The sequence below is a fragment of the Haliotis cracherodii genome, unplaced genomic scaffold, assembly GCF_022045235.1.
Source record: "Haliotis cracherodii isolate W230 unplaced genomic scaffold, xgHalCrac1.p SCAF_15, whole genome shotgun sequence".
NCBI classification, from domain to species: domain Eukaryota; kingdom Metazoa; phylum Mollusca; class Gastropoda; order Lepetellida; family Haliotidae; genus Haliotis; species Haliotis cracherodii.
In genome coordinates, this window is record NW_027266270.1 from 4,531,490 (window position 1) to 4,675,668 (window position 144,179).

The following is a 144,179-nucleotide window of genomic DNA, read 5'->3' on the forward strand; positions in this document are numbered from 1 at the left end:
ACAGACCGCCGTCATATAGCTGAAATATTGCTGAGTGCGACGTTAAACAACAAACCAACCAACCGACATCTGAAGTCTCCAATGCTGCCTCGCCTGTATGAACCCAGATTGTGATTATACCCCGATATTGACATTGTTAATTGAGTTGTTACATCACCTCTTTGTCAGGGCGTGTCGCTCTGTCTCCTGTAACCAGGTATTGGTTCTGTCAATAAATTTGTCATGATAAAACATTGATCAGACGAATGACCAAATGTTATTTTAGTATTTTCAATAGCAAAACATTTACACCACTTTATATGACGCAAAGTTACTTTATTTCCCGTTAACATACCTTTTCATTAATTGAGCGATTATGGTTTTGCAACAAATTCCAGCAATATACCCATGTGGGGAATCGCGCCTTCGGAGTGACGAGCGAATGCGTTAACCCCGTGGCTACCCCTCCGTCCCCATTCTTCTCACGTAATCCTGTTCATGTGGTAAAGGCTTTTACTCGTCTTGCCAAACACCCGAGTTCGATTCCCGAAATGGGTACATTGTGTGAAGCCCATTCTTGGTACCCCCTCGTCCAGGAATATTGCTCCAGGCGACGTAAAACCATACTCACTCACTCACTTAGATACTGATAAACTTAGCTCGCTGGACCTTGCTGTACCGCAAACAGAGCTCGGATGATGCCTTCGGATTCGTTCGACGCAATATTAAAAAGTCAAATACAAAATATGCAAATTCTGATTTTATTGATTCTTGTCAACTGTAAAAAATAAATTTAATCGTGAGGAAACAAATACAACTCATAGCTGTTGTCTCAAGCACACCGATGTCGAGAACGAAGTCTGGTTATACAATCACAATTTGTACAACCCTTAACTTTATACCCATCCTCGGTGTTCAAGGTTAATTTACTATCTAGTGCAAATACGCAGGTGTTGCCATTGTCGGATAAGTGATTACACTCTAAACACAGACGTTCCTGACACCACTTAAACATGCCAATGGACGATAATTCACACAAACAAGGCCTATCAATTAATCCGCTGATGGTTCGTAACAAATATCATATAGCATACAATTAAATCAAGGTTGCGTTGCCCAATATCCAAGAGATTTGGAAACAGATATGAATATATCAACCCAAGACACCGAGGATGGTTCATATCTACATCAGTAGATAAACACTCACAAAATGTACATATACACGGACACAGGCCGAACTGTGATTCTCATAAATTGTACAACTCCGCAGTTGAGGTGTTTGTCACGTCACCGATTGACACAGCCCTACTCCTAGTTCCATCACTTGCCGCCAGGATGGGACGTAAGGGGAGGTAAGTCATATGCCTTCTGTTCTGCGACAGGTTCATGGATTACATTTTCACGATGTCTTTCTAACACCAGTTAATATACGCATTTGAAAATATACCTGATCTGTTCAACTTTAATATGATTGATTCCCTTAGTGGTTGCCTATGGCAACTTGGGCAACTTTTCTGATTGGAAAATACTTTTTTCAGATATCTTGTAGTTGATTGTGACTATTGTCATATTACTTTTGATATGGACATGGAAGTAAACTGACCAACTCTGAAGGTGGATTATTGGGCGTAGGGTAGTCGTGAACATTATCAATGAACCGGTCACAAACTTGTATACCACAAATGTTAGTCATGACTTGTGAACAATATGTTCTATCTACAAATACCCTTCCACCATGAACAAATATACACCAGCAGCCTCCAAGAGGCGAAGGTTTCTAGCAAAATTGTACATACCAGAGCACAAACAACAAAGGTAGATAATGTGTAGACCTACAAGTTCACAACCATTTACGATCAGCAGGTATAGGTACTACTGAACAAAATCAGGATCGCGGCAAAACAATGTTTGAAAATCATTACTGAGGAAGTTCGACAAGCAGAGATTGCATTTTCTCACGGGACTGCGATTGTTGCAAAAGTAATGGCGTGCCGTCGTGGTTGAAGGCAGGCAGAAACATACTGACACTCAAAAGAAACAGGAAGATAATAAAGGTGGGTGTTGATGGGTGTTTCAACACACACATTCAAGTTGCTAAGGAGTAGTAGACATCAGCTTTCTCGGTGGGATTTGGTCATGACATGACGAACAATCAAGTGTTCTTTACATCTAAACGTTTTCACCAGTCTGTTTGTACGTCCCATGTAATATTCTTGGGGTGGGGTTTCTGAACGCTCTGAAAGGACAAGCCAAAGACTTTGTTTTGGGCCAGTAACACATTATATTTCACAACATCGGGCATGTCCAGCAGGAATGCTATCTTGGGTAAGACCTTTTCCTCCAGCGTTTCGAATAAAATCCGAGCCCCTCCCCAAGAATACCAAATAGTCGATCACTTAATGCCATGGGACATGAAATGCTAGAGCTACGTAAGTGTATCAGGGGGAAAGGCGACTATGCCCGGGCCAAATAGCAGTCATACCAACTTTTTTAAATTTTTGTCACTTTTCATTTACTCAAAACCCTCGTTCTTTATGGCAATCATGTAAATCAAACCCCGCTGTATTTGTCTGCTAACTCAAATGTAATGTTGAATATAAAAAAATGCAGCTAATGATGGCCTAAATCACGCAGAACAATGTGAACAATGTGAACAGACCTAGAATTGGAAATGGACGCAAGGCCGTCGGGCAGAGCCCCCCTTTAACACTGATACAGTTTGGGATTGTGACTCTTCTTTTGTGTTTCAGTACAGAAGCAGCTTAAAACTACGTACATTTGCGTAATCAACGTCTTGAATAAATCAATACAACAATACATAAGTATACCAAATGAAATATGGTGAAAGCATTTGTGCAAATTGGCTGGTTAACCATAATATTCATATAAAACCAGAATTTTACGAATGAATTACATCGTCAGGTCCAATAATAACGGTTAATTGACAAACAAAATATACAAAAATATACCACAAAGCATTTAAACAATCTAACGAGATATATATATAGAGATATATATATATATCCTTAATGGGCGGCACATACTTTGTACTCAATTATATACAGACGAAGTACCAATAACTGGGTAAATTCACTGCGTGCCATATGATAAGCGCCCATTGTTTTCATTTGTTCATCATCATAATAATCATCCTCAACATCTTCATCATCATGACCATGGGTTCAGGGCCACCGTGATGTTCAACACGTAGACGGTGAAGGAACATAAAATATTAAATAATCAATTTCAGCACTCAAAGCATGTTCTACGCCGGCCACTCTTAAATCTGACCGCCCAGAATGAACAGGTTGGATCAAGCAAAAGGGATTTTCAATGCGTACAGGTATTCTAAATATCTAGCCGTAACTCAACATGTTCTTTACCTATCTGTAACAAAACAATTTTTACATTTCTGATATGATATATCATTCCATATTCTCTACAAAGCCAGTAACAATTCTCTTGATAACTGTTACTGTTCTGAACTCCTGTATTTGAGTCCGCTTTCATCTCCGACCCGTGAAGATCCGGGGTAAAATAGATCTTCAGCAACCCATGCTTGCCGTAAAACGCGACCATGCTTGTCGTAAAAGGCGACTAATTGGATCGGGTGGTCAGGCTCGCTGACTTGGTTGATGCATGTCATCGATGCCACGTTGCGAGGATCGATGTTCATGATATCAATCACTGGATTGTCTGGTCCAGACCCAATTATTTACAGACCGCTGTCATATAGCTGGAATATTGCTGAGTGCGGCGTTAAACAACAAACCAACCAACCAACCGCTTTCATCTCCACTGTGGTTACACAGTCAAGGAGACAAAACCATTCCCATATTCATAAGACATTTCTGCCAAAAACAAAGGCGATTGTAAACTAATCTTATCGTCCAAAAAGGAATTCCGTCCCCGATCAAATGACTTTGATACCTCGATACACTTTCTGCAATACAAACAAAGCATTTCTGTTGTGTTCATATTATACAAGCATTATATTCTCGGATCCCCTTAAAATTGTGCGTTTGATTTTATGTAAGTGATAATTGTTTTAGTTGAATTAATTCACACCAAGCATAGCTTAATCGAACAGTTCTTAGTATAAATAATACATCTGTTTGGTAACAATCATAAACATATGAAAACAAAACATGAATATATTGGCAATTACGACATAGTACGTTACTGCATTCATGCATACACACGCATATATATTAACCCTTGCAAACATACATTTGTTAATTGGTCCCCAATCAATCTGGAATTACAATGTTAGTAAACAAAATGACCTCGAACTGAAACAGGGTGGAGCTCTCTACTTTTTGGGATGAGTCAATAAGGTCCCAATAGAATTAAGATATAATATGGTAAGAAATGAAGAGAAAAAGTCCCAGTTTTCATAAGCCGTTTCACTTCCTGGTGAAGACACACAGGCGCAAAACTACCATGTGCACATCTGCAAATGTTATCCAGCTTTATTTAAAACCTTTTGATGGTTGTAGCAGAAATGTATATCACGAGCAGATTTTACAGCGCCGGAGGCTTTTTACTTTTTTTATAAAGGTCTTCTTGATCATGGCTGATCCCATGGTTTTATAGGCGCGAGATGTTTAGTACCCTCTCTAAGGGTTGAATGATTTGTCAGTGAGAGAGAAAAATGTGAAAAAAACTTTGTTACAAGTTGTCGACAACAGCTTGAACGGTTTTCGCACGAGGTCTACAAAGGAATGTTTTAACAAGGCTAGGAAACTCGATTATTTCATGAGAAATGCGAATAACATTCTTGTGCATGCCAAAATGTGTAAACGTTGGTTTACGTCAGTTATATTTGACCCCACCCTGATAACTGAGTGATATGTATGAAATGATAGATACTCTAATTACACAATCGTGACTGAGTCTGTTTGATTAACACACGAATGAAAAGCTATATTAAATTACTCAAGGCTGAAGTCGCAAAGCCAGACAGTTCTTGTGTTGACCTTTAGGTCAAGGACACACATCCGACATGGCAATTGGTCAGTTGCAAAATAAACCACCAAAGTAAATGTCCAGTCGTATGGAACATACACGTAATGAGGTCCTGCTCATGTTTTCTCCAAATCCAACAGTCAGATCATATCCTGAAGACATTCAAAGTATATCCACGGATGGTTATAGCACCGGAAGTGTTACCGGAAGTGTATGCACCAATATTAGCAAGCTCAGCAGCAAATATGTCACGTGATCACAGCTCTTCACCACAGAACCTGAAACAGAAATGAAATGTTATATGAAAAATATCAGAAAGTAGAACCTTAAAGTTGTACCAGTCTCAGCGGGCGTCTACGCAAAGTTCATATTAGTACATTAAGGTCTCATGTTCTTGTGGCTAGTGTAGTGTACTGAATTGGATGAATATTCTAACTTACAGGCTCTGGAGTTATCGATATCCCTTTTCATTGAATCATTGAGACAATAATCTTTAAAAACCAGAAATAGATTTCAATGATATATGGGCATTCATACACAGACACAAACATATAGACCATTTAAGCTAACATATTAGTCGGACACAGTGATTCTTTGGCATATACTCAATGCTACAATGCTCTAGAGACCACAGAATATCCCGTAAACAATAGACATCCCCTCACTGATTTGCCGACATTATAGTAAGACTAGCTAAAGGGAATTCCTCGAGTAATATACACACAATGTTATCAGAGAGAGCATCCATGAACAGAATAAAGTACAAGAGGTTGGTGCATTGCCTTGTCACACCGAAGATCCGGTTTCGAATCCCACATGGTTACAATGTATGAAGAATATTCTTCGCGTCTCCGTCAAGCTCGAGCTGGAATTTTGCTAAAAGCGGCGGGAAACCACTCAATCTATTCCCTGTAAAGTCGTCTTGATATACTAACATTCCCCGGACCTAATCTATTCAACTGATTCAATCTATTCAATCTATTCGAGAAACAGATGCCAAAGTCTTTCAATACATTGGCAAGTTTTGGAAATGAAGAGATTCTCTGGACTCTCTATTTAATATTAAAAGACAATTTAATAAAAACGCTTCAAAGACAATATGTCAGAGCTTACCCCCACTGTCGGGATGTCCTCCCTGGTGCCCCACGGTGTAGCCAGGGTCCTCGCCGTCACCCCCTTTAGGTGGGGGTGATGGGGTGGCGGTGGTGGTGGGCGTCGGGGAGGTACCCCCATTCTTCTCGTTCTCTCTGATGATCTTCTGTATCTTCAGGAAGTGGTCGTTGCTCATGCGGCAGTTGTGGGGCGAGTGGGTGAACGCCTGGTGGATGGAGGTCATGTTGTGGAAACAACGGGGCACGTTCTTGGCCACACAGAACCACAGTTCGTGCAACGCACTGAAAGGTAAGGGAACATACTTATCAAAATGTCAGTGAAAACTTCAGTTCACATTACGTCCAAACGACATCTAAAAGGTCTGGAAAAGACGTCGCTACAAGCTTATGAGTTATTGAAAACACGTTCTAACATAGTCTCCTACATACGGTTATCAGTCCGATATTATTCATAAATAATCGTCTCTACAAGTTGGTGTTGCAAAGCCCCAGTGATAAAAATCAATCTTTGGCTTTCTACAGACCCATCTCAGACTCGTATTATTGCATGTTATTGTACTGTACATTTTTTACGGCAAGTTAACAGGTCATTCATTCTGTTTAGCTATAATTCACACGTAATAGTATGGTAGCCAATATTGGCCATTTTCATCAACAGCGAATACCTTGTCACTTTGAAATCTGAAATAATATTTTGCTACCTGGTTGTGTGTTTTGTTCCAATGCAGTCTGGGGTGGCCGGGTAGCCTAGTGGTTAAAGCGTTCGCTCTTTACGCCGAAGACCCGGGTTCGATTCCCGACATGGGTACAATGTGTGAAGCCCATTTCTGGTGTCCCCCGCCGTGATATTGCTAGAATATTGCTAAAAGCGGCGTAAAATCAAACTCACCCACTCACTCCAATGCAGTCTGCATGGAAAGTACTTTACTTAATACATGTAAACTATCGAAGATGTACTACACATCCTTCGTAGTTTGGCTCAGCACATTTCAGCCAACTCTCGTACATAAACAGGCTACAGCCCATTGACTGATATTGGTTAATGATACCTCACAGGTAGCCTCATCAAAGACTACACAAATATGCCTCATCTCTGCAGACTCAAAATATGAATATAATTCCTGTGACATGCAAGGTGCATATAAACTGAAACTCAGTATAAACGACTCTGCATCAAATCATATCTATACTCAGACGCCACTAACTCAAGAACTCCAGGTCAGATGAGGACCCCGACTCCATGCTTCCCGTACGCATCGTCGTTACGATGTATGACCTGTGAAGATCCGGGGTAGAATCTGTCTTCAGCAGCCCATGCTTGTCGTAAGAGGCGACCAACGGAATCGGTTGGTCAGACTCGCTGACTTGGTTGATGCTTAGATCCATGCACATTATGTCAATCACTTGATTATTTAAAGACCGCCGTCATGTAGCTAGACTATTGCTGAGTGTAGCATTAAAACAAAACATCAAATTATATCCGTGGGAATGTTCATGCTTGTCTATACTAAGATACCAGTGAACTTCATGGGGAATCCTTGTCTGATTGGGACCCCAACCCCATGCCTGCCATAAGCCGGTTACAATGTGTTACCTGGCCGAATGTCTGTCGTCATGACCTGACGTTATGAATCAATGCTCGTGTTGTCAACCACTGGTTCACCTTGCCCAGATTCTATTATTTACAAACCGCCAGGACATATATAGCTGACCTAGGTGCAAAACAACATTCACTGACTCACTCCAAATCTAAATCTTAGGTACCAACGGAGGAGGCTGGATGGAGATATTTCCTGATATTATACCCCTCGGGGGTATTAGTCAGCGATGAGGGACAAGCTGGTCAGACCGCCGTAATGCCCAGGAATCAATGGTCAGTTCACGAGATCCAATACCACTCGGATCAATTGTCTGGACTTTGATGGATTGTCTCTGCATCTCATACAGAGTCTAGACCTCGTGCGGTTATGGCGGGAATCACATTGCGTCTGTCTGGTCATCCGCAAGTCATGCCGAAGCCATGGAGATCTCATGGCCTTCATTTTGTATATCTGATATTGACCAGCTTCTGTTTGAGTAATACTTGTCCTTTTATAGTAATGAATCCATATTAGATAACACACCCCTATCTGCGTTGTACTGGATGTCTTTGACAATATGCTGTTTATGGTAACAGAAGCCGAGAGGATACAACGAAGTAATGAAGATCACATTTCTGAATTACCTCAAAGGGCGATCGATTGAAATATACGTTCACATAATGTAGGACTTGCCTTTACAGTGATTATGTTTTACTTCGATTGTTAACCATAGTGAAAGTAAATATATAAATAAATATGAAAAAAAATCATATTAGTGTCAAAGTGTTATCGCATATCCCCAGCGCTGACCAAGGACCGAAACCTACCCATCCCTCTCCCCATCCCTCACGGAAGTTAGAAACACCAAACTGAGTTGCTCAATGCTCACGTCACAGATGTGTCAGGATCCTATTACACCTTTGCTACCCGTGCGCGTGGCTTCCACCAAAAGAGGTGGAAAACAATACCTGTATATTAACACAATTTCATGGCCAACCAATACGTGACCAGTTGGGTCACTGACATGTCATTTCTCAATGACAGATTCCAGTTTCCAAAGATTTTGTACTTCAATGTTACCACAAGTGATAAAGAACTTTGTATCTTAATATGTGACAGCAACATGGCGGTCATCGACAGCCAATCGCAGCGTGACGTTCCTGGCTTGTGTCGTAACTGGCCATAATGGTATTTACCGAACTCATGTACTTATCCTTTTGGTAGTAAAAGGCATATTGTAACAAATACGGTCCTAAGCTACTTACAACAAATACAAAACCATTATCAAAATCCTTATCACATTCCGTATCAGTCAATGTTACACACACGCAAACACGCAAGCTCACGCAGGCACACGCAGGCATACACACACGGACTGACAGACAGATACAACTTACACACCTGATAAAATGATACAAAGTTTTTCATCCACGAATGCCAGTCGGAATTTGCCTTGAGAGATAAGAGCAATTGTTGTGACAAACGCTTGTTTATCGGGCGTTCTCGTTCTGTTTGATGTGTGACGTCATTGCATTGAAAAATTGTTAAAAAGCTTAAAAGTATTGACACAACATTCTCTGTAAACATGCATATGAACACTTTTGGTATGTTACCAAGGATACACATTAATTTCAGCTAGTAAATATTCAAACTGTGTATGTAGTTTACACATGAACATACCAGCATGCAAGTAAAGCTATTAAATGGCACTAACCGAGCCATAACTTAGCAGGGTGTTCAAAATACACTCCTGGTCGAAGCAAGGATACATTTCCACAAGGTCGTTAAAATCTCGATGTTCCATCTATGTGATTCTTAACAGGCTGCATGTAACCCAACATATATGTTGTTATTTACTTTTCTGTGTGTTTTGTTTTCTCTTAAAACCTGCAGTAACAGCTCACCATGATGTTGTAAGTCGGCGAGCTAAAAAGCACTCGACAACCTTCAAGTTGTAGATACAGTGGCAAACTTCCCAAGAAGATTTGAAAAAAAAATCAAAATTATCTTCGGCTTGATGTAGAATCGGTAGTTTTGCTTATGGTTAGGCGGCAAAGGTGTCCTATTGTTCAAAGGCTGCAATATGCTGCACAGAATCGCATCCCTTTGTCGTGTCAGGATTCGCTGGATGTGGGTTCGAATCCCAGATTGGCCTTGAGAATGTGTCCAACAGTAATGTTCCAGGAACTCAACAAGAGTTTAGAGCAATACATATGATGAGTTAAGTTATGAATAAAAACACATTGCTTACTTCGATCTTTTCAAAAGGCCACCGCGTCTAGAAATATTCTGATATATTTCCAGTAACAGTTAACGGAAGGGTTGCTACACTGTACAAAACTACTGCTACTACTACTACTACTACTACTACTACTACTACTACTAATAATAATAATAATAATAATAATAATAATAATAAGGGCATTTATAATGAGCCAGATTCCATTCACCAAATGGATGCTCATAGCGCTACACTATTATTACCCCGATCAATGGATCAGTGAGCACTCGATTTTCAATCTCAGCTCCCTGGGGAGTATACAACCCAAACTAACCAATTATAGGGCATTTAAGACAACGGCCATGTCCCCAGGATTATACAAGCACAGTTCTACAAAACACACATTCTGTAGGAGGGTGACTGCAGACCTGTCACAAGCTCTAGAAATACACCATGAAGCCAAGCAGAAATCTCCTGATACAGTGTCTTATAGTGAGTGAGTTTGATTTTACGCCGCTTTAAGCAATATTCCAGCAATATCACGGCGGGGGACACCAGAAATGGGATTCACACATTGTACCCATGTCGGGAATCGAACGCTTTAACCACTAGGCTACCCGACCGCCCCCAGTGTCTTATAACCCAAACCATAGGGACCTGTGTTAATACTTAGTTTCCTTTTGGGTTAGATTTTACAATCAAACTGAGAAAATAAGAAACAGTTCTTGCATTGTCTTAAATATCCTTTGCATAAATAACGTCACTGATGAACGAACAGTTCAGAGAGTTGGTTTTACTCTTAGTCTGAAAGCATAAATTAGAGATAGCTACTAACGCACACAATCAACGCGTCAACATTTTCTCATCGCATCAGAGCGTTGATAGCGACACCATTATTGGTCATCCGGGGACTTGACTGTCGGCTAGACGTGCCACGTATTCCTGCCATATGGATGAATGGTCCAACAGACGACAAAGGTTTTCCGTATTCACGACGAAATATTGCTTGTTGGGCCGTGAGCGATCAAACAAATGACTGAATCATTGCAGTTCCTTATAGTTCCTTAGTTACCTCAGCACGTTTTGTTGTAAATGAGGGAGTGATGTCATCAATGAAGAGTCAACATATGGTAGTGGTGATTCATAGCAATTCATTACGGATATTAACCTTCGTCCTTATAAATGATCCTGACAAAGACAAGGCACATACATTTCAACATCCCGTCCTGGCCTGGTCACCTATTTGAGTCATTGGGATAACTGTTATCTGTTTAGCATCGACAATATGGAGCTCTAAACGTAAGGTTCAAGAAAATCGATTACAGAATCTTTTCGTGAGTAATAACGTTGCATGAAAACAATGACAAGTTCTTCTGCGAACTCTAATATAGGGTTCTATTTCCAATTTGCAAAGATGTAGCATAACAGCATTTCTTGAAAATCAATATCACTGAATTATACATATTTGATTATTTTCACATGAATGTTGAACTAATGAAATAAAAAAGTTTGGGTGCAACGAACCGAATCAGTGAACACAAAATGTAATCAGTTAAAATGGATTCATCGAGAATGAAGCTAATGAAAGAGTGCTATCATGTGAACGTTGCAGCAGATTAATACAGCACTGAACCAAGATGAAGACACCAGTATCAACAAGAGACCACCCAAGACTGAACATACAGAAATGAACCACGACGGTTGTAAAGCTTTATGGCGTATAGACGCTGTCATTCTGAAAAAAGTGTACACCTTCATTCGAAACTGTATTTAATCTACTTATCTAATGACGCCCGTTTTGTCTAGCTACTGAACGGGTTCAAATAAATAAAAGCGACAAAATCCTTTCCACAAAGAATTCAGTCTATTTGCATTTAGCCAAAGTAATTTGACATATGAGCTGACAAGAAGCCTTTATCATCAGGGCACAGAGATCCTATCATTCGTTCAGCCGAGCCTTCTGCTCAATAACGGTCACAGTCTTGAACTCTGATCTTTTATCCGGAATCGGTCAATAAAAGAATATCCGACAAACGTGCGTTCTTATCCAGATGGCTCACCATAAACTTGAAGATCAGTTACGAGAAGGACCATATCTGTGTACTTGCATGAATTCGTAATCACTTATTCGGCTGTATTTTATTACATCGCCCATGCCTTATACAACGACATAAGATGTTTACTACAAACATTTGATGTTTTGCTCCTTAAGGAAGGAAAAAACGTATATTTATCAGCAAATGTTCACCGTAATTGTAGAAAGGGTTTCAAAGTGATTCAAGACAAATATCTTTGTCTAATGTTCAATACAAAGATAAGTCGGAGATTAAACTGCAGACCCAAGATAAGGGATACAACTGAGACCAGCATCTTTCTACTATATGAAAAACACCCACAGAAACTGTACATAGAAAAAAATATTATTCCGATATATGTGTCAAATGATAATACGTAGGTTCTTCAAACCATATCGAGGAACTTGAAACGAAACCTCCTCAGTGGGTGTCATATATATTTCACAAAACGATCGTACCTGTAGTAGTATATGTAGCATATCTAACAAGTGAATGGTTCCTCACACTGGTACTTGTTCTGCTCTAGCACACACCCAGCCCCACCCACAAACCACCACCCCATCCCACCCCACACCCCCTTATGGATCCGGGGCAGAATAGATCCCCGGTAACATTGTACTGGTTCAAGCTTCATTGTCTACAGGCCACCAGGGATGGGCTTCACACATTGTACCCCGTAGGGACTCGAACCCACAAGGCTGCCATACCACCCCTAGTCAGTACTTTATAACTGTAGTACTGATCCAGTCACCATTATAACCTTGTAGGATACTATGACATATCTCTACTATTTCTGTATCTGAAATACATCTTTGGGATTTGGGAGAGTAAAATAATTCGGTAAAGACAGACTGTCCACAATTTTCCAGAATATTTGCAGTAATGACATGCAGATCAATAGCTTCTGAATGTCAAGGCTATGTTTTATTTATTGAGATTAGTATCTTCCTTTGTCGTTGCCACGTAAGGCTGATAGAAGCTTGTGGACTCATTGATTCAGTGAAGCTCGTCATACATGGGCGGACCGAGACACGTCATGGACACGGATTTAGTAGCACACGTGACCTTCATCTGCAGATTCTGGGTTCTCCTTGATAGTGAGACAAGAATGTGATTCTGAGTATTAGACGTCATTGTCAACGGTAACAAATTACAAATGATAAATCTCCGTATAATGTATCACCGCGTGCCAGCTTGATGCTGGAAGTGATGCTCGTCTTAGACCTTTACCACGTTCTGAAGCCCACGAGCACGGGTATGGTGCTGACAACAGATAATCATAATCAGGGCGAATGTGGGATTCAAATCCACGATCATAGTGTTAAAGACAAGTTGTTAAAAAAAGAGATAAAATCAAGGTTGGGGACATAAAACAAGACATGAACAAGCTTAACCAACAATTCTTTGTATTTTCAAAACTGTCTGTAGTGAATAAGTGAACCGAGTGGAATTCTCTGTCTGGAGAGACTTCAACCCATAGTTACAGTTGCATTGTGGACACGATAACTGGATTGAATTATGATTGAGATGTATTTTATATTTTTAGTGATTGTATGAATATTTGGTGTTAAAACAAAGAGATTTATTATTTTTGTCAATTATTTTCAGAACTCCGTCATCAGAGTAAATATAAAGGTGTTCGGAAGCCCTCCCGTTTTCCCATTTTTCTTTGTCCAAACCACTAACATTCTTACTGCTATTCCAAATGCCTTATGATGCTGCTGAAATGTCTGGCCTCCCTGCAACTCCTCGCATTCAATGACATGGCGGAAGTACAAAACGTGGATCAATATTTAATGGTTTAGGCACGTTCCTCTTTATGAAGCATTCAGCACTTGTTTGCAAACATCGACCAATACTGTCTGTTGCAAGAACTCATTCTCCATGGGGAAATTTGCTGTTTTCTGATTATTTGGCCATGTGTTATTATCATGCAAAAAAGCATTAACATTAATTATCAATGATACGAATTTGCACCAATTTCAAATGAAAGGTATAAGTTTATACGTATTCAGTTAATTCCCGCATGTACAACTCAAAAATAGACATCTGCCGTCCTTTACACTGGCAGAAAAATATGTCAGTGCATGCCGATCGTGAAAACAAAAAAAACAATGTCACTAACATATCAGGGAGGACAAACGATACATAATGAAAAGTGGAATTTGTGTTCTCTGGCAAACAAATAAGGTTGACTATTTCAGCTGTTGATGCAATCGACAAGGGGATGCGGTACTTTCGAGCAGAGCTTAACCTCTACTGGGAGCCATGTAAATGGTGTTAATAGTTTAATGATGACCTTCGAGCACACACATCTGACAGGATGGCGTGTTTGATTGACAGGAGGTGGGTTTGTGTCTGTCCATCAGGTATCATACACTCAGACAAATAAACAACTGTCAGTCAGTTATTAGTTATTATATTTTGATGTTTAAAAGCACACAACTCAATTAATCTGATGAAGCTGAACCCCAAAGTGGGGGAATGATTGAGTATGGTTTTACGCCGATTTTAAGCAATATTCCAACAATAACACGATGGGGGACACTAGAAACATCTCACTTTAAAGCACATGTTTTTTTTAAGAATCTGTGTTCAAAGCCCTCTGATTCTGACACAAGTTATACTTTCAAGAAGGAAAGAAAGTTTTAAAAGAAACACTTTCATGAAAAAGATTTGTTTAAAAGCGTACAAGAGTTATGCATATATTCCTCTCATCTTGGTCACTCCAGCTTGAGAGGCGGTCGGGTAGCCTAGTGGTTAAAGCGTTCGCTCGTGAGGCAGAAGACCCGAGTTCGAATCCCGACATGGGTACAATGTGTGAAGCCCATTTCTGGCGTCCCCCGTCGTGATATTGCTGGAATATTGCTTAAAGCGGCGAAAAAACAAACTCACTCACTCACTCCAGCTTGATAATGATGTAAGAATCTACATCGAAACGTCACTATATGCAATAAACCAGAAGTTGTTATCCATAAAGTTGTACGTTTTCTTACTTACTCACCTACTTCTAGGATGCCAATCAAACAGTTAGTGAGTACAAGAGTTGTTAATATATCTGTTTAGTATCCCTGGACACAAGTTGCAATTTAAAGAGGGAAAGAAACGTTTTAAAGGAAACTCATTTATGAAAAAGAAAACACTTTAAAAGAGTACATATGTTGTTACCACATCTGTTAAATATCCCCCCTGGTCTATGCTGTTGTTAAGTTAGACTAAGCCTCGCTGTTACACATCAGTAAAACAGTGATAGATTATTAGTTATATGTCATGAGCTGGATGTACAGAATTGTACGAGATGATATGCAAATTGTGTGGATGGCGGGTTTGCAGGAGGACATGCTCATCCTTTTCGGAAGCACCTGTTGTCGTCACTGAGTTTGGTAAATAATTATATTAAAATGTTTGTGTGTGACAATAACATTTATGTTGTGACCACCATCGGACACAAAATGAAGTGAGATCAATTGTGACGTGACAAGCAAAAAACGTCATATCACACATGACGTCATGATTTCCGTACAGGCCGTCATGTAAAGAAAATCAGATACTAGTAGCTAGATTCGTTAACGAGTAATGGTAACTTGTGTTCTATTGGATAATAAATATTATGCATGTTTGGATTTCTGCAATTGAAACAGCCTGGGAGGAACAGGAACTGAACTCTTATACCTCGAAACTTATCAAAATGAAAAACACTCACTTGCACAACTGGATGCTATGGTTGGTCCCGATGTGTTTAACGAGTTCATCGTTCTCCGCCCGACAGGGTTCCTGGACACTCATCAGGTCACTGGACGTGCAGGTCAGACATGACACTGGAATAGAAATAACACATGGTCAGGGAGGTAACATGTACAGCACAGGCGAGGGGAGGTTTAACGTCGCCTTCCGGATTATTGCACGTATATAGCCACGTGCATGTATGTGCGTGCGTGCGTGCGTGCGTGCGTGCGTGCGTGCGTGTGTGGCTGCTTATACTAGTCCGGACCAATACCGATTTTCAAGTGCTAGCTCACTGAGATACCATGCCGCAGTTTAACATGAATACCTCACTCAGACACAGTATACTGATTCCATGTCGACCAGTCCTTGTTTTAGCCCCACGCAGGGTATCAACAACTGCGATCTTTTAACGTCTTTTGGTATGATGCGGCCGGGGATCGAACCCCCGACCTTCCGTTCTCCGGGTAGTCGTCTAAGGCGCCGCGATTCGCTGTGCAGAGTTGCGTCCCTTCGGTACGCCAGAAACCTATGATTGTTGGTTTGAATCCCGGTTCGCCCCGATTATGTTTCTAGGTTTGTCGGCACCATACCCGTGCTCGTGGGTTTCACCGAAGTGGTAAACGCCTGAGACCTGCATCACTTCGGGCTTTCCTTCCACATTAAGCTGACACGCCGTGATATAACTGGAATACTGTTAAAAGCGGCGTAAAACCCAACTCACTCACTCACTGTCGTCACTGATATGCTATCTGTTCATATGACTTTCGCCACTATTTGCCTTTTGCGCCCGATGGAAACTTTTTCGGCAGATGATCTTAACTGGTTGCTGTGTGGCGTTGACGTGTTATATTGACATGTCGCCACGATATAGCTGAAATAATGCTGACATGACGTAAAATAACACTCACCCACTCACTCTATTAATACACAGACACAAGGTAGATTCTTTAAATATAGTCGATATAACGCCTAGCCAATGTAGTCAATTAAGGTTGTATGCAATGTATGCAATAGCGTATGCAGAGCCTTATGTAACACACGCGCGTCTCACGTTGAGGAAACCAAACGAAAGAACTTTGCCTTGAAAATCTATATTCCTTTCTTCCGCTAGAACTAACTGTGTCAAGGATATTTCAAATAGCTGCAGTCACAAAATCTACATCTGCCATAACAGGAAATGCAGCATATGCATTGCATGGTGGGATACCCAATTACATAACATTGGCATCCCTCAGCCAGCAGGGTTACCAGATACAGACAGTATAATGGCGGTCTACGGATCCTTGTCTCTGTGGTGATTGACACTCATTATATCAAGAAACAAAGACGGTTTGTTTTTCTTACAAACATTAAAAGACATTTTTTGCAGGATTGCGTGATGGATGATTGCAATTATCCACATTTTGAAACGTCTTCCGTTGTTTCTGATAATGATCCAACTCAATGACAGACACAACCAACAGCACTGGGAGAAGCATCCACACCATGTCTTAAACGGACAATCCTCGTGTATTCATAGGCAATTCAGCCTTGCACCAAACGCAATACTTGTGACGTAAATACAACTAGTTTAAGAGCTGATATGGACAGGCATGCAACAGACCTGAGAAGTTTAAACAAAAATACATTAAAACTGCTTGTCTTTCCGTACTGACTTTGTTTAGCCAACACAACACACGATCCAGATTCACAATTCTTAATGCTAAAAATACATGCTTCATTCTAAATCAAGACGATTCTTGCCCTGCCAAGTGTATGTACTGTTATAAAGGGATGTAGAACACAGAGTGAAGAGATTTCAGCGTACACAATGAGATCCAGACTACAATATAGCGGAACACATTAATTATCTGAAAAACTGGGAAAAAACAACGTAAACACGAATTCTTTAAGCATCGAGCATTTCCTCCCCACAAGGTCGTAGGGAGAACGTTTCATTTATTGGGCAAAGTCAGCCGAACGTTTTTACCAATTCTTGATGAATGGTTTAAAAGGGTTTTTAACATATTCTGAGTTCCCAGATAGAAGTTCTTGATGACGCTAAACGTAAATAACACAATGAAAGTTGACAATAATCACGACCGTGCCTCGTTAAAGCATCTGGGTCATCGTAGATTGCAACTGAGACTAATACGTGTTTACGACAATATTCTTCTCCAAACGTCATTATGTTTTATGATTAACAATGGTTAATGTGACGAGGAACCACCTCAAATCATGGTCACCTTTGTAGGTGTCTGGCAGATCATCTCATAATTCTTTTACACTGGATGAAAATGTGATTTTTCACGTCATGATTTCATTGACGCCGGTCTTCCGTGTGCTCTGATCACCCTTGTGATTAACCTTGAGTGTGCAGCAATGCAGGTCTTGGGTAGTATTTCGTACTAGACACACGCCATGTTTGCGTTGCAAAAAAACACATATATCTGGTTTGTAGCAAACCCCGGGTTGACTCGTATGCTTGAGTGTCACACGCGTGGGAAAGCCATAAATGGAAATTTCAACAAACTGTAACGTATCCAATTAGTGCCAGTGTCCTATGTAGAACAGGTGCGTCAGACTCCAATTTGTTTTCAATGAGGTTTAATTCAGTCTTTCACAGGCGAGAACACCATGAACTCAGCCTCCGTCGATAAGATGCGAAATATCCCCTTTCCGGGAAACGCGCACTTCATCTCGGGTCGTCATGAGAAACAAATACGTGCCACTTGTGTCAAATACATTCGCATGATGGAGTGGGGTACTGATCTCGCTGCTTCATTAGCTCCGTTACCGTCAGTTTGGTTAACGTTACCCGGTCGCCTGGAAATATGCACCAGCGAGATTCGGAAATATTCACAATATTTAGAGAGCCTGCCATAACAGATGTGTTCCAAGGAAGTGTTCCAATGAAACAGGAGATTCCAGACGTTTATTTTCTAACTTACGCCTAATGTAGCAACATATGTGTCGCAAATAAACAATGGAACCACCGATTAGAAATTTAAAATAACAACGATTTGTTTTGTACAATGGCACACAGTGATCATGAATCAGTGATTGATTTCACATTGCGGGGGTTATAACCGCAGGTCATATTCCGAAGTGGTGGTAGGTACTAGATATTTACCAGTTTGATGAACACCCGAGTAGGTGCTGACAGACCAAGGATAACACTAAGGGCGAATCAGGAAGTCGGATCCACGATCAGAAGATCCTGACGTGGTCAAGGGACGCAACTCCTCATAGCGAAATACGGTTTCTAGGCCACCCGTCGCGCCCCGAACTTGACTTAAAACCTAATCTTGAATTTTGCATTTTGAATGTTATTCTTATGTTCGAAGGTGGGCGGTGGAGTCGGACTGACGAAGGTGTAGACCTGGCATGCATACCATATCGCCCAATTTGGGCTTCACATTAAACTACCATGGAACCTGTAGAATCCCACAAGTCGGGACGGATGATGGTTCAGTAAAGATAACTAACTCAGTCAAGGAACATGATCCTCTGTTGACATAATTGTTTAAAAGCGAAACGTCCTAAGCGAACGCTGAAACTGCGTATCTCGTAAACGTTATATAAGCAATTATTCTGAAAATTTTGCTGAACAGTTGAGTATTATGTAAGTGAACGTAGAAAAGAATTATTAGGAAAATATGCACGATTTGGCTTAATTTTCTATTTAAAGTTTACGAACGTGTTAATAATAATTTGATATTTTAATCGTGCTTTGTACATTAATGTGTGTGTGTGTGTGTGTGTGTGTGTGTGTGTGTGTGTGTGTGTGTGTGTGTGTGTGATTCCTCATGTGGGAAGAAAGTGTGAAGCCTATTTCTGGTGTTCCCGCCGTCATATTGATGGAGTATTGCTAAAAGTGGCGTAACACCATACTCACTCACTCCCTCACGACCAGCACACGCTGCTGTGGACCAATTCTAACGCAGAATCACCATGGGGATATGTTTTGTTTGTTTGTTGTTTAACGCCGCACTCAGCAATATTCCAGCTATATGACGGCGGTCTGTAAAATAATCGAGTCTGGACCAGACAATCCAGTGATTGACATCATGAGCATCGACCGATGCAATTGGGATCGATGGCATGTATCAACCAAGTCAGCGAGTCTGACCACCCTATCCCGTTAGTCGCCTTTTACGACAAGCATAGTCGCCTTTTACTGCAAGTATGGGTTGCTGAAGACCTATTCTACCCCGGAATCTTCACGGGTCTGGGAATGTGTGGCAGCGACCTGTGAATACTGGAGTGTGTGCTGGGCAAATCAGGGTTTGAGTGCATGAGCACGACCTCCATCCCCGACTGGTTGTTGAGATTACCACAGAATCCACACAAGGAAATAGATCCGCCAGGGCAAATAATATATTTTGATTACCCCGACGCAATTGAGTTAAAACATACCGATATATCGTATTGTTGTATAAACTTTCAAAAGTGAGTCTAAATTATATAACGAACAGCCCAGATTAAATCGCACAACTTGATTAGCTTTTAATGCAACTCAAAACCGCGTGTAAGCCAACACAGCTATCATTGTTTCGTTGCCTTCATTCATTCATGAAAGAACATGCCCCTGTTAATGGTAACCCAATATCCTTGTATGGCCAGCCTGCTGTTCTATTTGTGTTATAAGCATCTGGTGCCGCCCAGCGGGTTCCTTAATTGAAGTCCAGGGCTTGACAACGACACTGAGCCGCTACTGACGGGATGGTACCTCTGGTTGCTGCCTGCCATGGTCTTTAGCAAAACTGTTAATTTCAGGAAATGGATGAAGTTTTCTATAGATGATTTTACACTTTCGGCGTTTCGTAAAAAATCCTTCAGAGGGAGTTAAATTAACGTTGCCATGTTACACATCTTGCGCGGGAAAGTGCACGAGACTGTTACTATATATAAACGTCAAGCATGAACTACAAATTATACGCCTAATTTCAGGTTATAATATCCGATACATTAACATCTGTCCTTCGGGATCCACCATTTTTTCATATCAAAAACTATGAGCCTGTCAATTTTGTGGCAGGCAATTTCGTTGAATTTCAAAGGTCTGTAGAATATAATATTTTTCCAGAATTTTCAGAGACTATATGTTTTCGTTTAAATCCCAGTCATAGACCCCTGGCTGAACCTGGCACATGTGTATATACTATAGTCCCGTCAATACACACTATAACAACACTCTGGCTGAACCTGGCACATATGTATATACTATAGTCCCGTCAATACACACTATAACAACACTCTGGTTAAACCTGGCACATATGTATATACTATAGTCCCGTCAATACACACTATAACAACACTCTGGCTGAACCTGGCACATATTTATATACTATAGTCCCGTCAATACACACTATAACAACACTCTGGCTGAACCTGGCACATATGTATATACTATAGTCCCGTCAATACACACTATAACAACACTCTGTCTGAACCTGGCACATATGTATATACTATAGTCCCGTCAATATACACTATAACAACACCCTGGCTGAACCTGGCGCATATCTATAGACTATAGACCCGACAATACGCACTATAACAACACTCTGGCTGAACCCGTCAATACAAACTATAACAACACCCTGGACGTGGGAGCAGAGAGCAGCAGGAGATGGAGGTTGCACCCCGACTGCAACGTATCCTGTATATAATGTCTTTCGTCTTCACAGCTGGTGATTTACAGAATATTCGGGAAGGACTCAACTTTCATTCTTCAAAATCCATCATCTGTTTTCATTCTAGAAGTGTACACGAGGGGTCACACACCAAATCATAATTACAGAATCGTGTGGAATGACAGCCTTCACCAAGCTGATTAAAGTCGTAGATTTATTGATACGATCTTTGTTTGAGTTTATTTGTTAAACAAGTTTCCATGGATACCGAATCATGTTTAATACAGAGACGAGTGGCCTGCCAATAGCGCGACAATGTCATAGCACACCAAACACAGCAGTCATGGGCGTTAAACGTAGGCAGTAGTTAATCTGATGTAACACAAATCCAATCAATGCTGTGTAGACTATCGGGCATTTCATATACATAAACAACCTGAAGTTAAGCCCATCCCAGAAAGTAACCCAAGGGCTTCCAGTTGGTGTCATCTTCGTGTTCAAGGGTGATGCACCTTTGCCACAAGGTAAGGATTTATTACATATGAAACGCCAACGCCAGAGTATAACCAGTCTCGATTATCCGACGAAACAGACTCTATTGGGCAAGAAAGGAAAAAGAGGTGACAATTACATTGCAATCAGTCATTGACTTCATTTGGATATATGAAACGTACGCCATTATACCAGTCTCGATTATGTGCCGTAACAAATTCAATCGGGCGAAAAAGGCAAAATTGCGGTGAAATTTATGAATGGATCACTGAAAATGAGTGATGACACCAGGTGTTCGCGAATAAAAGGTAGGGTGAGCAATATTTGCCAGCGTGCAAGCACGCAAACTACTCAACTATTAACCATGAACTTTGCCCTTTGCACACATGATCTACTTTCAGTTTATCAGAGGAATGTTCCTGGTTAAAATAAGAACTAAAAACATGTTTCTGGAAACACTGTCCTGCTATAAAACTCCATCATACACTGGACGTTACTGATTAATAGAATCCTTCCGAACAGATACTCTGGGGTTATTGGAAAACGTCGTAAATGCCAATGTAGTGAATAGGTGATTAAGTTGCGTTTAATGCCACTTGGAAAGTATTTCAGTTATATCCCGGAAAGCCCAAAGTGATGCAGGCCTCAGACGTTGACCATGAGCACGAGTATGGTGCTAACAACCAATGATAATACTCCGGGTGAATACGGACATCAACCCAGGATCAAGATTTCTGACATGTGTTAGGAGTGAAATATATGCACTGCGAAATATTGCGCCTTAGACGACAGGGCCTTATTTCTATTTAGAATATTGTCCACCCTGCAACACAGTAAAACTAGAAAAGAATGCACTAGCTGTTAGCACATACATGCTAACGAGAACTCAGTGCAAGCTCATAGCAGGGGTCTCGTATGCTGGCTTCAGTTTGACTGTGCCTCCACCGCACACACGAGGTGTGATAATCACTGGCATGTTAATTATTTATTTGGAAACTGCACTTTCCATTGGGGTGAGCTAAAACTCCTTCAACATCCACTTCATGTCAGGGTGGTACCTCTTCAGATCCCGGGGGATACAGTGGACCAAGTGGGTAATAGAACATCAAGTCTTTCATCTTATGCCATTACTACTCTGTCTTGGGTGTTCTCGTGGTGGTGTGCGTAGCATTAATGCAACATGTTGCAAATACTTGAATTGTGTTTCAACATTTAGGACATTACACCAATTCCGAAAAAAATAATTTGTTTATCCACGTCTTCTGGAACCCATTCATGGTCGCCTTTGAAGTGCTTCGGGGAATTAATATTAGATTCCCTTGCCGCTTAATTGGAAATTAATCGTGGTTAAAGAGTTCTCAAATAAATGCTGATCTTGAAACCAGGTAGATCCTTGTGACGTTCATTGACAGACTCACCATAGCCTCGAATATATCCGTCGTTATTGCATACTTGCTAAAGCATTATTTATGGCATAACCAATGACATAAACGTGGCACTTAATATGAGGGGACCCCGATTTCAGTAAGTATGGGCTATGCATGCGTGTTAGAAGGAACCTCTGGTTCAACCTATCAGTGAGATATAGGAACTCAACATTGTTTTCGAAACAATAGGTACTGATTGTAAGAATACTTAACATGTAACTTAATAATGTCGTTATTATGTATGTGGTATATCATCTTACACTAGCCTATTAGTTCGAAGGTGTCCGAGTATCGTCGAGTGGCGTGAATATGTAAGAAAACATACAACTTTATGGATAACGACTTCTGGTATATTGCATGTAGCGACGTTTCGATGTAGATTTTTACATCGCTATCAAGCTGAAGCGATAACGGTGTAAGATTCTGCATCGAAATGAGGCTACATGTAATAAACCAGATATTGTTATCTATAAAATTGTATGTTTTCTTACTTACTCACCAACTTCTAGAATGCCAATCAAACTGTTAGTGACGTCACAAGAATTAACTTGGTTGCGAGGTGAAGTGATATGAATAGTTACATCAGCTGTCTGTGCGTAATCAGGTAGGATCTCGATGACAAGGTAGTCTCAAATGCTACTTATCATCCCAGCTCACCGCCCACTTAAACCCTCCCATCTGTTTTGACGCGGTCTTCTAAGATTGTTTTCCTACTTATTACATCCCGCGAGGTTCATAATGTGATGAACCTGGTTTACTTACGCTCCAATTACCTGGTAAGGGAAATATGGTATTTCACCTCACAACCAAATTAACCTCACCCGGTGATTTAATGCACATTTGCATGCTCAAAAGAACCATAGCACTGTTGTCAATATGTGATTAGCTCCTGCAACACCCAGCATTAAGATGGAGAGGCTGCTGGCTGTCTCAAGCGTTACAAGTACCCGTGGTACTCAGTTGATGGTTATTACACCGTGCACGATGTTAAATGGTTTCTGAAAGGAAGGAGAGTTTATTATCTCACATTACGGGGCTGTGTAAGTTCATTTCTTCACTTAGTCTAAGTAACTTCTTTAGAAGATGAATAGGAACGCGCGCAAAGAGAGGTCTTATAGTCGAGTTGTGTTTTTCATTGCGTAGCCATAAAGGAATGCATGATCTAGAATAGTAATCTAATAAAACGAAAGCTCGGTGTGTCTCATTAGAAACATGTTGAGACAGTAGAGTGCGTGGTATGTCGTAATGGCAGTTTATGCCTTAATGTTTTAAACTGTTGGTCTCCGCAGGGACTCTTTCCCACGTGACATGTCGTAATCTGTTCGAGGACACTCTTCCTAAGAAGGTTTTACAATTCAACAACGTACATATATCATCGCAAGAGGTGATTACTAAGTGACAAGATATAGGAGCGTGTACGTTTTCAACAAAGGATAAAAATATATTTTCCTGATTAACCTGATTTATGGGTTTCATCAGGTGTATCTCGACTCACATATATTTTCATAGAGCAACGTCAACACTCGAGGTGAGGTGAAATTTGGTTTAACGTCGCGTCCAAGATTATTGCACTTATATAGCGACGTGCATGTACGTGTATGTGTTTGTGTGGCTGCTTGTACTAGTCCGGACTGATGCCGATTTATAGTGCAATCTCACTGAGATACCATGCCATAGTTCAACATGGATACCCCACTCAGACACAGTATACTGACTCCGAGCCGACCAGTCCTTGTTTTAGCCCCTTAATGCCGAGCGCCAGACAGGGTAACAACAAGTACCATCTTTTAACGTCTTTTGGTATGACGCGGCCGGGTATCGAACCCCGGACCTTCCGCTCTCCGGGCGGACGCTCTACCACTAGACCACGGAGGCGGTCTCAACACTCGAGGAATGCAACATGATCGTTGGTAGAAATATCAACCGAATCTGTGAAAACTTTTATATCGTATTGCTGGAAGCTGGTAAATTGATGTTTCCGAGCTTGCTTGTAACATATAGCGTTTGTTATGGTTTAACGCCGCACTCAGCAATATTCCACATATGACGGCGGACTGTATCCAGTGATCCAGACAATCCAGTGAGCATCGATCCAAACAAATCCCATCTTTCAGCAAATTATAATCCAGTACAGTAGGGGCATTCTACGTTTAACGAGCCCCATATATTGTGCAACGTGGGTCATCATAAGCATGCATGATGTCAAAGTTCAGATAACACTTATCTACCAATGTTGACTAGTTATGCAAGGTTAGACAATAACCAATTATTATTCAAGAAAATTGTTCGTGTAAGGCCAAACTGTCGGCCTGGACCTGTTATATGCAGTAACTATCGTCGTGAAGGAAGTGTCTGGTGTCGCGTCCCTGGGCATACAAGCGTACGCGTGAACGTGTGATAATGTGCTCCTCGTTATTATCCTCGAGATTATATGCTGCATTGGACGGAATATGGCATGAAGCGTACACCGGCTTACCCACGATAACGAAGTCCAAAAGCAAGTCAAGGTGAATTACATTAATAAGCGCAATTTGAAGCACGCAGATGTTCGCACATGCAACAATAACAGTGTAATATACCAGAGTACAGACATTTATCACACACACACAACACCACACCACACACGCACGCATGCACACACACACGCACGCACGCACACACACACACACACACACGCACGCACGCACGCACGCACGCACACACACACACACACAAACACACACACAAACACACACACAAACACACACACAACCCGTCCACACCCTGGCATATAAAGCGGGAGATATAGTCATCATCTGGTCTCTCCGTTTGTGCGTCCATATTTCGTTTCCGGAGCATAACTAGTTAAGCGTGATTTTTCATCCAAACTTGGTTCATTTATTTACCAGGAGCTGAAGTGTTGCCTTTCGCTATTGTGGGGGTCAGGGGGATTTGCCATCTTTGGGTGACTCTTGTATCAATGGATACTTTCTTTTACGTACAATGAAAGCTTTTCGCCGAACACGATTGTCCTGTACTATATATGTATCTACAATTACGTGAAGTCATATAATTTAAATATAGGTTGAAACAGTTATTTGTCTCGAGCCTTTAGTCCAACAACATTTCTATTCCTTTAACACAAATAATTTACGAAAGGAATCAGATCAAAGAGTTTCAGTGTGAATATTGAATCGAAACAAATTTTATGAAACTAGGGAAATAGCAGAACACCAAGTAGCCTTATTAGTAATTTGGTTTTCAATCTGATAAGGACCAAACTGAAAACATTTAATGACAAGTAGAGTAATTAGTGATACATTTCAAATCTCAAGTGTTCCTGTGCGCGGTGCTCACGGGCATATCAAATTGCCATATCTTACACAAAGATTATGCTATAATTTATCTTCTAAAACCAGTAATTGCTCCACGCGACCATGACGAGTTAGTAGCCTTAACACAAACTGCCAGCACACCAGGCGGAATTCGTCGTCGCCTACTATACCAGGAAAACCGATGAGAAAAGAAGCGTTGTTTTCAACAGTAGTTCCGTCTCAATATAAGTGCGATGTTAAACCCCATTTTATTTTACCTCACTCGAGTTCACAGACAGGATGATTTGAAAGGACGCTGTGCTGTGTGATATCAAATAATAACATAAAAAAAGTCTTTATGAAAGAAAATGTGTGAATGCACATTTTTATTTTTTTAAATCATAGTGTATGGTTAAACACCTTGTACTCCCATAGAAAAGGTTATGAGACAAGTAGGCCTTTCCAAAACTTACTACATTTACCGTGCACCTATACAAAATCAGGTATTGCAAATCCTGAGCCATAACCTTAACCTTGACAACTGCTTAACTCATGTAGTCCATACTGGGCTATTCACATGCTATATTCCTGTAGGCAAATCGGTATTGTTACAGGTTGGCTCATTTATTTCTCGTATCGTTTCTCATACTTTTGCAAGTCCCTCCCGGGCAAAATCACATCCATAAATATGTGAACCTTTGTTCGTTATGAACATGCATTTTATCAAGCTTACTGTTTGGTCAGAATGAAGTGATTCTGGCCGTCAAGTTTGTGAGAACTATACGTATTTATATTAGATCAATACGACCAATATACGCTTTCCGGCAGGTTGTTTGGATAGTATGTTTTGTGTTTTAAAATTATCATTGTTCGTTTAACGACCAGTCAAGTGACGATGTTAATGCACATTGGTGGACGCTGAATGTCCAGCGAGGTCGTGACCAGCGCCCAGTCTGTAATCCACATGTATTCACGATGCCTAGTTGGCCATCTGAAGTGGCCAGCTGGGAATTATACGACACTGCTGCCACGAGGCATGCACGCATGTGTATTCTAGTAATGACATTAGCCTAATGTACACGTCTTTGTCCTCTCGGTGATACTGCGGATGGCGGGGTAGTTAGTGGGTGAAATATACGAGTATTGTCTATTAGTGGCTGTGATGACCGGAGATTGAACTAATTGGGCAGAACGTGGACTATACTTTACCTATTACAACCCTCGTTACATATAACTGCCAGACATGTGGATAAATAAAGAGCTGCTATGTCAGGGGGGAGTACATGATGAAGAGAACGGCCATGTGAACACTAACTACAACACTAATGCACTGGGAAGTGATACTAAATTAAGTCAGATAGTCACATATTAATAATAGCTGATGACCATTGCAATATTTCATACACGTGCACAGTGGAATCCATTTAATCATGTTCCGTTTTGCCCATTGTCCACATAAACTGGAGGCCTGTGGTGACACATAGTAAAATCAGCTGCATCCATTAAACAAGCGTCTCAAAGCAACGACAATGTAGAATGCAAATTCCATTTTTTTCTTGGTTTACATAACCTACACTATACCATATACATCATTAAGTAATCTAATAGATACAGAGTATACGTGATTCTGTTTCCATCGCAAACACAGTAACGTCATGGTATTATCTTTCATGCACCCACAAACACTTGGCTTTGTTATGTTTTCATGCAAAGAAAATAGCTACCAAATTACGAAATCTAGGATGTGACCACAAAGATAGACATGGTAATGTTATTTGTAGAATGTGTTCACTTAAAGACCATATACATCGAATGTCATTGGAAGGCCAGGAGAAGTTTTATCGTTCTGATCATTCCAATGGAATGTGTTGCACCGACCATAACATGTTAAATACACTGTCATTTTTCAAGACAAACACTAAATCATTTGTCATGAATATACACTATAACATATACTCTATTGTAGCTATCTTGGATATCTGGACGTCCAAGTTCATCGGTTGATATCCATAGGTATGATCCTACTTACCTGTACATCAGAGGTCAGGTACATAAGACACACGGTAGAATCAACTCTCTATCTGACCAGGGCTCGCTTGCACAGAACAATCTTAGCACTACGACTAGTATTTTAAATCCTATACTTTAATATAGACTTACAATAGTTTTAGTGTAATGATCGTATCGGACCTATACAGTCAGATTTAACCTGAAGTAGCCTTGACAAAACTTGTTGATACATATGTAATTCGTGCATGACACCTCTGGTTGTCGACCGCTGTTACTATTCACCGGTTGCTCAAGTAATTACCTGCTTGTCTGTGGATCTTTATAGCTTGAGTATTTTACATTCGCATGCATGAGCTACAGCATGGCAACAGTTCCAGTGACAAAACATCCTCACTATTTCTGTCTAACTCAAAATACCTTTGTGCTTTCATAGCGTAAATTAAGAAAGCATCACGCTGCCTGTTTAACTTGTTCTTTCAGTTTTGATGCGTTCTCTAGACAAAACGAAGATGCAGTTCAAGCGGCCATAACCGTTTCACAAGAACATGAGTAAAACTCTCCCAGTACAATACATCTGCATCCATGTTTCAAAACGGGTTTTCCAGAATACATTGCAGCCACTGCTTGTTGATCTTCCCTTCGCACAAACCATACAATTGGTTTTGGCAGACGGCAAAGCTTCAGATAAGCATCAAAGGACGGAACTTTAACATGGCGTAAAGACAGTTAGTAGAACAAGTCGTAGTTTCTTGTAGTAAAGTTAATGGAGACTTTTTTTCATTTCTAGAAGCATGTAAACATGTTGCAGAACTTGAAAGAACGTCACTGTTGTGAGGATTTTGTCAGAGCAATTACATCCTCCACATGTAGTAGTGGAACCATTGTGTGTACTCTGACTTCGGTCGACATGTCTAACATAGTTCATGTGTGTAAGTAGATTTCATGTTAATGTTAGGTAAGCTATATAATGACATAGCTTATCGTTTGCAGTTCATATCTAATGCGTTTTACAAACTATGAGATGGGTACATCCATGTCACAGAGGACAGAATGTATTTCAAACATGAAATGACAAATGTAAATATAAAAATAATTTAGAGACTAATTTAATTAATTCAGAGACTGTATGGCATGAAAAACAAGTGCAAAAAATGACATGCGAGGACGTGGCTATTCCAAAGCCAAAGTGCAGCCACAGAAACGTTTGTTTCATCATTGGAAGAAGCTGTAGTCATTAGAACGTTTCAAACTGCACGTTTCCATGAAATTCTTAGTCTCTGAAGTCAAATGATACTTGAAAACTAAATTGAATACATCGTTTACCCGTCCAAGTACCATTCCTCTCACTTATCCTGTTTGTTTCTACTAGGCTGATTTTTTAGTAGGGAGTTTTGTGAAAGAATACTTTCAGTTCACACATAATATTGCTTTAGCAGAATACATCAGTGAAACGCCCACGTTATCTAGGCATATATCAACTCGGGTATTTATAGATGTGATATGGATTTTCTCTAGTGATCTATATCCTGTAAACTCTCCCACAAAATGATGCCATCTTTGTGTCTAGATCACACCAACCTAGACAGGACATAAATACATAACCTTTACTCCGATCCTTTACGGCAATTAGCAAATAGATAACGATTATCCGCCGAAACAGATTCCACTGGGGGTAAAAAGAAACAGGTGAAAATTATATGAATGGATCACTGAACATCAGAGATGACACCAGGTGTCTGCGAAAAAGGCAAGCACCTGTTCTGTTTACACCATTTAACCATAGTATATCGGACACCAGCTGACTACACTGGTACTTAGTGAGCATGAAAGACGACGTGCGTACAAGAGAGTCGATATCACAATACAGATAGATTTCGCGATGGTCTCAAAGTAGTTTACATCAGTGACACGTCAGTGAATAAAACTTATTTACATCATAACACCGCAGAACATAACACCCTGTGGCAGTAATAAGTCTAAAGAGGTAGTGCATATATCGCACATATACACATAAACATGAAACGCAAATTAGTTAAATTATCAGTGCGTAATCATTGGCTAAACGTCAAAGTAGATGAAAACGAGAACATTTAATATTTAACTTTGACATGGAGGAATGAGACCATGGATCACACGTACAGACACTGGTTGTGAAACGAGAAGTGGATTCGGAGCCGTGCATGCAGGAATATAGTCATGCCTTACTGAATAGTCGGGTGTCCACCGATATGGAATTGTGGTTTGAAATAATGACAACCTAAGAAAACATACAACTTATTTCTTGCTTTAGACTATAGAATCTTACATCGTTCTCAAGCTGGAAATTGGTTTCCATTAGTTCCCAGTTTGAGGGATACATAATCAAACCTTAGTTGTGTCAACGGATGTTCTCAAACACTTCATGTTCATGAGTCATGGGGGGCGGTCGGGTAGCCTAATGGTTAAAGCGTTAACTCATCACGCCGAAGACCCGTGTTCGATTCCCGACATGAGTACAATGTGTGAAGCCCATTTCTGGTGTCCCCCGCCGTGATATTGCTGGAATATTGCTAAAAGCGGCGTAAAACATACTCACCCACTCACACACTCATGAGTCATGGAAGCGAGTCACAAAAAAAGTCCGGTTACACATCGTTTCCCTGTACCAATTTTTGAAAGCTTTGTTGGGTCTTGACTATTGTAACAAGACATGAATCAGTGAAGGGCACTCACTAACATAAGAATACGATTTTTGGGCATGAATGGAACATGCGTATAAAACACATTGATCAGTGTTTACCCTTTTCGCTAAAACCTGGTGTCATCACTGATCTTTGATCCATTCACACAATTTTCATCACAATTTTTCCGTTTATGTAGATTGAAATCTTCGATGACGTCTCATATTTAATAACCCATCATTGCTATAAGGCATTACCTTACAATTATATTATTTAAAATACTACTACCACATTTCACCTTAAGTTTCAAAGAACAGTTGCCTTGGCATAAACCTAATTGTACTGAGGCGCTATCCCAGAAATTACGCATTGGTTCTAGCCTACCTGTCTTTGGTATGTTCCAAACACATTCTTTGACGAGCGCATACCTAAAACAGGTGGAACATTTTCAACGGCAAAGGGAAAATTGCACTCCTGAAGTATTAACAATATTCCACAAATATACCTGTCTGTTTTCTTCAGTATTATTGTGAACTAAATACACAACATAACACAAGTTTAAAAATATATATGCCGTGAAAGAGTTTGAACAGTTTTTCTCCAAAGTATATCTTGGCCGACGGACAGAGCTTGTTTGTATACCCGTAGCCAACGTCGCTGTGCTGGTTGAGACAGATAAACAGAATGCATTTCTGTATCAGAAGCACAAATTGCATTTTTCTGTCAAAGATATAAGACATAAGTAGCAAAACAAAACCCCATTGATAGCGTCGTCAAAACATTTATATCCTTGAAAGATATCATTTATCTTATCCTAAGTACCGGTATATAACGCCAACAACACACCTTGCATCACTGTTTTATATCTTTGACAAACCCACAATCGTGCTTTCGGATTATTAACTCTATTTTAGACTTTCTCTGACAACATAAAAGTGTGCTTTTTATGTACCGATGTTGCACAGCCCCAGAACTTCTAATTAGGGGGGCGGTCGGGTAGCCTAGTGGTTAAAGCGTTCGCTCGTCACGCCGAAGACCCGGGTTCGATTCCCGACATGGGTACAATGTGTGAAGCCCATTTCTGGTGTCCCCCGCCGTGATATTGCTGGAATATTGCTAAAAGCGGCGTAAAACCATACTCACTCACTCACTCACTCTAATTAGACAAAGACCGAATAAATACAAAGCACATGGGCTGACATGGTGAGACGGCATCACAGTAACAGCACACGGTACTGTTAGTCGCTAGGTACATCAGTGAAGTGAAGTGTGTCAGAATCTGGGTTCTTATTCACATTGGATTTTGTAAAAGAGAAATCAGATTCCCGAAGGGGAAAGTTGATTGTACTTGGGGGATCAACAGATTCCAGTGATTTCTTCGACTTCAACCATATCAAGGTTGATATATAATCTCTCTATAATACTGCATAATGACCTATAGTAGCGCCAGATTTACTTCATTAAATATACAAAGCGTCAACTCCAGAGAATAACTAGTCTCGGTTATCCAGCGAAACAGATTCCAGTGGGCGTAAAGGCAAAACAGGGGTGAACATTATATGAATGGAACACTGAAAATGAAAGATGACATGAGGTGTTACAGAAAAAGGCACGTCAAGAATGGACAGTGAATTCCTGGATCATAAGCAACTGCAACAACAACAGCGTGACGTCATGGTTTAATAATAATTATGAATCATAATGGTTTAATTATAACAATGGAAAGTGTTTTGTCGCTTTTATTTATGAAATTACTGCTCTGAAACAGTGAACACATGGCTGTGTCTTATGTGTTACGAATGGCTGACAAGGTCACTGTGTCTTCCCAAAGTTAAGGAAGTTGAAACATGAGATATTTAATTTATATCTTTTACCATGATCCGCAATAACCTGTTACCTAACAAAATGTCACTTTGCTATTTCAAGCATCTCGACATGCATGTGCATATATATAACATACGTTCATAAAAACAATCGGGTCTCAGCTTGGCGAACCGACGGTTGAACCAATGTGTCAGAACCAAGCCACACATTGTAACTCATCCGTACCCGTCCATGGGTTGACATTGGGTGCTTGGGCCCTATTCTGTCCTGGAATCCCCACAGATGAATTTTCAAGTGTGAGGATTTGACCTCATGCTTACATTAGTGCAAAGCCAATACGACATATAACTGATACATTATATCAAAACAACATGTATAAAAACATAGTGTTGACACATCAAGTCTACATTCCCCTGACACAGGACTGTAAAATAAACAAACGCAACTAGGTGATAAAGTAAGTTCAACCGGTTCAGCACGAGTGGATGTAAAGTGCCATGTCCGGTTATACCACTTGCAGCTGCATCTGATAGCTACTATGTCAATCGTCCACTCAGACATGGATGGTATCGTGGTTCTGTTTCCTTATTAACTCTAATTATCTTTGTTATGCTTGTATATCTTACTCATACACACGTGTCTACTTTGACATTAGACCTCCGTTTTTAAGCACGGCTTGCTATCGTAAATCATCGCTCTTTCAAGCATCCTATTTAGATGTGAAGAGTACTTCTCTGTTAATTGGTGGTTGATTAGTTCTGACCCCATGGTAATGTCATGTTCCCCCATACTAATTATAACCTTATGAAAGAGTGAGTGAGTGAGTGAGTGAGTTTGGTTTTACGCCGCTTTTAGCAATATTCCAGCAATAACACGGCGGGGGACACCAGAAATGGGCTTCACACTTTGTACCCATGTCGGGAATCGAACCCGGGTCTTCGGCGTGACGAGAGAACGCTTTAACCACTAGGCTACCCGACCGCCCCCCTTATGTAAGGCCAAACAGACTCACGTGGTTGGAACAAGGAATGTGCAAGTGAGTGAGTCTTGTTCTATCACTGCTTTGACACGGTATTTCAATATTCTGTCATAATGTTCGGAAATTCCCTTTGTTGGTTGTCTCGAATCCGGATAACTTGAACCGTTGCCGGGTCCCCGAGTGTCCGATACAACGAGGTTCGACTGTATACAACCTGTCTGGTTCATGGCGAAGGAAAGCCCGAAGTGATGCAGGTCCTGTTCACGAGCACGGGCGTGATGTTGACAAACCTAAAAACATGATCAGGGCGAAACTGGGGATTCGAACCCGCAGTCATTGGATTCTGGCACTGACAAGTGACGCGACTCCAACCAGGGCTGGAACCAGGAAGTCACTGTTTTTGTATGAAGGATAATGCTGTACACAGAAACAGGTGCGTGGAATGGAAAACTGCATGAGATAAGCAGAGGAGGAAAAGACGACGTACAGGAAGTGATACATATTCAATCTAACATCCCAGACATTCCCTCGGGGATAAAACACGAACATATCTGACAAAACCGATACCAAAACCAAAACACGTTTCTTTTATTCTACTGCAGACTCAACACACCGCTGGTCCTACGGGGAAATAGTTTTAGCAGGAATGACAGTTGTACCAACGCTTGGTGGAAAATACTTAGTGTTGTGATAATATTGATAGAACCCTTAGGTAGATTACACACTAAACAAGGCTGCTTGGTAGTTGTTGTAAATCAAACTGTGATTACGGAGTAATGATATGTACACACATTAGCGCCATAAAACAGAGACGCGTCTTTCACGATTGTCCTGATAACACTGCTCATTATCTCAATACAGACGTTGCATACGTGTTGGTAAACCTGTCCTTTTTAAACTGGCATGTACATCGCATACTGCTCATTATCTCAATAAAGACGTTGCATACGTGTTGGTAAACCTGTCTTTTTTTAAATGGCATGTACATCGAGGTGTTTACAGCATTCAGTCACGAGAGACGGATAATTGCGAATATCGGATAGCTTTTTCTATGTATATTACTTACTGACATTTTAAGAAAGAACATGATCAAAAAGGTACGAAATGAAAACCCTCCAGGGAAACGTTAGCTAATAATAAAGATGATGTAATCAATTCGCGATATCATGGACAATGGATGACGTCATATCCTATTGTTCTCAACAGTGCAACACCCTCATGTCCTATCGTTTCAACTGACCAATCAGCATTGAGAATCGCCAAAATGCACGTATGCAAATATCACAAAGTTATTACACACGAGATTTCTAATCTTATGGGAAATATTGAAAGGTACTCAAAATGGAAAGTTCCGTACAGATTTGCGTCCCTTAGCCATGCCAGGATACGACTATGGTGAGTTTGAATCCCAGTTTCACACCGATTATTATGATTCTCGGTTTGTCAGCACAATCACCGTCCTCTTACGTTATAAACTGCGCCAATTCGGAATTTCCTCCAACACCACGCCCTAATACTGTACAAAGCGGCGTTAAAACCAAGTAACCCACTGCATAAATCTTGTTGTGTTTGTGTGACATTACACCGTTAACTCATATTTAACATACATGAACTGGTGAAAGTATGTCCACATAATCGACCATTGTATACTCTACACAATGTAGGTCGACGTGATTTGACTACAGGGTAGAACACAAACATCCAATAACTCATCTTCACCAAAGCAGTGAGCCTCTACAACCAGCGTCACCATGGGCTTTCCGCCCATCTTAAGCTGACACGTCAGTTAATCCTAGTTTTTCAAGACTATCCCACACTGCCAACTATTGAGACACGTTCACATAATGAGCGTATCCTACGAGAACACGGGGGGTGAGTTTATATTACAGGGCGAACTAGTATATCAGCGTGTTTCCACTACAGGAAAGAACAAACAAACCTTGCTGGCTTAATTACCCATGAGACAGCACAAGGCAACAGTGAAGAAGAGAAGCGACAAAACCGCTCCTGCGTACACTTCCACAAAATGCATTTGAATGATAGAATACCTCACCTTTGATCTACGAGGCAGGTGTAGAAAAAAGTGCCCGGTCTACTTCATTAATCTCCTTGTTTGCTACGTGGAACGGCTTGGTGAATTACTACAAATTGTATCAGACAACTACTGAGTAAGGCGCAATGTCTTTTTCTAATTTGAAATTACACATAAATAGCTATGACTGCAAAACGATTTGAGGCGAAAAGATGCGAGGGCGATGAAATCTCGGTTGAAAGATAAAACTCATTGATCCTAACTAATTTAGATTTGATGACAACTGGACCTATATTAAATCCCCCTTTACCGCCAGCCATTAAAGCTGACCACATGTTATGTAGTATAAAATATCAGAGGCATTATCTTTAAATGGTCAGACCCGTGCGCAGAACTATGCAGCCAGGATTCAGGTGGAGATTTCCATACTATGTCCAAGCAATAGTTATTGTCTCTGCACCAAGATTATGTTTAACATAGAGTTACATGTGAGAGGATTTCTAGACTTACACTTTGTCTGTGAAAACATTTCTTTACAATAATTGTATTTTTTCTTTTTAAAAGAACTTTTCCCCTTCTGCTGTTTTGTGAAAACATGTCTTTAAAATGATTGTACTTCCTGGAAACAAACATGTCTCTCGTTTGTGTGTACTATGAGCTGCCCTCAGTACCCTTCCACTTTCCTAATTAAAAAAAACAAAATAAAAATATTTTTAGCTAACGACTTCGCGGTCATAGTACCCACTTAGTACAACAAGAATATTGAGTTTCTCAGAGGATTAGAGCTGAGAACGCTGATGTGAATAATTTAAAGCCCGTACGCCCCTTTTAAAGCTTAGTGACAATTTATTTGAAAGTGTCACAATACTCTAGAGTGCTTCGGAAAACGATGGAATAATACACCCAATTCACTCGAAACAGTTAAATCTTTTCCCCTTTTCACTCTGAACAACAAACAGTAATAACACGTTGACATTTGGATCAAAGCGGGAAGCGTGACCTGGCAGTTACCCTAATCATTCAGAGTTCACGAACAATGCGCCCGAACGCAGCACATCCAAGACGACTTGAACCGAGTCCTGCATTCTTAACCTGTGTCGATTGCGGAATGTTCTGTCGGTTTACTCAATGAAACAGGGATATGTTTGTTTCTGGTGCGGAGTGGGAGGCGTGCGTTCCAACGTTTGTAAATGCTAGGGCAACCAAATCCAAGGACCTTAAAAGCATTTTACATATGCTGATCAAACAAAATAAATGATACGATTTGAAACTGATACAACACATGCATACCTTGAATATCTACAGACGGATGGAGGAGAGAAGGATTGAATGAGGGTATGTGTCATGTAAGAATACAACACGCTCTTCGCTACTACCCAAGGCATTGTCACATACATGTATATACAGATATATGCACATACAACACGTACTTCATTACTACCCAAGGCATTGTCACATATTTGTATATACAGATATATGTGAGGTGAGGTGAAATGGGGGGGTAACGTCGCGTCCAAGATTATTGCACTTGCATGCACGTGTATGTGTGTGTGTGGCTGCTTGCACTAGTCCGGACGGATGCCGATTAATAGTGCTAGCACTTCTTCTCCATGCTAGCACACTGAGATACCATGCCGCAGTTTAACATGAATACCCCACTCAGAGACAGTATACTGACATGTCTTCTGTAATTGTTCTAACAATCAGAGACCTATTTGGTATCCACGTCTTCTGTAATTGACTTCTGTCGCTAGGCTGACAACGGAACAGCCATGATTACCTTGGTTAACAAGATGACCAGTCGATGCATAATTCATTAGTAACATTTAATTAGGTTTACCTCTGTGACTCCTTAATTAATGTAGGTGAGGTGAGGTGAAATGGGGTTTAACGTCGCGTCCAAGATTATTGCACTTATATAGCGACGTGCATGTACGTGTATGTGTGTGTGGGGCTGCTTGTACTAGTCCGGACTGATGCCGATTTATAGTGCTAGCTCACTGAGATACCATGCCGCAGTTTAACATGAATACCCCACTCAGACACAGTATACTGACTCCGAGCCGACCAGTCCTTGTTTTAGCCCCTTAATGCCGAGCGCCAGACAGGGTAACAACAAGTACCATCTTTTAACGTCTTTTTGTATGACGCGGCCCGGGATCGAACCCTGGACCTTCCGCTCTCCGGGCGGACGCTCTACCACAAGACCACGGAGGCGGTCTAATTAATGTAGGACCGAGAAGGGTAACAATGAAGTTTCTCTATTTGAAACGGCTATCATAGTAGTGTTTTGGACCTCGTGTTTGTGGTATTTCGGGAAATGCTTTCAGCCTAGTAACGTTTTGATAACGTTTGTAATGTTTGGGTCCAGTCCCATTTCCAAGTGTAAACGGTCATTTGCCCGGCAGTACATAACATGTAGACCCACCACGGCCCCAAAGCGTGAATGGACGTACACTTATTTATACCTTGATTTAGACAAAAGCATTTCATCAAGTAAACACAAAGACATTAATTCTCTCTTCTCTGTTGGTCTAAAGAGTAAGGGTTTACGTCAGTATGTAAGTATTAAGATATGGAAAAGAATGGTTTTAACAAGTTTTTTATGCATAGGAATTACTACCCTCTTTACATAGTAAATGCCTTGAATCAGTTGAAAGCACCCAGCGTAACTTTGCAAGGTGTGTACAAGGTTTTGACAAACTTTCTCCCGCTGCCACTCTTCCTAATCTAGGACTTTGGAGCATGGTTTGCTATACTCATAAATGAAGACTACAGCCTTTGGGGCGTCTCTGCAACAACTCATGTGTCTCAATCTGTAAAACTGTTTCTGCGCATCTACGTCACTCTATTATTTTCATAAGAACAATTCAAACAGTTTATGTAGAGTGTTGCTTTCAACAGCTAAGAAATATCACCTACTTTGTCATGTATTTCACTACGTTTGCACAGGGGAATTCCCCGCGAGGAATAAGAGGAGAAAGATTGTATTAAATGAAATAACTACCCACGAGGAAGAAGTGGAAATATATATTATCATGTAGGACTGACCTGTTTCGATATTCTAAATTTCACACAACGCTTACTCCTCATGTGTTATACAGCATTGTAATTTTATATCCAGAATTGAGAGAAGAAATACAGCGTGTAATAATGATTGGATCCAGAAGAAAACTATCCAAGGAATGTACAAAGTACAATACTTTTGCTAATGATTATCATCACCATGTCATGTTAAACTGTTAATGTATACTTTCAGAGAGAGATGCATTCTTTTCCACTCTAATTGATAATCTTGATGTTGAAATGTATGTTAAAATGGAGATGATGGAAGACCATGATATGCTAGCATTCTTTCTTGGTGGAGATAAAAATGACATTGATGAAATAACGTGGCATTTCACTATTATAGAATTGTCAAAGTATTTATATCTAATTAAAAATATCCTAAACAACGTGTGGTAATATCAAAAATAGTTCTCACTGTTTATATGCGGGACATTGATATACATATATATGTTTGATTATTTTGTTATTTGATTATTTAATAACAAAATGTTGATGTTTTGAGCATCTTTGGATTTATTTGGATGACATATAGCCATTCATTCATTCATTCATTCATTCATTCATTCATCATTCACTCACTCACTCACTCACTCACTCACTAAAACTACATGTACACATATATCATAAGCACCTCATACTATTTCTTCGAAATATTCCATATCTGCTTTAACAACTGAATACACTGACAAAAAATGTCACGATTGAAACCAGCTTACTTACTCAATAATAATTGTTGGAAGTTGTTGATATTTAATAGATAACTCTTCCCGTCTCTGCACCTGTTGTATAGGTCATTATCAACATGACTGGTTTCTAAACCAGAGCACAGGTGTGAAAACGCCTAGATATTTATAGATGTAACTTGCCACAAAACCTCACTAACAGCCCAGTAAACTGCAAACCATTTGCAAATTCAGCTAATCTCAGGAGTAGATGGGAATAAACGTGGCTAGTTCTTTTATAATTTCTCATCTACTATGTCGAGGGAATCTGGTTGAGAGATAGTTAGTTGACGGTACATAGTTTTTATTTCAAATTGAGTTCACAAAACAACTACACTACTTTCGGTTCTTGGTATTCCTGACAATAGCTGGCCATCAGACCTACCCCTGACCACACAAGCTCGGAACCAAACACATCCAGCCGCAGACGAGGAACAATATGCAGCTGACATTTAACCCGAGGTGGGTTCGATAAGATTAGCCTTCTATCAGCGTGTGTGTGGCAATGGATATACATGACTGTTTGCAAATATTTGTTGGCGTGATTAATCTATAGCTCAGTCAGTGTTAGCAGGGAATGTGTGCATTGATACAAATGGTCAAAAGAAACTGTCTGGACATCGTCTATCCCTCCGACCAATACCCAACCCACGGAGCTACCTAGATCCACATTAATTACCCTTTGTTTCAATAACCGATACACATTCTCACATATAACAAATACATACTTACAGACGAAAGCTTTTATTAAAAACTTGATGGTTGAACGTCATATGAACATAAAACTAATTACAATCACATAACTAGATATCTGTTCGACATATTCGACTTGCCCAACTGGTCCCGGGCACAGAAAACATTAATCTGGCAAAATGTAACTGAATTAAAACAGCAACAAAAAACAACATTCTTATGTCAAGATGGTGTTATCTAAGTTTGGATGAAAGCCATGCACCCGTCGCCGAGGTACAGACAGTGCTGTGTATTTGAATATACCTACATGTGAGTGAGTGAGTGAGTGAGTGAGTTAAAATTTAACGTCACATCGGCAATATTTCAGCCATATCTTGACGAGAACATTTATAATACTGACATCAAATTAAAAAAAACTGTCATCGACGGACAGTATAACAACTAGCATATCGCAGTTTATAAGTAAAACTAGTTTAGAACAATTAAAAGAATAACCTATTAATATTAGTCAACAATACATGATAAAAACGGGCTACAGATCGCCAGCAACAAAAGTTAGGCTACCTTACTGGGGACCGTGGGGACTTACAATACTTCTGCTACCTGCACGGCTCCCCAGCAGGATTTACACCATCCCTTCAGCTGCTGGCGATGGTACACAATTAAGCCATAATTAAAACGAAACAAATATACTACGTTTAAAAACTGTGGTAGGAATAAACATACTTTCAGGGTGTGGTCGAGGAAGAAATTTCGTTGTCACTAATTACTAAATTTAAAAACAGTAACTCTATAATCCTGCGCGTAACAAATATGAAATGTCGTTGGTTCATAGATAATCAGACAGGGCTAAATCTGAGGAAGACACACATGTACAGGGCCACAGTGGGCGCACTCACTTCAAATATGAATTAATGATTTCATTTTAAATAACACAATGTCAACATCTCCCATTTCAAAGTGTACTTCAAACATCACATACACGCGAAGGGGAATTACGGAATAAATGCTTTTAAATCTTCAGCCTTGATGATGGACTTTCAACACAAATTGCTTCATTTACTGAAGTGTCAACGTACGCTGTTTATGAGTAAATAAGACTTAGTATTCTTTCCCCGGGGAATATACTTAGGCTTTACCACATCATAAACGGGGATTTATAGAACACGGTTCAGTAAAGACCTTCGTGTATTTGTTAAGGTTAGTTTTTAACACATGATCAGTAACATGTATTAATTCTATAGTGACAGTGCAGACCTTTGAAGATGTAATAACACTTGTAACTTGACTACACATACACCTGAAAGTACCTCCTAAAGTTTGTAATTTGTAATGGGACATACCAATTTTATTTGATATATAGATTTGGCACGTGTAGTTTGTTATTTTTGTATGTATTCGCCCGTATCGTGTATACTGTTGTTTAGGTTACACAACACTCGATATGACCATAGCCTATTTAGTGCTCCCATTGTGGTGTCTCCAGCCGTGCCATTGCTGCAATGTTAGTGAGTGAGTGAGTGAGTTTGATTTTACGCCGCTTTTAGCAATATTCCAGCAATATCACGGCGGGGGACACCAGAAATGGGCTTCACACATTGTACCCATGTCGGGAATCGAACCCGGGTTTTCAGCGTGACGAGCGAACGCTTTAACCACTCGGCTACCCGACCGCCCTGCAATGTTAGTACAAGCGGTAAAAACCTCAGTCACTGTTATCTAAAACTGTTTTTACCTGTCGGGGCTCTATTTAACACTTTAAAAGTTGCACCAATAGACGATCGCGCGAGGCCCTGTCAGGTAATAGAGTTTCTGTACTTAGAGGGTGTTTCTGTTTAATTAATACTCCCAAACAGAGAATTATATGATCGCAATCAACTAGAATACACGCGATATCAAAACCATCACCCCCTATTTAAAATGTATATACCCTAGTGGAAGCGGTCATTAAAGTGATATATTGCTTAAAACAATGTAGATCTTACCCGATAGCACTCCTAGTTTAGAACATGTATTTTATTTATTTGACATGCAATGCTCCAATCATGATAGGCCATTCTAAGAACCCCCAAAACACGTGTGTTGGCTCGTAGATACAGAAACAACTGTCATCTGTTTTCTCCAGAATTCAAAAGAGTTATTTGCAAAGGATAGGCCGATAACGAGCTCGCCAATACTGTGATTACAATGTTAAGGATTTGTTCATATTCAACGGCGTATCCACTAAGGAAAATGTTTATACAAGCTTCAGTCAATATTGACACAGTATTGTTATGCTCGCCGACAGTTTGCAAGGAACAAACATTGGCATATATACACCTGTTAAGACTTTTATCCCTTGCCTGTTCAGTTGACCATGGTCGATGAATTAGGTCAGACCGGACAACAGCCGCCAGGGAACTGAGTGATTATACATGCCCTGTACATGAATCGGCGTGTCCGTGACAGACAACCATTGATAACACGCATAGGGGAGGGGTGGGTGAAGCGAATGTGAGAGGTTCAACCCCCAATACTTACAGAGGCACTGGCTCAGTCAAATTTGATTAATGCGACAAAAACGGCTTGGCTTAATATACTTTCAACATACTTTAGTGGGCAGTGTTTCCACAACAGCACGCCGCTACCATTATAAGAATGTACTTTTTAACATGTGTTTTAGGCTATTGCCACGACGCACTGGACTTGCACAAGTCTCTAAGCCAATAATTATTAGTTTAAATTATAATTTCAAGATTATGTTAATAATAGCAAGCTGTCCCTATAAGAGACTGGAGTACTGTCCACATATCTAGACTTGCCTATTAGGAGGATAGAATTACTACATATCCATGAACTTTTCTTTCAGTACAACCTTGGAGCAAGGCTAACAGCATAGTTATAATTGCTCCGACTTAACTTCAACTACTTCTAAAGACATTTCATCACGCGTTGCTCTAGGGAATGAAGAGGTACGGGAAAGACGTAACCTTATCGCAGCTAAAGAGTGAGTGAGTCTGGATTTACTTTTAGCAATATTCCAGCATAAGACCGCGAGAGGCAGCAGAACGCAACTAAGGTAATCCTTCACATAAAACAGCACGTATTTTGAAAGTCCTGGGCGCCTATATGTCAATCACGTGACTCAATGTGTACAATAGCATACAGTTTGAAGTAGATTCCAAATGTTAACGACCACGGACACCTGCGCACCTGCTGCAGAAAGTTGTAGATTGCCATGTGCATGACGACCCCACGTGACATTGCTTATGTTCAGGTGAGCTCATTTCCCCTCTACGTCTTGTTATGGTGTGCATAAATATATCCGGGAACGTATTAATTCAGGTGCTGGCACATTAGCTGTGTACTGAACGCCTCGTCGTTAGAAGTACAGATTACTGGGGTATAAGCAGGAGGACCTACACTGGTAATTATTACTACGTTTTCAATACACTCCCTGCAATGTATACACTCCTATTTATAGTCCCATGTTCAGGAGACACGGGTGAACCAGTCGTCTAAGGCGCCGCAATTCGCTGTGCGTCTTGGACACGCCAGAAACCTATGACTGTGGGTTCGAATCCTGGTTCGCCCCGATTATGTTTCTAGTGTTGTCAGCTCCATACCCGTGCTCGTGGGCTTCACCAAATAAGTAAACGTCTAAGACCTTAATCCCTCCCGACTTTCCTTCCCCATCAAGCTGACACGCTGATCTAGAATACTGTTCGAAGCGGCGTTAATCCCAATTCACTCACTCATCCGTGTTTGCGCGCATGCTGTGGTTGCCTATTGTGCCTAGCATGTTGGGAACGTCCCTGTTCCTATAACGACCTGTGTCAATCTTTAGTTTAAATGCAATCTCCAAAACAACTCAACTATTTCAATACAAACATGTATAAGTACTGCACCCTGCACAAGGTGCAGTCTTTAATTAACAATTAATACGGAATTTGATTTCCAATATGTAGGAGAGACCACATTAAACAATCGCTGAGTTGGAAGCCAGTGTACTGTGATATCAAGTACATGATGTAGACAAACACAGTATAATACAGTGGTTCTCTGACATCGATGGAAACGCCAACAAGAGGATGTTGTAAACAAATTAATTCTAAAGGATAAAGGACTTCCATTGCTGAGGTGGTGTCGGCGCTGTCCACTAAATCATTCGGTGACGGCTGCGGTGGACTGACCTTGCACGACTACCAGCCGATTTAGCCTACATGTTGCCTTACAGACCACCACCATTACAGAAACGACACATTAAGCCATTCTGATCTCAGTGTAATGTCTGACGAACTTGTAATTAAAGGGGCTGTCTACAAGAAAGCATGTCACTTTGATATAGAGGCAATGAATCTAACCAGCAACAATCAAAGGCGGGAGTAAAGGTTCCAAACATAATTTCTTTCACGGGCGATTTCCTTTGTAACTCAGCACTCCAAGTAGCGAAATACTATAAACGAATGAGGGTAGGGTTTCAGATCAGTTCATTGTATGAGAGAGTGACTGAATCTGCTCCAAAATGTCTGATGATGAAGTTCTTGTACACATTTGGTAATTATTTACATGAAGTCCTATCAAAGATGATAAAATAATGCCACTGTCTCATGCCATTTGTTTCCTGAAAAATAAATTATTAGAGCGATTGAACTTCCCAACAGTCTGGCTACTAATATCACGTCCAGAGCCAAAGTTAAGGCATATATTGGTTAGTCGCTTTTTACGACCAGCATAGTCGCCTTTTACGACAAGCATGGGTTGCTGAAGACCTGTTCTACATCGGATCTTCACGGGTCGTATAAGTTCAGAACGCAACTTCATCATATATTCGCGTCACGGTCAGGCGGACCAGATATTGAAAGCACTACCTACAATCAGCCAGGACAAAAACTGTAACCATCCGATCCTCTTACGACGTTTACGGGCATGGGGCACAGAGGTAGTATTCTGTCCCAGAATCAGGAGGCTCAGGACTCAAGGTTGTACAGACGATTATGCAGTATTCACGAACTAAGAGGTTGACGCACAATAAGTTTACAATGTACATCTTACCGCTGTCAATTGCAATTTGCACTTCTTAGAATCTGACACAAGACACGCCGTTTCACACAGACAGAAAAACCGACATCGTGCACTTAACAGTGTCTAAACAACTCCAAAACGTGTCTTTGCACGCTGCGAAACTACCGGATGAATGTGCAAGTAACGAGGGATATCGAGATTAGTTATCATTTATTTAGAACCTTGAGACAGAAGTTTTTGCAACAATCGCAAGACTCATCCTAAGTTCACTGAGAAATGAATATGCGACATGCTGAACTTACTCATTGATATCCCACACCACCCCACCCCCATCCTGAATATTAAATATCAAATAGTCGGCCCCTTAACAAGAGTCTGGTAGTTCTAAAAGGCCACACGTTTGTACGATTTGTTGTTTGACGCCGCCGCACTCAGCAATGCTCCAGCTATATGTCGGCGGTCTGTATATGTCGAGGCTGGGCCAGACAATCAAGTGATCGATATCATGAGCAACGATTCACTCCGTCGGGGTACGATGACACTCAGTACACCAGTCACGGAACCAACCCACCAGCTCCATTTAGTCGTCTCATACGACGATGTGTAATGCCTTTCCTTGTGGTCCTCGCCATGACGTTATTCGGATATTGCTCAAAGTGGCGTAAAACCATACATACTCACTCATACTCAACCATACCGCAATACAAAAAGCACCAGGCACATTAGCGCCATACAACTAATTACAATACTCGACTAAGCACTTAGGGTTTTACGAAGCGTGAGAATGACCCCAGCGATATGTTCACTCCGATCATATCCTTATACTAAAACATAGTATCAATTCTATGGGGCATCCTTCAGCTGCACTTGCCTGTGTGGTTTTGGTTACTGGGCAATGCCTTAAAAAGATGTTAAACACGTAGATGAAATATTGATGTCAACACCGCCTCTCAAACTACCTTAATCTCAGTTATACGATCCTATTTCCCTCGACACTGTAGACTCAATTGCTTCATCAGTTCATTTACTGCCCCATTTGAAAGGCTTCCCGTGAGTGGATATTCCTTTCTTTGAACTAAGTTTCATTAATGAGATTTAAACATATACAATGATTAATTATCACAGACTGACGCCGCCTGACACCCTTAAGATAAACGCTAGAACATCTATAACACTTATCGTGTGAAAAAAATGTGTTGTTGCTTTTTAGAGCTACGGATTCTCTTCGCAGCATTGAAAACATAAAGGTTGATATGTTGGGCGAAATTGATGATGAATAATGACATTTCAGCATAAAAAAGCGTTCATTCTCAACATCCAGGAATGCCCCCTGGCACACAAACGATTTTCAAAGCCTTTTTCTCAACAGGCTATGTCGATATATGATTATTATCACATAAGGCACATCTTGTTCTAATGCAAAAGAGATTTTTATGCTGTCAAATAAGCTGTGCCATAGGATAACGAATTTACGTTCTTATCATAATCCCATTAAGATGCTTAGTAGCTTGAACGTAAACATTCCTGTGAAAGAAAGCGTTTGGTACCAACTCGTGCGTCAAATGTACATCTCTTCACAGACCATCATCGTCGAGTGACTACTTGGTTGATCGCCACGAAAAATCAAAGTGAAACCGAAGTGGTCATATAAATATTTGGCGACAAAAAAAATTAAAATAAATATGTTTTCTGAAGGGTTTGGGAAATCCTCCTGTAGACTTGGTGCTGTCATGTCACAGAAAAGGTCTGTGATCTGGGTTCAATAACCGAAACAAAAGAAGCTGTTTAATAACAAGACAGTTATTATGTTATTTATACAAACTCGGTACCCCAACATTTTGTCAGGGTAAAGTTCTGTTACAAAATAAGAACATTCACCCTGAACGAAGTAAGTTGGTTCTCATCATTTTACGTCATTGGAATGTCGCTTAGATCAACAAAGGCAATGGCAGGATTTCGAATAAAAAGCTTCACACATTCTCCTCTTTCTCAAGGAAAACATACGGAGCACGCAGCTCTCCATCTGTGCGCGAGAGGTCCTGGCATCAACAATGTTCCTGTTTTCTTTGTAAACAATGAGGACTGGTTCCACCTATACAGAGATGTCTCAATGAAGTGTGGTACCAAGGCCGTGACCGGTGCAGAAGAACAGCTGTCTAACACTTGAAGGACGTTGTCGTCGCACTTGTTGTGGATACATGCGCTCATGTACCATATGCAGAAAGAATAGGACACTACCCATGGATTGTTAACATCAGAATAAAATAAGAATAACAGCTTGCAGTATTACTTAATTACAGAACGTCGCCATTGCTAAAAAATGTATATACCCTCAACAACCATCATTAATGGCAGTTAATCATTGCCAGCACTGCCAACCTCCACCTACCATCATCATCGTCGTCGTCGTCGCTGTTGTTGTTTTCGTCGTCGCCCTTCTATTTGTTTCGCTCGTACAGACACAACCTATCATTACTATCATTTTCATATACATTATTTTCACAACCGCGATCACATTATCATTTTCACCAGCGTCCTATATAATAATCCCGACCATTATTTGATCTGACCACTAACGTGTCCATCTCGTCCTCATCATCATCAGGGGCGGTCGGGTAGTCTAGTGGTTAAAGCCTTCGCTCGTCACGACGAAGACCCGGGGTCGATTCCCGACATGGGTACAATGTGTGAAGCCCATTTCTGGTGTCTCCCGCCGTGATATTGCTGGAAAATTGCTAAAAGCGGCGTAAAACCATACTCACTCACTCTCTCATCATCAATAAAGCCAGCATAGCGCCAACCGTCTTTCACCGTCGAAAACTGTAATTTATACAGTTTTCATAATCTCCGACCCTGAGGATCCGGGTTGGAATTGGACTTCAGCAACTCATGCTTGTCTTAAGAGACGAATATGCATGTCGTACGGGATCGGGGGTCAGGCTCGCTAACTTGGTTGATGAATGTCATTGTATCCCATTTGTGTAGATCGATGCTCATGAGGTCTGTCTGGCCCAGACTCGATTATTAACAGACCGCAGTCATATAGCAGAAGTATCGCTAAGTGCCGCGTTAAAGAACAATGAACAAACATAATCGCCCTCATACTGATATATGCATTGACCTTTGCGACACAGCATCGGCTGATCATAGTGGTACGTCGTGATCCAGACAGTGAAACGAAGCAGTAAAAGCCCACTGCCAGTCTCGTCCTATAGAAGCAATGCAATCTCCGTTTGTCGATACCGAAATGGAATTTTAGAAATGTCAGGACAAATTGTTTAAAGGTCGCTGTGACAAATGTACACGATCCAAGTAAACGAAAGGCATCTTATCTATGTCTTGGGTTACTAGGTTAACAATGGACTGGCAAGTGTGTTTATCTACCTGTCATTTTACATAACGAGGCAGATATAGAATAGCGACTGATATCACTGAAATACCGTCCTCTTGATCTCACATTACAAGTTTTACTTTTGAAATCGCTATTTGCCCTGGCTGATTGTAATGCAAAAAGAGCGTTACATACCAATGAACAAAACTACGTTGCACGTTAATTTACGCAAATTAAGTTGTGCAATGATGAGCTGTGCAGACTTCGGTATTTCAGCAACCCATGATCGTGGTTTCGATTCCCAGATTCACCCTGATTATGTTCGAGGTTTGTCAGCACCATATCTCTGCTCGTGGGTTTCACCAAAGATTTAAACGTCAAAGAACTGCATCACTTTGGGGCTTCCTTCCTCATCACATGCTAGAACTGGAACACTTTTAAAAAGGCTTACATGCAAATCACTCTCATTCTTATTAATAGATTGTTGTGACGTGTGTTAAATTGGTTCCAACTTGAAATAGATTCTTCTTCCTGAAGTATACGTATGCTACTACAACTACAGTGTGAGCCCATGAATATTGGGCGAGTATTTCAAAAGCGTTAACTGTCACCAGGTATTGGCCCGCTCGAGGACTCCGGCACATTGATTTTCAATTATCCATGATTAATATCATTTTAAAGATGGCCCTGGAGGTCGCTGAGCGCCAATTTTTCCACGTTATTTCCACTAGAGTTGACATATTGCTCAATTCAAGGAGAAAAAACCCACTCAGGCCAATTGATGAATAAAACACTGAACGTACCGATCCCACAACATTCCTGGGTCACATGACGTCAAATCCATTTGACGTTACACATAATTAATGTAGTCGTTATTTGAACTTCACTACACCAACGTCAAGCATCGCTAGAAGACCATATATAGACATAAATGTAACACACCATGAGAACAAAAGTATGTGCAAACCATTCAAATGTTGAACAAACACGTCAGGCTGTCACCTTTGGAATTCCCACCGCACTATATGCGGTGAAAACACACGAGACCACACATATCGTGTTCCTGTTTTGATAGAATGTACTTTGGCTATCCTGTACAATGATAAAAACATTCGCGACAATGGGTGTCTGTTTCCTGACTAAATCGCAACACGCGAGTTTGTGTTCCGACTTCAACGTTGTCGTCATGTTATGTCATGCAAGGCCCCACCTATAGAACTGACATGTTTTCTAGCAATCTGAAACTAAATGCTCTGGGATGATAATTATACATATAAACCAGTCCGGGCGTGACTACAGATTCTCTTCGGGAAGATCTTGATGGTTAAGTAGTAGGATGGTTGCTATTCATTGTCAAGCAAATACCTTGAATAATTGGCACGATTGACAAAGCCCGTAGGACCGTAAGAGATCCAGTTATTGATGGATAATTAAGTCCTGCATCAAAGCTCCGATTTCTAACCTGTCATTCCTCAAGGTCACCCGACTAACAGACACCTGCTTTCGTGGGCGAATTGACAGATCATAGAGAGTATAAAAACAAATGTGAAGATTAATCCCTGTAGTCTTGATGTCCCCCTTTCAATATTACCATTGCAAAAATAGCCCAATTAATCATCATCCTGTTGTGCTCTGGTCCCAGCGTGGTGGCTTGTGTTGTGGGAATTGATTTTCGTGTCTGTCTATTCTAAGGGTCATCACGAACACACATTTTCAAGCGGAACGTGGTATATATCTAACCACTAGCACGCCCCTTTATCTATCGATGTAAGACTAATGTATTTCACCATTTTGTTTGATCTTGATACTTGGTGGCAATCCGAGGTTTAAGGTGATAGGAGATTATAATATTGTTGAATACAGTGTTTCATTGTTGTTTAACGCCGCACTCAGCAACATTCCACGGTGGTCTCTAAATAATCGAGTCTGGACCAGACAATCCAGTGATTGACATCATGAGCATCGATTTACGCAATTGTGGTACGATGGTATGCATCAAGTCAGCGAACCTGACCAGCCGGTCCCCATAGTCGCCTGTTGTGATAAGCATGGGTTGCAAAGGACCAGGGCCCACTTGCACAAAGCGATCTTAGCGCTAAGATAATCGTACTACCCATACTTTAACATATGCTTACGATAGCCTTAGCGCTAAGATCGCTCTGTGCAACGGGGCCCAGTATTAAATAACTCGCATCTTCATGGGTGGAGAGAAAGACTAATATGAAGTATACAACAGTGTTATCAATGCGAAGACCCAATCCGATAAAATTTGTATCAAGTTCCGATCTATATGTAAATAATGTTCATCCTACTTCACTGATCCTATGTAACCGTCAGGGTAAGAGGGGTTTAATAATTATGTTTAGTGAGTGAGTGAGTTTGGTTTAACGCCGCTTTGAACAATATTTCAGCCATAATCACGGCGTGTCTGCTTGATGTTAGCGGAAAGCCCGAAGTGCTGCAGGTACTTTGGTAACACCCTCGACCAGGGGTATGGAGCTGAAAACTCTAGAGCGTTATCAGGGTGAATCTGGGATTCGACACCACGATCACAGGTTCCTGATGTACCTAAGGGACGCAACTGTGCAAACCGAATTGTCGACCGGGCCAACCGAGCCCCCTGTACTTTGTTAAAATGCAGTGATGTAACATAACGACGATCACAAGGTGACGGCCTTAATGGAGCAGAATGTCATAGATTACACATGTGGCAACCAGCGATTCGTTAACCGACCGAATTTGACAGACATTTTCAATTACATTTTATTGATTTTGCAGAACAGAATAACGCGATATGACAACACAGCCCTTAATGTTTCAACTATTCATCGATGCAAATTATTAGCATTGATAGTACGGTCTCAGAAGAGTTATGCATTGCCACCATCACGAAATGCATTCCATTTGGCATGAAATATTGATGTTCTTTCCCGAATGACAACAGGTGTCTGGGTCAAACGATAGATTTATAAAACTGGCGCAACACATTGTTCTCCGTCCTCAAGAGTGCGCTATCATTATACAGCCATATGCAGATTACAAACAGATGTCGAGCGTATATGTATTACGCGAATAACGATGTGCACATCTACTGTCTGCTTCAGGAAGAACGAATGAGTGGGGGTTGAATAACACAGCGCCTTCTCTACAACACTGCATATAGTGCCCTATACACATATGCCATGATTCTGTGTTGTTCAACGATTGCCTGTTAATAATCGAGTCTGGGCCAGAAAAAAACAGTGATTGATATAATGAGCAACGATTCAAGACGTCGTGGCATGTCGACACGCTATCGACCAAGTCACCAAGCCAGACCACCCGATCCATTAAATGGCATGATACGACCAGCATAGGTTTTGGGGACCTATACTAACACGGAATCCCAATGAAATGCACATAAGAGTGAACTTAACGCCGAGGTGAGACAGTAAATAGACGCTAACCACAGTGACGACATTCCAACACATGTACACACACACACACATAACCAAGGCCACGTTGCTAAACGCTGGTCACTTATGAACTATACCAGAAGGTATCTGGAACCTAAGGTTAAGGGTCAAAAATGCATGTGTTTCCTGGGAAAAGATCACGAACCAGATATATCTGTTTTGAAATATTGTTGTTATATTTGTACAGACCCCATTGCTGACATTGCCACGATGTACCCACATGTTTCGCGATGGTTCTTTATGATGTGGTAAGTACGAATACCTGTACAGGAAAGGTGGGTATGGCTAACTACACATGCAAGCACCTCCCATGAGCACATAAATGTGGGGCAGAACAGGTCCTGTACACAGGACCCTCGTTACTCCGGACCGTACAGTGACATGTTCGAGGGTCATACAGAAACATAGACCAATATATAATCTTTGAAAGCTTTTATTACACAATACATTTCTCTCCTCTAAAATTAAAACAATTAGCTTTCCTGATTTCATATGTGCTGGCTAAAGCTGGCTAGAGCTGGCTAAACTTGCTTTTATAAAGTTTCTAGTTTTGTTTTCATTAAATAGATATAATCTACAGTCAAGTTACAGAGCAACAAACATTCGTATTAGCTAGCTCAGTCATCCACAGAATACAAACTCTACCAACGCCAAATCTCTGCCTTTGTATCCTATTCCAACGTGCAGGGTCGGCGAGGCAATCTAATCGTTAACGAGATCGATTCCTCACATGGGTACATGGCGTGAATGGGGATAAAAGCGGCATACATCTTACTTTACTAACTACATCACTACATCATTCTCACGCACTATTTATTTTCGGGTTTACATTTCATTTTGCAGATGAACAAGGATTCATAAGATGTATCTAAAATGTAGATAGCATAAATTGTCGCGAAACAACTAGACAAATTGTGTATGTCGACTGTCGCCTGCTCTTGGCATTGACGAGTTTGATGATAATTGCAGGAATCATTTCTTACTACACCTCCTTGGACATCAATATTTCATTTTTTCGCGAAACGCGGTCATTGATCGTATAGGTATAGTATGTGCAAGACGCCATTCCCAACCCTCCCAACATGGCACGGGCATGTACGGCGCGTCTGGCACACACTGTTGCACTGTCAGCGTCTGTAGTTTCGCTGATAACGATCAATCGTATCTCATAATAGACATCTGAAAACAGACAGGAACTGTGCCGTTGATCCATGCACTGGCATCCTGCTGTCCTCGTCGCTAGAACCAGATGCATTCGTTCATTCACAGCTGAACGTGCCCATAGCATTGATTGGCATCGGACGGGCTCCAGTTGTGTTCGGAGTTCGGGCAACTGAGGTACGTGCAAAGAGCCGAGGTGAGCACCCCACGTGACATATTGAGTTATGGCCACCACTTAGCCTCGTCATGAACGCCTACTGGTTAAAGAGAGCGGTTAAGCTGAGTCCTTGCTTTTCGTGACTGTTACAACGAATAAATTCGATACGTTTCACGACAAACAAACATGTATTATGTTTATACATAGTGGCTTTTTCACGTTCAACGTCATGTAACGTCACAATGTGGCAATGTTACACACGAAAGAACACGATTTCTTTCAAATGTACGTGTTGTATATATCTAATATTCATTTTCTGTAGCGTTCAACTCTTTCCGTCTAACATTCGCTCAGACCTTTCCTGATGCACGTTTTTGCTAGTTTTTATTGAAGTTCATTTCCTGGCAACGAAGAAGGCTAAATAAATATTACAATATCCTGAGTTGTTTATGAGCTGATGTTAGGAGCAGCTATTTATGAGCGTTCACTGTCGCTATATTCCAGGAGAGGCAATGAATGTATATATTCAAACCAAATGTTCCCATCTTGGATACTGGAAAATGTCGTATACAGATCGCTCCATCCTTGATTACATTGCATGTTCGCGGCTATAAATACCGAACATTTAAATAATGCAATCGATGTACGTTATTTTGTATCATCGGCAGTTCTCTAAGTATTGATTACAGCGTGAGCACAGACGGGAATGCTGACTCGTAAAAAATGAAGACACTTGTATGATTAAATGACGTACATATACTGTTGGTTTCCATTGAGTGAAATAATTCAATCCTGGAACAGGTCTCTGAAACGTAACTGTCAAGCAAAAGAACTCAACGCACGCGACACCAGTCTTGGTGAATTGATCGTGTTCTGTTTTCAAAGATGCAATGAAAGCTGTCACCTTAGCTGGTGATTGTCGCACTCAACCGCACTGCATATACAGGGGTTAGTCCGTCTTACAGTCCCTGAACCATGTCTCCTTTTCAATTTGAATTGTGTTTATCAACATTATATATTTTCAGATACTAAGCGTTAGTCTAATATAAGGGTAGTCACCATTGTTCATGCCCAGAGAGCGGAAGGTCCGAGGTTCGATCCCTGGCCGCGTCAAGACGTTAAAAGATGGACGGTACTTGTAGTTACCCTATCATTTAGGGCTAAAACAAGGACTGGTCGGCTCGGAGTCAGTATACTGTGTCTGAGAGGGGTATTAATGTGAAACTGGCGGCATGGTATCTCAGTGGGCTAGCACTAAATCGGCATCAGTCCGGACTAGTTCAAGCAGCCACACCCACACGTGCATGCGCGTCGCTATATATGTGCAATAATCTTGGACGCGACTTTAAACCCACTTCACCTCACCTCATATCCAAACAGACTCGTTTCGGAGAAGTGAGTTATGTACAATAACAAGATTTTAGGATGAAGCGTTTCTGGTGTCCCCCGCCCTGATATTGCTGGAATATTGCTAAAAGCGGCGTAAAACCTCACTCACTCACTCACTAGGATGAAGCGATGATCTAGTCCCTCTCGTGGACTAGTAGTCGTGTGGATCCCTGGTTTATGTAATGAACAGTATATCCCCGTCCATCCTGACTGTAAAGGTTTCAGTGTATTTTGTCCTGTTATTTAAGCATTAACCCGTGAATTCCGGATTAGAATAGGTCTTCAGTAATGAAAGGAGTGAAACGATATCCCGGGACACCGATGCATCGCGATTCACTCAATACGATACGGTGCACGATTTGGGAGGTGCTGTGTCTCGATTTTTTACGATAGCGGCTGTGCTAGCTTTATATATCAGCAGCAAGAGCAGTAGCAGAAGCAGACGCTCATCCTTTGCTAGAGACGCCACTGGGGACTAACTGTGAAAATGGCAAGTTACTTGTACTTATCTGGTATACGTAGGACTGTTACTTTTGTGTTTGCTAGCCATTACATGGAAATGGCAGATTATTCATTGAGTTAAAATACTCATTACAGTATATGAACATTCATTCACTTTCATTTAATTTTTCATTTTAATAAACTGAGTTTAGACCTAGGTGCATCATTGCAGTCCTATAATCTATGCTTGCCGTCAAAGGCGATTATGCTTGTGAGTCCCTGAGTGGCGACAAACGGGATCGGGTGGTCAGACTCGCTGACTTGATGCATGTCATCGTATCCCAGTTGCGTAGATCGATGCTCATGGTGTCAATCACCGGATTGTTTGGTAAAGAATCGATTATTTACAGACCGCCATTATATAAGTGTAAACAACAAAGACAAAATAATGAGCATTAATTCATCCCAAGTACCTCACTTTGGGTAACAAACAAGTACAACAAAAGTAAATGTGTTGTCTTCATGCTGTATGATTTCTATAGAGTCGCCCCGACATGGGTACAATGTGTGAAGCCCATTTCTGGTGTCCCCCGCCGTGATATTGCTGGAATATTGCTAAAAGCGGCGTAAAACCAAACTCACTCACTCTATAGAGTCGCATATGCGTCCTTAAAGGAAGACGTCTCGACGTGTGGAACAGATCATCAGCGAGCCGGGTACCACATTCCTGGCGTTATCATCAGTGAATTATAACACTCACACTTCCAAGGAGCCTCCTTGACAATATGCAGTAGCGTGGCATTCCGTCTACATCGTGTGAAGCCGATTGTTTGATTGTCAGGGGCGTGTGAGGTGTCTGTGACGCCTAACAACATGCGCCAAGCTGACGGTGATAAAGGTGAGAAAACAATGTCTTGAATTCGTTGTTGTTCCTCTCAGACACAATCTGTTCCGAATTTGACAAGGCTTTCGTTAATGCATGCTTTACTTTATTGCTTTGCAACATACGTGCCTGCATCGCTTCAGAGAGATAGCATCTACAGGTGGTACGGCGAGTGATGCAATGTACAGTGAGATCTAGATTTGGAAACATGCATATTGGCGGTGTATTCTTCACGAAACAACGATCCATTAAAAAATATAAGATACTAATATAAAACACACGCACGCACGCACGCACGCACGCACGCACGCACGCACGCACGCACGCACGCACGCACGCACGCACGCACGCACGCACGCACGCACACACACACATATATGCAAATATCGGGCAATGATTTGAGACGATTCTTGAACCATGACTAATTAATGAAATGTTAGTACTTGACAATGCTTCACCTTTCAGTTTCAGGAATTTCAGTTACGACTACAACCACGACGTCTGACAGTTGCCTACAACTGCGACTACAATCTGACAGTTGCCACTACTAATACGTCTACTACTATGGTCCCACTGTTACTACTACCACTACCACTACCCCTGCCACCACCACCACCACTACTACCACTACTACTACAGTTACTCCTGCTACTGAAGTCATCTACTGAGACAGCGCTTATGACAGTGATGCTATCACATTACGCCGACATATGTGTACTCGATACACACCACTGCATGCTGATAAATCTCATCGTTTAAGCCTTAATGCGTATTTTACGACTTACCCTTGCCTGTCATCGACCATAACGTAACACACCAGTCCCTTTAACGTGGGACACCTGGGGTTAATATACATTCCTTGTAATAACATATTACCATAGCCTATGCAATGACCGTTAGCGCAATTAGTTTAACGTAATACTTCTGTTGACTTCCCCAAAGCAGATGACGCTAGCTAAATGCCAAACGCAGAGTCAGTCAGTAGGATAATCTATTGTAGCTGAACACTAGTTCAGGAAATTGACGTATTGACAACTGCCAGCGAATGTCAAGACCTGTTATAAGATCCGAGCTTGCTCGGAATTGACAACTTTCACTGCTGTGCTATAAATAAGTTTAATATTAATGGCCTCTTTTAACTTTTCAGTCTGGCTGCGTTGAGGGTAAATGGACGTTTTATCACGAGAAACGATTTGCAGTTTTAATGCAATTATCCAAGCGCGTGTCAAACTGACCCAAGTCAGTCCAATCATAGGGTCATCTCACTCACAAAGAGCAGGGATTGCCCTGTAGAACACGTAGTAAGAAAGCACGAAGACGCGATGACGTCGTATGCTATGAAGGCGTGATTAGTTTCGAGGAAAAGTATCCGATGACGTCTATTTTGTGACCTTTTCATTTCGCGTTGATAATCAGTAAGTGAATTCTGCTTGTACGAAGACGGAGACATATTTACCCTCAACGTCAGAGCCACGTTATAAGCGGAGACGTACATTGTTATTTTCACAGGGATACCTATCCTTCTGTTTGATTATTAACGCCGCACTCTCGTATCACTTGCGTTTGCTTCACACAAAGTGGTGGCGCCCAGTCAGGACCATCTGATCGATAATCAATATCTATATTGCGATAAAACGAGTCTTACATCGCGAAATGCATCAAATCACGTGAGCACTTTGATTAAAAACATGAAATGATTTGGAAAATATCTGCTGACATCGAGTTAGCGGTGCACATGCTTTGCAAATCCTGCAATCGATCGAAATCTGCACGACAGTTTACGAACCGGACAAGCATAGTCGACTTTTACGACAAGCATGGTTGACGTTTACGACAAGCATGGTCGACTCTTACGACAAGCATGGTCGACTTTTACGACAAGCATGGTCGACGTTTACGACAAGCATTGTCGACTCTTACGACAAGCATGGTCGACCCTTACGAGTGCGTAGTGTAGGTACTGGAGGACTGCTGCCGTTTGGGTACTAGAGGACCTGGTATCATCACGTTTAGATGTGGATTCATAAACTCAAGCTCATAATTAGTCGGAATCGTTCAATTGGCGTTTTGAAGAGATTTCTTAAGGTTGAAACTAGATTCACCATTAACTGTTACATTGATACACGAATTGACCCAGCAGGACACCTGGTTTTTGAGATATGTTAAACCCAATTTGCTGGCACTGACACATATATCTAGCCTAGTACCCCATTAAAATTAATAAAAGTTGGAAAATCCCATTTCGATATGACACGTCTCTTATCCACTCTAGTTACTGACGGAAATGAGAATGTGCCCTCCTTCGAAACGAAATCGTTACTTAGCTACCACTTCCAAAATAATTTGTACTATGGGCCTGTGACCCTTCAGTAATGAATCAAATCACTTATTTATGAACTCTGACTTGATCGGGAAGACTATTTCATCTGTGTTCTTCGACAAAGTAAGAGTCTTTAGATTATCACCTGTCAATCTAACAATCATCCTTATTGTGATATCCCTGCCTTTGGGATGTGCTCTGATTTCATGCCATAAAACGCAATTAAAACGCCCATTATTGCCAAGCATAACGGAACACGTAGTCAAACACATATTGGTGGCATTCCTCTATCCACTATATATGGAAAGTGAGAACCACAGTTAAATGACTGTCAACCTTTTCTTTAATAAGCATACTTGTTTGAAGGAATTGCATTCTTCTAAAAGCTCGTAGGCGTTATAACCAATACAAACATAGTCATAAGTGGGATAAGAGCGCGTGGGCTTCCGGAAAGTGATGGCGGCGCTGGCTGTAGGTCCCAAGTTCTTCTTCCTATATTACGTCCGGCGAGGAAGCTAGCCCTCGTCCCACACTCAGGTCACCGAGTACACCAGGAACGTGCAAGACGTGTATGTGGGTCAGAAATACGTGTCACGGTCGGGGATCAATAACATAGGCTTTGTCTTGTCATTCATTATTAAGTCGCCACATATTCAAATTGTGGTCGAACGAGGGGGCGGAACCTTTAACATTCGATCCTTATGAGTTAGTGGCACGTGTCGAACATGCTAGTGGTCAGTTGTGGGGATTCCGGACATACATGTCATCACAGTAATGTCTTGTGTATAATTATACAACGCATTCTTTGAAGTCCTTCATTCCATGAAACAGGTTTAGCTTGTATTACGAAACGAGCGAGCGAGTATGGTTTTACGCCGCTTTTTAGCAATATTCAAGCAAAATCAGAAATGGGGTTCACACATTGTACCCATGTGGGGAATCGAACCCGGGTCTTCAGCGTGACGAGCGAACGCGTTAACTACTAGGCTACCCCACCGCTCCCAGCACTGAAAAAGGGACATCACATTCAAGAAGGTTTACTGATACATCTGCATTTACAATATTGGGAATATTTGCAAACATGTGGTTTGTTATGACGCCCAAGTGCATATAAATAATTAATAAGTAGAGGTAATTAGCCGAGAGTGCTTCCCTATCATACATATCATGTCAGGAGAATAACATGTTTTTGTGAGCATGACACATATTGTATATTCCTTGCATATGATATATAAGAAAGGAAACATGGGAGGGCAATAATCTCTTTGGTGTACAATGCCATTCTGAAATTACCCTTAATTTAAGACGTATTTTCAAACTGAGAAGTAACTTCAAACTCAGTGTATGGATACAATGTTTGAGTGACCCGCCTTATTTATCATTAAGTGCCAAATGATTTGCAGGCATGGTTGTCTACAGAAACCACCATCTGAACTTATTGGAACAATAGTCAATAATGTATTGATCAAGGGCCATTGCATCGATGTATGAGGCTTAAGTTTAGTTCCTGTTCGGTGACTTCATTTGCATATATATACGTCGGATCGTGCTCAATTTTATCGGATTGGTTCATCGCATCGATAACACAATCCATTTTCTGATAATGATTTTAAAAAACCTTATATTAGTTTCTCTCGCAACACGTGCAGAGCGGGTTAGAATTTGCCTTCAGTGATCCATGCTTGTCGTAAAAGGCGACTAACGGGATCGGTTTGTCAGGCTTGCGAGGATCGATGCTCATGATGCCAATCACTTGACTGTCTGGCCCAGACTCGATTATTTACAGACCGTCTTCTTATAGCTGAAATATTAATGTCGTTAGTCGCCTCTTACCACATGCGTATTCTAACCCGGATCTTCACGGGTACTGAATCAGAGTGAGTTAGTTGGGTCTAATGTTGCTTTGGGCAGTAATTCAGTTAAATCAGGGCTGGGTTTGGGAGGAAAGCCCGAAGTAAAGCAAGTCATAGACGTTTATCACAAAGGTGAAACCCACGAGCAGGAGTAGCGTGCTGACAAAACATGAAAAACTATCAGGGCAAACCTGAATTCGAACCCACGATCTCTGGATTCTGGAACGCCTAAGGGACGTAACTCTGCACCTTAGACGACAGCTTGGACCAGCCGTGACCCCCCACCCCCACATCAGTTGGAACAATGGAAACAGGAATGCTAGAATTATGCACAACATCCTACTGTTCATTCTTTAATGAGGTCGTTTTCTCACCACACTGTGGGGCGGCCCACCTGTGTATGTTATTTACAATTCCAATCAAGTGACATGGCGCCACGTTGAGAGAAACCCAAGTCAATGTTTGACCCTCTCTCCTTTGTGGACACAGCGAAACTCCTTCATGCAGTGTGTCGAAATCTTCCTTCAAAATAAACGTTTTCTCGCAGTGGCACAAATATGTAGTGATGGGTGTGTTGCGGGACGCCGGGAAGCCATGATGTCGTCCTCGACGTTGTAACTCGTTGACATGGTCAGACAACATACAAACATGACACATGGTCGCTGTTAACATAATGTCGGTACACTTCAATATCTAGTACCAGGAGGTTGCGAACCAGCGAACCACGTTCCTGTAAACATAATTTGTCAATGCAAGAAAATAACCAGCCGAAAAAGATTCCATTTCACGTAAAGGGAAAAACAGCTGTGGAGATTTTATGAATGGACCACTGAAAAATCAGTGATGACACCAGGTGTTCGCGAAAAGCAAGGCAAACTTTGAACTCAGGACCTTTTCCTCTGCATGGTGATTCAGATGAACAGATATTTCACTATTTGTACATAAAACATTACTGTTAGATTTATTCTTGTGGATTTTCAAGAATATAATATGAAACAAAATGATGAGTATACCGTGAAGAAAGGGGTAAAAGAGCATCGTGAGAGTGAATATTGCATTTGTGGTTATGTGTATTGCATAGACAAAACCATACAGTATCGGGGCTTCGAGGCGCAGAAAAACAACGATTATCCATCCGAATCTTACCCTTGCTCGTAAAGAATGTGATAAATGTATATAAAAAATGTTATGCTATCTTTCGTAATCACTTATCGTAATCTAACTTATATTAAATCATATTATACAGATTGCAAAATATAGCCGATTCAAATGTAACAGGCCAAGGGAAAACAACTGCTGAATCAACATCCCCCTTTTAAACACAGACATTTTAAAACCATTTCCTCTAAAGTTTGAATCCGTGAAGCATGCACACGCCCACAACGCGAAATGGCACCTGTCTCCTCTCTGCAGAGGCACGCGGGTCTGAGAACGGGGTTAAACAAGCGCCGTAACCTTTCTTTCTTATACATCTCATTTTGACACGAGTGAATTAACCTTGGCGAGCGTTAGGTACAACACACGACCCCTACGTATTCTTTAGGTGTATAATACCCACAGCGAGTCTATACAATGCGTGCATGTGGTGTAAGTGCGCACCCAGGTGCACGTTTAATGTTATAATCAACCCAAGTATTGTATTTTCTTGTCTACAACTGACCTACTTTCAGCTACACTAAAAACAGTTACCGAACTGTTGTGGTTGGAGATCTGTGTCCTACAGGTAGAGGTGAAATGGTGTTCAACGTCGCGTTCCAGATAATTACACTAATATAGCGACGTACATGCACGTGTGTGTGTGTGTGTGTGTGTGTGTGTGTGTGTGTGTGTGTGTGTGTGTGTGTGTTTGTACTAGTCCGATTAAGGCCGATTTTATAATACTAATACCATGGGTATTAACATGAATACCGCACAGGAGACGGACTCCGAGCTGACTGACTCCGAGGTCCTTGTTTTAGGGCCTTTAAGTTGAGTGCCAGACATTGTAAGAACAAATACCATCTTGAAACGTCTTTTGGTAGAGCGCGGACTGGGATCGAACCACGAACCTTCCGCTCAGTGGGCTCTACTACTAGACCACGGAAGCGGGCGGACGGTCTACTTCTAAACCACGGAGGCGGTCTGTGTCCTCTAGCTAATCCAAGGCTATAAATCCCCAGGTCGTTTCACCTTCGGCGAGAGAGCATTGAAAAGTCCCGTCCTTGGCCTGGTTTCCATGTTGACTGAAATGCAAGCTTGTACTTAAACTGGCGTTAAAATTCTCACACACAAGTTGAGGTACTGTAAGACCCCTGTTCGCTGAAATGCTCAGTTTTCCACTCTGCCGCCCAATCTCCATGTCAGGGTGGCCATCTCTAGCCCCCCCCCCACACACACACACACACGCTATGTCCCTTCTCCCCGATTCGCCCGTCCTCTTTTTTCTATTTGAATCACACCCACTACTCCTCGCCCTCTGTCAACGGTTATATGTCTCTAATTCACTAGTTCTAGCTCACTTTATCGATCCATCGATCTAGTCTCTCCCTAAAGCGTTAATATACTCGGAAATATACTTGAAAATATACATATGTTTAGTGACTATTATATATCAACCGACGGAAATTGTCCCCGAGTCTCACAACTTCATTCATCATGTGCACCCATGCCCGTCGCCCGCTAATCCTACTGAAACACGAACATTAGCTGAAACTCTCTTTAAGAAAAGCACATCACATACAATCACCGTAAAAGGCGATTATGCTTGTGGTAAGAGGCGACTAACGGGATTGGGTAGTCAGGCTCGCTGTGTGGATCGATGTATTAATAGATCACTGGATCAATCACTGGATTATCGGTTCCAGACCAGCAGAGTGCGACATTACACATCAAACAAACAAACAAACAAACAAACAGTCAACATTAAATGAAGACAGTGTAACATAAGAGACGTGTACGCCATACCTAGTGGCAAGAGTCATGGCATTTTAATTCCTGTGATGCACAATGATCAAAGTTACAGTTTAGTTCAAGCCAGCGACCAGCAAGCTGCCTCATAACACTCAAAGCTGGGGGGGGGGGGGGGGGTTATCTCGCAGCGATTACCATTTGAATATGTTAATCCCTAAGACACACTGCACTCAAACGTTCCACACGCTTCAACAGCTGCTCAACGTGTAGCTGAAATAAAACTGGTTGAAAATACACCCCCTAGTGCCGAGTTAAATTCTTGTCTGGAGAGCGTATCCCGCTTTCCACTTGCAGGGGAGAAACACATGTAACATTAAACAGCTGTAGGTGCGTTAGCTAATGTCACATAATGTTAATGTTTGTCTTCTTTCAAACTAACCCATATATCCCTGGGTCAGATGGTGGTGTATTTCCAAGTTGTGCCCAAGTTACGAAAAACGGTTGCGTCAGTGTCAGGGTCTGAAAGCTTTCAAACGTCACTTTTCGACTTTCGAGACGACAATCTGGAGCCCCTACCCTTGACCTGCTTGAATCTTTTTCTCTCGTTTTACTCGAATTGCACCAAGCTTTTTCACCATCCGGGTATTGTCCGCATTGTATGCCACAATCGTAAATTGGTTGCGCTTGATTACAGCTAATATCATTATCTTCATTTGGCTATATGAAACGTCAACGCCAATGATTGTACCAGTCTCGAGTATCTGCCGAAACAGATTCAAATGCGCGGAAAAGTCAAAATTGCTTTGAAGTTTTGAATGGATCACTGATAATCCGTGATGACACCAAGTATTCGCAAAAAGGGTAAGCATGTCCTGTGTTATCGGTAGCACACGCCATTCATAGAATTTGAATTAAAAAGTGTGTGATGTTGCCTGACGCCACTCAGCAGTACTCCTGCCATGCGACATCGGCCTATAAACAAACCGGACAATCAAGTGATGGATCAGAAAATCAAGAGACACGATAGCGCATTCATGGATTTTGTCGAAACTAAAACGATATGTTAAATTTGAATCACGCCAAAAAGGCTTGTACTGACATACTGACAATAACCGTTTTAAAATTTTAACAATTAAACAAAACCACCAACAACTCGAACTTCCTACCCTCTATACGGAGGGCAGAAACCGGAAACACACACATTTTGTGGTCCAAGTCAAAAATAATTAACGGGGAGAATGTGAGATGAAGACATAGTATTAACTCAATACAAGAAGATTCCAGAAAAGCGAAAATTAGAAACCTTCTCTCAGACGTTCGACCTTCTGAATCGCCATACCTGTGTCATGAGAATAAAGACGCCACCGTGGCCTGTTTACGAACCTAAATCTCGTATCTGTTCGTAAACTTTCGCTGGATTTACTGTTAAACCTTCTGAACAGAGTAAACAGGCATTTACCGAAGGACGAGTAACAGATTAGAGTTACATCTTTATGGCCCTTCAGCTTGAACCGGGGAGTCTGGAAAAGCAATACCGAGTTGGCAACGCAGGTTCGCCCGATCTGATCCACAGGTAGACTCCCTACTTGTTACAGGTAATTAAACACCTAACTACTCGCGGCAGGTCCCGGCATGCTCTGATGGTCAGATATTAGATCGGAAGCCATGCCCTCTTCTTGTCTGACGTCTTCGTTATCTCTTGCAGTTCGTTCATAATAGGAGGTAATACAGGCTGCAGTGTCAAGCAGTATATCCACCCACAACAGCGACACAGGACCACCGTCAATCAAGTCAACACTGATAGGTGTGTTATAGCGTAAAACAAGCGTATTTGTATCTAAAACAAGTGTGCATAATGTCCTTTGTGTGTTATGTAAAGATCACTAAATGTTCGTTACATATAGTAACTGGAACTGTATTATTGTATATAAATGCTAGCCTTAGAATTTTCAGATATGAAGCTAGTACTTTCCTATACCACCGGAAGGGGTGGAGTCACTGAAGTGGGATGGTAGCCTAGTGGTTAGAGCTATTGCTCGTCACACCGAAGACCGGGGTTCGATTCGCGTGATATTCCTGGAATATTGCTAAAGGCGGTGTAAAACTATACTCACTCACTTGACCACCGGGAGGGCATTGCACGACATAGCTGCAATTATGACATAAACGGCATGAAACCAAACAAACGCACCCCAACACCTTCCCCGTGTACAGGGAGATCGTATGGGTGTTTTGTATTTTACGTGATAGTCAAAGACATTCGAGGGTCCACAGCGTCTGGGTCGAGGCAAATCAAGAGCAAAGATCCACGTGGACTGCATCGGAGTTCAATAACACAGCAAGATCACACACTGCAACCACCCAAACACACTAGTCGGCCCTTTCGACAAAGCTATAGCAGTGGGGTACACAAGGTCAATTTTACCCGAAATATCCACGGGCGTTCACCCCGGCACAGGATCTCTCCCAATACACGAAATTGAACAGGAGGTTAGCGTTGTACTATGAAACCTAGTATCTCCACACTACCACGAGTGTGAGTGTGTGAGTGACAGAGTTAGGGTATGGTGGGTAAGTGGGCGAGTGAGTGCGTCAGTGACTATATTTCAGTTAGGGGGCCACCAGAACATTATACAATCGTTGCTGACAGTGAGTATGGTCTGACAACGTGTTAGCTGTATTCCAGCAACATCACAGCGGGGGGACACCTAAAATGGGCTTCACACATTTTGAACCTGGGACTTCGGCGTGACGATTTGCCAAAAGAAATTTTACTAATAATATGTATTACACATGTGGACCAGCGAGAGTGGTAGGCAGTTTACCAGAACGCAATAAACGCATGTAGGTCGTATCATTGAAACATTACATAAACAATTACCACAATGTTTTGTCTTAACTTAGTCAGTTGACCTCACTATTGCATTGGTAAACCCAACACCATGACTGGTGTTTTAATTAAATACTCACCTCTCACTGAACAATACGCACACATGCACATATGTATTATGCTGATAACCAATGCGGCCTTTAGGCTCCTGTATATGATAAATCCAAGAAGTTGGTTTCACATAAACATCCCAAGAAGAAAATACCTCGCCTAGAACACCAGGTCCAACTGAGTCTACACAATGCATACATAGCCACACAGAATGTTTACCTAAAGGCAATCTGCATCATTCTACATATCGTAGCCGTGGGGATCTGCCGTTTTTGCACACATGTGCTCATAATATTAGTTCAAATTCCCAGACCATGGGTTGCAGAGTCAGGTTTATGTGATGCGTTGTCATGTTCAACGGGGGACACTTACGTATGTCTCAGGGGTGTTCTGGGGGAGTGATTGTTGTGAATGAAGAGACCGAATGAACGCCGAAAGTCAGCAAGATGTCAGCGGAGAACTACAGTCAAAGAGAACACTTTATGGGTGTCATGTACGCCTCTGAGGTGTTCTAGGGGAGTGATTGTTGTGAATGAAGAGACTGAATAAATGCCGAAAGTCAGCAAGATGACAGCAGAGAACTGCAGTCAAAGAGAACACTTTATGGGTGTCATGTATGTCTCAGGGGTGTTATAGTGAAGTAAGTACAGGTAATGCCGAAAGTCAGCTATAAAACATTCAGAAAAATCACTCCGAAATAATATTTCCATCTGAACCATCGCACACATGAGAATTCAGTCATTTCATATACAAGATATCACCCAGTGGACCTAATGTCCAGCCTCCCCTATCATGAAACGTTGACCACAAGAGCTAATCAAGGGGCTATCGGCGGAACATTCATCAAACAAGCACCACCACTATAGTACTCAACGATGTCCCAAAGTGCCTAACTTACTCGCTGCCACTACAAATCAATATGTTCCCCGTCCAGGCAAAGGAAACTGGCAGATGGTATTCGAGAGACCTATAAGTGACCTGGGAATCGTATGTACTAAAGCATATCCTCAGGGCGATTACTTAAATGCAACTCCAGTTATTACCATAGCGACACATTAAATGCATTTCTGGTGGTATTCAAGGCATCAAAGAGAAATGTCATGGACTCTATTGAACAGGTCTTTAAACCAGTTCATTGTAATCAGAAAGTTTGAGAGGCGGAACTTATTTGATCTGTCATCGACGTGTAAGGATATGAAGATTTGCATGACTGTGATAGCGCGATGTGCATTTATAGGGTCATAACAAATAAATAGATCACTTGGAATTCCCGGACAGGGGGAATTTGCATTAATACCATTTCTAGATTGAGGGTGGCCAGGGGGAATAAAAAGACTCACGTTACAGTAGGGGCAAAATGAAGTAATTTATACGATGGGAGAACTTTGACACGCGTAAAAAATGCATAGCCCTTTCTCAGTAGCGTTTAATACAAGCACAAGTATATACTGCTCAACACTTGATAGAGATACCGAAATACTTCTCAAGAATATTAGTGGGACATGGAATATGAATATATGTTGATACGTAAGAAACTGGTTTGTACATAGTTGAGAATTTGATCCACGGATGTGAAGGTATGGCAAAGTTATGGGTCAAATCATAGCAATGAAGTCATTTTCGGCGATTTTGCAAACCGGGTGTACATGCTAAATTTTGAAGGTATATTGTTGTACAGAATACGATCTACGTACATGTGTACTATATGAACTTTATAGATATCCATCTTTCCTGACCCAACATTTACAAACCTACAAAAATGATAGTGACATTATACTACATTTCAAGTGTTAACGATATTACTAGGTTATCGAGGTGTGGGGACAAGGTCGGTACTTTATGAAAACCAAATCGTTAACACACACTTTTGATTAAGAAGTGCATCGTAAATTAGGTCAAACGAGGGTGCAATCTATTTACGTACACGATTAAAGTTATTGTTGTTAACCCTACAAAAGCTACCGAGGAAGGATATCTGTAATTCAATTAGTAAGGATCCGTTATTTAGACGCAGAGTATATATATGTATGTGCATGGTCCTGTGTGTGAGGGGGTTGTGGGCTACGTTCTTGTCTGTGGTATGATACAGTATCGATGTGCTCATATCATGATATGACACATCTTCCCGAGGCAAGAGCGTAAACTGACTATAAAAGTTTCCACCCTTGCCAAACAAGGCTGGTATTATGGCGTTACATTTTGTCTGGACTAACGAGTCTACGCATAGTCCAATCAAAATCGCGCACCGATATCAAAATCCGGTTCGTAAACTGTCTTGCAGATTTCGATCAATTGCAGGATTTGCAAAGCATATGCACCGCCAACTCGGTGTCAGCAGATATTTTCCAAATCCTTTCATGTTTTTAATCAAGGTGCTCACGTGATTTGATGCATTTCGCGATGTAAGACTCGTTTGATCACAATATAGAGATCTTGATTATCGATCAGATCGTCTTGATTTGAAGCAAATGCAAGTGATACGAGAGGTGGAATCTGATTGGTCCATAGGAGAGGCATAGAAGAGACATAACTTGTAATAGCCACTTGTGGCCCTACGATCGAGAGCAGGAATTCCATCCTAGTTCGGCAAGGGTGGAAACTGGACTTTTATAGTCAGTTAACTCACTTGCCTCCGTAAGATGGGTATGACATGATATGATGTATTGCAGGGCTCGATTTAACTATATAAAACTTGTACCAGTGTCATCTATTTCTGAAAATGCAACTTACCATTTATGTCTACACGCACCAAGTGCAAGTTGATTAAATTCGGGTTTTTTGTCTGACTTAGCCTTACTGTTCCACTCAACAACCTGGTCTAGTCTGGTGCAACAACGTTTTCATATTAACATGCTCTTGTTGCAAGTAAAATCAAGTTCCTTAAGTCGAACCCTTTATTGGCTTGGTGAGAAAAGTCTTACGTTGTGAACACTTTCATATAAAAGGGGGGTTAACGTCTTTTTGAACGGAATACCTTATTGGAGAATGTGCAAAGGGAGTCACGTTATTGACATTAACAAGTTTTGCAAACTCACCCGAACAGATCTGGTCAGTCACATCAAGGATCAGTTGCAGAGATTTGGATTCGAACCCACCGAATGCTTAGAAGTGTCTTCTTTTACAGCATCGTGATTGAATACATGAAACCTTAGCCAATAACATAAAATCCACGAACTCCGTGGGTGTTATATTATCGTTACATTTGAATGGGATTATTTGTCATGGGAAAGCCAGTGGCTTAAGTTTGGAAGTTTAAATCTATTTCAACAGAATATATCTGTCCACTGAGAATATATTAATTAAACGTCTTGGATATGTTCGAAAAAATAATTCGGGGGGTGGGGGAGGCAGAGGAAACAGACCAGTGAACTCCAGCCATCACACATATTAGACACAGATGACCTTCCGAAAAATATTGTGTCCTTGGTCATGCCTTTACAGTAGAATATCCCAAGGCCATGTAGGCGTTCAGTTAATTATCCCGAGGTCAAGAAGGCGTTTACAGTCAAATATCCCAAGGCCAAGTGAACAGTTTCTAGATATCCACGCCCCTGGTTTTCTACCCCGAGAGAATTCCTGATGTTGATAAGGCCCATGAGAGATTTACTCATAACGACTTTATGAAAGATGTAATGCTCACCAAACCACGTTTATAGGAGCAATAAACCCATAAAACAATATACCCGCTGTGGCAGGTCATGAGCGTCACTTGACATAGTTGCGGATGACAGAGTGAGCAAGGACCTGGTATACGATCCGATATGACATGACAGCTGGATTCTGACTGTCGCTTGCAATATCTGGGGGATTACATGGATATCGGACAGAAAAAGGATTCAGTTACAGATCGTATGTTGCCCTCATTCGTAATACAGGGCGCGGCTGTAACATGATATTGTTTAAGTGCGTTTGTGGTACATTGAGAACGAACGAAAAACGTTGGTGAGAGGGTGGGTTGGTGAAAGCAGGTATTCTATACATGTACGGTCTTAGGGGATGCAAATAAACGTATTTTTTCTAAGGCACAACTTCGAATGTCAACATTCAAATATCTTTGATATGAACTTTATAAGAGGCCATTGTATCGTAGTGTGATAATGGGGCAGTGGGTTAATCGAAACGTCGAAGTGTACGCTCGTCACGTCTTAGGCCTGCATTCGATTCTCTACTTCGCTACAATATCTGTGAAGCCCATTTTGTGTCGTTCCCACCGAGTTAAGTTGGGAATATTGGTAAAAACAGCATATTCGCAGTGCGGTGCGTGTTGCATCGCGGACTAACTGCGTGACATGCACATGGCATCTATCTTCATAATCTCATCTCAACTGCGGAACGCCGACCTAAACTGCCCACCCCTATGATCTTCCTGTCCTTCTCACAGCTGGTCTGACAGTGTACTCTTACTTGATACATGCATGCTACGTGCCATCATGAACCGTATGATACTAAAACTGCTTGAATATGAAATATTTTCATTGCCATAAGATGTTTTGGTATGACCCATTTTATCATACCTAAGATGTCCAGGTAAATCAGGAATCATGTGAAACAAAAGTTCGAGTCAGAATGTTGTCACTACATGTGACAGGAAATATCCAGTAATGTGTACTTACTCTTATCAACCATATCTCGCTCACCGTAAAAAGGAATTGTCTCATTGTTCGTGTTTAATTATTCTCGTACATTACGACATATGACCTCTGTGGGTCAGTGGTTAACAATGGGCACCTGTTACGGATCCTAAAAATAACGCACCAAGCTACTCCAGGAGCACCGCAACACAGTGCATGAACGTGCTACTACTTTACTGAATGTGCAAACGTGTCAAGACGCATATATACATACGATTAAACAAAGATTAGACACAGATGTTCACAATTACTTCAAAACATGTCTAATATCGCGTAACTCTGTAAATAACACGTCATGATAAGGACCAGTTACATGAATGTAGTTGTGCATTAAGAACTGATTTGATAAAGCAAATGCAATGAATGTTGATAAAACATAAGATGTTTAAATAAATATTTATTTCTTAGGAATCAGTGTATGCCAGATTGAATTTTAAAATATCAGTGTCACATCAAAAATGTATTTCGTTGAAACAAATAGTAGATGGATAAAACATTAATTCAGAAAATTCTGATGATAGATTTCGAACTGTGGGTGTGTGTGGCTGTTAAACATCTTCATAAGGAAGTAGATGGAGCTACAAATGCACCATCTGACATGCCGTCTACTCTCTGCATTCCTGTCTTCACGTGCATGGAATGCCAGCCTGTCAGGCACGGAATGTAAAAGATATTATGGACTAAAATGGGCATTTCGGAGCCACTCCTAGGTGTGAGCTTCCTCCATTCAATCCCTCTTCATTCTGCTACCTCCAAAGAAGAAATCTTTTCAGTTTGGAAAATCCTTCATCGAGAAGATAAACATGCCTAAGGGTTGTCAATACACGACCATTGAGACGATGTTGCTTTTTCTACACGCGGATCACGTAAATCAGCCGTGATGGTGACAGGGCTATTGATGTCACTGTGGTGGTCAGCGTATAATGATCTTCTACTGGCCCCGCCTGAGTAATAACTCACTGGCGTTGACAGGAAACAGAGGCCAGAAGCTGTGGTTCTCCAGGGATCTATTCTGATACCAGTGTTCTTGATGTACATGGGATTAATACTGCTGGAGCTAATCCCCCTTCACTTCAGTAGGCTTCCATGAAGTATTGAGGCGATTTGAGTTTACGCAAAAATTGTACGACGAAGACTCGATGAACTCACAATCCGAGCTTTTTACCACAGAACGATTTTAACTTTATCAAATACTGGGGTCGAGTAAAGTGCCTCAGATATGATTCCGTTTATATATAAGTATGCATCGGTGTGAATATATATGGTACATAACGTATTGCCTGTTAACGAGGAACCTCCCTCCATTACCAGCAATTTTCAGCAAATTTTAAAGAGTTCAAAGTGAGGAGGATATTACTTATTTAGTGCATCCGTATGGAAACAGGGTTATTACTTCATCTTAACCTTGCTCCAGTAAACAGGATTACTTTCGAAAAGTGTTTAAGGGGTATATCACGTTAAGATTCTCTTAAATATTGTTTCCATATTAAGGATCCTCACTCACGAAGATTAGCTATTTTATATTAATGTTTTATAAAGATATATACATTTAACCGTTCTTTGCCGTTCTCGTTTTATAGTGGGTACACCTAATGACACATCATGAAATACGATCCTTAGATAAAGGATACGAATGTATGGCTTACTTTGACTTCGCAGCATAGATATTTATGAACCCTTGTGAATGTGTGATTTGGGTTTTTTGGCAATATTCCAGTCACGCCCGGAGACACCAATAATGTTCCTCAAACCTTGGGTATCAAACCCAGGCCTTTGGCGGGACAAGTGGATGCTTTAACCTCTAAGCTTACCCACCGCCCCTGTCTACCATGTATCTTGTCTATCTTGATGTGTTGGAACAACAACATGTAGTTTGGTGATAGGGATGAAAGCATTTGACTCCCAACTAATGGCAGGAGGTTATAAGCTTGCCTTTCCGCGAACACCAGGTGTCAACAGCAATGGGCATAGTGAATCGTAAACATACGCTTATCATATAGTCGGAATCGTACAACAGACTTAACGTTTATCAGAGACTTTTTAGATGATGGAATGGGTTTTGTCGCTTTTATTTCGTGATGGTAACAGATATAAAGCCACCATTGAGATACCAAGTTAATTTAGTCAACTCCGAATCTCACATACACATCAAGACGTTACACGGTCACGATACAGACATGAAAGGTGCTTCTTAAGATTGTCAACAGGAAATGCGCTGACATGCACTGAATGCGTGATAACAATACTCCAGGCTAAGTGTCTACTTATGCACATAAAAAGTAAGCCCACACCTCGATGAGATTGTGTTATGCATTGCAGCATGGGTGGTCTTGACAATATCGTCTTTATACCGTCACTAATTACAGTTATAGCTATCGGAACAGTATACCAACGACAGTTCACTTGCAAAAGTGTTCCATTATGCATACACAGTGACACACTAGCGTCATAAAATATGTCCCTATCAACCTGAAATACGAGCGTGAAATAACGACAAATATTACTAAACCCATTTACCCAGTGTGCTGTCTTCAAAGGGTAGGTGAGTAGGGGTTTAACGTCGGGTTTAACATTATTGCACTTACGTATTGCACTGCTGGATGCGTTGGATCAGTGGTTTAACTGACGATTTTAGTGATTTGAGATTTCAAAGAATAATGAATAGGCATGCATGTTCAAAAGTTTTAGTGTGTTAATATGATTTCAAGAAATCTTTCGCAGTTGTACAGCAATATCACGGCAGGGGATAGTGGGGAGATGCCGATTATACCGATTTTACCCTGGGCAGCAATAACATACCTCAATCAGACAGTATACTGACTCCGACCCGACCAGTCCTTGTTTTAGCTTTAATGCCGAGCGCCAGACAGGGTAACAACAAGTACCATCTTTTAACGTCGCTTGGTATGAGTTGCCGGGGATCGAACCCCGCACCTTCCGCACTTCGGGCGGACGCACTACCACTAGACCACGGAGGCGGTCCACTAGAAATGGGCGTCATTCATTATACATATACAACGTCAGCGCCAGAGCATATACATAACCAGTCTCGAGTAGCCGCCGAAACCGATCCCAAAAGGCTAAAAAGGTAAAATAGCGGAGAAAATTATATCAATGATCACTGAAAATCAGTGATGACACCAGGTGACCCACAAGGGGAATCAAACACGAACCTTGGGCGTGAAGAGCGAGCGCTTTAACCACTGGGCTACCCTAGCGCCACCAACGTCTATTGGGATACGTAATTCCTAATATAGAAAGATACGGGGCTCGGTACTGGAACTGGCAATCGGAGGCTGACATTAATTTCCATGAAAGATCCGTCTCATCCTGAGTTTTCGATGACTCATAGTGGCACCATATACACGTAATTTCCAGTGGCGATCTACGATGTGGCTAATATCAGTGTGTCGTAATGATTTATCACTTTCCACTTCCTTTACGTGGCCAGTAACATTGAGATCCTGATCATCCCATCATTGATTGTGACGGATATTCATGACATTGCGACTAGCTATCTATTCATAAATTAGGTGCATATCACTCCACACCTCATGCTACATAAATGTAACAGAATATTTAATCATTTTACCCTAAGCAACGGATGTTGTGTCTTGAAGTGAGTATGGGTAGCATAGTTATCTGACGTGGAAGACCCGCTTTAGATTCCTAACAAAGGCTAGACAATAAATATAGGCAAGTCAAGATATATATGCACATCGCAAATAGGGAAATGTCATTAAAGAAATCTTTTTCATATTTTGAGAGTATGAGCGAGTGAGTACGCCGCTTTTAGCGATATTCGAGCAATATCACTGCGGGGGACACCAGAAATGTGCTTTCATGTTTTGAAACAGACAACATTTATGTAGATTAAAATATGTTCTGGGCTCGTCTAACTGTTTCTATCTAAGCGCTTGGTCAAAACTGTAATCACGGTGTCAGAGAAACGATCATTTCGGAATATTACACAAAAATGTAAATATGACATAACAAAAAGACATAACTTAAGTCTTAGATAAAAAGAAACGTAAATGTATCTCACAACACACAGTATATGACTGCGGTTCTAATTGAAGCACTACGGTGTAATCGGCGTGACCGTTATGCATATTTATGAAGGATCTAACAAGTGCATTGTAATCAACTGTGACATTTGGGATAATTCTTAGTTAAACTTGTCACTTAACCTGTGGTTAACTTCATAATCATAAGGGGGCACAGATGGCCAAGGTGTCTGGGGCGCCTCCATTCTCTGTGCTGAGTTGCGCCCCTTCGGCACGCCAGAAACCTATGATTGTGGGTTCAAATCCTGATTCGCCCTGATTATGTTTCTGGGTTTGTCAGCACCATACCGTGCTCGTGGGTTTCACCAAAGTGGTAAACGTCTGAGACCTATATCGCTTCAGGCTGATATAACTGGAATACGGTTCAAGGCGGCGTTACATCCATTTCGCTCACTCATGGTTGTCAAACTAAATGTGCTTAAGACTTAAGACTCATTAAAACACCCCAACAGTTCAAACTGATCCACGATGGTACAGTGATAGAGCAGTCTGGGGTAGTCTTATTCATTCGAACTCGGTTGTATCGAAACGGGATGTGTCGAACACTCTATCGAAGTGATTTTCCGGGAATTCCTTCCAAGTTGATCTTTATATTTGTAGAGTGTATATTGCGACATATCTGAAGTTACAGAATTAATCAGAAACTGTACAGTACCAGTTGTTGGGTTGGCAGGGTAACTAAATAGCCGGAGATATTTTCTACTTGAGGGCGGACAGATATAGTCAAGTGTTATTGGTGTATAGCGTAAAATCAATGCTTGAGCGAAAACACGGTGAAAGTCATTAAAATCTTGCTTTTTGGTTCACATTTTCTGCAGACATAATACTTTGTTCAAGAAAACAACAACTGTCCTTAACACTATGACGCGAAATGGCTCTAATTCTGAAGACATCATAGTTGTTCGACAGTCGCAACGAGAGTGCAGGTATAACTTAACAGTCTGTAGCCATGATGGTATATTTATATGTCCTATTGCTGATACACAACTGCTTCAACAATCGACTGATCGAGTGAAAACTTGAAACGTTTGTACACTTTTTTCATAATGTTATTGGGCATACGAAACAAATATGCAATTACACTGATATGGAACAATATCACTTCACTGGAAAAACACCATAATAAAAACATGTTCTCTTTAGTCTGTTTGATGTATCTGAATCTATGAATTAACAGTTAACGAGCACTAACCGTTTTCTCATATCACACTGCGCGATGCGTATCATAAACAGGTGATGACAAGACGGGCTGCTAAACATACCTCGCTGGCTATGAACACTGATAAAGAGAACATTCCTACCTGAAACACGAGCAAAACCACCATCGTGTCACGTCCTGAGATGTAAGTCTGTGGCAGATGGCTGATCACAGATTTGTATAGGATATTATCCTCTTGTTAGCTTAAAGAAACCTAATGGAAACGATCTGTGTCTGTGTGTGTGTCTGTGTGTATGGTATGTGTCTGTGTGTATGTGTGTGAGTATGGATTTGCGTTTGTGTGAATATATGTGTGTGTATAGATATGTGTGTATATATGGGTATGTATGTGTGTGTGTATGTGTCTGTGTGAGTGTGTCACTGGGTATGTGGGTGCTTTTGTTTATATATATATATATATATCTGTATGTGTGTTTATGTATATATATATATATATATATATATATATATATATATATATATATATATATATATGGGCCCCACCGCCCCTGTCCACTGGACCTGAAACTAGTCCACGTACCCTATAAAAGCAGTAACAAAAGGTGAGGTATGTTAAAAATGCTGATACAGCTGTTTGAAGGGTCGTTGGACAGAAGATCTATTTTGATGAACACTCCAAATTACCCACTACAGATAATATATTCAAAAGTACACTTCTCACTTCAGACCCCTTACTTGCGTGTACGTCAGTTCCCTGGAAAATCATAAATGGAAGCAGCTGGGACGTTGACAACTGACGATTTGACCTTACTGGAGAACCGACCCTGTTCCCAACCGTGACGAGATAGCGTATTCCGAACATGGGCACTAAACCTCCCAATAAATAAAATAAGGGCTGATACAGTCTCCTGTATTCGTTATGTCAGGAAGATAGAGCTGCAACAGCCACACAGACGGGCAATAGTAAACAGAGCGTGTGTGTTGTACGTTCGCCGCCACTGAAACATTATTATTAGCAGTGGGGAAGGGTGTTGTGGTTGGTTTGTGTAGAAACACGTGTACACTGATGTAACACTAACACGCATGATTCACACACAAATTCCATTGATAACATCCACAGTCCATTCCCGTCCGCCGCCGGTGATGTCATCCCTGTAACGCTACATTCATTGAAGGTGTATCCCTAACCTCAAAATAGACACACGTCTCGGTAATTATTACATCCAAATAAGGAACAAAGAACACACAGCGTTAAAAGGAAGAACTCATTACAGGCTCTGACAAAGTGAGGGGATATGTATTCTGCATGGTATTCCTGTAATTATCCTATAGGATATTGCAATATATGTTTAATATCACGGCGTGTCTTAATAAACTGCATGTATAATAAATGTTAATACGTGACACGACCGTTATATGTTATTACTTTATATTCCATTTATGACCAGATGTTGCAGCCATGTGTTCTGCTATGTCTAAACAATAATCCGGAATATATAAAAAAAATGACTGCTGAGTGGAATCGGATTCCAATACGTTACAATAACAATATCATGTATATCTTAAGAAAACATTCTCATATTTATACACCAGTTATAAATCACTTCATTAGGGTCAGTGACCACTTAGACTGGCCCTTACGATACTTCAGTAGCTTTTCAACTGCCAAACAGAAATATTACATAAGAATTGTACAATTATGTTTTAATGAGGTAATGAAACTAACTTTGAATATTCTCGATGAGAATTGTCATGTACAGAATATAATCAGTGATAAACAATTGCTAACAAAGAATCGGGATAGTGTCCAACAACATTTGACAAGTCAAAGTCTTTATTTTACTGTTTTAATAGCGATGTAATAGATCCTTATACTGGCAGGCAGGTCACTCTAGCTTGACAACACTATAAGGATCAGTACCGAAACGTCGCTATTACAGAAAAATAAAGAGGTTGTTATCCATACATTGTATCTATTTTGTTATTTTGTCGTCTTCAGCATCAAAGAAATGGTTATCAAACGATTTATTTGACAAGTCCTTAAGCTATTTTACTAATCTCGGACTAACGGGCCAGCGTTGGTGCACGTGTCGCGTGCTGCTTATCATACACGTATTACACTTTTTTCATGTTTTATCAATTCAATCATAACCCCATTGCTTGCCTGTAACACTGTAGGATCCTGTTTATACAGTAAAATATTACATTCAGTTAATTATTGAACTGTTATCGAACATACAAACTCGCATGAGTGCATGTGGCTCGACAGTTAATGCATGCGCATGATCGTTACAATAACTATATAGTGTCGTTGTCATGTACATTATTGTAACACATGTGTTTCAAACAAAAGGTCGTGCCATTCACCGTAAAAGTCAAATACGCAACCAGTGGTTTAGCGTACAGCAACACTTGGCACTATCAAATCTCTGCAAGCATGTGCTTATCGCCAGTTGGAGGAACCAGATAACCGCAATAGGTTAACTGATAAATATATACAATACAAATAACAATAGGTATTTCTGCTGAGATCATCTTCAACATATATTAAATATGAAGGAAATATATCAGATATATAATTCTTCTTCACACACAGAAATATATAACGTTGTTGAAAGCTCAGAATAAGGCTTCTAAAAAATTCTACATGTGGAACGAATGTATTTTTCATCCCATTCAAACACTTCTGATAACCTGTTTGGCTAATCTTGCTATTGAATTAGAAGCAGACGACACCATTGACATGTCATCCGGCGACGAAACGAAAGGCGCGATGTACCAACAGCCATTTGTTCGATAGTGTATGGATATACCCGCCTGGGGTGAGACATGTATCGCGGACATTATCTAGTTCATGCCTGTCTTGGGTTAAAAGATAAAGCGGATCGACTCACCTGAATTAAATCCAACAATCGCGGCCACGACTCCCCACAGTACAGTTTGTATCCAATTCGGTTTAACCGGCGTCCGTAAAACACAGTGTGTCTTCCCCGGGTTTGTCATCATTCCGAAGTACCATCCAATATATGTAATGTGTCGTCTGCTCACAAGACAGGCTTGTCTACCTGCTTCGCCTTCTGTGTGGGTAGATATACCGACTGCGTTCGGGTCATAACTGACAACTGACTCAGAAAGCAACTCCCGTCCGACGAGAGGTTTGGTCCTATATTGATAAGGGAAGTATTCACAGGTAAAGATCGGCGTTCCCAGCGCACAGGGATATTTACTGAGCTAACATCACGGGGACGATACACTGCGAGGGATTTCCCCGCTGTCAGGCTCCGCGCTCCATCAGCCTCGGTATAACACTGTGCGAATCACCGGCTTATGAATATTCATGAGTTCGTGCTCCAGTTCCGCTTCGTCGCTGTCTGCGGAATTGAGGCATGTCAACGCGCGGGGCATGTTATTCAAACACTGCAGGCATTCCGTACGCTAATTATATTCACAGAGCTTTACCAAAGAAAATATATATCTCACATTTCTGGGATATTTTACTTTTCAGTGTATTACGATAGTGTCACGTCCTTACGCTAAGTAGGCCGTCCTCCAGTCAAGGAGCTCATCGATCTTCCCAGGACGCGAACTCAGGGAATTGCTGCCTTTCATCGGCTCGTTATTGTCAATCCATATTGATCAACCGGTTGTTTAAAACCATTTACTGTGAAAACACGTGCTTACATTCATGCATATATCGTATTGTTTAAAGAGTCATACATTCAAGTATGAAATTCCTTACTGAAACAACTTTAGCCGTTATGTATGGAATGAGGATGTTGTTTGAAATGAGTAAAGGATTGTCACTCTATATGTTAATAAAGCTCTATTATGCGTTTGGAAATGCGAAATAATAACAATGATTAACATTGCAGTTATTGATCCAATGGGTGCGTGTGAGAAAAAAAATAAGTTCAGTTCAACAACGCTTGCACCCAACCCCATCAAACTCCCAACAAAACTATATATATATATATACAGTACATCTATATATATACCTTTCACTTTCATCTGTGTTCATCAGCGATATCCAGTGGAGTATATCTCCATACCATGCCGATGTACTTATTTAAGATATAAACCACTAGTGGGAGTTGTTTATCGTTCAATAAAACACTCCCGGGAGAATAAACCATGAGGCCCTGCAGTGGAATGGATATATAATTCTTATATGAGATATCAACAGTATTGAATCTAGGCAAAATGTTCGCAAAGAAGACAGAAAGTGCACATTTGGTAATTTAAATATGATTGAAGATGAATTTCATTATAAAGCGACAAGAAACTATTATATACCAAAATTGTATAGTTGACTGTACATTAAAAGCAGAAAAGCAGAAGCTGTTAACCTTATGAAGTTCTATAAACTAGCAATATTGTTTATTACTTATTTAACAATTTCATTTCAATATATTCTCCCGCGAAACGCGAATACCATATTTTACTCACATTCAACAGGTATTATAGATTGGACTGATTCACAAACGAACATACTCGGATGCTGTGTGAACCGACGTTCATGAACGCATCACATGTGACGTCATAGATCCATGACTCGAGATGCATCATTTGACTCGTGCAGGATGAGGTGTAAAGTTTGTAAATCACGTGCATCATATGAAGACACTGTGGTAACACTTGACTGGTTGTTAGTTTTGACATTAAGTGGCACACATTTGAAACATCTCTTCTTAACGCACATACTTCTCTATATGTTTCTATTTTTGGCGGTGATTATATGTACATCCTTTGTATGAAGGCCTATGGTGTCAGCAGCGTTTGGTTTCAAATGTCAATGTTTTCTCTAGATATCAGCTTCCATGGTGATGCCGTCGTCAAATCACATATTTCAATCAGAGGTGCTTATTGTTATTTGATTTTTCATACACACATATTTTACACAGCATAGATGATAGCAAGTTTAATTGTCTTGACTCGCTAATCACAATCGATCAATTTCCAAATTCATTGTAGAGTTATGTATTAAACAGTCAGTGAGTGTCGCGTTGGACAGTATTATATAATTAGTTATATCTAGCGTACTTTCTTAGAGATTCACATTGTCATTGATACATGTAAGAGTGAGTGAGTGAGTTGGGTTTAACGCCGCTTTTAACAGTATTCCAGTAATATCGCGGCGTGTCAGTTTAATATGGGAGGAAAGCCCGAAATGATGCAGGTCTCAGACGTGTACCACTTCGGTGAAACCCACGAGCACGGGTATGGTGCCGACAAACCTAGAAACATAATCGGGGCGAACCGGGATTCGAACCCACAATCATAGGTTTCTATGCACAGCGAATTGCGGCGCCTCAGACGATTGGGCCACCCGTGCCCCCAATACCTGTAAGAAGACCCTTCAGACAATTAATTATTGGTGTCAAAAGTACCTGTATCTGTTAATAGAGGTTCATGCCTGAGTGTATGAGTTCATGAGTTGCAGTCATATGGCGACGGACATGACAGAACAATATCTCACAAGCGGTGTGTAAGGATGTTTCAATGTAAAGGACCGCTTGTCCAATGCTTTACAAGCTAAAGAAAGCTGAGAAGGACCCGACAGTGTCATACGCTGCCACTTAAATGTAGCGGAAGCAGCTGATACTGTTGTAAGAGACTATTTTTCACTCACTGTCACAGGACATATAATTAAACCCGAGGCCAATGTGTTAAGTATTTCACGAAATTCCCAACCATAGAATATGTCCTCAGGAGGCACGTATAAGCCTCAGTACCCCAGCCTTCCGTGAGACGCATCTGTAGACGCTAACCAGTTTCTCTCTCTTCTGTGACGTAACTGATTGCGTCATCGCAACCATGCGGCGTTGGGCGTTGATCATGATATCAACCACTGGTTTGCCTGGTCCAGACTCGATCTTTTACAAATCGCCGTGAAATATTCTGTCTGGCAAAGGAAAGTATACACTGTATTGATGGTGGCTGGAAATAAACAAAACAAGAAATGGTTATTCGATGGTGATGTGTTTCATACGGGTATCATAGTTATGTTTTGAACCTTAGGTTTGAGTTGTTCGGCGACTGTTTTCAGCCTAGTAACGTTTTGATCGCGTTATTCTTTTGCCAAATCCAATTTTCAAGTGTATACTTTCTTTTGCCCGGCAGTTTAGATGGAATACCCCGTGTCTTGACTGATTGTGTGACGTCATACGTGCAGGGCGGATGACGTCGACCATGATACAAGCTTGTTGTTCGCCTGGCCAAGACTGATTTTTTTCACTTTTTAGAAATAGATAGTGAGTGAGTGAGTGAGTATGGTTTTACACCGCTTTTTAGCAATATTCCAGCAATATCACGGCGGGGGACACCAGAAATGGGCTTCACACTTTGTACCCATGTCAGGAATCGAACCCGGATCTTCGGCGTTACGGGCGAACGCTTTAACCACTAGGCTACCCACCGCCCAGAAATAGATAGAATACTGTAATACTTTTCATAGATTTTCATTCTCTCAAATTCGTATTGTTGATAAACACAATATCTGTTTTACAATCAAGTGAAAGACACGATTAGTAACTTACAAATTCATGGCCTTCATGTGTTAATGCATCCAAAACAAATGGCTCTGTTCAGTCACGTTTCTGTTCAGTATAATGTCTGATAATAAACACCAAATTAGTGTAACTCGGGATAATCAAGACTAATACATATTCCAAAACAATATTTCGAGTAGCAGGAAGGAAAATTCTAGGATTGGCATTCGATAATATGAGTTGCATGCTGCTCAGCGCTAACTGCCATTACTTTCCTTCCCCCTGGCACGCGTAAAGCGGAAGTGCCCAGGCGTCCATTCCACCAGGTCGATACGTTGTGTGTATCCAGTCTGTCCTGTCGTCACACGTGTGACAGCGGTAGTATATGTCCACGTGTCGCCACCGTCAGACTCCTGTCATGTACATCTGTGTTGTGTTTGATAAAATAACCGATTACAGAAGGGAACATGTGCTTATTGACAGTATTGTTTGAGATAAATAATTCTGGTGCCTATTCTGAAGGGTAGGAAGTTGATATTAACTTATATTATAGGGTTCAAAACAAGCGCATTTATGAACACCCATATAAAACATGCATTGTGTAATTTTCCCACGTGAACAACAAGCATATACACACATTCGCACGCACGCATGCACACACGCGCATATTTCATACATCCCTAAAATTTAAAAATGTTTCTTATTCCCGGGAATATTGTGGGTCTATGTTTCTATATATTTCAACCAATATTGCAGAATGTCTGTTCACTTTAAAATATTCATATTTCTTTCTGTATTATGCCATGTGCATCTACTGTAAATACTATTATCCATGGGCCTGTATTTATATCTAAAACGCAAATCGCGATGTGACAGTTCTCTACCCAGATCGCCCTGCTGTACATCAGCTGACGAGTGCAAACCGTCATATGTGAGGTCTTAGCATCTCTGTAGTATTCACGTTGTACACACGCTGTTTGCCGTATCTCCCTACGTGTGTTAAAGGGGGGCTTATCAGTGTGAACCACTGATTATACTGAATAACGTAGATATTTTTAATGTTCATCTTTGCGAGTAGCAGGTGCAAGTCAAACGAATAAACCAATTTGGACAGCTATAGGTCAATGCGAAAATGTCAGTTCATATTTTTGTTGGAGTTATAGATAATTTGGTAATTTGTATGTTTGGAGTGGGTTGTCAATCTGAGCTAGGGTAACACCGATAACAGCCTCTAATCTAAATAGGGTGCCCTTTTAATATTACAAAGTACACTATAGACAACGTTTCAGAAAGAAGTCCTTTTCTATAATTATTAGCTTCCAAGATGATGCTGTTGTAAATTCAGCTGTTTCAATCAGAGATTGTTAACGTGATTTGAAACCTCTAACTGACCAATCAGAATGGAGTTCTGTTATAATCTGCTGTCACGGTGAGCAGTAGTGAAGAAGTAGTGCCTTTCATGTTGGAACAGATACCTATCATAGTTGTTCATTATTCCTTGATTATTCTTTACATATGTATGGGTGCGTGAATGCGTGCGTGTATGTGTGCGTGTGCGTGTGACTGTGTGTGTATCGGCCTGAAGGAAGTCCGCAATACGGCGTGCCTTGTGCCGTTGTATTGATGGAGGCTAGGGCTGGTCGTCAATGCCACACTCAGCAACATCCCCGATATATGACGGCGGTCTGTAAATAATCGAATCTTGACTAGACAAACCATTGAGTGACATCATGAGCATCGATCCATGCAATAGGGATTCCACTGACGCTGTATAATCGTGTACAATCTGCGTCAATTCGGGCTTTGCTCAAACGTTAAGCGTGTTAAAACGACGTGTTATAACTAGAAAGTATTGTCGTACCGATGTAGAGTCCAATCACTCTTACGGGGAGATACGGATGCTTTGAAAATATTGAAAACGCCCCCTTCATTAATTAACTTTTAAGATAATTAACTTTTAAGATAAGACTTTTTTAAAGAACAACTCAAATATCTTCTGGCACCTGATTCTAATTTAATCATAAAATATTAAACCCGTGCTTGGAGTGACATATGCTGCACACAAGAAAACATCAGGGGTTATGGCCATTTCACCCAGTAAACATTTAACTTCAATAATCCTAGGTAATCCACAATGAAATCCATCAGTATACAGACATCAATATCCAGAATGTTGCTACAAACAACGCAATGAAATGTAATACAGTAAATTACGGTTATAACGAACATGCTTATAACGAACTGACGGATATAACGAACTACTTTTTTGGTTCCGACTATTTGCTGTAGTAATGCTGTATATATGCTTATAACGAACTAAAATTAGTAATCCCTTTGAGTTCGTTATAACCGTACTTTACTGTACATAATTATATAGTACACATGTACAATCACCACAAACAAATTAGATACAGGCGGGAAAGAGTTACGATGTCCAAATGCCTTAGTCAACATATGATAAAATGCTGAAAGTATTGTTCCCTGAGTGTGAATTATAGAATTTCTTACACCTATAACATAGAGTTAAAAGGATGCACGGGTGCCCCCAGTAGTCTATTGGCTGAGCAAAAATTATCCCTTTGACGTACCAGGATCCACTTCTCTCAGGTTAAAATCCATATTAATCCTGATTTTGATCAGTTGTCTATATTAACACAAGCTTTAGGGTTTCACTAAAGTGTCACAGAGATTCAGTGGGCAGTTGGCGTGCCATAAAGTTTACCTTTATAGATTTATAACCTACTGGACAAAAGAAGTACTCTCCCTGTTTACCCTTCAGTTTGGAAAAAAACGTAACGAGAAGCAAGACTGTCTTTGAACTGGCCTTATTTGATGAACAAATAACATTATACAGAAACCATCGAACAATAACCATCGTATCTAAAATAAACATAACGATAGCCACAAAAACATCTTGCACTCATGATCAGAAGGTTATTCTTTTCAGACCTGAGCCCAAACAAAGCGGATACAAGATCTTCGATTTGTGCAGCCTATGCGGGCATATGCGATGTAAATGTAGATTTATGGAGTGGTCGGAACACAATCAGTGTTTTAATCGAAGGGAAATGTACAGACTGATATAATGTAATGGATCTTTACAGCATCATACCCATGTCTGGTTCTTTTTTGTTTCGGTGTAGGTTTCCCATAGAGTCGTGTTACCGTTATCTTGGACGTGTGCATCCTCCATTATAGCCAGTGTATATTTCTGTTATTGTAATTACTGTGAACCGCATCGCTATAATGGCTTCATTTTGATCCCGATTCAAATTACATGATGCTTCAAAGAGACATCCAGTCACATTTCAATCATAAGAGAGAGAAAGTCTATGCTGGTTTAGTGATAGGAGAGACTGCGATTGTGACTTCCGAACAAAAGCAATGGTGGCGAATGGGTCCAGGGTGTTTATCATTTTTGAATGGAGATATAGTACCCTGGCTACTCGAGGATGGGATGAGTACCGTCATACAAACTCATTTGTATTCACATGTCTCGTTAAATAAGGTTAATCAACTGACATATACCACCTTCATAATGATTTTACGAAAATAGAGCCACAAATATTGAAGGCTACATTCATCCCCATTTCACCTTAACCTTATAAGGATATAATTTTTCTAATGGCATGTAATGTTTCCAATCGTGTCACAAACAACACACTACAATCCCAATGATTTGAACAAAATATGATGTTATAATAAATGTCAAAGTTAAGCTGTCATAGTCTGGCAATATCAGAGATGATGTTTATGGAACTGAATATCCATTTTTAGAGAATTTAAAAGCATTACATTTTCGGCAGAAATGGCTCAGTAGTGACTCGCAATAGTTATTTTATAAGCCTGTTGTAGCAGAATTGGTTGGTTTGTAGTTTAACGAACCACTCATCAATATTCCAGCTATATAACGGCGGTCTGTGAATAATCGAGTTTGGACAAGACAATCCAGTGATTGATATCATGAGCAACGATCCACGCAATTGGGATCGATGACAAACATTAACCATGTCAGTGGGCCTGACCACCCGATCCCGTTAGTCGCCTCTTACGACAAGCATAATCGCCTTTTACGGCAAGCATGGGTTGCTGAAGACCTATTCTATACTGTCTAGCAAAATTGAGACAATTTTGGAGCATTGTCGAAGTGCAAAGTTCTAGTCAACTACAAAGTTCAACGTTAAAAATATAAATATTACTCAGAATGGCCATAAATAGTTGTTCTTGTCAAATATGGCTGTCTGTGTTGCTTGTTTAACGATCGCACAATTGCAAAGTGCAAAGGTCATAATTCGAAATATCGCGAAGAATGGAACTTATGTGATGCATCCCACGACTAACTATACCAAATATTTACCAAATTTTAAAGAATCATTTTCACCCTGACTATACGACTGAAACACGTTGAAGAGCATTTTCCGCGTTTTGTTTATGTTTAAACTACATACTAACGTGAAAAAATAACCGTTTAAATTAACAACATGTCATTTAGACATTCGTCTGACCACTGTTTTGTCATGTACATGCACGTGCAAGTTGTGAATCTTCATAAGATGTCTGGAAAGATGCATTATTTAATTTCAGAATTAATTGAATTTTACTTTCATTGAACTTTATATGAAGCACAGTTACTTTTTTCCCTTACTGTAAATTTTCCGTAGTATAGCGTTGAAGTACTGTTCAAAGCAGCATAATCCCGACTCACTCACTTACATAAATATTCTCTCTATGCGAAAGTAGTTGATCTTTACAACTGCGGGTAACTCTCGCGAGTAAACAATCCTGTTCCTGTTGGTGACACTTGATCTGTCGCACCCTAACACTCGCGTAGGTGTAGTGAAACGTAAGCCAAAAAACAAATGACAATTGTTTGACCCAATGTACATTTTACATCCTCGTCATCACACGGGCACAACTCCCACAAGGGACAAGCGTAGGTAGGGCTGCCGGATAGGAGATCACCTGACCTTGGGGGCATCCATATTGTCTGTTATCCAAAGGTTACATGCACAGGGTAAATAAAATACACGATTGTATTCAAGGATGTCCCCCGCCCTTCCGACTTTCCATTGTCAACCGACATTGGCCATCATGCACGCTGAATGATGAGAAGTGGTAGAGGAAGGAGTGACCATGGGACAGGATGTGCACAGATCATTAGCTGAGTAGATTAGTTATTGATAGACGTATTGTGTCGTGATGTGCATTTCGACTCGGCGTTTGGTTCTGCATGCCTACAATTGTTCACTGACAATAAAGTTAATCGTAGATATGGCCTTGCATGTCAAACACAAAAAGAATTTATCATCTGAAACTTGCTTCCATGGGAGATATCGCTTGAGTGAGAATATAATTTCACCACAATGCTTGCAGACTATTGTGACGTCATCGATTACCATGACGTCACAGACCGCCTCCGTGGTCTAGTGGTAGAGCGTCCGCCCGGAGAGCGGAAGGTCCGGGGTTCGATCCCCGGCCGCGTCATACCAAAAGACGTTAAAAGATGGTACTTGTTGTTACCCTGTCTGGCGCTCGGCATTAAGGGGCTAAAACAAGGACTGGTCGGCTCGGAGTCAGTATACTGTGTCTGAGTGGGGTATTCATGTTAAACTGCGAGGTTGAGATTTAATATATGTTACGATAAGTTGTGTACTCCTTACGGCAAAGTCAATTAGTAGTAGTAGTAGTAGTAGTAGTAGTAGTAGTAGTAGCCGCCAAGTTCTATAAACTACTACGACATTGTACCTTCATGATCAAATATTTCAACAAGTTAAATACCATTAATTATACTTTTAACAAAGTTGACGGTTTTCCTATAAGCTGCAATTATATTAAAGTGTGAATTTGGCCGGTAATTAACATAGTGCGCCTGGCCCAACAGAACGCGTGATAGGCCACTTACTTGTATCAAGCATCATTACCCAAGCTTTGTCGACGGTTGTCCAGTGTCACAAAATAGCAAGTCATTGTACACAAACAGCGATAATCTGGTTATTTTACGCACGCTTCAGTTGATAAGCAAAGCCAATTTGACAAATGCATGCTCCCAAGCCCATAAAGTCATATTTTTTACTTTGATACGATACCTCTCTGCTTAGTGCAGAGACGTGTCATATTGGATTAAAAGATCTGATTTTAATGAGAGTCACATAACACCAAGTGAATGACTGCATCAGCTTGTTACTATCACTGATTGTGTGTAACCGTGTCTGGACGGCGTGGATCTGCCGGTTACCAAGGGTGAACACTGATCTCATTTTAACCTGCAGATGGAATGAGGACACGGTATTTCTCTAGGCGATCGCAAACACAGTCACATCATTTGATACCGGTGAGTGGAAACACAGAGTTACATCATTGATACCGGCGATCGCAAACACAGTCACATCATTTGATACCAGTGATTGGAAACACAGAGTCACATCATTTGATGCCGGTGATTGGAAGCACAGAGTCACATCATTTGATACCGGTGATTGGAAACACAGATTCACATCATTTGATACCGGTGATTGGAAACACAGTGTCACATAATTTGATACCAGTGATTGGAAGCACAGAGTCACATCATTTGATACCGGTGATCGCAAACACAGAGTCACATCATTTGATACCGGTGATTGGAAACACAGAGTCACATCATTCGATACCAGTGATCACAAACACAGAGTCACAACATTTAATACCAGTGATCGCAAACACAGAGTCACATCATTTGATACCAGTGATCGGAAACAGAGAGTCACATCATTTGATACAGGTGATTGTAAACAGAGAGTCACATCATTTGATACCGGTGATTGGAAACACAGAGTCACATCATTTGATACCGGTGATTGGAAACACAGAGTCACATCATTAGATACAGGTGATTGGAAGCACAGAGTCACATCATTTGATACCGGTGATTGGAAACACAGTGTCACATCATTCGATAACAGTGATCACAAACACAGAGTCACAACATTTAATACCAGTGATCGCAAACACAGAGTCACATCATTAGATACAGGTGGTTGGAAACACAGAGTCACATCATTTGATACCGGTGATTGGAAACACAGAGTCACATCTTTCGATACCAGTGATCACAACAGAGTCACAACATTTAATACCAGTGATCGCAAACACAGAGTCACATCATTTGATACTGGTGATTGGAAACACAGAGTCACATCATTTGATACCGGTGATCGCAAACACAGAGTCACATCATTAGATACAGGTGACTGGAAACACAGTCACATTTCTAACCGCAAGGTGTGTCTGTTGCTTATTGCCAGTACTTTAAGTACTACAATCACTGTTTGTTTGTAAAGACTAGCATACAATCAGAATATGAGCTATGAATTATAAGCTATGCTTAATGACAGTTTATAGCATTGTAATGTGTCTATCGTCCGAAGTAAACATTCACATTTTCAAAAATAATATAACCAGCTCATGTCGTATGTAATTAATCCTTGTACATCTGCTTTAAAAACGCAAAGCCCATGTGACTTCCTAACTTGCAATTGGTTTAATTGTGACAGGACATGCAAATATATTGCTCCTCGAAAAATTGGCCTGTTTTTCGTTTTGACTAACCCGTCCAGCATGTTCACAAATCCAAGTTACAGGAATTAACTGAAACGGTCATAAAATACTCAAATCGTTTCCAAATGCTTCTCAACCGGAGGTTATCAAAGTATCTCGACAATGAAAAATGAAAACGTGTCAACATCGTTTGTTTCTTTCTTTCTGTTATTTAACGCCGCATTCACTGATGGATCCAAGAATCCTATCAACAACAGGGCTGGTTACGGGATCCATATCCACAGCTCCAAACCCCAAGCACATTCGGTTCGCCTGCCTGATGGTCAGTCAGTATTCACGACTGAATTGGAGGCAATTCATCATGACCTCAAACTCATACCGGAACTTCCGGAAGCAAAGGCAGCTCTCCTATCAGACTCGCTAAGTGCACTCCAAGCCATCAGTGGCAGAAACTCAAACTCCAGGCCAAACACAGTCAACAATATTCTATACGAATATACAAAACTATCGGACCAAGGGCAACAGGTAGAGCTGTGTTGGATTCCCTCTAGATATTCATTGAAATGAAAAAGCAGACTAACTGGCGAAGCTAGCTCCAGACAAAGCGGAGATAAGCCTATTCCCTTTAGTAAACTAGAGATAAAAAGCAACATCAAAGCCTCTATAGCAGAAAGATGGCAAGCCCAATGGGACGCATGTAAGATCAACAGATGGCTATACAAAATTCAACCCAAGATTCGACAGAAACCAAACTCAAACTCAAATGAAAGGAAAATTTAAATTGCCATCTCACGCCTCAGACTCGGTTACAAAAAGCACTATGACATGTACAAGGTTTGTTCATCTTGCAATCAGGCTGAAACCATTGCTCACGTGTTACTAGAATGTCAAGACCATACCCCAGCCCGGGCTAAAACAAGAATTGCATTTAGATCCGCTATCTGTCATAGATCGCCTAAAGCCAGATCGAACGTATATAAACAGAGCAGCCAAAGATAAAAATGAAATCATATCAATATGAGAAAATAGAAATATCATCAATACAAAAACAGAACTTATGTGAATACCAAACTCACTATAGATATGTGTACCCTACTCACACAGGAGTCCCAAGGAGGGACAGGTCAGCCAAAATTGCTTGGGCAGAAGGCGACCTCTTAAACACTGAATGCAACATCAACAACATCGTATCTTCGCCCATCCGAGTGCGAAATCGGCAACATCGGAAGCGCTCGTTATATCTCCATCATCATCATCATCATATTCATCTTCATATTCATCATCACCCATCAAGTCTCAACGTACCACAAAAACAAACAAACGGACGGGACTATAACTAGACTCCACACTGGTCACCCAAACCTAAACAGCCATACGCACAAAATAAAAAAAGCATCTGCCTCTGCCCTCACTGTCCAAAAGTGGAGGACATTAACCACGTCATTTTCCAATGTAAACACTACAACACACAACGCAACAAACTCTTAACTGAAATAGGCACACAAATTACCACAATTCAGCAACTCCTCACTAATTCATCCAACTACTACCACCTAGGCAATTATCTAATCAAAACCAAATTAAACGGTAGGACCTAAATGGCCTACCCATAAAAACAAACAAGAAAAAGCAACTAAAAAACTCTTGAGTAGTCACTTATTTCCCTTTCACGCCCGTCATTGGAAACAAATTTGGCATACATTTGCATTTATTTTTTTTTAAATAATTCCTTCACATATTTCAGGGTATGCCCCGAGTGCGAAATCGGCAATACCGGAAGCGCTCGTTATATCTCCAACATCATCTGATCTGTGGAGCGGTGGGGTAGCCTAGTGGTTAAAGAGTTAGCTCGTCACGCCGAAGACCCGGGTTCGATTCCCGACATGGGTACAATGTGTGGAGCCCATTTCTGGTGTCCCCCGCCGTGATATTGCTGGAATATTGCTAAAAGCGGCGTAAAACCATACTCACTCACTCACTCACTCATCTGATCTGTGAAGAGTGCAATGCAACTCCAGAGGGAGATGGCATGATAACATTGTCCAAAACAGGTCGTAAGTGTTCCCGAGAGAGTAACATGATGTCAGAACATGCCTGACGAGATCCTGATACACCTGGTCACAGAGGTCACATATTGTCTTTGCATCTTGAGGCACTAAGACCCACAGTTGTGCACATATGCATAGTATTGTCTCTTTCTAGCGAGTTTCCACATTTTCGCTGGTCCTGGTTTCTGATGTAGATCTTTGAAGCGGATAAAGTCGCGATCTGAATTAACATGTGACAGCCATTTTGTAGTGAAGTCTGCCTTGGGTTTATCATTCACCAGAGCTTTACAAGCACGTTTTGACAAGAGTCTGGTCTCATGCAGGTAATCATTAAGAAAGTGTTTCAGGTCATATAACTGGAGAACTTGTAATATGTGGGGTATGAAGACACTCTGGGTTCTTTCTGGAGTTTGAATGACGTGGAAAAGCCCTCTATGAATTCTATAGATTCAAAAGATTTCCTGGAGGTAGAGAACGCAGTTTATAAAGGAACATCAGTTGACGTTTAAGTACTTCTGCAATGATTGTTAGCCAATCGCCACGATGAAGGGAAATTACTATTGTCAAGATATGCATTTGATAGTGTTTCTAAACATGAATCAGGTAAATAATGATATGATCAGCACCTGTAGCTGTATCATGTGCTTGTCCCAAGGCAGTATACAGCTCATGAATGAAAACGACTTCATTATAAACCTCACCATTATCAGAGTTAAAGTTAATTTCTTTCTTGATCATTTAATACGTCAGCACACAACCTGCATAGAATCAGCAACATCATTGAAACACTCAGGTTTTAGTTTCTTTGTGCATAATGTTTGAAAAAAAGGCCAGGTAGCCTTTTGTAAAATCCCGTCTTGTTGAAGGTGGAATATCAGATGGATTTAGCGTTTTAATGATAGTTGGCAAATGGTCACTTCAACAAAGGTCATTGTGGACTGACCATTCAATTTTTTTTACTAGTATCAGTTAGAGAAAAATCTAGAGAAGAGTATGTACCTGTTGCAGGGTGTAGATAAGTGCTTCAATCATCATAAAATGCACAGGTCATTATTGGAGATGAAATCCTCGAGTATTTTACCTTTAGTGTTAGTGTTTGTACCACCCCGAAGTGAATTGTGGACATTTAATCAGAATATGATTACACAGGATTTGGGGAGTTAAGGGTATTTGTGAAACACATATTTGAGAGGTGGTTTACGACGTGGTTTAGGACGTCGTAGTGCTAAGAGGCTTTCGTGAAATGGCATTCGTGATCATAAAAATAGAATGTGCACTGGTGCAAATGTACCTTCACCCACACCAGTGTATTGTTTACGTCGTCAGATAGGCGACATGGAATTGAATACATAATATACTATGTGGAAGGAACGACCACATTCAGGAAATATTGTTTGCATCTTTATTTTAGCAAATTTGACGACGCGTGAGTCAGCGTGAGGTTAAAGTGAAGGTTATTACAAATCATGTTACCAACTGGATATTGAAAATAACTGTGCTATTAAATTCTCCAAGATATCATTGACTACATGTTTAAGAACCCTGCATTTGTTATTGTCATTATTCCTCGCAATGGAGAAAATGGGAAGAAGGGCATCACGTCTAAAAAGGAGCAAAATAATCGTTGACAATGACACCATCAGGGAAATATTGCTGAATAATTATTTCCAAGAGGAGGCCACAACATTTACCGTTTCAGATGAGGCACATGGACTGGGGTCTGGATGTCAGACATGTTTTGACCCAACTTGGAACCCTTCGAAAATAACTTCCAAATAAAATTAGAAAACTTACGACAGTGCACAAAACAATAATGAACGAATATCCCTCATATTTAAATTATCTGTTACCCCACAATCGATCAACTGCTTCAAATGATAAATTTTAACGTAACAAACAGAACACAACTGTAGCTTTTGCCAGAACAAGTACGTTTGAGAAACAGAGGAGTTCACAAAATGAAAATGTCAAAAATAGTATTTCTGTAACAAATATTATTAAATCTGTAAGAAGAACAAAATGTTTAATTTTAACTATGTCCATCAAGTTATATTTTATTTGTCTATTAGTTTTGGTATTCGATATAACTTTGATTTTGATGTAAAACAATAACATTCCATTTTATTATATTAACTACGTATTCTGTGGTATTATAGAAATACATTAAATCACTTTAACAAATGTACCATTGTATAACAATAAATACAAATGTATCACATGTATATATGTATGTGCGCGTGTGTGTATGTGTATATGTAGTTATATATGTTTGTGTGCAATACTATATGTATGTACGTATGTATGTGTGTGTGTTATTCGCATTACTTGTATATAATTTCTCTGCACTGTGCATTTATTCTGCACTATCATTATTCACACATCACAATGTAATGAACTTTATGCAGGAGAAGTCCTCGAAAGTGTGTCACTTGTGCCTAATTCATTTGATTTTTCGCAATCAAATATGTTTAAGTTTAAAAGTATTTACGGAAGTTTTCAAAATGTTGATTCTTCAAATTAGACCAAAAAAATCAAAACATCTAAGCAAACAAAATACTAAAAGCAACAACTATACTTGTCGAGTCTACAGCCATTACGTTTTGAGCTCTTCAATCCAGTGTTAGTCATCACAATAAATATTCACACACACACACACACACACACACACACACACACACACACACACACACACACACACACACACACACACACACACACACACATATACACACACACACATATACACACACACACACATACATACACACACAGACGCTAAAACATCGCGAAGTTTATACATAGAGAATCTCACCCTCGTGTCTTTTGATATCAAATATATCAACACTCGTTGATAAAAGTGGGAAAACTCCGAGGCTCGCCGAGGATTTTTCCACTTTTATCAACGAGTGTTGATATATTTGATATCAAAAGACACGAGGGTGAGATATTATTTATCATCCAACATCATTCTTCCAACTTTTTCAGTTTGTAGACATTAAGTAGCAGTGTCTAAGTGTAAAAAGTACTGCTAACAGCTTCAGTAGCAGAGCCATTAGTGATGTCATTGGTTACCATGACGTCACAATGGTCTGCAAAGTATTATGATGCAATTCCACCCAAGCGATATCTCCTGTGGGAGCCAGTTTGGGATGATAAATTACGTTACACTGGAACGTATATCTCTTTGTGGTAGTAAAAAATGTACAGCGGGGAAAATAACAGAGTAGCAGAACTGAATTCAGTGCTTTTGTCCTTGATCACTCCGAAAGCACTGACATGTCATTACTGCTCTGAATTGTTTCACTTTATAGAGCGATCATTTTAGTAAAGGCATTACTAGTTATTGTTCGTTCCATATTTGTTCGGATGTTAATGTTTTATTGATTGTTCCCGTATGTTCGTTGTGGAAATGTCAAATATGATGATGATTACAATTCATTTAATGCCACTGAGATGTAAATAGAGGCGACTATTTACCCAATAGGTGAACCATGCACTATAGTCGATGTCCATTGAGAGCAAAGTGATGTACAAGGTAGGTTCTAATAAGGACCAGGTGATAAGTAGGTGAGGTGAAATTGAGTTTAACGTCGCGTCCAAGATTATTGCAGACGTATATAGCGACGTGCATGAACGTGTGTGTGTGTGTGTGTGTGTGGCTGCTTGTAATAGTCCGGACTGATGCCGATTTATAGTGCTAGCTCACTGAGATACCATGCCGCAGTTTAACATGAATACTCCACTCAGACACAGTGTACTGACTCCGAGCCGACCAGTCCTTGTTTTAGCCCCTTAATGCCGAGCGCCAGACAGGGTAACAACAAGTACCATCTTTTAACTTCGTTTGGAGAAAGATTGGTCAATTCTCAGCACCCACGGCTTCTAAATCAACGTACCTATAGTACCTGCAAGTTCGAACTTTCTATTAATCAATCGGAAAGCGTTTGCGCTTTTGGAATAGGGTCCTATGGTTCCTAAACGGGGCTGGGTCGTCAGGCTTGTTGACGTGATAGTTTGCCTTTCGGCGTAGCCTGACTGCGTAGGACGTTGCTCACGATATCAATCACTTATTTGTCGGGTCCAGACTCCCTTGTCCGACGTCATATAGCTGAAATTACTGCAGCGTTAGACAACAACACATAAACCCTGTCACAAAACAAATAAAGGCTCAACAACAGCGTCTTTATTTTAACACATATCAGTCCATAACTTGTTTCTCGTAACTCCGTTACTTGTTAACATAAAAGGCACTCTTCTTTAAATTCAGTCCACACACAAATCATAAACGTGCACTCAGTGTACACGCGCGTGTTGTACGCTCTAGTTCCAGAATTAGATCAGCACTGCAAATACATTTACATACAAAACCCAAAGAGTAAATTGATTATGAAGCTTTCTCAAAAGATAACAAACAACGAAAAGTCATATGACCTAAAAATGTGTCCAAGCATTGTCTACATTCACGATACACATTTCAGAAGTAGCGTTCTCCGTACTTTTGAAAAACTTTCTCCAGGATGAGACACATAAGGGACATGCCCAAACCAGCCACGCAAACGATAAACGCTGACATCAGGTCTGACACTGCAATAGGCTTTGATTTGGAGTCAGGTACACAACTCTTCTTCTGTGGTGCCCATTTCTTATTCCATAGTGGTATAAGACCCGCATCAGCCAGTGCTTGGAATCTGAAAGAGAGACACCGTTAGCCTGTGTTACGCATTCACTACACTATCTATGCCTTGTTTGTTGTTTAACGCAGCACTCAGCAATATTCGTCAATATATATGACGGTGGTCTGTAAATAATCGAGCCTGGACCAGACAATCCAGTGATTGACATCATGAGCATCGATCCACGCAATAGGGATACGATGACATGCATCAACCACGTCAACGAGTATGACTACCCGATCCCGTTAGTCGCCTCTTACGACGTGCATAGTCACCTTTTACGGCAAGCATGGGTTGCTGAAGACCTATTCTACCCCAAATCTTCACGGGTCTGCATACACATCTATACAGCAACTTACAAGCAAATTAGTAAATCATTAATAGACTCAAAAACAATTACATACATATTCCTATAAGTATACCAACATACATTTTAGAAATAATGCTGCAAAAAATATATAATTGCATACAATATATCACTGCATAACATATAGCATGATTAAATATACATTTTCTTGGTCCTGTTCATTGAAGTCAAAGTTTGTGCACACATGCTAATTTATTATACATACACACCACATTTTGTATTGTGTTTAATAGTACAAGTGAGTGAGTGAGTATGGTTTTACGCCGGTTTTAGCAATATTCCAGCAATATCACGGCGGGGGACACCACAAATGGGCTTCACACATTGTACCCTTGTCGGGAATCGAACCCGGGTCTTCGGCGTGACGAGCGAACGCTTTAACCACTAGGCTATACCTGTGTGACATCATGAGTGCTAGTGGAGAATGACGAGGGAATACAAAGCTTGAGAACAAGGGTAAGATTCCTTCATTCATGATGTGAAGCCCGCAGTGCTCACTCATGAAGAAATCAACATTGGCTCTTGACGATATCAGGGCAAAGCCGCCACTGTAAAGTTTGTTCCTTTGGCGCGTCCACTTTTGGTGTGAAGATTCATTGGCATCAGCTGCTTTTGATACTGATATCTTCTTCCATATTGCTTGAAAATCTGGATTAGAAGACGTCTAGAAACAAAACGATAATACTGTGAGATTAGTTCTAACGTGTGACCTGGTTCATTTCTGTACTATCGCATGCCTGGTACAGGAACTAACAGATGATACAATTCAACCATTTGATATAAATACTTATTAACCTTATATTATATCCGATATATTTAAGTGCTGGTTTTCGACAAGGATGTATATTGTCACCTATGCTGTTTATATTATGCATAGAACTTGCATATGAACTTTTAAACGACGTGACCCGTGAAAATCCGGAGTAGAATAGGTCTTCAGCAACCCATGCTTGCCGTAAAAGGTGACTATGCTTTTCGTAAAAGGCGACCAACGGGAGTGGTCAGTCTCGCTGACTTGGTTGATGCATGTCATCGTATCCCAATTTGTGTGGATCGATGCGCATGATATCAATGACTGGATTGTCCGGTCCAGACTCGGTTATTTACAGACCGCTGTCATATGGCTGGAATATTGCTGAGTACGGCGTTAAACAACATACAAACAAAATGTAAACGACGTCATAAATAGTGACAACAGAAAAAAATTGATCTTTAAGATAAGGTGGCCAGATATTGAAACACAGAAAGTGGTCTCTCATTTATAAGTACCTGGGAATTACATTTCCATTTAATTGCATTGGTTGGTTGGTTGGTTGGTTGGTTGTTTAACGCCGCACTCAGCAATATTCCAGCTATATGACGGCGGTCTGTAAATAATCGAGTACGGACCAGACAATCCAGTGATTAATGTCATGAGCATCGATCCACGCAATTGGGATCGATGACATGCATCAACCAAGTCAGCGAGCCTGACCACCCGATCCTGTTAGTCGCCTTTTACGACAAGCATAGTCGCCTTTTACAGCAAGCATGAGTTGCTGAAGGCCTACTGTACCTCGGAATCTTCACGGGTCTTTATTGCATTGGCATTTACAAGAGTATGTGCTGTGTTATGCAGACAAGCCGAGAAAAGTTTATATCCCGTGAAGACATGTATTTGTAGCTATAAAAGAATACCTCGTGGTGCGGTATCTAAAATATTTGATGGAAAAATTCAAACAATACATCTTTACGGCACACACATAGGCGCCATACATCGCCGTGACATAAAAACGGTTCAAACCAAATACTACTAATATGTTTTAAGTGTGGTTTATCGATCACCAAACAAGGCTTTTCAGAGTGTGGAAGATATCCACAGTATGTCTACTAAAACTTAATAGTTATATTATGCAGGATTCGGTTACCTCGACAACCAGATTGCACGGTATTGACAACGCTGCTACAATACTTACATAGTGAGATGATAATAAGAATGTTAATTGCACTTAATGCGAGAAATGTTATTCAGTAACAGATATGCTTTGTCTTGGACTGTTCAAGTATTTGGAAATACGGAATAGCCTCTAACGATGTTTAAAAAAGCGTTGTAAAGATACTTATTTCCAAGAATGGTCGTCCGATATTTCAAACTCAAAATCTGTGTGTACATTCTCAACATTCAAAACTGAAACGAATTCTCGAGTTATATGTACAACATCCACACTGCAAGGTGATTAATTGTATAAAAGGTCATGTGACCCATTGTACAAATTATATTACATGCATATCCCTTGAGAGTTACAATACACCACACTATCTATGCATACATATCTATACAGCAACTGACAAGTAATTGGTAAATCATGAATATAATATCGACATATGAAATGTGTGCACAATCTGTAACCCGTTCCATAAACGTAGACAAAAGCAACTAAGGATCACTTGTTGAACACTCTTGTTCATCCAATGAAAACTAAAACCGTCCAAAAACAATAAATATTTAAAATGTTTCTATTCACTATGGAGTGTAACATTTTATAACATTGGTATGGATATATATTCTGTTTCATACTCTTAGCCAGTATTAGATATATGTGGTACACAACATGTAAAGATATCATTTAGTTGCCATACGTTACAGCATTTGAAGTTCTAAATCCCACATGATGCACAAAATTACAGGATATTCTGAGTACAATTTATATATATTCTCTTTTCTCAAAACGCCAATTTTCAGCTCCATAAGTTAGTCAGTACAATCATTTTATCAAAAACATAAAATGTTTCATACACATTTTTTACAGTTCTATGTACAAGATTTATTGTCTTTGCAAATACGACGGCCCTTAACAAAATTCCGATGTGGTATTGACAACCTCAATATCAAACTTTATAGAAGATCTAAAGATAATGCTATTTACATATCAATGTGTCTCTTTTGCGTAAACTTTCATGAACATGAAATCAACGTATTGTTAAAGTGCCCTTTACATGCTGAAGAAAAAATGTTTTCCCGATTTCTATATTAATGAACAATATTTTGGAAAACATAGTTTTGCTATTTTTGTTAATAACATATATGTTATTAGAAAGTAACTGCCCAAACAAATAAGTGAATAAAATATGCCTGTCAATATGAACGCTTTTTGTAAAAACATCTTTGTCATGGCCAAAACTATGAATATAACTTTTTTATGTCTTATTTGCCTTAGTTCTAATATTTATCACATCTACGTAACAAAAACTTATTTGCATACGAAACCGTCAGGAAATAACATTAAAAATATTGGATAAGTGACACATTAAGGTACATGGAAAATGGCGCGTAATTTCGTTACCTTCATAATGTGCTTCAGAACGCTGCCATCTTCAATGTCAACCCCAAAGTCTTTATTTGCTGCCAGTTCTTTAAGTGTTTTGAATGGGACTTCGTCATTATTGGTTGATAGTATTGCGACAAGACTACCAATGAAGATGGACGTCATAATCATGGTGTACACGCACCAGAAGGCCAGTACCAGTCTACCTGATGTCGAGCTCGGTAAACGGGGGATACCTAAATAAGACATTGAATAATAACGGAAAAAGTGAAGAATCCTTTTTGATTTATGTTCCCATAATAAAATATACCAGCGATCAGTTATAATATGACAGAAATTCACAAGAGGTTCCTTTTCATGAATCTGTAGATCTGTTTACCCCATAAAGGTCCCACGTTTAGCTGGTACAGACAGCAATACGTGACACAACGTTTGTGGAAATATCCTCAGAATCAAGGACATTGAAAGTTTCCACATGTCCACATTGGAAAACCTTTCTGCATAAAAGGAACCAAAGCTGCAATAGCTATTGAAGCTGGTGCAGACAGCAATACGTGACACAACATGCTTGTGGAAATATCCACAGAATCAAGGACATTGAAAGTTTCCACATGTCCACATTGGAAAATCTGTCTGCATGGAAAGCACCAAAGCTGCAATAGCAATAAAAGCTTGTGAAACTGCTCTAGTGTTAGGGGAGGAATTCTGGTACCAAATGAGTTTCTTTCTGTCAGTTTGACAACCGGAAGAGATCTTTATGTCCCCTATGCGGGATGACCATGACAAACACACGAGCAGCGATGTTTGCTAGCATATATCTTGGGATATCGAACTTGGTAAAACCACTATGTAGATACGACCAGCGAGGAAACCGCGTCACACTTCTGTAAATTCGCTCTTCCTGAGACATGCCATATAAATCAGAGGCACCCTCGTGCATATATTGCCAAACAATGCCATTACAAGAACGGCTTATGTGATTATACCCATACAGTTGTGTGATCAATATAAATGTACAGTAGTGATATTCATTGCCCCTGTAGATGTTCACAAGGAGGTTCTTTCCCTAAAATTTAGTGGCTTGAAAATAACTTTTGAAATTTAAAAAAAAAGAAACAAAAAAGAGTAATGGACGGTCCATACCTTGACGGAGGGGCACAGCTATACATTCCAGCATCATTAGATTCAAAGTAGCCCAAATTGTTGGCTTGGATTTACTCTCCGTATAGAAGATATATGCCGATTCAGAAACAACAAATATTAGATACACAACTATAGCAGCGATCAGTCCGCATAGGTACACGTTTGTCTTGAAGCAGTTTTTAAGAATTCTCCAGTCCGATCCTGACTTCATCTTATTCTTGTAAACAACAACTGCGTCTTCATAATTGAAAAGGTAGCCAAAAGACATAACTTTCATTCTGGCTTCGTTGGGACTGTATGGCGAAATGCATAGATCCGCCTCCTGCAGTATAAAGGATTTCATTAGATAATATCTCTCTCTCTCTCTCTCTCTCTCTCTCTCTCTCTCTCTCTCTCTCTCTCTCTGCCTCTCTCTGTGTTTCTCTCTCTGTTTCTCTGTGTGTGTGTCTCTCTCTCTCTGTCTCTCTCGCTCTCTCTGTTTCTCTGTCTCTCTCTGTCTCTCTCTCTCTCTCTCTCTCTGTTTCTCTCTCTCTCTGCCTCTCTCTGTGTTTCTCTCTCTGTTTCTGTGTGTGTGTGTGTCTCTCTCTCTCTCTCTCTCTGTTTCTCTCTCTCTCTGCCTCTCTCTGTGTTTCTCTCTCTGTTTCTCTGTGTGTGTGTCTCTCTCTCTGTCTCTCTCTCGCTCTCTCTGTTTCTCTGTCTCTCTCTCTGTCTCTCTCTCTCTCTCTCTCTCTGTCTCTCTCTCTGTTTTTGTATATCCAGTGAATGACAGACTTACTGCAAACTGCAAATCTATTACTATACATTACGATTTGTACCAAATTAAATGACTTGGTTTTTGGCGTGGAAACAGCGCACTATGTGAGCAATAGTTTTGCAAATGTGATCCAACGCTTTACCTACAATTCTAGACTATCGTCATTTGACCCCTTTATTTGCATTGATAAATAAGCATATGTACAACACTGTGGCAGTTCTTCTAATAAACCTCATTTAGATGTAGTAGGTATAAGTCGTATATGTACGCAGATACAGCCTAATTGTTGAGCGAGATGAAAAAACATATTCATACCAACATAAAAAGTAGGTGACAATACCCTACGATTTGGACAAATCGTATATTTCATATAAGTAAAACCTTTACCCTTCTCTGTAGCATGCCCACGACACCCGTCCAGTTCCCGCTAGGTTGTAATGCTCCCAACGACCTGTCGGCTGGTTGAACGAACCTAAAACTTTATAACATTTGATTGATTTAATTTCTCGGATATGTGAGTCTTAAATGAGTGAGTGAGTTGTTTGGATATAACGCCGTGCGTAGGACGGTATTTCAGTGATATCACGGCATTTCAGCTTGATGTGGGAAGAAAGCCCGAAGTGATGGTGTCATAGGCATAATCGGCGCCGCACTCAACAGTGTTCCAGCTATATGACGGCGGTCTGTAAATAATCGAGTCTGGACCAGACAATCCAGTGATTTACATCATGGGCATCGATCAACGCAGTTGGGATACGATGACATGCATCAACCAAGTCAGCGAGCCTGAACACCCGATCCCGTTAGTCGCCTCTTACGACAAACATAGTCACCTTTTACAGCAAGCATGGGTAGCTGAAGATCTATTCTACCCCGGATCTGCACGGGTCCATAAGCATAATCAGGCCGAATCCGAGAGTCGAACCCACGATCACAGGTGTCTGGCTTACCTAGATGTAAACTCTGTACTGGAAATCGTGGCGCCTTAGACGATTGGGCCACGGTGTGCCCCACAGTTAAATCATCGGACATTACCTATATATGGTACAGTAGGTCTATCAGCATAATAGTTAAGAACACATGAAGCCGTGATAATTATACGAAAAGTGTTCGTCATTCACTCTTTCAAACCTACCTGAAATGCATGTGTTTCGCTAGGACATCTAGAACATCCCTGCATATCCCTGTAATATCAATGCTTCCATTGCTTATATGTTCTTTTGTAAAAGGACCCCACTGAAAGCAGATATTCTTACCATAACTTGCATGATAGTATTAGGTAAGCCATTTCGATTGTCACGGTATTTATTTACATCAACAAAGCACGATGTGGACGAGGGTCCTTTTGGTCCTCTGGATATTTCAAATTAACAAGATATGAAAATTATCAGAATGTACAAATATTCGACAACATTATTTTTTTTCATGTCAATGTTTTGGACATATGACATATTCAAATACAAACAAAACTCAATATGGTATCCTTACGTATGTTGTAATAAGTGAGTGAGTGAGTTGGGTTCTAACGCCGCTTTTAACAGTATTCCAGTTATATCGCGGCGTGTCAGCTTAATGTGGGAGGAAAGCCCGAAGTGATGCAGGTCTCAGACGTTTACCACTTTGGTGAAACCCACGAGCACGGGTATGGTGCTGACAAACCTAGAAACATAATCGGGGCGAACCGGGATTCGAACCCACAATCATAGGTTTCTGGCGTGCCCAAGGGACGCAACTCTGCACAGCGAATCGCGACGACTGGGCCACCCGTACCCCCTGTTATAAGTAAAACCATTACCTCCTTCATACCAATACATCTGGTATCTTTCACAACTATTTCAAAACGTTGAGCACATCCCATACATCATGCAGAACTTGTGAGGCCAAAAATGACCCTTTATTTAGTTCTTTAAAGAGGCTGTCATTTACATTTATATACATATTATATAAACATAGCTGTACTGGTTGTATAATCAAACTTTAATGTACTTAATAAATATTATTAAATAAAAACTTTGATTGTCAATATGTTTTCATACTTTACCTCCATGGCAAGCACTGAGAGAGTTTGTCCATTAAGATCATATTTAATGTTGTTAAAAATATAATCGCCTGGTTTCATCACAGCTTTTTCCCAGAACGTTCCTTGTGGCGTGGATTTCAGAATGTTTACTTCCTGCAACAAAATTATTTTATGACCATCTTTGTGGGGATCATACTAAGACAATGGTTCTCGTGAAACTATGGGTGCGGTGGGGTAGCCTAGTGGTTAAGGCGGTCGCTCGTCACGCCAGGCCCGGGTTTGATTCCCCAAGTGGGTACAATGTGTGAAGCCCATTTCTGGTGTCCCCCGCCGTGATATTGCTGGAATATTGCTAAAAGCGGCGTAAAACCTCATTGACTCATGAAACAATGGCACTAAATATATAAGACTGTTTAGGTAAAAACGTCGCGTAATCAAATGTTTTGGTATCTCTATGCTATGCTATCCATGCACATGTTGTGGTGTCATTACGTAATTAGAAGCTCTTTTCACTGTGTTTTAAGAGTTATAAAACTTACCTCTTCACATTTGAGGCCGAGGCTCACAGAAACAGCAATGTTGTTCAGGTTAACACTATCATTTGAGGCTATTGAGAGATGCTGCGACAAAAGAAAGAGCCACCGTGATAGGCGACTTAGGGTTGTATTCATACCAAACTTCTCATCCACATATTGAATCTGAAAACAGGATTCATATTTTATGTAAAATCCTTATTAATCATGTTTAAACTAGTCAATATGGATGTTCATAGACATTTCCTATCCTTCTTACGTATCTGTACCACACTGATTAAATCATACCCGTATTGTGCTCAGAAAGATCCGATAAAGAATATATTAAGAACATCAGTGAATAACTCTTTTCAGGAACAGCTATTATTTGGAGGTTTTGGCTGTAGAGAATATTATGGTGGTATGCGCGATAATAAGGCAGCATCAAATTAGAGAGATAGGAGTCGTTTCTTGATCACAATAAAACAATTTAGTAGAACAGGTTGGGAACTATTCATTCACCTTGCTCAGGTGTCTAATTTTGTACTGACAATACTCCATTGAACACATCGTTGTCCGCTATAATGTTCATTCACGGATGAATCGAAACAAACTATTGATTTAAAGTTTGAAAACACTTACATTGTTCAGTTCAGATATATCAATTACAAATTGTTATTCACAGGAGACAGTTTAAATGTATGAATGTTTATGTATTTGTTTGGGATATTAATTGTAAATTGTGTCAATGGCTTTGGAACTACATACATGTATTTATAAGTGAAATCTATTCAGTTGAAGTTATATATTGTTAATAACATGTTTACATGAGAACTGACCCGTGAAGGTCCGGGTTAGAATAGGTCTTCAGGAACCCATGCGAGCAGTAAAAGGCGACTATGCTTGTCGTAAGAGGCGACTAACAGGATCGGGTGGTCAGACTCGCTGACATGGTTGATGCACGCATCGATTCCAATCGCATGGATCGATGCTCATGATATTAATCACTAGATTGTCTTGCTGAGACTCGATTATTTACAGACCGCCGTCATATAGCTGGAATATTGCTAAGTGTGGCGTTAAACAACAAGCAAACCAACCAACATGAGGACATGTTGTATATTGCTGTGTGTACACATACCTCTTGTATTACTTTCTCCATCGGATACTCGTGCAGGAGAACAAGAAAGGTCAAGCTGTTCCTCATCGCCACTAAGTTTTCCCCCTCCAACAGCTGTGTGACCCGGTCGGCTAGGTGGATATACATGGAAGCCACATCCAGGAGAATAATTTGCACCCCGTGACTATTGATGTACCGCGAGGCTTCAGATGCCTGTTGTTCTGATAAAATCAATGAAATCAACTGAACATACAAATTTAAAATGTGGCTACAGATACGAGAACGTAGTGTACAATAGAAATCCAAAAGGCCAAGATGTTTAAAGCAAGACTTTTATTGTTCTCATTAAAGACAAAAGGATTTTGATAAAGTGCGTGAGAGTATTGCCTTCAACGTCGCTTTGAACAGTAAATCAGTTGTATCAAGACGTCTCAGCTTTATATGGATCTTATGCGTTTACGTTTGTGAAAAACAGGAATGTTGTCAGTACGTCTGTTATATAAAATGGTGCTTTCTCAATGAAACCTTACTATTAAGGGTCTAAACAAATGTTTGTATTTATGGACAGTAAGTGTTTCTTACCTGACTCATGGTCGAAAACTACTGTTATAAACTTGACATCAGCTGTAAGTAGTCCGTGATACCCACATCCTGGTGACGTGTTTTCCGACAGAGCATCTTCACACCTACATGTACAAACGCACATCACAATAAGATACACTTGAAGCGTTAGCACTGACGCATTATTACACAGTAAATCTGCCTCTCTACCACCTGCCATGGCGATTTATGAGCGTTTTAATGTTGGCGAATATAAGTAAACATGCTGAAATCAATAATACCTTCACAGAATGGATATTTACCTAACTGCCCCAAGTATCGCCTGATCATGAAACGCATGAGTTGGTTACTTGTAATTCAAACGTTTACAGTGTGTTGGTGGTCCCTGGCACAGATTACATTTCGGCTTATTCTCCCGAGAGCAACATTTGGAGCAAAATGGATACTTTTCAGAAAGGCCCATCTCGCTCTTGCGAGAAGGTACTCACCTCGGCAATCGATACCGTATTATCTACAACAAAGGAACCATTACCTCATCATTAAATCCCTAAGGCAAACAACACAAGTCAACTTTCATTTGGTTTTCTTTTTTTCATTATAATTTCAGCATTCATCAAATTATATTTCACAAATGGACATTATACGTTTCAGAAAATGTCTAGATGGAGAGCATTGAACTCTCGTCAGCGTACTCCATCCGTGAGATTGTTCCTGTCTGAAGTCTCTCTCTGCATTTGTCATCTGTATCTTTACAATACATTCTTGTACGTGCGTTGTTTGGCTGGTTGTCACCCAACAGTCTGGTTCTGGACATACATAGTTTTGTTGGTATGCTGAGGGTTTTTTTATGAATGAGCTGCAGAAATTTGTACAGGCAAGGGCTGGCCTTGGCAGAAAGCTGGCGTAGTTTGTTCAAGATCCTTTCCTCAGCCTGTTAGCCCCTAGTAAAGGTGATGTCCTCTCAGTCACCTTATTCTTGACACGGGGTATTGAAGTGCTGTATCTTTGACTTCACTCAGTGCCATTGTTCATATTGTAATGTTAAATGTATTGTTCAAGCACTCACAGTCAAAACTTTCATATAAACTGACGATCATAAACAACTGATAGGTTTTTCAAAATGATGAAAAAACACCCGTTGATGCATGTGCTATTACAAAAGTATGATCATTTGGCGAGATATAAACTGAAGAACACACTGTTGACCATCAAAAGTCAGTATCAAAGATCCCCCTGTGGGTACAATGGGCAATTTCACAGATTACACTCAGGGCAACATGTAAGTTTTCATGATCGTTATTGTCACTTAATGAACGTCAATCCGTCTATAATGTCTATGGCCTCCACATGCAAACAAACAGGCGTGTACACGACGTCTGACAGAGCTCGTTGGCGTCTAATGACGCAACAAGAATTGCCCTCCATTCCTCTCTCAGTGAATGTACCATCTGATTTGTGTCCATTGGAGGATTGGGACGGCGTCAGATGGTCTGGTCAAGATGTTCCTTGAAGAGTTTCCTTGGGTGACATGTCTAGTGAAAGGGCAAGACATTGACGTTGTTCCTGGCCAGAAACTGTTGGACATGTAAAGATGGTGAGGTGAGGTGAAATGGGGTTTAACGTCGTGTCCAAGATTATTGCACTTACGTGCATGTACGTATGTGTTTTTGTGTGGCTGCCTGTACTAGTCCGGACTGATGCCGATTTATAGTGCTAGCTCACTGAGATACCATGCCGCAGTTCAACATGAATACCCCACTCAGACACAGTATACTGACTCCGAGCCGACCAGTCCTTGTTTTAGCCCCTTAATGCCAAGCGCCAGACAGGGTCACAACAAGTACCATCCTTGAACGTCTTTTGGTATGACGCGGCCGGGGTTCGAAACCCGGACCTTCCGCTCTCCGGGCGGACGCTCTACCACTAGACCACGGAGGCGGTCGTTGTACATGTAAAGAAGTATGGACATACAAATATAATAATGTAGAAATTACCTGTCTCGATATTCTAAAACCCATGCAACGCTTACTGCTCATGTGTTATACAGCATTATAATGTTACATCCAGAATTGAGAGAAGAAATACAGATTGAAATACGGATTTGATCTAGAAGTGACGTATCTAAGGATTGTACAAAATTTAATAATTAAATTATCACCATGTCATTAAAAACTGTGAATGCGTACTTTCAGACATATCTTCTTTTCGACTCCAATTGATAATCTTTATGTTGAAATATATGTTAAAATAGAGATGATAGAAGACCATGAAATGTTAGCATTCTTTCTTGGTGCAGATAACAATGATATTGATGAAGCAACGTGGCATTTTACTATTATAGAATGCTCTAAGTATTTGTATAACATAAAGAATATATTGACCAACTTGTGGTAATAATATTATCAATATTTCTTACTGTTTGTAGCCTGTATAATACGAGGGGCATTGTTCCCATCCCTGTGATATATATGTTTCATTAATATATTTGTATAAAACCTTTTCGTTCATCTAGTTATTTTTTATAAATCCACGCGACTTTAAAATTGTATTTACACCTTTGTATACATGTACATTTCAAAGACATACCTGACAGTTTATTTCAAGTAAAATTTCCCATTTCTCCCCATTCTATAAAGGGAAAAGTTTGAACAAGATAATAATCATAGATAAATGAAACTATTGGAATCATTTGCCATGAAAAGAAAGTTTTTATATTGAACTTCGAAAAATAAAACCTGCAACATTGTTAATAGTTTCTGTAATTATGTGTTAGTTGGGTTTATGAAAAATATATATTTAGCCTAGCTTATCTAGAGCATGGAGGGAACATACATATTTTAAGGTTGTGAAAAACAAAACATCGAAACACAAAAATGTATTCATCTTGTTCTTTTTTTTATTACTTCTAATTCACAGACAAAATTAATTAAATATTACTAAATTCATTATGTCACATGGCATTGAACTATTTGATAATTAAGGTAAGTGTAAAACCAAATGTAATGTATACATTTTAAAATATCAAAACGAAATCACATATGCAATGCAAACACTTTGTCATTCAGAAATCAATTATCTATATTGTGTGTCATTACTATTTTTTGTATTGAACCATTCGAGATTTTTCTGTGTGGATAAAATATTTTTAAAAGGCTGTTTAATCTTGGGTCAATTGTGACAGATTTCTCACTGTAAAACTTTCCATTTCCTCAGCTAAATATATACACATTATTGTCTTTGAACATCGTGCCTTAAAACAGACATGAAGTGCACATGTCGACATACCAAAACTAGTGCCAACTGCTAACGGTATTAGTCAAGCGATAAACGGTTTTATGTATCCTCGCGTCACCGTGGAAATCGCTCTTATCGTGCTATACTACGTTCTAGTTCAGTCCAAGAGAATATAATAATTATTTATAAACTCTGTATCCGTTCTGCAACTGCAACATAGATCCATGTGACAACACGCGAAGTCAAACGAAGACAAATTCACAGTGGCGGGAAATCACCGACCTATTTATTATGTAGTTTTTGTGTTGTTGTCTACGGGAAAAGTAAATCATTTCATTACAATTGAAAACCTTGAAACGTAAATTATCCCTACCTAACAGGGACATTTCACTATCCCTTGTCATTGTGACTTAAAAAGTAGACTAACTTCGTTTTGCAAAATATTAAGCAATATAAAGAAAGTAAAAAATCTATTTGTGATCACTAAAAACATTTGTCATACATTTGCATATGATTGTATACAAAATCACCGTCAACAAAAAATATTCTTGAAAGCTACGAGACCGATGTTAATCGAAAGAATACACGCTGGTTAAGTAACGAAAATGGCGCCATGCGATTATTTTGCCGTGTCAATGTGGACCTAACGTGAAAAGGAAATCAACAGTTCGTGTACGGACTAGACGCTTACGATAAAGGGAGATAATTTGCAGGGAGGTCACTCTTGTATGACAATAGTTCCGGCAAAGTGTTATGTTATGTTCACTGCAATAAAATATCACTTTTCTCAACTTAAGAAAACTCAGTCTTTTACACAACAGTATATAACAAATTCAATTTTCGGAAGGGATTCATCATTTGTCTTAGATCAGATATATATACAAACATATTTATCAATTACCTTGTACAATCCCAGCATGTTACATGCACACAGACACACGGAACATGCTATTTCAGCAACCAGTCAACGCGCCATTATCACAGTTTCAAGGAAAGTAAAAACAAATCGAAATCGAACTTTAACAGCACATGCTGTCCAGAAGCGGTAAATTCAAAAGCAAAAGGGTAAAGTATTTGCCATCTGAATTTACAGTTGAACAGGGTCATTTTGGCGGAACCATATATGGTCCCGTGGCACTGAGGGTGTGTGAAAAGTGAGGGACCAATAGGGTTAAAAAGATGATTTAAATAAACGCTTGCTTCTTTCTAATAAATTATTATGGATGTTTACTATTAGCATTTCACGCAAGGCAAATATGACTGTTAAAAACTTCAAAATATTAAAGTTAGAACTATAAAACTGATAAAATAAGATTACATCAAAAGTCTTAAAGTGAAACTCAAAATTTCAAGACCAAAAAGCCGAATACTCATTATTGTCTTCTGAATTGCATGATGCAAAGTTGTATATCCCCAAGACAAGCTGAATACTGACTGAATAAAATCTGAAGACTCCAGATTGCATATATATCAATGTTAAATGCAACACATAGTAACACTGGAACATCGTCCGTTACATCGTAACATCGCATCGTACCGTAACACCTTTAGTGTGGGATGGGGATGCCATGGCCCTCCTCGACAATCACACCGAACAGGATGCTTTCTTGAAATTAATCAGAACTAAAACATTGTGTTAGAATGGATTTATCTTAACAAACTTTATATGTCATGTTGACATAGGAGTGAGTGAATGACAATTACTTTACACCGTAGTCAGCATCATAGCAGGTATGCCAGGGCATTATTGCATGACGAACGATCCACAGTCGAAGTCGAGGAACAGTGGTACAAAATAGTCACATCGTGAAAGTTGACTTTCTGAAGGTTTTCTTTGTTTGGCGTTTGTAAACTGTTGCGAGCTGTTGTGTTACACGATTATAAGAAACGTGTTAAGGTATACTGAACAGCAAAAGTTCCTGTGACATTGAATAAGATTTAATGCAAAGTTATGTTTTTACCAAATCTGAAACAATTTCGGTTTGCAACAGATAAAAAACTCCTGTAAGTGTTCAAATGGTTTATTTGCCATACTGACTTCCGAAAATGCGTGTTTTCATAAAAAACATTAACATGCCAAAATGTCAATTTACAAATCAATAGCGTGTGTGTCCACCTCTGGTTGCGATGCAAGCAACACATCTTCGTCTCATGGAATGGACCAGGCGTCGCACAAAGTCCTGTGGGATATCTGTCCATATCTGCTGGAGTTTCGAAGTTTCTAGAGTGTTTGTGGAACACGTGGTTGGCGCCGATCCATCTCCTCCAACATGTGCTCGATTGGTAAGAGATCAGGGGAGCGAGCCTGCCAGGGGATGACATTCACGTTGTTTTGTTGAAGAGAATTCTGAACAAGTCGAGCATGAGGTCGGGCGTTGTCATGTTGAAAGGTAATGCCTGGGCCATGACGACGCAAAAACGGTAGAACAACAGGGCCGATGATCTCGACGCGGTAGCGCTGTCCGTTGAGATTTCCCTCTACCACTATCAAACGGGTCCCCTGTCTTGCTGTAATCCCCCCGTCCATCATGTGGCTGGGGTGAAAACGAGACTCGTCAGCGGCTAGAACTTGTCCGCACTGCATAGCCGTCCAGCGTAGACGCTGTCTGCACCCCTGTGGACGTGCTTGACGGTGGTTTCCTGTCAAAATGGGACGTCTGGTGGATCTTCTGGCGACAATCCCTGCACATCTGAGACGACGACATACGGTTTGTGAAGATATTCGTCGAAGGCCAGGGATGCTTCTTGCAGTCACTGTTGCTGGCTGGAATCGATTTCGTAGGTGTGTTTTACGAATCCATTTGTCTTGTCGATTATTGGTTACACGTGGCCTGCCACTCCGAGGATGGTCTCTGATTGCATTCGTCTGTTGCCAACGTTGCCATAAACACCAAATGGTGTTTCTGTGGACGTTAAATTGTCTTGCAACATCACGTTGACTCGATCCTGCTTCAAGCATACCAATGGCTCGCAGACACTCATTTTCGGACAGGCGTGGCATTTCGTAATGTTGAATAATTGCGTACTTTTGTTGTTTTTCTGAGTGGTTGTTGTCAGCACGATGCTAAACAATGCATATAGAATCCCGTTAACGCACGTGTTTTTATACACATTCTTGGGTAGTCAAATGCATGTGGCTTGCATAAAGTCAACTTTTGCATGGAATGCATGCTTTTCTGTAGCAGTTGCGTTTTTGTGACTTGATTCCATACATGTACTACAATATTAAAAAACAAACTTTACTTGTTTGAAAAATACACTAAAATATTGGTGTCACGGGAACTTTTGTTGTTGAGTATATATTTACAATACATAAATGGTCAAATACCCGTTATTCAAATACGTAACTCAATGCTATAAGAATAATTCACTGTTTTTACCTGCTTCTCTTGGAAACAGAATGACGTTTGTCGGAAGTTGTCTGTCTCTGTGGTATTGATTTACGTGCGTGATTGAGTTGGGTTTAACGCCGCTTTTAACAGTATTCCAGTTATATCACGGCGTGTCGGCTTAATGTGGGAGGAAAGTCCCAAGTGATTCAGGTCTCAGACATTTACCACTTTGGTAAAACCCACGGGTAAGGCGCTGACAAACCTAGAAACATAATCGAGGCGAATCGGGATTCGAACCCACAATCATAGGTTTTCTGGCGTGCCCAAGGGACGCAACTCTGCACAGCGATTTGTAGCGCCTTAGACGACTGGGCCAAACGTACCCCGTATTGATTTACGTTGTATATAACTATGGAACGTGGTCACCCATGTGTTGAAAAAAAAACTGAATATCGTAATTATTGACAGACAATGTTTCACCCCACCAGGGAGTGGGTTTGTCAAGCAACTAATAAGAATAGAGTATTTCCCTATGTGTGTTTTAGTGACATCTAACGGGAAATCATTGCACTTGCATTGGGTTGGTGTTGTGTGTGACTATTTAGATTGTAATATCACAATGTTCATCGATTCATTCTGTTCCCATGTTAATATCGACCTCAGTTCCAGCATAGATGTTCAAAGTTATCACGGTCTTACTGCGTGTCATTAATGGGAAGGACATTCAAACTATTGATTAGAACTACTAACAATATAGAGGGTATGACAGAGTGTTTGCATGTTTGATTTGTGCATCATGTGCAGAGGGCAGACGCAGGAAGTAAATGTTGACATGTTTTCTGTTTCCCACAAGGACATATCTACTCCACTGTACCAGTCAATAAAGCCACCAACTCATTATATCCTATTTCCCGGACTTGCCAGATGCCCTAGAAGGAATGTGCCGCGAAAAAACTGTTTGGCCAAAAACTGATGCATGAAAAGATTATCTGTCTCAAACAAAATCCCCCCTCCCTATTTCCCCACTCCCTTCCCCGTCCCCTATTCCGCGCACGCGCACAGACACACGCACGCACACACACACACACACACACACACACACACACACACACGCGCACGCACGCACACACACACACACACACAAATTATAAAATGCGTCATGTAATTAATACACTAAGGCTGGAATATCGACAATACAGGTGTACATATCTTCAGTGCTATACGTCAAATATACAAATTTGTAAATTTTCTAATAAATTGTATATTTATATACTTATCCTATCTCGCACTATGCATTTCTTCTTATTCTTCGATCTTGGTGTGGAAACGTCCTAGAACAGAGTTTCCAGCTTCAAAAACACCACTCACCCAAACACATCCAATACATTACCAAATCACCACTGTGATCATGGTTCACGCACCACTAAAATCCCGTGCGACACGACCCCAGCGACCTGATCACCTGACATATCTAGCACCCTCATTCTCAACATAGAGCGTACAGGCTGGTGTAACTGTGATGCGGGGATGGTTGGGTGGGCATTTCGCGTGTGAGATAGGATAAGTGTATAAATATACAATTTATTAGAAAACTTTTAAAACTTATCCTATCTCACACTATGCATTTATCCCACGGTTGGATGGTGGGGCACAGATACCCTAGCCTGTAAGGACCTCAACCGTCAGACGTACACGAGGAAGCTGGAAACAGGAAAATTCAAAGGATTTTACAGGGATTAGTGATAAACTCGTGTAAGGGTTGCTTCAAAAAACCCTCTTTGTGCTACCAAGAGATATACATCATGACATCGGGGAATCCTGTGTTCCATGGTTTCACACAGGACGCTGTTCCAAGAACGATCACGTAACCATGAGCTAGGCGACACTTACTCGGTCACGACTTAAACCTCATCCCGGATAGGAGGAGGTGTTTTGTTTCAAACACCCGTCCCCGGCGTAGGTTCTACAAGACAGACCTCACACATACGCTCCCAAGGACGTAAGGCGGACCAGCTTGGCATCTCTTTTTTCGCTTCGTCAACCTATCAAACTCACGTAGAGATTGAATTAGGTAAGAATCAGAAGAGGAAATGATCGATGATACCCGTTTATCACACAGGTCTTCAATCAACTACTGAGAAATCACATGCACAAAGACAGAGGTGAGCAGGTAGAAGGTCACGACACCATTTAAACAAATGGCCGCACCAGATGGTGACTTCTGTTGATGTAGGCCCGTTTTTCACACAGGTCTTCCATCAACTACTGAAATATCACATGTGCAAAAGACAGAGGTGAGCAGGTAGAAGATTTGGACACCATTTAACAAACGGCTGCAACGGATGGTGGCTTCTATTGACGTAGACAGACAAGCAGACAAGGTTATCCCTTTATAGATGACTTGGGGGGTAGCATGTCTCCACTTCAGGTGCATCCAAGAAGCGCTGTTATTTCTCGTTTGCCGTCTAATCCGATTATATCCACTTGCTTTGAACCACAGTCAGTCATTGTCCAATTGGAAACTGGAACGATCTTGACACCTGTTTGATCAAAGTTGATCACCAACTCGTCTGGTATCTTCTGTTCCTCTACCACACCCCCTACAGTGGAAATGAACTCGAACTTTTTCTTCTCAAAATCTTGTGGCAACTTACTCACTGTTTTGGTACCCTTTCACTTACAAATCCAATCCTGTTCAGGAACGATTCTGCCCATGATTTCAAAAGTTTGATGGGCCCTCCAAACTCGGACAATAGAGATCTGTTTTCATGCAGGACAATCACTCGGGCCAATGCCAAAACGATGTTATAATTGATGATACCTCCCCCATCTCTGATGGCTGTCATGTGATCTTTGACGAGGTGATCCAATTCTCGCAACAGTAGCAGTCTTCCTCTAAGTTTGTGATTTAACTCGTTGACTTCAGCAGCAATGTCTTCTTTTCTCAACTTTAAGTACGGCTTTTTCATATACCTAACAGAATTCTCGCGAATTTTGACTCCTAATGTGTTACTAAAATGTCTTGCAGCTCTTGTGTTACCGTTTTCTGCTGCATATCTGGCTATCTTGGCTCTTGTCTGAGGTGAGAGGATGTTGTTTTCTCGCTTGCGTTTCACTCTGGGTTATGTTGTCTTTTTTTCTTTCTCCTGACATTCTTCAATAATAGTCTTGTTTGTCGCTGCCATTCTCGCTGATTTATCTTGAGTTTCAGCTTTGGCTGGGTCAGGTAAACCCAGGGTCTCTGTCGTCTTCTGTACCGTTACGTATCTCCACATTGTCACAATTTGTGAGTGACAAACTTTCATTAAAATCCTTCTTATATAGTTTGCATTCAAACTCAGTCATGACACTGAATTGAGTCAATTATTGTATTTGATAATTGGTCGCAATCCCTTACGGTCAACATTCCTGCCAACTCAGATAAACTAGCTTCGGAGAGAGACTGTCTATTGTTTGGTAATCGAGGTGTCATCTCAACATGGCAACTCGCAAAAATATCTCGTCGCAGTATTGTCTTTGGTGTGGTATTCGCAATATTTTAACGGCGCAGAAATAAAGCTGTTTACAGTAATTCTGGTCTTGGATGGACCTGATTGGAGGGATGATGTAGCAGTAGATGTGACCAGTTTGGAAGTCTTAGTAGTGGAATACCTGCCAGTTCGACGAGCTCTGGAACCCAAGTTCTTGTCAGTCAGAAGGGGCTACCAACAGCAGTTGTAGGTAGCTCATGTTTAGGATCATTGTAGTATTCGTGGTATCAAGGCTGGTGGGGGAAACTCATACGCGTTTAGGCCCTCCCATGATATTGTAAGAGCATCGACTGATCAGGCTAGTGGGTCCAGCGCTGGTGACACAATGTTATCTGATGCAAATAGGGTTATTAGTAGACAACATTTTCTTTTATTGCCAATTGAAATGCTTTGGCCGTAGCTTCCATTCTGTTGGTGATAGTCTGGCTGGTCTGGATAAGGTGTCTGCTAATCCATTTGCCGTTCCCGGTATATGTCTTGCCTTTATTGGTAAGTTGAGCTTGTTTACCAAAGGTGAAAAAAGTCAACTGCAGGAGGGTCTCTGATTTCATTCTTCCTTGAAGGTGTATAGTGTATGCCACAGTTGAAATGAGTGTCATCAGACGTTGGTTTCTTGACTGTGGGGCTCAATGAAATATTGGCTGGATTACAGCCTTGTACTCCAGATAATTGATGTGGCAGAGCTGTCTGCTTCTGACCATAGGCCTTCCAAGTTGAAGTGAGCTCCCCGACCTTGAAGTGAGGCATCCATGAACAGGTGGTTGTTGTATTCCGGCTTGTGTAACCAAGTTCCTGCACAAACAATCGATTCAACTGTCCTTCACAAGAGCTGTTTCCTCATTGTGTTTTGGTACTAGGATGTTACTCTGGCTCATTAGACTTGATCCCAAGGAATGGAGATCCTGGAAAGGTTGTAAGTCGGACTTCTGATAATTTATTAACCAACGTAGTTGAGTTGATAGTTTCCGGGTATAAATTGTTGTCTCAGTAATTGTTGATATCAGGGCTTGGATCCCTTCGTCCAGGTAAAATGTATTACGGATTCCTGTGTGACGAACAGCAATTGGTTTAGTCACTCGTGTACATAGCCATGGGTCGAAGCAATTCCAAAGGGTAGTGTACCGCCAGTGACAAGAATGGTGGTTCTCCTTCCAGTTGTGGAAGTCCAAGCTGTCGTTTGTTGACTGGTGACGGTTGGAATGGGGTAGCGGAGAGGTCGTCCGAAGTATAGTAGCTATTACCCACGTAGAACGTTGAACTTCCGAGTTGTCTATGTGGAGATGAGTTTGCATGCAGATCGACGTTCAGGCACACATAACACAAATTTGTGTTCTAAAGCGAGGGTAAAATTTTGGTAATCGGGACCACGTGGAAGAGCAGTAGTAGCAGAAATCGTGCCTTGAATGGACGTGGAGAACATTAGGATCAGATACCAAACCAAAATGTCAATATTCACCAACTCTCGTCTTCAATAAGTGAGGGGTGAATTGTCCTGCCAAGTTGATCGGTGATGCATAGAACTGGAGAAGAGAGGATGGATTCCATCGCCTAGACACCAGAAAAAGCGCTGTGCATTCCGGTATCGATGCGACGATAAAGGGAGTTGTGAAGATGTGACAGACCGTACCTATAGTCATTGACTACTACTGCACGCCTCGCATCAGCCTGATCATCCTGTACCAAAGTCAGCATGGTAGTCTTGTTTACAAACAGCAATCTCGGCGTGATGTGTAATTGCGCAGAACAGGAAATACAGTAGTCTTTCCGATCACGTGGTCAAAAGCTCCCAACACACGAGCGATGTCCCGAGTACCGAAAAACACTGGTGTATAGGCAGTCAGTTCCTAGGCGAGCCCCGTATGACGTTAGAAACCATCTTCAGACATGGAACATCTGCCGTTTGTATCGATGAAAGTCCGACGAACTCCCCCGTCGAATCGTCTGTTAGAATGGTGTAGGTTGACCACGGCGAGGGTGGATAAGACGTGCCAACTAATATGGAATATCAGGCGTTGTGTCGAGCTTCATAACCTTGCAATGGTTATTTCTCATAGGAGAGTATCGTATGACGATTCATGGCTGGCAGGCACGTGGACCGGATCCATGAAGATCCTGGTAGAGAAGAGACGTCAGTATCTCAAGCCCGCCATACGAGGTGACTATGCCTGTAAGAGATCAACCAGACCTGTTGGTCAAGTTCGCTGATATGGTTTGTGCAGGTCATCGTATCCCAAGACGTAGACGGATGCTCGTGATGACAATCACCGGACTGTCTGAACAAGACAACGGAATGCAGCGAAGGCCTTGTCCAAGTTCGCGTATAGAAGTCCGATGAACGATGAGAGAGAGGTCTATTGATTCCATGGAAGAATGACGATCTTATGACTGATCCGTCGTTCGTCTGTTTTATATAACAAAAGTTAATATCTGGGAAAACATCTTCTCAGTAAAGTACATGCTCGTACTTTTTTGGGGTTGAGTCCCGTCCGGGATTCGAACCCACACTGCCAGAGTAAGGGTCAGCGATCTAACCCACTCAGCCACCGAGGCTTCCTGCAGGTAAAGTCGTACTAGCGGACGAGCTCTTGATCGGACGATGTGTCGATGTATCGATTTATTCATGTGTCGACGTATCGATGTATCGATGTGTTGATGCATCGATGTGTATCGTAGAATGGAGATCCCTCCGTATCGATCTGTAGGAGAGGCGAAACTGTCGATCCTCCGAGGTACGATCTGACGAACTGTCCATCCAATATCAGCGTCTTGTCGATAATGGTGAAGTATGTCGAGAATGGTGAAGTAAGGTGATCTGTCGATCTGTCGATCCCTCGGCCGTCTATGATCCAACGAAGGGTGACGATCCTGTCGATCCTTCGAGGTACGATCTGACGAACTCTCCGTCCAATAACAGCGTCTTGTCGATAATGGTGAAGTATGTCGATAATGGTGAAGCATGTCGATAACGGTGAAGTATGTCGATAATAGTGACGTAAGGTGATCTGTCGGTCTGCCGATCCTTCGGCCGTCTATGATCCAACGAAGTATGACGATCCTGTAAGTGAAGATCCGTCGTCAGTCGGCTATCACTTCCTCGCCGACGATTGTAGTGTTTTCGGTCAGAAGGGTTGTCGCCATTAGAAAGCCGGAGAGATGCTGTATCCTCAGAGCTGCAGAAGCGATGACCCAAGTAACAAGCGTGTTGGGGGAAGAGGCAACCCTCAGTTGACGGCTTGACTTACCAAGCTGTGTAAACGGCCGTAGTCCAACACGATGACTGTGCAATATTGTTATTTTATGTGAGAAAAAAACATGTACAATGACAAACAAACAACAAACTAGATATGTATACAAAGGCATATTTAGCCAGTTCTACCTTGCTTTAATTCACATATGTATCGGCATCGGGAAATTATTTGTTTAATAAGATTTCATAGACTAAAGGTGAGTCTAGGTGAAGGGATACAGACGGCAGAACCGTACACTGGCCATTTAAAAGCGAGACGACTGTAGAAGCCAGGGAGCGAGCACGCGCACAGGGGCTTGGTCCGCACAGAGGCGGGAATCGCAGCAGTCAAACGAGACGGAAAGCGATCCTCCTCAAAGGACAGCGATGTAACCATCGCCGAATCGACTAATATCTTGTTCAGCAAGAAAACGAAGGTACAGCCACAGAGATAACACAACCGTTTGGGTTTCAAAGCGGGGGAAAAAACAACATGCACGAAAACCGTAAACAATGCTTTGACCCGACGAACAGCCGCCTTTATCGAACACTTAGCTGAGTAAGTTGAGATCCAATTTCTGACAAGGTGGTACACAGTAGACATCGTTATTAATACCACACACTCTTCGTGGTATTGGTAAACTTTAGTAGTGAAGTCGTGTATTTAAATTTTATAAAAAATATATAAAAAATTCTCTGTTCAAGTATAACGTCCGAACACCATAGCGATAGATTTGAGAATGAAGGTACTGGATATGTCAGGTGATCAGGTCGCTGGGGTCGTGTCCCACGGGATTTTAGTGGTGCGTGAACCATGATCACAGTGGTGATTTGGTGATGTATGGGATGTATTTGGGTGAGTGGTGTTTTTGAAGCTGGAAACTTTGTTCTAGGACGTTTCGACGCCAAGATCGAAGAATAAGAAGAAATGCATAGAATTAGATAGGATAACTTTAAAAATTGATTCCATCATAGGCCATTGTTTGATGCATGTTCAAAATGTTGGAGGTACATGAAGCTGGTTGATTACACATTTGCTGAAAACACTTTTACTTGGCGAGTCAGCGTTAAACGATTGATTTTAGATATCGCAGGCATGTTATTCGAAATACAATAGAACACACTTTGTGGGTCTGCTTGTTTACAAAGTGAATCATTTCCGCTTTGTTCTGACAAATTAGTTGATGTCGCACAGATGCATTAAGTAAATGTTGACATGTTTTCTATTTCCAACACACCCATTGACACTGATCCACGTGCATACTATACATGCGCCTATAATGAATAGCATATTTATTTTAATCATACCATGTGCACTTATTGTGCACGTATTTTCACCGGGGATGACTTTTTCTCATGTCACAGCCCAGTGCCGCTATGTTCCCCGACTTTATTTTCAAAGTAGACACAAGTTATGGATAACAACTTCTTTAACACTGTAAAGGCGACGTTTCGGTATAGATCCTTATACCGTTGTCAAGCAAGACTGAATGAGGGACATTGTACAGAATATATATACAGTAAACTACGGTTATAACGAACTCAAAGGGACCTCTAATTTTAATTCGTTATAACCGTAGTTCGTTATAGGCATATATACAGCATAACTACAGCAAATAGTTGGGACAAAAAAGTAAGTTCGTTTTATCCGTCAGTTCGTTATAAGCGTGTTCGTTATAAACGTAGTTTACTGTAGTAGGTGGAGGAGTAGAGGATTAACAGTTACAACAATTGCATACATGAGTGGGATAACATGAGTAAGTAATGACAACAGAAGGATAACACTGTCACAACAAGATGGGCAGAGAACACATAGGTGGAAGCCAGTGGGACATGAAGCCAATTGAACAGGATAAGTTGCATAGGTGTTGTGATTATTGCTTAATGAGTTCGTAGTAGGCGGATAGGATAGGTTGAAATAGCCTTGATCTCTGTTGATTGATGGTTTATAGCGACGAATGTGGACTGCTTCTGTTCGTTTTCTTTTAGTGTAGTCATGAAGGGTGTTGGAGAGGATGAGGATTTGGACGTTGTCCCAGTTAATGAGTGAGTGAGTGAGTTGGGTTTAACGCCGCTTTTAACATTATTCCAGTGATATCACGGCGTGTCAGCTTAAAGTGGGAGGAAAGCCCGAAGTGATGCAGGTCTTAGACGTTTACCACTTTGGTGAAACCCACGAGCACGGGTATGGTGCTGACAAACCTAGAAACATAATCGGGGTGAACCGGGATTCGAACCCACAATCATAGGTTTCTGGCGTGTCCAGGGGACGCTACTCTGCACAGCGAATCGCGGCGCCTTAGACGAGTGAGTGAGTGAGTATGGTTTTACGCCGCTTTTAGCAATATTCCAGCAATATCACGGCGGGGGACACCAGAAATGGGCTTCACACATAGTACCCATGTCGGGAATCGCGCCTTAGACGAACTCATTCCCCATAGCTCTGCTCGCATGGCAGTTATGGTATGATGTATGTTGTGCTTGTTGTGAACTCTGCCATCAGTGTAATTCGTTTGATTCATTTGTTCCATGACCTAACATGAACTTGCCACTTGATGTTGGTTGGTTGGTTGGCTTGTTGTTTAACGCCGCACTCAGCAATATTCCAGCTATATGACGCCTTGCCACTTGATGTTGGTTGGTTTGTTTGTTGTTTGACGCCGCACTCTGCAATATTCCAGCTATATAACGCCTTGCCACTTGATGTTGGTTGGTTGGTTGTTTTACGCCGCACTCAGCAATATTCCAGCTATATGACGGCTTGCCACTTGATGTTGGTTGGTTGGTTGGTTAACGCCGCACTCAGCAATATACCAGCTATATGACGGCTTGCCACTTGACGTTGGTTGGTTTGTTGATTTGTTGTTTTACGCCGCACTCAGCAATTTTCCAGCTGTATGACGGCCTGCCACTTGATGTTGGTTGGTTGGTTTGTTGTTTAACGCCGCACTCAGCAATATTCCAGCTATATGGCGGCTTGCCACATAATGTTGGTTGGTTGGTTGGTTGGTTGGTTGGTTTGTTGTTTTACGCCGCACTCAACAATATACCAGCTATATGGCGGCTTGCCACATAATGTTGGTTGGTTGGTTGGTTGGTTGGTTTGTTGTTTTACGCCGCACTCAGGAATATTCCAGCTATATGACGGCTTGCCACTTAACGTTGATTGGTTGGTTGGTTTGTTGTTTTACGCCGCACTCAGGAATATTCCAGCTATATGACGGCTTGCCACTTAACGTTGATTGGTTGGTTGATTTGTTGTTTTACGCCGCACTCAGCAATATTCCAGCTATATGACGGCTTGCCACTTAACGTTGATTGGTTGGTTGATTTGTTGTTTTACGCCGCACTCAGCAATATTCCAGCTGTATGACGGCTTGCCACTTGATGGTGGTTGGTTGGTTTGTTGTTTAACGCCGCACTCAGCAATATTCCAGCTATATGGCGGCTTGCCACATAATGTTGGTTGGTTGGTTGGTTGGTTGGTTGTTTTACGCCGCACTCAGCAATATTCCAGCTATATGACGGCTTGCCACTTGATGTTGGTTGGTTGGTTGGTTGGTTGGTTGGTTAGTTGGTTTGTTGTTTTACGCCGCACTCAACAATATACCAGCTATATGACGGATTGCCACATAATGTTGGTTAGTTGGTTGGTTGGTTGGTTGGTTTGTTGTTTTACGCCGCACTCAACAATATACCAGCTATATGACGGCTTGGCACTTGATGTTAATTCAAAATGAATACGGCTATTAACTAACGATGTCATAGAGAGAGTGTGACGCGTAGAGATTGTATAGTTAGAACGATTAAAACGGAGTGTAACAGGTGATAAGGGGTGTTTACGAAAATGTGCGTATCCTGACCCTCTGGTAGCTCTCGTCACAAACACATGCAAAAGCAAGTCAATTGTTGACATGGAAATATGGTACAAGTCAAAATAGGAACTGCATCGAACGACATTCCATTCGCTTCTACTGTTGTAGTAATAAATCAATCGTTCTATACTGCAACAAGAAACCAAAAACACACACTAACACAAACCCCTATTTGACAATTTATGGTGACATGTTCGGAAGGAAAGTAAAGATTGAGAAATATTTCGAGGCAGTAGTAAGTAATTTTTGAATAATGGGAAGTCTTTAAGATACTTGTAGTAATTCCCTTTTGAAGAGTTGACGACACCACCTCTCCATGACTGAATAAAGTGACGGCGGAGGGTATTATGACATAAATAAAATGTACGCTTTGCTATAATCATCAGGGAATCAAACATATACGTAAGACCGCAATTATCAAATATACTTTTGATATGATTAAGCATTACAGAGGGGGTATCCTTTGTTCTATTGTGATTTATCACAACCTTTAACATATGAGACGCGATGTTTTATTTTTATGTTGCGAAGACTGACTCAGCTTGCACCAATAACTTACCATTCTTTTAGCATTGTTTGTGCTCAGCGGTTCGCGCCCGAGTTCGCCATATACCAGGAAGTTTGTCGTGGGCCGTCTTATACCTGCAGCTAGTTTAAAGAATTTTAGATGTACCCTTTCGATTATTTCGAAAGCCCCATATTTCAGAACCGTAGAGAAAGATAGGGACAACAATTGTATCAAACGTTTCTATAAGGCAATCCAGTGGTAAATGTAAATTTCTGGCACGATTTAATAGCCTCATTATAGCTTTCATGCCGATTTCAGCAATATATTATTTTGATTAACAGATGTATTTATTTTTCTATTTCGGTGTAAAGGAATACCTAAATAATTATATTATTTATAAATTAACTTTGTCTTTAAACCAGTTGGCTGTTTGGTAGATAGGTTTTGTTATGACTTGTAATCTATTTGTCTCTTGCTTCCCCGGACTTCCTTAATGAGAAGCCAATAACTAGAACCACATTGACACTTAAATGGTCTATTTGGTCTACACAGTCAGCAATGGTAGACCCTCTTTTACAGTATTTACTAGGGCTCCTGTTCGGTTATGGTAACACATCTCATAAGAATGAGTAAGGTATGGTAGTCAAAGCTATCTGGCATGTTTTTTATAGACAGTTTATGAAGCTACACACCTCCAAAATGTTTTTTTTTTTATGATAACACACACGCGCTGTCCATTTTAAAGTATTCTTGGGGTATGAAGGTTGGTGTGTGACCTCTACCCTCCCTGTTCTGAAACATCTGGGTAAATATAACTGATGGTATATATTAAAACAAGGATAAATCAATATATTTGATGTTATGAGTCTGGTGCAGATAGCCAAAGTTGCACATAGCACCTTGTCCTGATGTTGGTGGATAAAACGCCATATCAACTGTCAACATTAATATTCAGAGAAAGAAGAATGGCAAATCTTAACGATCGTGACATGCATGAGAAGTGACATCAATCTGGCTAGAAATGATTAATTCCTGCTGTAGTATCATCTGGACAGTAAAGCAGTAGAAGAATGTGCAATAATTATTTCAGGACATTTTCCGGTGTTCACGGTTATTCACAGTTACAAATATGAAACTTGTATACGGTTGAAACGTAGAAACAATCACCAGACTATCCTTGTCACAGCAAAATATTTCTTTCACGGCTAATATGTAAAATGGTATTGTTTGTCCACTGCACATCTACGTTCAAGTTGACGGTATAATTTATTCATCTAGAGTATTTTCGTCAAGGCAAACCAAAGGCAAACCAAAGTGAATTATGCTACATTTCAGTGCATTTTAGTGTAAATATTTTAACAAATAAATCATATGAAATCTATACCTAGAAATGGTGCTTGCTGATGTGCTCTCTGTTGTACTGTTATTATATGTTGTTATGGTTGTCTCAAACAACAAACCTTTAGAATCGGTGGCGTTGTCTTTCAGAGGCGTTATCGAGTGTCAACGGCCATGTCGGACTGAACAAGCCAAACACTTCTGATAGAGACTATGTTGAGAATGTAGAGGGAAAAGGACTTCACTTTTGAGCACCGTGTTTTCTTTAAATAGTGTGATCTGAGACACTTTAAAGTGACATATAGGTAGATATGATACTAGTCTATAGATGTAAACACATTTGATGATACATCTGTGAGGTTTAATTTGATATTGACAGCCCGGGCCATGTCGGACCAAACACACTTGACAGGGATTTTCTTCAGAGACTACAGTAAAAGTGCTTGAATTTAACGGAGCACTATTCCTTAAATGCGATGTACCGTGACATTATAAAGTGGTGTATAGGTAGATATAATACCAGTCTATAGATGTAAACACATTTGATGAGGTCTGTGAGGTCTGTGAGGTCTAAGTTTATTTTGACAGCCCGGGCCAAGTCGGACCGAACACTTGTGAGATTAACCAACGTGTCTGCTTTTAATGTGATGAACAGTGACATTATAAAGTGCTTTTTACTTAGATATAGTACTATCCTATAAATGTAAACGCTATACCGACAGATGGAAATTAGTATCACGATAGCTAGAAGTATTTGATACGTTTCAAATCCTATTTCGTTTAACGATTGCTCTTTTACATGTCACCTTGCTCAGCGACGCTTACTCACAGATCAACTTTTTGATTGTCAAGTGACTTACTCTCAATCACTTAATTATGGTGCTAGTTTTTGGTTTGTGACTGTTCACTAATGTCATGTGTGTCTGTTGCATCAATAAATCAATGGTCGTCGATAATCGAGTAATTAACCAATAAAACTTTGTCCCGTCTTGGTCATCACTTTGAGCACTGTGTTTTCTTTAAATACCGCGATCTGAGACACTATAACGTCATATAAACGACAGCCCTGTTGAAAAAGCTATTTATGGTAATTAATCAGGCATTATTGTTCAAAATGTAGTGAAATTTAGTAAATGCGTCGTTAGTGGTGGCTCAACAAAATTGGTTCATTTGTTTGAGATATTTTATATATTTTGACCTTGATTCGACCATTGTACATCGACCATACTGAACGCTAAAACTTCATACGGCCACAATACAGTCATGTTTGTTCCAACTTTAATGAAATGTGCATCCTTGATTTCACTTTTCCTCTTTTACCATGCTCCCACATTCTCTCAAAATGCATTCACCATTTTGTGTGTGCGTCTGTTAAACCTTAGTTTCAATACATCATAAGCTCATCAATACTTTAATGTCATCCTGAACATTGCTCATATGTACACAACTCTTAAACAATAGTCGCTGGACAGTAATATCGATTCATTCAGGTAAACATGACAGGATTGTAATTAGACTCGCTTAAGAACTATTTGCTTAGTAATGATCCACGAAATATATGTAGATCACGTCAATAATGGACTCATGTGAGTGTAAAATGTTTGTTGTTTAACGCCGCTCTCAGCAATATTACAGCTATATGACGGCGGTCTGTAAATAATAGAGTCTGGAATAGACAATCCAGTGATTGACAGCATGAGTATCGATCCACGCAATTTGGATGGATGACATGCATCAACCAAGTCAGCGAGCCTGACCACCCGATCCAGTAAGTCGCCTCTTACAAGCATAGTCGCCTTTTACGGCAAGCATGGGTTGCTGAAGACCTATTCTACCCCGGATTCTCACGGGTTACATGTAACCACCCCCTAAGAAGATGGATATCTGCAAACCTTGCATCTACGCAACCGGTTCCTGACAGTCACGGAATCGGCAGCAACGGCCTTGGGCCACCGTGTCAGCCGCCACACAGACTCCATACTCTTGGCATCAGGGCATACAGACCGCTCCGTGGGGCTGTGTTGCGGCCACAACATCGCCAAGACCGACTACGATGGGCTCGACGTGTACGTTGGCAGCGGCGCGAATGACAAAGTGTCCTTGCTCACCGATGAGAGCAGGTTCCACCTATTCCATGCAGACGGTGGTGTGGGGCGGAATCTGTGACGACCAGAAGACACCGCTCTTATCCGTGGCCACCTCAATGCACAACGGTAGGTTGATGAAATCCTGTGACGTGTTGCGGAGTCATTTCTGCAGCGACAACCAAGGGGGATCCAACAGTACAACGCTCGACCACACAGCGCCCGGTTCACGCAGGAATTTCTTAACAACTGCCTTGGCCCTCACGTTCTCCCGACATGTCTCTCATCGAGAAGGTGCGGTCGGGTAGCCTAGTGGTTAAAGCGTTCGCTCGTCACGCCGAAGACCCGGGTTCGATTCCCGACATGGATACAATGTGTGACGCCGTGATATTGCTGGAATATTTCTAAAAGCGGCGTAAAACCATACTCACTGGAGCACTCGTGGCAACATCTGGGTAGAGAGCTAAGGACGATCCAACCATCCAAACAACTTACAGGACCTGGAACACGCCTTGCAGGATGTTTGGCAACACTTTCCGGCAATCGTCATCAGACGTTTGACGTCACCCATGAGACGGAGCATTGAGGCGTGCATCCTTGCTAAGGGAGGTCACACCTGGTGTTGATGACATCGCCCCAATGTTTCCACCCATTTATTGGCCACAGCCTAGGTCACGAACTTTGTGAAAACTGACTTTTAGTACCCCCAGTCAAATACAGTGACCGCCAGCTGACTGTATGCGTTTGATATTTACATGGTTGACAACAAGGGAATTGAAAACACAGAATCACTTGCATCAACATTTTTTGGTCTTTGTTTTCATTTTACAGTTCATCAAACTCCATGTCAACCTTCTTTTGAACTTTAGTTTACATTGCGTTACCTATTTAACAATGGACACAACTTTTTAATGAATTTTTTTTCTTTAGCTTTACCTTGCATGGCATCAGCAGACTATCTTCTTGAAAAAAGGGGAATATCTTAAATTGTATATCCTTTCCTGCTGCGCATTGTCGATGTGAGCGCTTAGGGATGCACCTTGTTTTGGGGTCCTTTATCTGTTGCTTATGGACGCGCATTCTGTCCCTTAAGCACTCTGTTTGTCCAGTTTGTGTTCCTCATGACACCCTTGGCATACAATAACATAAGTGAGCAGTACAGGTTAGAGCGTTCATGGAATAGTTGTTTCCTGTTTTTGAACTTTATACATGGATTTTCAACTATATATTCACAAGTTCCACAATTTCCCCATTTACATTTTGAGACACTGAATTCTGTAGACGTAATGCATGAGTCAAATTTGGCGCGTGTTAATATTTTTTTTATGTTCCGACTTTACTTTTTATCATTGTTACATTAGCCATAATTCGATTCATGTTAGTATCAGCATTTAAAATTAGAAAAAAATTGTCTAATGCTGTGAAAGAGTTCCGGTTTGGGGGACTGTGCATAGAAACATAGGCTAGATTGATAGTACTGTTATCACGCGGTTTCAACAATGTCTTTCTGTCTGTGGTTGTTGCTTTCTTTATCCCATTTTCGACAAGTAGAATCGGATATCCGCGGATGTTTTAGATATGATTTTAGTTCTGCAGTTCGTATGTGCCGATACGCCTTGCTAAATTATATGGAATGCTTCCCTTTGTATGACTCGGGTGACAAGATGTTGTAGCTATTGCTTGGTATCTGTAGGATTAGATCACGTATAATCATAGTGATTTTACGATTGATTCTCAGTCTGATGAGACAGCTGGAGAAGAAGATTATTTGTTTTCCGTTGTTTATGAGCACTTAATCAATTCAGCTGTAGATCAAAATAGCACAAACATGCCTGTGAAGTTTGCTGACATTGAAGAAATTCCAGTCACTAATGACTCTGGAGCACCATGTGACATAATTGGTCCAAATACCTGGGATGTGCTCAAGTGAGATGGATGAGGTTTAGGAACACTAACTGATACCAAACGCAGATTGCACTCATATAGGTCGGACACACCAATGCCAGTAATTGGTGTTGTTAAACTGCCAGTGATACAGGTAGAAATGGAGTGTGAATTCCATGTCATTCGTCGGAAATCAGGAAGTATTCTTACCTTTAAATCAGCAGAAAGTTTGGAACTCTAGAAAATGGTAAGACACATTACATCAAAAGACACTGCAGATGAATTCCCCAAATTTATTCAATTGCACTGGACCCGTGAAGATTCCGGGGTAGAATAGGTCACAGCAACCAATGCTTGCCGTAAAAGGCGACTATGCTTGTCGTATAAGGTGACTAACGGGATCGGCTGACCTACTCTCACGTCTCCCATTACAAAACAAACATGGACCAGAAGAAAGTCAAATCTTTCACACTCCTCATAAGTAAATGACCTACCAATAACTGCCAAAGAAATTTCAAAATTGACAAGATAAAATCCAATCCTATCAAAAATTCTTCTGTACATTTTGAATGGCTGGCCAGCAAACGTTGACGACGAATTACAATCTTTCTTTCAAAGAAAAACAGAACTTTCTGTTGATCAAGAGGTCATTTTGTGGGAACTACGTGTTGTTGTTCCACCAACATTACGGATGAGTCGAAATTGGGTTTAACGTCGCGTCCAAGATTATTGCACTTATATAGCGACGTGCATGCACGTGTGTGTATGTGTGTGTGTGTGTGGCTGCTTGTACTAGTCCGGACTGATGCCGATTTATTGTGCCAGCACACTGAGATACCATGCCGCAGTTTAACATGAATACCCCACTCAGACACAGTATACTGACTCCGAGCCGACCAGTCCTTGTTTTAGCCCCTTAATGCCAAGCGCCAGACAGGGTAACAACAAGTACCATCTTTTAATGTCTTTTGGTATGACGCGGCCTGGGATCGAACCCCGGACCTTCCGCTCTCCGCGCGGACGCTCTACCATTAGACCACGGAGGCGGTCTCCACCAACATTACGAAAGACGATATTAGAAGAACTACCCAGTGAACATGTTGGAATAGTACGAATGAAAAGTACTGCTAGAAGTTTTGTGTGGTGGCCATCACTTGACAATGACATTGAAAATCTGGTGAAAAATTGTAGACAGTGTGGTTCAACAAGAAGTATGACAAACACAGGACCAACACATGATTGGCCTATTGCAACGAACCCATGGGAGAGAGTTCACCTTGATTTTGCCGACTTCAAAGGTCAATATTTCCTCATCCTTGTCGAGGCTTTCTCAAAATGACAAGTACAACTGTCTCCAAGAAGATCGCTGTGCTACGACAAATATTTTCAACTCATGGAATACCTGATGTACTAGTATCTGACAATGGCCCCCAGTTTACATCAGAGGAATGTTCTAGATTCATGACAATGAATGGCATTCGACACAAGAGAAGTCCTCCATATCATCCTCAAACCAACGTGCTGCTCAAAACGTCGGAAGTATTTAGCATACACAACACAGAGCTATATTTCTATATCTTAGATTTGAATATTTTCTGTAAATCAGCATCATAAACAGAAAGACAATCTGCACTGTCGTTTCGTCTCAAGCGCCGTGCTGAATCGCCAAGACAAACAGTCGATAAAAATATGCAACGCTTGAACAAAAAACTTCCATTGCGGACTAAACGTGACATTCATATCATAGACTGCAGTTTCCATCTGCATTGTGAACAGTGACGTCATTCGATTCTTATTGTGACGTAAGGTCGGAATGACTTCACACTAGAAATGATGTCATAACTGGAGATTGTTGACGGGAGCACCTTTAGAATACAGGGCCCCGTTCAACAAAGCGATCTTAGCGCTAAGTCGATCGAAACTCCCATTCTTTAACACTGACTTACGACAGTCTTAGTGCTAAGATCGCTTTGTGGAACGGGTCCCTGTACCATAACTTCTCGTGGGGTCGATCTCTACCGCAGATCACGTGTCTCAAAGACCAGCACCAGTTTGGGTGAGAATCCGACCGCGAATCCGGATTGTTAGCCCGACAGCTAAACGACTGAGCTACGTCAACACTGTGAATCCAAGTGCAAATTTACCTAGCCATGCCTAGGACGTTACGGAACTAAACGAAAAGGGTAGAATAGGTGACGGACACTTACGCAAGTTACGGGTAGGCATGGTGTCTCGTGACTTTAGTCTACCGACACTTACACGTGATCCTGATGCTATTTGGCACACTCGTCCCATTCCGTAATCTACGGAAAGATACCGAGTGGTGAGGAATGAGCCGATATGACGCGAACTGAAAACGGTTCCAGGCGTCAGACGTACGCATGAATGTATTTAATAATTCGTCGGGTGATTTTTGTGACAGAAAAGTGTGGTAGGGAACACTGTAAGGATAATATGGATAATAGTAAGGAACGAGGGAGTCATGAGTTCGCTTTGGAATCAGTACTGATGCAGCGGGTGATTGGGCTTGTGTGAATGTTCCAGGACAGTTTCCAGAAGCCAAAATATTCGACACGAAACCATTTCATCCTTTTTACTCGACGTATTTATTAGGAGCCGCTATAGAATCTATAATGGCCACTAAACGGTAACCTAACCCTAATGATCGTAAAGGGACCCCTGATCGTAAAGGGGATCCAAGGGCTAAGGATAGAGTTCGGGGTCACCTAACCTAACATCGGCGTCATTTGGATGTGTTCAGCGCCAATATATTATACCTAAAAAATATAGAATACTAAAAACGAGCTCCCGTGTATTACCAATTTTATGAAACGAGTGAATAGTTCTGGTATCTGACGAGCGAAAGCGAGTGGATACCACAACTATTCACGAGTTTCATCAAATTGGTAATACACGGGAGCGAGTTTAGTGTTTTATTTATTACTTGCCATTTATAACGTTTTTTTAATGATACTGTTGAGTATGAAGAAGGCTGACACCTACACGATCCACGGCATAGTCCAATACTTCAAACACGTCAAAAGTTGAAACGTATGAATTTAATACCATACAACGGTCCACCTTTAGAATTCACAAAATTATCGTAGAGCTAAGACTATCGCAACTCACATACTTTACTTAGACTAACGACTGTCCTTGCGATCGCCTTGTGGAACGGGCCTTCCATCTCCAAGTTTACAATAACGTCACAACACCCGATGACGTAATTTGTGGAATTTTGTTGCAAGATCCATCGGCGAAACAATGCCATGTGACGTCAGCCTAGCAACAAGGTTGCTGGGGTCACCGTGTGTGCATAAGCTCCTCTCAGTGATCTATCAACTCCACATGCAATGTCGTTGAATAAGCCAAGGGATGTTGAGAGCTTTCAATATTTGTTCGTGAAATGTTTTCCGAGAGTACATGAGCACGCGTTTTGGTATTACACAATATGTAATACAGCTGTATGTTTATTAAACGGGTGATCTCTTCAAGGGTAAGTAATAAATAGAGATTACTACACGAGTGTCTGTCAGATACCACTGATCTTACAACGAGTTGTTTCAAAACGTATCTAACGAGCGAAAGCGAGTTAGATACGCTTTGTAACAACGAGTTGTAAGATCAGTGGTATCTGACAGGCACGAGTGCAGTAATCTGTTTCTTACACACCCTAAAATCGCACCTTTTTAGCATCGAACCGATGAATTTTGTCTATTCGCATGATTGCAGTAGCGCATTAATACGTAACACCTCTGTCATAAGTGACGTCATCCTATGTGCTGCTTACTACTCATAAATAATGTGGCCCTACACAAAAAGGGTTTCCGTCATATCTGTGGATTATCAAGGCGATGATGAAAATGCATACTAGACAAAAACCAAGAACACGCTGGGTGCCAAGTTTACACCTCAAAGAAATTACCAAATATGTACAACAATGTTTACTTCCGTATGACATCACTACCGGTGACCGACTCTTATAAAATGGCGTGTTCACTGACAACAGTACGCGGGATTTCCAGAGAAGGTTTTCGTTGATTGAGGGATCGTATACACATAAATGTGTCACGTAGGTAATCAGAAACATTCTGACAATCTGCGTACTGTTATTTGTTTACCATGTTTTCCAATGTATCAAAGAGAATTAGTCAGAAATGCAGACAACTACCGTCATCGTTGTGCGTGATTTAGCGTCAGTCATGGCGTCACACAGGACGGAAACTTTTACGGCTTCTGTTGAATTTACCACATCATTGTATTGTATATATGTGTAATTCCATAATTAGTGCAACGATACTCTTCCCATGAATATTCTCAAACGCGTGATGGAGCCAATGTGTGCAACAATTAGTCGAAAGTACCTCTAAAAATGCTACACAGTGTAAAATTTGAATTTTGCTTTGTTTACATTTCAGCAAGTACAGTTTTCCGAGCACAGTTTTCGTTTCCATACCTAATTTATTTCGCATGATTTCATCTAGATAATTTGCATTGGTGACAAAGACCATTTATCCGTTGTTTCGAAAATGTATGAGGAATTCAGGGATGCATGTATAGCAGCTGAGTTTGAAATATACCTGATCGAATAGGCGTCTCATAACCGGCATTTTGTAAACACAATCCAATATGGCGGAACGTACACTTCGGCGTTTGGATATGCGTATTTTCCAAAACATTCTAAACGATTCTAGGCTTATCAGCGACGTTTCAGAATTGTCATTAGTGATGTGATACCCGTGATCACTAATATGCTATTTTTCTACCCTAATTATTCGAGTTAATATCCGATATTTAGATTTCTAAACACACAGTAAATATTTATATAACGCCGTGAATTGTGATTTGGCGAGATTGTAATTACAATGTACCTAACTTTCAGTCACTTTCAGTAATTTTGAATTGCCTAAAATGACAGTAAATGATAAACAGAAGGGGGAATTCAAAACTGTGAAGATTCTGCGTGATGTATTGTGAAATTTATTCGATTTCGAAGTGAGGGTTGAAGAGAAGGGACATATGTGTCGCTGTGGCATCCAGGGGGTTTACACTCTGAAAAAACGATAATGTTGCCATAACAACAGACAATGTAAGTGATAATAATAACAAACAAACTCGCAGACGAAGACGAGTTTGTTTATTTTTATTATTAATTACACGGTCTTGCTGTTCAATACAGACGTAGGTGAACATTCGACTGAAGCACGAGCTACTTATGAATGACTTACACTCAGGAAAGTAGTCCGTCATCATCTGACCCCAGGTCATCACCATGGAGTAGCCAATCACGGGCCTGAAATTTGATCTCACACATATGTTTGATACCAGTTATCTCAAATGGGTTTCTCACCCACAGGTGTGTAAGAAACTGCATTATTACTTGCCCGTGAAGAGATCACCCAACGGGTATTACACGGGAGCTCGTTTAGTATTCTATATTTCTTGTGCATTATAATGAAAATTAATGAACCGAAAAAATAATATATGTATATAAGTCCCCATTTATGACCATTTTAGCCACTTGAAGTACGAAAAAAAACGAAATAAAAAATAAAGTGAAAATGAAAATGCTTCAATAAACTAGCGCTTGATATAAAATGCGCCGCCGCAGGCTTTATTTAGTAAACAAATATTCAAAACTCTCAACATCGCTGGGTGTATTCAGTGACATTGCGTATAGAGGCGATAGATCACTGGGAGGGGCTTATGCACACTCGACACACTCGACCTTGTTGCACTGACGTTACACGGCATTGTTTCGCCGGGGTGACTGGCAACAAAATACTACAACTTTCGTCATAGGGTATTGTCATGTGTTTGAAAAGTTTGTGGTACTGTATTCTAAAGGTATTGGATAATTTCTTAAATGAAAACCGTGTCCTGGGTAATGCCGTCGGTTCCATATGATTGATATAGATAAAATAATGCTTATGCGACGTTAAGTTTTTAATTCACTCACTCCATATAAATAAAACCCACATATATCGACAAAATCAACTTTTCGCGGAATCTGTAGTTTAAGTCATTGGTTGTTTAAATTGCTGTTTATACTCGGTATATGGTCTTTGATCGTACGTATGAAACGAGTTAAGGAAAAAAGTGTCAACTTGACGAACTCGAAAACTCGGTCTCAAAGTTTATTTATCTCTTTATATATCCTACATTGAATTTTTGAACTGCCCCTTTACATAAACCAAAACAAGCATTGTATGTATATATTATCATTTGTGGGTTGCGTCCCTTGGGCGAGCCAGAAACCCATGATTGTGGGTTCGAATCCCGGTTCGCCCCGATTATGTTTCTAGGTTTGTCAGCACCATACCCGTGCTCGTGGGTTTCACCGAAGTGGAAAACGTCTGAGACCTGAATCACTTGGGGCTTTCCACCCAAATTAAGCTTACACGACGTGGTATAACTGGAATAATGTTTAAAGCGGCGTTAAACCCAACTTACTCACTCATTTATGGGACGTACATAAACAAGCGGATATGGTCATTTGAGACCAGCGCAATCTAACAACGGGAGACTGTGTGTTTGTCACTGGCAGGTATAATGTGGCCATGATAAACCCAACGTGGTGTCTCTTAAAGAAAAGAAAAACCTATTTAAATTCTACACACTAATATAGTTAACTCAAGAGCGGATAGTCATTAAACAGTTATAACTTTCTAGGCGTCTGGCTGGGTTGCGACGGACCACTACGTGCGGGTGCGGACATGGAGACCTCGGCCAGTTTAGTCGCCAAGGACACAACTGGGGACTGTGCTGTTATGCGTGTCCAACATGGCGACTGAAATCCAGGAAGCGCTCGCCTATGTCAGACAAAATGTGTCTGAACTTCGTCATCTTGGCAAGGAATGGGGATTGAACGACGCAGAGATAGAAACATGTGTTCAGCGAGCCATGTCGATGAAAGTAGACACAAAGAAATTACCTAAAAAGAAAGATCGCGACTCCCAAGCAAGAAAGTTCGCGGCCCGGAAGACGTGGTCCCGATGTCGATGGTGCTTCAACATATGTTTTGGACTGGCAGGGGTGCTGTTTGTCGCGACGACGGTGGCAGCGGGCGTAATGGCATATCAAGCCAGGTCAATTTTCCCCTCTCGGTTCATTCTCCCGTATGCTTACAACATAATTAGGGCGATGCGTCTCAGCGTGAGTGTTCCGCTTCAGCAAGCATTTCGCATTGACAGTAAGTGTTGATTTGTTTGTTTGTAATCGTAAATGTCAGAGAAATCGTCGTCTGCTTTGTTTACTATCTGTTTGTTTGTTTGTTGTTTAACGCCGCACTCAGCAATATTCCAGCTATATGACGGCGGTCTGTAAATGATCGAGTCTGGACCAGATAGTCCACTGATTGACATCATAAGCATCGATCAACGCAAAGGAGATCGATGACATGTATCAACCAGTTCAGCGAGCCTGACCAGCCGATCCCGTTAGTCGCCTTATACGGCAAGTATGGGTTGACCGAATACAGCGTTATACTACTTTGTCTGACACTGATGTAAAAGTACAACTGTTATGATTAGGACTAGGACCATATCTACATAACTAGGATGGTACGCTTATTATCTCGATAGTTCATTTACAATGGATCATCATACTATATGTTCTGTCACAACCCATTAGAATTATTACTTTTTATGTTTACTATTTATATTTTACTTGGAGTAGAAAACTTAATTGTGCTCTTTTCTGTACGTGTTATTAAACATGCAAATTTGGGCAAAGTTGTTTGTCTTGAAGATTAAGAATAAAAAAATAAGTTGGTCTAGCTGGTTAAGCTAGTGCTCTTAGTCCAACAATCTCATTGTGCAAAGTTGAGTCCCTTAGCCATGCCAGGATCAGTTGCTCATGGGTTCGAATCCTATATGCCTTGCTCCAGAAGCTTGGTCGGTGCATGTTTAGATACAAGCCAATTGATGTTTTTGTTTGTTTATTGTTCAACACCGCACTCAGCAATATTGCAGCTATGCATGAAAGACGTACTGTACTAATGTCTTCACTTGGACCTTTTCTTGTTCAAGAGTACTACGACTCGGAATGCCTCATTGAAAATCCCATGTTTAATGACCCTTCAATGGACTGCATGAACTGCCAGCAGATGAAGACGGCACAAGAAATGACGGCCACAACTGAGTTCGACCTCTCCATTGTTTCAGGACCAATGGTTTTCAGGGTAATCGTCTCATCCTATTTAAGAAGGATAAATAATAACCTTTTATATGAGTTGTCTCCCTTTGACAGTCATGTCAACCATTCACACCAAAATGTAACACAGAAATATAATTTGTATAATAATCTGTTTAAGGAGTTTTCTCCCTTTGACCGTCAAGTCAACCAGTCACAGTCAAATGTACCACAGAAATACAATTTGTATAATAAGAACCATTTTCAGTTGTCTCCCTTTGACTGTCAAGTCAACCATTCGCACTCAAATGTTCCACAGAAATACAATTTGTATAATAAGAACCATTTTCAGGAGTTGTCTCCCTTTGACTGTCAAGTTCAACCATTCACACTAAAATGTTCCACAGAAATACAATTTGTATAATAAGAACCATTTTCAGGAGTTGTCTCCCTTTGACTGTCAAGTTCAACCATTCACACTAAAATGTTCCACAGAAATACAATTTGTATAATAAGAACCATTTTCAGGAGTTGTCTCCCTTTGACTGTCAAGTCAACCATTCACACTAAAATGTTCCACAGAAATACGATTTGTATAATAAGAACCATTTTCAGTAGTTGTCTCCCTTTGACTGTCAAGTCAACCATTCACACTAAAATGTTCCATAGAAATACAATTTGTAATCATTGAGAAGAAAGTTTGTCATTATGTTAGAGATGTTGCCCAAACCACAAAATTTGATAGTAATTTTATTGATTTCATACATGTATGGGTTCTATTCATTGTTATCGAGTAATATATTATTCACATTTACGGTTTAACAAACAAAAAAGTCAAGGTTGTGGAAAGAGACACGACGCAGAGATTGGTATTTAAAGTTTATTGAATCTATTGGTAAATAAAACAAATTACGTAATACCCACACGAAGAAGAAAGTACATGCAGCTTTCTTCTGTTAGTTGGGACGTAGCCCACTGTGACAATTGTCACAAGTCCTACGTCTGTGTAAGGTCACTAGTGCATCTAGTAAACATAGAAGTTTCGAACAGGACAGGACTCATAGTGTGGATCCGACTCAAAATATGCCATGCGTTAACAAGCTATTGCACAATTTTGAATATGTTTTGCGGCTGACATTTTAATGCAATGAGAATAGCCCATGAGATTAATAATTATTTAACACCAGTGCTGTAAAACAGGGAGGGCCAGTTTTGCCTTGATGATACATCTAGGTTTGTCAGCACCATACCAATACTCATGGATTTCACCAACGTGGTGAATGTCTAAGACCTGCATCACCTCAGGCCACTGATTTACAAGTTGTGACATGATGCAGGGCCTCCAGGCTCCGGTACATCTCCGTGACGTGTGGCAAGTTTTACACAAGTTCAAGGACAACCACATGCTGGCCAGACATCCCCTGAAGAGTACAGCCGACTGGGCACAGTCTACAAGGGATCTTGCTCGACCAGATTTGCTTGACAAAATAATTCAGGAGGAAAAGTTCTCATGTAACTGGTAGGTATCCCTCTCTTACTGAAACAGGTCCATACTATTATACAAAAATGAATCTATATAATGATTTAATTCAAACTTGAAATAATTAAATTTTCGTTGTGTTCATGGAAATTCCTGCATTCTGATTAGCTGAATTGGTCACGTGTTATTGCATTCATTTCCCAATGAATGTAAAAAATTGAGCCACGCCCACCGCTGCGCACTACTTTTATTACTGCGGAATGTCGGGGAATCCCAATATTACAGTCGAGGGAATTCCCTTTCTGCTCACGTGTATCGTCATGCACAGGACATTTAGCGACTTTCATGCATATTCATTGTCCAAACTACCCTTTGAAACCGAAGGCCGAGAATGAATGAAACAGCAAACGTGCAGGCTCGCTCGCCAGTTTTTTTCCCGCTCGCCTCGGTTCAACTTTCATATCTTCGCGTTTCATTTCTAACTAGCATTTCTCCAACTGTTTTACCGTAATCAGAGAAGTAATGTTTGAATCACGCAGTAAATGACCATGTTATTTGAAACAGCCGCCTTCTCTCGGACATATTTCTTCCGGTTCGTTACAGTCTGACTGTTGCAAGTCTTTTCGCCTCTTGCCTTAATTGGCAGGTCAAATGAACATTGTTTTAATCTCACTCTCCGTTGATTGGCTACTGACTGTGTAGGCGTGTCAAGTTATGTGCATAAATTAAATGATCACCTGATTCATGTCACGCCACTGTATGTATTCCTACACCTGGAATGTTCATCAATGCCGTCATTTTTGTCTGTTTTGATATATGCAACTGTTTTGGGTTAAACTATTGTAGATAAAACATGTTTTACGTTGTTGAATTTAATTATAAGCATTGACTGTGTATTTTTTTCGGTTCATTGAGGTATGAATCGAAAAACTGATGTGCAAACTGTATGAATCCGCGTAGCGGATTCTTACAAAAGTTTGCACATCGGTTTTTCGATTCATACCTCAATGAACCGAAAAAAATACACAAAAATAAACCGATGTGCAAACTTTTGTAAGAATCCGCTACGCGGATTCATACAGTTTGCACATCGGTTTTTCGATTCATACCTCAATGAACCGAAAAAAATACACAGTCAATCCTTAAGTAAATACATAGCCGAAAAGGCTGCATCAGAGACATGAGGTGTAGTTGTTGTTGTTTCCAAGTTGTCGCGGGAGCAAAAGTTCAAAACAATTTTTATTCTGTCAGACATCATTGCAGTTTCAGGCTCATACATGGTCAAATATTCTCTTTCAAGTCATGAATATGTCACATGAATGCAAATATGTACGTAAAACATGATGGATCACCCAAGGGTGCAGCATTACACATGGAAACAGTTGAAATACATCAATCTCACGCAATCGCAGACAGCTCCGTTATTTGCAGTTTGCAATCCGACCGCATGGCACTTTTTTTTCCCAAGGGACGTAACTCTAGTAAAAACTCTAAATTCTAACAAAAGCTCGATCAACAGTGGTGTTTGTACGAAATGCTTGTAATAATGTGCTGTTGCCATTCCCAGATCATTGTAGGTACATGTGTCAGCACCAGGGGGAGTTTGGGTCAGAGTTCTTCTCCAGCAACCGATGCTGGTCGTAAGAGGAGACTTATGGGATTGGGTGGTCATGTTACGTCTCATCATACCCTAACTGCGTGAACACACAATGCCATTAAGAAAGTAGTCGTATGTAACAAATGTCATATTTGGGATAACACTCTCTTAGTACAGTACAGAATCTAGTACTTTCTAAATGGCATTGTGTGTTTATAGCTTTCGGCCATGGGAACCGTGCAAATTTACACTTATCAGAGGGGTACACAAAGTACATGATCTAGACTACCAGTTGTCAGACTTTCATTTTGTAGAAGCCTCAGGGCTGAGTGTGTGAGATCGCTGACTTTTTGTGCTGGCTATTAGGTGCCTAACTCCTGGCAGTGTGGGTCCGAAAGTACTAGAATCTGTACTTTACTAAGAAAGTGTTATCCAAATATAATATATGTTACCTAACTGTGGATCATGTGTGGCTATTTTTCTTAAATCACTGGATTGTCTGAGCCAGATTTGAACATTTACAGGTTGCATTTGTATAGCTGAAATATTGAATACTGCAGCATTAAACAACAAGTTAATATATAAACAAACAAACAAACTTGTATTACTTTTATTCCCAGCTATAGAAATTGGGGATTTTTATAAGACTGGTGCAGAGGACAAAACTGGTTCCAGTATGTTATATCTAAATTGTTTTATGATAAATATCTTGGACCCATTTACATGTGCTGTTAGCTTTATTCAGTTCTAATTTGTAGCAAGATTGAAGCATTGAGACCTGGTTCAGAATTATAGCCCTCAAATGTTCTAGCATTGAATTTCAGTCTTACTCTTGTCCTCAACACAATTTAATAGTCGCGGGTTAGAGGACTACCATGAATTTTGCTGGCTGAATTCCCACCAGGACTAACCCAGAAAGAAAGATGCCATATTAGCAGCGTCTGGACGTATTGGATACACTGTGTTGTGTATTTATCGTTAAAGATATCATTCTGACAATTTATTCACTAATTTCATGAAAAGAAAACAATTGCTTAAAAGTACCAGGAGATCTAGGTCAATAGGAAAAGGGGAGTAATCCCTTGACTTGTCATTAAAATGGAGTTGTTAATGTTTCAAAGTGATTTCTTAAAAGCACTGGGAAAACTAGGAAAAAGGGAAAACAGTTTGTGATGACATGTCAGTGAGTTGTTTCCCTTGGCCCTATTGACAGTGAGTTGCTTCCCTTAGCCTATTGGTCTACAAGCTCCGTGACACCTTCGTTACACTCTCTGTAACATCGCTGCCACCAGTGTGGGCGCGGCCATTACAAGAATCTTGAAATTTGCCCTCTAACCCCAAATGTAGTACCGTTTATACTTTTGTTTATGTCTTTGGGAATGCCATCATAGTGAATTTTGAAAAGGTTTACGACTGACCATGTTTTCCAGGTGAATTTACTTTGTTGTTTGTATCATCAGATTGGTTCGAGATTGCAGACTAACGGAAAATCAACCAACTTCTCCCTTACATTCTTACTATATCAATAACATGATAGTTTTAATGAAATAGAAATTCAAATTGACAAACAAAGAAAGTAATTTAGCAGGGGTAAGTGTATTCGGCGTAACGACAGTCTTCACTCGTTTGTAAACATAACAGTCATTCAGTTGCGAGTTCAACTCCAAGCATGGTTGGGTTTACCTATCACAGTGGGGAGTTTTGACTGGTGCAGTGATAGTATAGAGAGCTCTGCAAACGGGCTATCACTGTGAGGAGCTTGATTGGTCTACCACAAAACCCTACTTTGCAGGTTTGGTTTAATTATTGATGATTTCTGAAACAGTAAATAAACATCAAATCTCCAATCAACACAAACTGAGATTATTAATAAATCTAATATCAGATCCAAACAATTTGTGAAAAATACAGCAATTTACCTTGATATCATTACAATAATTGATCTGACCTGAGGGAAAAATATTAGAAATACTCTTCCTGAATAAGTTACTGCTGCATTGTGCCTTGTACAGTATTTTCTTGTGTATAATAATTTATCATCCAAAACTGGCTCCCACAGGAGATATCCTTGGATAAGATCAAGCGATATCTACATTGTTGATATTGCTGCAATGAAATTGCATCACAATGCTTTGCAGACCATTGTGACATCACTGGTTACCATGACATCACAATCAAATGACATCACTAATGGCTCAACTACTGAAGCTGTAAGCAGTACTTTTTACACTCAAGACATTGCTTATTACTGTCTACAAACTGAAAATGTTCGAAGAATGATGTTAGATGATAAATAAAATCTCACTCGAGTGTCTTTTGATATAAAAAATATCAACACTCATTGATTAAAGTGGAAAAACTCAAACTCGTGTTGATATATTTGATATGAAAAGGCACTCAGTTGAGATTCTCTATATGTTTACGTGTCAGTGTATCTGACAGTTTGTAGATAGAAGGTTAACCAGATATGATTATTTACAGGAGGTTTTTTAAATGGCTGGAAAGTAACAGGAGGATCTGTTTATCGTAAATTTTGATGTATAATAATGATCATCATAACTATGGTAACCTCATGCAGGGAGAGCAGGGATCATCTGTTTCATGGGCAGCTTATGCGAAGTCTGTTTCCGAAAGTGTCGGTCATTCCGTCCAATTCTGAGATTTGTCTACAGAGGAACATCTTCATTGACGGAACGGGTGCACAACATAGAAAACTTGTAAGTTTAGCACCAAACTTTCTATATTTTCATATAGTCTGCACTTTCATATATCCATTAGAAATATCTACACTGACATTGGCCTCATTTGGATAAATGTCTAAGATACCACCAAAGCCAGATCAAGACAGAGCACAAGAATACTGTAAGTTCCTCCAGATTGTCGTGGTGCAGTGTGGTAGCCAAATGGTGAAAGTTTTCACTTGTCACGCCGTTCATTTCCCAACACAGGTACAATATGTGAAGCTCTTTTCTGGTATTCCCGAAACACTTAGTGGAATAAGGGTCTCGGAAATCCTCAAAGTGAGGAACAGCTAACTGCATTCCAGTCCCCCCAAAACTCCCGCTATCAGCACAGTGATATTGCTCAAATATTCCTAAAATGGGGGTAAAACCATACTCACTCACTCGAGATGGTCGCAAGGACTGGTTCATATTCTATGTTGTGTAGAGTGAGTGTGTGTGGATTAACGCCGCTTTTAGCAATATTCCAGCAATATCACAGCAGGGGACACCAGAAACGGGCTTCACACATTGTACCCTTGTGGGGAAT

General features: G+C 40.7%; 3 protein-coding genes across 3 annotated transcripts in view; 1 reads left to right on the forward strand and 2 right to left on the reverse strand.

Annotated features, from left to right (window-relative positions):
- Positions 1–726: 726 nt before the first annotated feature.
- LOC139462185 (uncharacterized) lies at positions 727–79,450 on the reverse strand. Its single transcript, XM_071243739.1, has 4 exons — positions 79,056–79,450; positions 15,639–15,753; positions 6,061–6,341; positions 727–5,225 (listed from the first exon to the last, which is right to left on the reverse strand). The coding sequence occupies exons 1-4, from the start codon at positions 79,165–79,167 to the stop codon at positions 5,131–5,133; spliced, it is 603 nt and encodes a 200-aa protein (XP_071099840.1). The 5' UTR covers positions 79,168–79,450; the 3' UTR covers positions 727–5,130.
- Positions 79,451–96,707: 17,257 nt separating this feature from the next.
- LOC139461733 (probable glutamate receptor) lies at positions 96,708–106,908 on the reverse strand. Its single transcript, XM_071243190.1, has 10 exons — positions 106,710–106,908; positions 106,149–106,348; positions 105,035–105,193; positions 104,517–104,648; positions 103,611–103,711; positions 102,863–102,953; positions 101,722–102,043; positions 100,597–100,814; positions 97,669–97,937; positions 96,708–96,921 (listed from the first exon to the last, which is right to left on the reverse strand). The coding sequence occupies exons 1-10, from the start codon at positions 106,906–106,908 to the stop codon at positions 96,708–96,710; spliced, it is 1,905 nt and encodes a 634-aa protein (XP_071099291.1).
- A 29,569-nt stretch (positions 106,909–136,477) lies between these two features.
- LOC139461734 (uncharacterized) overlaps positions 136,478–144,179 on the forward strand; it is a 13,320-nt gene continuing 5,618 nt past the window's right edge. Inside the window, exons 1-4 of the mRNA XM_071243192.1 lie at positions 136,478–136,891; positions 137,730–137,881; positions 139,170–139,351; positions 143,488–143,626. Of these exons, the coding sequence (XP_071099293.1) occupies positions 136,483–136,891; positions 137,730–137,881; positions 139,170–139,351; positions 143,488–143,626 (882 nt within the window). The 5' untranslated portion in view covers positions 136,478–136,482. The remainder of the gene's footprint in view (positions 136,892–137,729; positions 137,882–139,169; positions 139,352–143,487; positions 143,627–144,179) is intronic.

What these genes read in the sequence shown, in the direction of transcription:
- LOC139461733 (XM_071243190.1), bottom strand. Translation starts at nt 106,908, where the DNA reads ATGGCAGGTGGTAGAGAGGCAGATTTACTGTGTAATAATGCGTCAGTG. An exon ending in TCTCAGTGCTTGCCATGGAG is followed by an intron (nt 103,712 to 104,516) that starts GTAAAGTATGAA and finishes ATCTGCTTTCAG; the next exon opens with TGGGGTCCTTTTACAAAAGA. An exon ending in TTCTGAAGCACATTATGAAG is followed by an intron (nt 97,938 to 100,596) that starts GTAACGAAATTA and finishes TTTTGTTTCTAG; the next exon opens with ACGTCTTCTAATCCAGATTT.
- LOC139462185 (XM_071243739.1), bottom strand. Translation starts at nt 79,167, where the DNA reads ATGATGACAAACCCGGGGAAGACACACTGTGTTTTACGGACGCCGGTT. An exon ending in GATTGTTGGATTTAATTCAG is followed by an intron (nt 15,754 to 79,055) that starts GTGAGTCGATCC and finishes TTTCTATTCCAG; the next exon opens with TGTCATGTCTGACCTGCACG. An exon ending in CATAGCATCCAGTTGTGCAA is followed by an intron (nt 6,342 to 15,638) that starts GTGAGTGTTTTT and finishes CTTACCTTTCAG; the next exon opens with TGCGTTGCACGAACTGTGGT.